The sequence below is a fragment of the Globicephala melas genome, chromosome 14 (genome assembly GCF_963455315.2).
Source record: "Globicephala melas chromosome 14, mGloMel1.2, whole genome shotgun sequence".
In the NCBI taxonomy this organism is placed as follows: domain Eukaryota; kingdom Metazoa; phylum Chordata; class Mammalia; order Artiodactyla; family Delphinidae; genus Globicephala; species Globicephala melas.
Window position 1 is genome coordinate 45,369,166 of NC_083327.1, and position 144,179 is coordinate 45,513,344.

The following is a 144,179-nucleotide window of genomic DNA, read 5'->3' on the forward strand; positions in this document are numbered from 1 at the left end:
TTCTTTTTTAAATGTTTGGTATCATTCACCGGTGAAACCAGCTGGTCCTGGGCTTTTCTTTGTTGGGAGGTTTTTGATTACTGATTCAAACTCCTTACTCATTAATTTGTTCAGATTTCTATATCTTCATGCTTCAGTTTTGGTAGGTTTTATGTTTCTAGGAATTTACCTATTTCTTCTAGGTTATCCAGTTTGGGGGCATGTAATTGTTCACAGTAGTCTCTTACGATCCTTTATATTTCTGTAGTATCAATTGTAGTGTCTCCTATTTCAGTTCTGATTTAATCCTTTAAGTCTCCCTCTCTCTCTCTCTTCAGTTAGTCTACTTTCTTAGACTGCTTTCTTAGTTAGTTTAGTTTTTAGTCTAGTTTGTCCATCTTATATTTTCAAAAATTCAATCTATTTCATTGATCTTTTCTATTGTTTTTCTATTCTTTACTTATTTCTGCTCTGACCATTGGTTATTTCCTTCCTTCTGCTAAAATTGGGCTTAGTTTGTTCTTTTTTTCCTAGTTCCTGGAGGTACAAAGTTAGCTTGTTTATTTGATATTTTTTTCTTTTTTCTTAATATAGGTTAGAACTGCCTTTTCAGCATTCCTTAGGTTTTGATATGTTGTGTTTCAATTTTAGTTTGTTTCAAGATATTTTTAAAATTCTCTTTTGATTTTTTTCTTTGACACATTGGTTGTTCAAGGGTGTTTTGATTAATTTCCACATATTTGTGAATTTCTAACTTTCCTCCTGTTATTCATATCTAATTTCATACCATGCGTGTCAGGAAAGATACTTGGTATGATTTCAGTTTTCTTAAATTTGCTAAGACTTGTTTTGTGACTTATCATGTGATCTATCCTGGAGAATGTTCTGTGTGCACTTGAGAAGTGTATTCTGGTGCTATTGGATGTAGTGTTCTGTATATATCTATTAAGTCTATTTGCCCTAAAATATGTTTCACATCCAGTGTTTCCTGGTTGATTTTCTACCTGGATGATCTATGCATTGTTGAATGTGTGGTATTAAAGTCCCCTACTATTATTGTATTGTCTATTTCTCCTGTCAGGTCTGTTAGTATTTGCTTAATATATTTAGGTGCTCCAATGTTGGGTGCATATGTATTTATAACTGTTATATCTTCTTGATGACTTGACCCCTTTATCATTATATAATGACCTTCTTTGTCTCTTGTTATCATGTTTGTCTTAAAGTCTATTTTGTGTGATATAAATATAGCTATCCTTGCTTTCTTTTGGTTTCTATTTACATGAGATATATTTTTTCATTCTTTCACTTTGAGCCTATGTGTGTTAAAAAGCTGAAGTGAGTCTTTCGTAAGCAAGATGTTGGGTCTTGTTTTTTTAATCCATTAATGTCTTTTGATTGGAGAATTCATTCCATTTATAGTTAGAGTAATTACTGATAGGTAAAGACTTACTAATGCCATCTTATTAACTGTTTTCTAGTTCCCTGTTCCTTGCTTCCTCTTTTGCTACCTTCCTTTATGAATTGACAATTTTCCATAGTGGTATGCTTTGATACTCTTCTCCTTACCTTTTGTGAATCTACTATAAGTTTTTGCTCTGTGGTTACCATAAGGCTTACATAAAACAGCTTATAGACATAACAGTCTATTTTATGCTAATAACAACTTAACATTTATTGCATAGAACAGCACTACCCTTTTATTCCACCCTTTTATGTTTTTGATATTATAGTTTACCTATAATAGAAATTACTTTTATATTGTGTATCCACTTGTTTCAGCATTTCTTTCAAGTGGTTATAAACTCTCAGCATTTCTTGCAAGTGGAGATAAACTCCCTCAGCTTTTGTTTGTTAGGAAAAGTCTTTATCTTGCCTTCATTTCTAAATGACAGCTTTGTTGGGTAAAGTATTCTTGGTTGGCAATTTCTTTCTTTCAGCACTTTGAATATATCTTCCATTTCTCCCCGGTCTGCAAGATCTCTGCTAAGAAATCTGCTAATAGCCTTATGGGGGTTCCCTTATATGAGAGAAATTTTTTTTTCCTAGCTGGGCTTTTAAAATCTCTCTTTGTCTTTGATTTTAGATGGTTAAAATGTGTCTTGGAGAAGATCATTTTAGATTGAAATTTTGGTGTGAACTATTAGCTTCATGAACTTAGATGTCCAAATCTCTCCCCAGGTTTGGGAAGTTCTCAGTCATTATTTCTTTAAATAAGCTTTCTACCCCTTTCTCCCTCGCTTCTCTTTCTGGGACTCCAATGATATGAATGTTGTTTCTTGGAATGGTGTCCTATAAATCTCATAGGCTTTCTTCATTCCTATTTATTCTTTTTTTTTTTTTTTTTTTTTTGCGGTATGCGGGCCTCTCACTGTTGTGGCCTCTCCCGTTGTGGAACACAGGCTCCGGATGCACAGGCTCAGCGGCCACGGCTCATGGACCCAGCCGCTCCGCGGCATTTGGGATCCTCCCGGATTGGGGCATGAACCCATGTCCCCTGCATCGGCAGGCGGACTCTACGCCACTGCGCCACCAGGGAAGCCCTTATTTATTCTTTTTTCTTTTTCTCCTGAGATTGAATAATTTCAGTTGATCTGTCTTCTAACTCGTTGATTCTCTCTTCTTTTCAATCAACACTGCTGTAAAGTTCTCTATTCAGTTCTTCAGTTCAATCATTGTATTCTTCAGCTGCAAAACCTCTGTTTGGTTCTTTTTTATGTTTCTATCTCTCTGTTGAACTTCTCATTTTGTTCTTGTATTGTTTTCCTGATATTGTTAAATTGTTTATTTGTGTTGCCTTATAGTGCTCTGAGCGTCTGTAGGATAATTATTTTGAATTCTTTGTTGGGCAATCCCTGGATCTCCATTTTGTTGGGGCCAGTTATTAGAGCTTTTACTGTATTCCTTTGGTGAAGTCATGTTTCCCTAATTCTTTGCATTCCCTGTAGCCTCGGGTAGGTGTCTGTGTTTGAAGAAGGGCTGACTTTATCTGTGTTTTATGGGCTGACTTCATTAAGGGAAGACTTTCACCTATGGGTGGGGGCACACTGAAGTGTACTCTGGCCCCAGGTCTAGTGGTACAGGGTGCCAAGCGTGAGGGTATGTAGCAGCACTGGGTTCTTAGGGGGAGATGATGTCTCTTTGCCTCAGGCTGCTGGGGTCCACATCACTGACAATGGTGTAGTGCTTGGTGAGTACTGCAGGAGGTCCACAGTGGCTGCAAGGGCTATTGGGGTCCTCAGTGGTACTTCTAGGTCCAGTGGCTAGGGACCAGGGCAGGCAACAGTGGCGGCTGGAACTGGTGGTGTGCACACACTCAGCTGTGGGGGCCACCTGCAGGTACCTGTGTAGTGGTAAGGGTTGGCTGCAAACACACACGTAGTGTAGTGGTGGGGGCCAGGAGCCAATGACATGTTCACTGGAATCTGCAGGGGCCCTGGCTGTTAGCATGTTCTTCTGTGTCTCCAAATCTCCCCCTAGGTATGCACCCTTCAGGAGGTTTGTGATGGGCATCAGGCCAGTGGGTGAAAGTGCATGGCTGGAGGGGCTAGAATTGAATGTGCACACGGCAGTGGGGGCAGCTGTGGGAGTCTTGTACTCACGAGTTGCAGAGGCCTAGGCTGGTTGCTGGTGTCCTTCTGGGCTCTGGTCGGGGTGGGAGAGGGGAGGTAATAGGGAGGGACTCAGGTGACTGGCGTCAATGAATGAGAACACCTTTCATCTGTTGGGTGAAAGCTAGTGAAATCTGCAGGGGGTCTGTTGTGACTGTGCTGGCCACTAGTTTCTTCAGTGGCAAAATCAGCTGGGTTTGTCTGCATATCACGTCTCTGTAACTGCAATTGCTCCTACTGCATAGCTGCCATTGGTAGCCCCTGCTTTGTTTCCTTGTTTCCTAGCTGTCTCTGTGTGTCTCAACTTTGCCTGCCTGGGTAGGGGGAACCAAAGTGGGACCTTTGTGTAGTGTTCCAAAAGGCTGGGTAAGCAAGTTGCTCACCCAGCTGTTCCTTTCCTGACAAAGGGAACTCCCTCTAGCTGGGAAGTTCACTCTTGGTGCTGAGCAATGCCAGCCAGGGGATGGGATGATAACAGGCAAAATGAAGCTGTCTTCATTCTCTTCTGGTGCTGTTATTCTTAGGTGTTTCATTCCACTGTGCTGTTAGGGTTTCTTAAGTGGACTCCAGAGCTCTCCCAGAGCGGTTTTTGTTTGTGGATAGCTGTCTAATTGCTGATTTTTGTGGTGGGATGCAGGCTGTATTCTCCTACATCACCGTTTTGGTCTCACCTATTGTTTTTTGGCTGATACTTTTAAATTATCTGCTCCAGTTAGGCCACAGATACCCTCATCTATTGATGCACTTGAGACCCCTTTGCTTTTCCTTTGGAATAACATTAGCTAGGGCTCATTCAACATAATTTCAACTCGTATGTTTTCTGAAAATTCCCTAATAGCCTCCTTTGTCCATGCTTAAATGATTTTGGAAGTCGAGAAGGGAGACTTCTAATATGTATACCCATTTTTTTTCTGTCAGTAAAATGGAAGTATTATGGGACTCTTCACTTTGATAAGTTCTCCCAACTACTCTGTTATCACTCAGTTGAACACATATGAAGGTGATAATGTCTTAGATCGAGGGCAACCAGTCTACAAACAAATGTTAAGTGGCTCAAAAATAGATCTATAACCACAGCTGCAGCTCCATCAAGTCACCAGCTGGACACGTCCTGGGAGAATAGAATCTGGCTTCCTTTGTTTTGCAACATCAGCTCACTGTTTTTTGTTTTTAATACGTTTTAACTTGAAAAAGTTAAATTGCCCTCAATAACTGAAAGCACCCCATGCTGTCAGGATTAGTGTTGAAATCTTCCAGCTCACATAGGAGACAGAAGATAGTCCTCATGCCCACTCTCTGGAGAGTGTCTGGAGGGGCCGCTAACCACATGATCACTGCTTCCCTTATTCCACCTACCTCTGAACAGCATGAAGCCTCAATTAGGTCAGTGAAGAGGTTTTAAACACTGCTCTGCAGACTGGAATGTACTGGTTGCACATCAGGTTTATCTAGGGAGATTTTTAAAGACATGACCCATGCTCAAGGAATGGGATGTGCTCAGAAATATTTTTTTAAGTTCCTCTAGTAATCTTGGTGAATAGCCAGACTTTGGAATCATGACTCAGAGCATCAAAGAGAAATGTAGCTCCTTTCCTTTCTGTCTTGTAAAATTTACACTACTGTCTATAGCTGTGCTGTCCAAAATGGTAGATGGCAGCTACTCCCAACACGGGGCTATTGAGCGCTTGAAGTTACATGGCTACTTGAGATTTCAAAGGCATGTTGAAATAACAGTATTTCGGACATAGTGGGTTAAGTAAAAATTTTTATAAAACCTTATTTCACCTGTTTGTTTTCATATATTTTAATGTAGTTACTAAACATTTAAAATTACATATGTGACTTGCATTAGATTTCTTCTGGACTGTCCTTATCTGGAAGGCATCTGTACCACAGCTCAGGAATTTTGAGTCATACAAGGAATCTTGTAGATGATACAACCTTTCATTTCATAAATGAGGATACAGGCACCAAGGTGGCTGCTGCGACTTACTCAGGTCCCTGACTTGGTGGTAGAGCCAGGATGTACATAACTGGATCTCCACTGAGCGGTAGCTTTTCCCTCCCATGCTGCCTGTGTTTGGCTGCAGTTGCCACACTGAGTGTTTCCGGGTTCCTACAACACTGGGGCATGAAAAGGCTTACTACCCTCAGCCCCTGCTGCAGTCTCTGCTCACCAGATCCTGTCTGCCTAGCTGGTACTTCCAAATTCATTACTAAAAAGCCATATATGGGCCTTAAGTCAATGTCTCCCCTTTTCATCATCTCACATTAATTACTAGCTTTGACTCCACAGGGAGCTGTGGTTTCAGTAAAGTCTTGATATCTTTCCAAAGCATGGCTGGGAAAAACAAAAGCAAAAAACCCAAACCAACAACAACAACAAAAAAACAAACCCTTCTAACTAATTGAGAAGTGTGAACCTTTGAAATTCATTAATAATTTTTTCCCCCAAAGTTTACTACATCTTGATTTTCTCTGGCATCCACAAAACAATGTTCCTTCTCCAGTAGTAGTTCACTCTTCAGAAGGATGAAGTGCTGATGGGTGGTGAGCCACTCCTTGGCTTCTGCCCTTTAGCCATAAAAACAAGGGTTTTTTTTTTTGTTTTTTTTAATGACATCAACATAGCCTTTCTTATATAAGACTTCTTTTTAAGCTAAAAAATATTTTTCCTTCTTTCTCATCTGTTAATAAATTATTTGAGAAATGTAAACAAATAATGTTAATAGGTAGCATACAAAATATTTCTAGAATCCATTGCCCTGCAACAGGAATATCTGCTGCTCTGAATGGTGCATTCCAGGGACCCACTTTCCCGGATGATTCCAAGCTGGTTGAGGTCCATGTACGTACATGTTCCAAGATGTGTGTATATGTGTGTCAAAGTGAAGACACAGAGAAACACCTGGCTGATGTCTTTGCGTTTTGATGTCTTTTCTTCTGGATTCCTTAGGTTTAAGCTGAGCTGTCAAGTGTAGACTTTATAGAGTAATTAACCCAAGTCACTGATAAATTAAAACGCCCCAGGAAAATAAAGCTAGGTAAATAAATCTGGTTTTAGAATTTCTGAGAACTAGGTCACAACATGATTTCTAACTTCAGTCCATTACTATTTAGTTGAATCCTTGCTGCTGGCAGAAAGCAGGCAAGTTCTCCTTCCCTGACTCCAAAGCCCTTGTATGCGGGACAGCAAAAATTTCTTTTTATGGCCCTATTTTCCTCGTGACTTATAGATGTCTTTCACTGCTGCTGATTCTTTCTGACCATAGAGATAGTCACTATGTGAAAAGAAATAAGAATAATAATCAATGGATGACATGTTTAGAGATGACAGTATCAACACCATCTGCAACAGCAGGCTGCAGCCTATGCTGGTATGTATGCTACCATACAATTATTTATAAATGGAGGAGGTGGAAAGTTTTTGAAAGTCTCTAGCTTTGTTGAGGGGAAGAGCTATTCTTTAGTAATAAAAAACCTGAGATGAGGTAGTGAGGGAATATGGTGGGTGTGGTCTGGGATGTGGCGTCCTTGGAAGCCTTCTTCCCAGTGGCAGGGATTGATGATTTATGATCATCCAGGTGCACTTTCTCCTTGATGAACTGATGACTTCTAAGGTGTGGGAAAACTCTGGTGCCTTACAGCTCTAACAATCGCAACTTTTCTTGATGTACCTCAAAAACACACACTCTTCCTGTTAAAATATCTATGTGGGGCTTCCCTGGTGGCGCAGTGGTTGAGAGTCCGCCTGCCGATGCAGGGGACACGGGTTCGTGCCCCGGTCCGGGAAGATCCCGCGTGCCGCGGAGCGGCTGGGCCCGTGAGCCATGGCCGCTGAGCCTGCGCTTCCGGAGCCTGTGCTCTGCAACGGGAGAGGCCACAACAGTGAGAGGCCCGCGTACTGCAAAAAAAAAAAAAAAAAAAAAATCTATGTGACCCTTGGGAAAATCTCAAAGGTAGTGTATTGCTTTAAACATTATCTATGTTGCTACTGTTTCCTTCTTCTCCTGCTACTATGAGCAGGCTTCTCAATGTCACAAGGTATCTGTTTTTAAGCAGAGTTGTCTCTACTTCTCTATTTAAAGCATCAAGACATCTTCCAGATTTACGTAGGTTAGAAAGAATGCAGAAGCCACAGTTTCAGTTTCATATTTCTTAGAGGTCTACATCCTTAAACTTTGAAACAAAACATGAACAATCTCTCTCTACACATACATAATAACCCCAGTGCAATGTTTTTAAGCTGCAAGTTGCAATCCATTAGTGAGTTTTGAAATCTATTTAGCAATCAAAATCTTTCTTTTTTAATGAAATCGACTAAAATAAAAAATGTAAACATTGGTTTCTGAAACTTTGTTTTATATATATCTATTTCTATATCTTTATCATCTATCTACCTAGCTTGTCTATTATCTATCATCTCTTTTCTGTCATCTCTCTATCTATATTAGTTTCTAGTTAAAAAAGAGTTTTGAAGAAAATCTGTTTTGTGGGAACTGTCAGAAATAGATTATTAGATTCTGTGACAATTCTTATGATTTCTTACTATGCTAAATAGGGAACACTTCCTGTGAGTTTGCGTATATGATGATGTCCTCCTTTCATAACTTCTTCCTCCCAGAGCTACATGTTGGATTTTTTGGGGGGAGTTTTGGGGACTTCTTTTTTTTGGCCTTTTAAAACTGTGTGTAGGGACATTAATAATGATTAATACTAACTCTTTTTTTTTTTTTTTTTTTGAGGTACGCAGGCCTCTCACTGTTGTGGCCTCTCCCGTTGCGGAGCACAGGCTCCGGACACGCAGGCTCAGCGGCCATGGCTCACGGGCCCAGCCGCTCCGCGGCATGTGGGATCTTCCCAGACCGGGGCACGAACCCGCATCCTCTGCATCGGCAGGCGGACTCTCAACCACTGTGCCACCAGGGAAGCCCTAATACTAACTCTTAAAGACATCTAGAAAAATTATTAGAGGCCTTTGAATCCTGGCTCCAAGCTCTCTGGGCCAGATCCAGCTTCTGTTCCTCCTCACTGATGCCATCCAGCAGAAGAGGCAGGTAAAATGTCAGCTCCTTGAAGCCTTTGTCTTGGTGGGCACTGGCTGTCAATGGGGCATTAAATGAAAGAGGTTGTGGAGGAATCAGGCACCTGTTCAAACAGTCTTTCATGTATCATTCTTCATGAATGTACTTGGAGGTCAATAGCCAATGAGACTTGTTTAAACTTCTGAGCAATAGGAACACCAAACCAGAAACAGAAATTTAAAGTGAAAACTTTACAATGGTATGAAAAGCAGAGCATAATTTCTAAAGGAGTAGATATCATGTGAAATATTGTTTCCCTATGCAATTTTGACACTTCGGTCATCCACTCTGGGTATAGAATCTGGTACTTCTTTGATTATCAATCCAGAATAATAGAGCTGTCATTTGTCATCTCAATGTCTAAGCAACAAAAGTCACCTACAAAGATAGAGGCCAAAAATAATTTATATTTTCTGGTTTATCCTTCATTAGAACTATTCTGCTTCTTGGGGAAAGGAAGACACAGACACTGCTGTCAGTTCCTGGTGAAGCTGGCAAATAAGACTTTCTTATATATTTCTGAACTAAGAAAAAACATATAGTTCTAACTGACAACGCTTCTTTCAATAAAACAAAAAAATTATGTTTAGAGTGGCATTTTATCAATTTCCTCACTGAAAATGAACAGTGTATATTACCCAGATTCTTAGTAATAAAATACAATTTAACAACCATTATTACCAGGATTTTATGGATTTCAGTAGTCATTTTGTCAACCATCATGATCAAATTTAAATACATTCTTTTTCCTGTCTATAATTTTGGCTAAGCTACTATATTCATATATTTTATTTCCCATATATAGCAAATAGTATTTTGATACTTAGCAAATACAGTTTAATCCTGAACTATGAAGTTCAGAAGCTTTTTGGCTTCCAGAGAATGACATCTGACAGATCACGGACCTACAAAAGTTAGTACTATTCTTTCACACTCAGAATAGAAACTCTGTAATACAGATCTTTCATTTCAATACAGTATAGATAACAGATGATGTGGTTAAGTGGAAACAGCTGGGAGTTTTGCACTATTATTACAAATCAGAACTCTAATACTTCCTTTTCACTGCAAGCATTTGTTAATCTCAGCTCATCTGTGGTTCTAAGTGTTGGTTTAGTTTGCTTTCTTCATAAAATGGTATCTCTTGACTTGTGAGGCAAGATCTCTTAGGTTAAATTGCTAGGTCATGGTCATTCTTACTGGTATCCAATAAAAGCAAAAGTAATACGGCAGCATTGTTTTCAAACAATTCTCCAGCAGATTATGTTCTACTTATAAACTTGCCTATAGAGAAGGAATATTGTCATGTATCTGCATGTGGAAAGGAAGTTACATCTTGACATGTTTTCTAATATTTCATTTGTAGTTTTCCTGTTAATGTTTTTACTTGTTGAAAGATGCAGAAAATATTTGAAAGCTAATTTTTGAAGGACTTGTAAACAAAGGTGACACCATTATCCCACTTTTAATAGAGCATGAATTTTTGAGTGGATGTACCAATTTAGTGTTAATTTCCCCAGGTGCTTTGTGAACATTAGTATGGATATTTAACATGTCCATATGTTTGAAAATGTTGCTCCCTTGGCCTCATCAGAACAGAATTATAATCAAGCCAAGTGCTCAAATACTATTCTTAATAACTCTTCTATTAAACCCCAATATTATTAGGAAGATTATTAATTTTTATTCGTTAGTTACTTGTTCCTCTCTGATGAATTTGAAGTTTTTAAATAATTCATGTACCTGAAGAGAAATGACAGTATTTTAGGGGGTTGTGTTTTTCTACTTTTATGTGCTAACTTTTATGCTGACAGTATTAAAATTAAATTCACTGGTCAGAGCTCTGGTGATTTGAGATATTTTAAAATGTCACTTTTCTACAGCTATTATTGTACATTTTGGGGGTAAATGACATACAACTTTTATCCTAGAGCCATTTATACCCTGGTATCAAAAGAGATTTTAAAATTATATATAAGTTTATATATATAAACTTATATTTGAATGTAAGTTTTAATACTAAGAAATACCCATATTTCCTTTATTTATATGGTTGAATAAACTTTTTGAGATTTACAAAATAATCACATTATGTTTGTTTTTTTAGAATTACCCCTGGACTCTAAATTTGTAAGATTCTTTTAAAATATCTCATAAACATCTGGCTACTATCCAAACCCTCATTTAGTTTTATACAGTGGAAAGACATTTGACCATCAAATAGATCTTTGATTCTTACGAAGAATAAAGGACCATATATCTAGTAAAATAGTACTATCAAAATAGTAATTCTCGGGCTTCCCTGGTGGTGCAGTGGTTGAGCGTCCGCCTGCCGATGCAGGGGACGCGGCTTTGTGCCCCGGTCCGGGAAGATCCCACATGCCGCGGAGCGGCTGGGCCCACGAGCCATGGCCGCTGAGCCTGTGCGTCCGGAGCCTGTGCTCCACAACGGGAGAGGCCACAACAGTGAGAGGCCCGCGTATCGCTAAAAAAAAAAAAAAAAAAAAAGCAATTCTCAAAAAAGTTCCTGTTTATTGCGTCATATAATCAAGTGATTAATGAAAAGAGGCTAACAAATGGTTTGTATCTGAAACTACAAAATAGAAAGAGCTATCTGATCACCCTCATTTTGATGTACATTATCTAGATTATGTATTTTACATATATCATATATATGTGTATATGTCATTGTATTAAAATCCACACCAGTTTAGAACTGAAAAGACCCTTAGAGACCTTCTACACCAGAGGTTCTCAGATTGGAGTCACCTGCAGAGCTTTAAAACTTGCTTAGAGTGAGCATCCTGTAACAAATCGAAATTTCTGGGATTGGGCCCCAGGCATCAAATGTTTAGAAATTCCCCAGGTGATTCAATGTGCAGCCTAGTGTAAGAACAAGTGGTCTAGGCCAGTAACCCTCAAACTCACTGTGCATAAGAACCACCTGTAGAGTTGGTTAAAACATAGATTCCTGGTCCTTACTCCCAGAGCCTGGGCTTGGAACTGACATTTTAAAAAATCCCATGGTCACTGGGGGATGGGGGGGGACGGGTAAATTGGAAGATTGGGATTGACACATACACACTACTATTGATATATTTAAAATAGGTAACTAATAAAGACCTACTTTATAGCACAGGGAAATCTACTCAATACTGTGTAATGGCCTATATGGGAAAAGAATCTAAAAGAGAGTGGCTATATGTATATGTATAACAGATTCACTTTGCTGTACAACTGAAACTAACACAACATTGTAAATCAACTATGCCCCAATAAAATAATTAAAAATTTTAAAATCCCAAGTTCTATGTATTGAATTGTTTCTCCCCCCACCAGCCCTAATTTATATGTTGAAGCCCTAACCCCCAATATGACTGTATTTGGAGACAGGGCTTTTAGGAGGTAAAGTTACATGAAGTCGTAAGGGTGGGGTGATAATCCAATAGGACTGGTGGTCTTAAAAGAAGAGGAAGAGAGAAAGAGATCTGTTTCTCTCTACATGTGCATGCACTAAGGAAAGGCTATGTGAGGTTACAGCAAGAAGACAGGAGACAGGAAGAGAGCTCTCACCAGAAACCAAATCAGCTGGCACCTTGATCTTGGACTCCCCAGGGTTCAGAACTTTGAGAAATAAATTTCTGTTGTTTAAGCCACCCAGTCTCTCGTATTTTGTTGTGGCAGCCCAAGCTGACTAATATGCCAAGTAATGCTGATGCTAGCAGTCCAGGGACCACATTTTGAGTACCACTAGTCTAGGCCACATACCCCAGAAACTTTTTTAATTTGTCTGAGGGTAGTGCAGGGCGTCATTATTTTTTAACATTTCCTGGGTGATTTTAGTGTATAGACAGGATTGAGAACCACAGATCAAGACCAGCTTCTTCAACTTATGACTAGGATGCTGAGACTCAAACAGGTGAAGTGATTTGCCCAAGTTATCATGTATGCTATTGCTGAATTTTGCAAATTTATAGGAGAAAAAAAGAATTTCTTCACACAGCTGGTATTTGACAGACACAGTCCTAGAAACCAGCACTCTCAGTTTCCAGTATTAAGCCACTCATTTTTCCCCAAACAACATTAAAATTTGCTTAATTCTGGCAGATTCATTTTAAGTGCCTTTTCCATTATAGTACAATCCAAGACTGTTGTAGTCTGTGCCCCTCGTCTGCTTCATAACAGTTGTTATTTGTTGCAACATGCTTAAAGACTGAATAGAAAGTGATATTTTATATATATACATATACATGTATATGAGTATACATGTGGCTGACCTTCACACCACAATATTAATTTGCTCACCATGAACAGAAACACTGCTATCTAGCATTATGCTTCTTGTATAATAGCAGGAAACTTAGAAAATTGATTCATGCAATAAAAAGATGAAAATTTAAGACTTTTGAATGCCTTAAAAAACCCCAGGCATAAATGAGGATAAATGACCAAGATGGGTAGAATTTTACTGAAATTTCACCTCAAGGACAGGAGCTTGGTTTGGTAAGTATGTGGTGCTGAGCTTACTTTGCCCATAACTCGGTGGAAAATTATATCACAAGTAATATACACCGTCAAGTTTAACAGTGATAAAGGAAACACGCTATCTTGTGTACATTTTGAGTAGGCATTTGATTTTCCCTAAAATAAGGCTTATTTCTCCTTATACATTGACCTTTTGTTAATGGAAAAAAATGTATCTTGACATTTTTAAATAAATGGCCACAGTTAATGTAAGATATGAGAATCTCAAAAGAAGTTAGTTGTACTTTCTTGGCCAGTGATGCAGCATGGAGAAGTGGGAGAAAGGAAGCTTGGCTAGGAACCAAGAGGACTGACTTCTTATCTCTACCAGTAATTAGCGGCAGGGACTGTAACAATCACCACCTATGTTAACCTCAGTTTCTTTGTAAAAGGAAAGGGTTGGTATTATTCCAAGGTTCTTTTTACCTTGCTTCATAGATCATAAGTGCCTCTAAGGAATGCTGGTTTTCTGTTAGACTGTACTTGGGCTTTTAAATTTTGTTTCCATTTGTCCACAAAGGGTAAAAATGGCCACTCAAAAATTGCACCATTTTAAAAAGTCTTAAAACTTAAAACACAGAAGAAGAAACAAGTCTGTATTATTTGGAATCAGGTTAGAAAAAGATATTGAAAAATGCCATTGGATCACATACTTAGGTTTAATATCAGCAAACTGTCAATTATTCCTTATCTAAAAGATACTATGAATGCAAAGCAGACAAGATTTTCATTGCCTGATACAGTTAATCTCACCAGTAGAAGAAAAAGCCTGCATAGCCTGGCTATTGGAATTCATTATTTATAATACTTGGGCAGCAGAAATGTGAAATGAAACCTTATATTCTGAAAGCACCTTCACTAGTTCAGCCATTACTGAAATCAAGTAATACTTCCCCAAACTGCGTATCCAACAAAAGTATTTAGAAATAAATATATCAGTGAACTGGTATAAATGAAAACCAATCTTCACAATATTTTATATCATCATTAAACCAGTACAAGTGTGGCAAATAAACCTATCGTCTAAATCTAATGCTTCATTTGATTCAAGTGCCCATTGAGTAATACTCCTGTAGACCCGTGGTTCCCAAGCTTTCTATACATTGGAATCACAGGGCTTTAAACACCCTGTTATTATGCTTTGATTGGTACAGGCTACAGCCTGAGCATCAGAAGTTCTAAAAGCCCACAGGCTGTTCTAAAGTACAGCAAAGTTTGGGAAGCACTGCTATGGAGTATTGGTTCTAACTTTGGCTACATACTGGAACCATCTGGCATCTTAAAAAGAATATGGGATGTCTGGACGTCATCCTAGAAAGAATTAAATAAGAATTTCTGAGAGTAAGCCTGAGCATTGGTGTGTTTTAGGTACTCCCGCAGGTGACGCTAATATGCAGCCTTAGGGTTAGAGTTCTACTACAGAATACTGCCTGAATAACTCCTTATGGTCTCCCGAATACATGAGCATAAAGCCTCATAAGGTTTGGCTTCCAAACTAGTGCAAACCTGGCATGAACTCAACTACTTCAGCAGGGCTGTGAGTGGGGTGTATGAAGAGAGAAATTGGGCTATTTCTTGAAATAACAGACCATAACAATACACGGACATTTGGCAATCAGATTCCTGGGCCGTGAACCTGTCCTCAGAAACTTCTTAACACAATTCTTCCCTAGTTGTACTTTTCTGGAAAAAGCCAGAGTTTGGTAAAAAGAGGGGAATTAAGTACTACCCAAGCACCTGAATCACCCAATTAAAAACACCTCAATAAATATTTATTTTCTAAATTCCTCAGTGATGTCCAGATTTCTTTACAATTCTCAAAAGCCATGTTTAAGAAAAATACTAAATGCTTAAAATTTTGAGCCATTCCATAACTCTGAGTAAAGAACAAACTTCTAATTTCATCCATTCATGTGGCAAAAATTAATAATCATTTTTGTAATTTCAGAGAATAGTGCTATAGTTTGGTAGGTGTAAGGGACACCTTGGGTAGTTGTATGGTTAGGCCATTCAAGATGGCTGTTCTCTGGCTCCCTGTACATCTCCTGCTGGACCAGTCCCTGATTCTCTCATACAACTATCCAACCTCATAATTATAGGGCTTAATTTGTCCCTGTAACTGATGAGCCCACCTGATGTCAATTCCACCTATAAATAGTAGCCTCCTCCCTTGAGTAGAGAAGATTGTTGCCATGTTGTCTGTTGTAGGCAGTGGGGTGCCCCTCCAGGACATTTTGCTTAAGATCCCCTGTCCAATAAACCATTGATGTCTCTGTCACTGTTTCCAAGCTCTTTCTTTGGTCTCCAGGCTGGGCAACTACAAGGCTTGCAGGCCTGCAGGGTGCAGCCCAACAGTAGTTTAAGGTAACTCAGGGGATATGTAAAAATCATCAATTTCAAAAGTCAATGGAGCATGAATGGAGGATAACTTTCATCTGAGACCAGGACACAGACTGTAAGTGGGGCTTTAGATATGAAAAGTTAGTATGGGCCAAGTGGTTTAGTGGAAAGAGCCTGGATTTGATAACAGACAACGTAATCATATGTGGTCTGAGCCATTACATCTTGGGAAATTCACTTCAACTTTCTGAGCCTCTGTTTCCTCATCAGTCAAATGAACATAGTAATACTGACATCAGTGCCTGTGAGGGTAAAATGAGACACAGATGGAAGTACCTGGCACACGTAATGATCGATCTGTTAAAAGATTGTGAGGCCAGGAAACATGTATCTGAAGAATTATACGTAAACGCCTCAAATTGTGACTGAGGGTGGAGGGTTACAACTCAATTATGATTAAGAATGTAGGTGAATGTTTCCCTTCGTATTAATGATGAAAGCTAAGTTCAGGAAGCTTGAATCATCTGGAGATGAAGCAGTAGCAGCAGAACAGTCTAGGCAGTGGCAAGGAGCAGGTCAGCACTGGAAGAGTCAGGGAGGTGACAGGCCTGAGAAAGGAAGGTTGGAGAAATTGGTGGTGGATGTCTGACCAGGGCTGAATGCCCGGAGATGGAAGGGGAAGCTGAAGGATATTATCACTGAGGAAGTTAGTACAAGTATAGGGCAATAGGGTTTGAGCAAACCAAAATGATCACACCTCTTCGGTGACTCGACGATGTATCTCTTAGATGTAGGGTAAGATGGTTTTATGAATAAACTAATTTGGTCTGAGGGGGGATAAAAAGGCTTTTCAAGGATTGAAGCAGGTATACAGTCATGGACCAGCTGGCTGGTTAGTAAAACCTAAAGGGCAAATTTGAGTTTAATGACTTAAACAAGAGAACAGAAACCATATACTGGTAACAGCCCTGTAAGACTGGGGTTCATTAGGCTAGAGCCAAAAATAAACTAAGGACAACAACAACAAAAATACATTTTGTAAGATCATAGAAGGGATATACCTACTTAAGGTAAGTGGATGATAAACCAGAACTAACTCCCTTTTTTCTTCCCTATCATGGAAAAAAATAACCCTTCAACCTGAAAGAGTAAAATGTACTTTGCAGTAGTTAATTGAAAGCTAAGATAGGTGAAGAACTTGTAAGAAAGCCTAGCTCTCTAAAGCTTAACTTCTCTTGCCTAGAAAAATTACATCTCAGCAAGGAGAGTTTACAAATAAGGACTTTCATCTAGAATCATCAGAGATGAACACTGAAAGACTGGGGATGAACAAATGGAGTTCCAGTTTTCAACAAAAAGAAGCAGCTCGATTCCTGAAACCAAGACAAGGAGCTTGTCACAGATCCTGAGCAAAATGAATAAACCTATGATTAAGGTAATATCTGGGCACTTAGAAAAGGAAGAAACTCAGAAGTTAACAAGAATTCACAAGTAGTCATTTCCTTTTTTGGACTATGTTGTAACACCATATAGCAAGGACATCTAATAGACAAAGCACATCTGCTGTTTGGGGCTGTAACTGGGGGAAGAGGTCACTTTTCCCTAATCCCTCAGTCTGGGAAATGATGGTGTACTTTAATTTCTACAAAGATGTCACGTACCCATGTGCATTAGCTGCTCTGGGACAAGGGAAGAAAATATTAAGTTACGTGAGGTTCCTCAACTGATGAGAATATTCCTCAACAGCATGCTAATTCAGTGTCAGCAGTGGAAGGCATCTGAGAATGAGAACTTGAATGTTGACATGGCATACAGACTGAATTTGCAGAACACGTGAAGCTGGGACGTAGAATTACTCAGTTACATCAGTGATACATAACATGTCAATAAGCTAAAAGAAGAGGCCTAACTTAACATGTGATTCTATTAAATTTTATTGTGGTAAGTGTTGAACAAACTATAATGGGTGTGGCTCGGGAAGAAGTGTTTTGGAGTGGGTGAGAAAAAGACATTATTGCTTCAGAATTTTAGTAGATTGTAATATAGGAGTCAATAGGGTAATATTGCTGCCATAATAGTGCCTAGGATTTACTTGGGGAAAATACAGTAATTAGAACCAAGCCGTTAAACATCTGTGTTATTTGAATAAAACCTTGAACTCAATTTTGGGGATCAGATTTTGAGAGGAACAATGGCAAAGTAAACCACCTTCCAAGGGCTTTCAGAAAAGATAAGGAAAAGCTGATGGAGTTGGTAGGTATCCAGACAAATTGAAGCGCTCTCCTGTGGAATTCATGCTAAATGCATCCTAGAAGACCCCAGAGGGCAGGATTGCAGATCTTTGAGCCCTACTATTTGGGGGACCATTTGCAAGAGGTGGATGTTATTCAGAAGCAGATTTCCAGGTCAATTTACAGCAAAACTGGGGGCAAAGGGGAATAAAAGACAGTGGGTACTGTCTCCTTTGAAGATTTCTTTTCTTTTTTTTCTTTTTTTTTTGCGGTACGCGGGCCTCTCACTGTTGTGGCCTCTCCCGTTGCGGAGCACAGGCTCTGGATGCGCAAGCTCAGTGGCCATGGCTCACGGGCCCAGCCACTCCGCGGCATGTGGGATCCTCCCGGACTGGGGCACGAACCCGTGTCCCCTGCATCGGCAGGCGGACTCTCAACCACTGTGCCACCAGGGAAGCCCTCCTTTGAAGATTTCTTAATCCTGGTTGCACATTCTGATCGCCTGGGAAGAGATTTTAAAATGCTGATGTTTACATGTTAGCCCTAGAGATTCTGATTTATTGGTCTGGTGTGGGGTCCCCATTAAAAAGTATTTTATCAAAGCTCCCCTGCTGATTTAATGTTCTAGGTTGGAGAACCACTGAGTTAGATGACTACTTATCTAGAGGTTAAATAAATCAAACCAGACGCTTTTTCTAAGGTCTCTTCCAAATTTGAGAAGGTAAGTGTAAATTAACACTTTTTTTCAATTATTAGAGAAGATTCACAATGAATCTTCTCTAATAATTGAATTAATATATGTAAATCTCTTAGCACAGTATCTGGCATGTAGTAACTCAAATATTCAATATTTTTATTGTATCTTCTCTATAGCTGTTCGATGGAGGTATTATATCTCTACATTACAGATGAGAAGACGGAGGCTCTGAGGTTAGTTTTCCAAGGACCCTCGTAGTAAATTGCAAAATGAGGATTTAAACCAGATTAAACTAGTTTTAAGTTCTAGAGCCCCTTATCTCCTCCACAGTCCTCCTCTAAAACATCTGGAAGTTTATGCAAATTAGTGGTTTACTTGAGTGAACATTTAAAATATTTTAACAAAACCACTTCCTCTTGACCATTTTGTAAGGAATTTCTCTCCAAATGCAATTTCTGAAAAAAAGCATAAAGCTCGACATCCACATTTCTTTCTAATGTGGCCTGAGGGAAACTACTCTGTAGGTCTTGAGATACTCTGAGGATGGGAAAATGGAAGGAGGTGGCCCTTCAGAACTCAAACAAAGCATGGGAGAAGCAAGGGAGAAAAGCACTGCTCTCAGGTAAAACATCTCTAGTGCTAAAGAATGGATGAACTTCTGTCACTGTACCGCCTAGCTCTGGCAGGTTAATTACAAGCCAAGGCTGAGGAAGCCCTGCGGTGACGGCCCTGGTCTTGTCTGCCACTTTCCTGAGGCCAGGTTGGATCAGGCTGTGTGCAATGGCTGCTGGAAGAGAAGGCAGGAAACTTCTCCAAAGGGGCTGTGACTACTAAGGTTGCAAATCCTCCACCTGAAAAACTCAGACGGATGAGGGGAGTCGGTCTCTCTCTCTTTCTCTCCCTCGTCCACCCAGGCCTAGGAGATAAGGTAAATTAAATTTCCTCTTGTGCGTTGTATATATCAAGTGTTCTGTTCCTGACCCTTTACCTTTGATTAACATCCGTTCAGTTTGCAGGGTTCAGTGCTTTTGGCTTTACTGTATTTTGTTAGTACGGTTAAGGCGAGGACCGCTTCTAAATAGGTGATTTCCACCCTTCTGTCTCAGAAGAGAGTAAAACCGAATTCGGGAGAAACGGAGGGGTAACAATTTTGGAAAAGGCGAGGGGAGTGGGTAACAGCCTCGGTGGTAAAGTTCTCAACGTTGGAGGAAAACGGTTTCCTCTCCCGGAGCTCTATGGAAGCATCAGCTCCTCCCCTCGGGCCTCCAAAAGTACCCTTCGCTTGGGGGCGATTCTAGAGTTGAACCCGAAGCGCGTGGGGTCATTAGAAACTAGAGCAAGTTGAAGCCAAAGAGGCCTGGCAGGGTAGGGGTGCGTGGAGTCGGGGCCCGAGTGGAGGGGAAGGCCGAGAGCCGCGAGTCCCGGGAGAGGAGGAGGAAGAGAAAGCGGGGCGGGCCGGAGGTCGGGGTCCGGCGGCGGGAAGGGGTCCCCGTTTCTCCCTCCCCGTCCTCGCCTCCCGGGGCGCTGGTGACGTTGCGGTTTCCTCCTCCCTGCAGCTGAGCCTCAGCGCCCGCCGCGTCCCGCCCTCCTCCCCTTTCGCCCACACCCCACCCGCCCGCGCCGGCCCGGCTCGCAGTAGCGCCGCCCGAGGCTGCAGCGGCGCATCCTGTGGCGCGGCGCCCACCCGCACCCATGGCGCGGCGGGCGCGCTGAGGGCTCGGCTCCGAGGGCGCCGGGGGCCCGGGCGCCCTGGAGTGAGGGGTCCGGGAAGGGCTTCCGGAGCCTGGGCCCAAGCTGGGAGGCGACGCCGGAGAGGACGAAGCCGCGGCGGGGAGCGGTAAGCGGAGGGGCGCGCGAGTGGTGGGCAGGGGCGCGCGGCGGGCGCCGCTCTGGGCCCCGCGCGGCGCAACTTTCTTCCGGAGATTCGGGCGGGTGGCCGGGCGCCGGCGGGAGGCAGGCGAAGAGCCACGTCCCCCGCCGGGCGCAGAGCGCCGCGAGCTGCGCGCCCGAGCCCGGTTCCGCTGGGCTCCTGGAGGGCGCGCGAGGCGTGAAGCTGGAGCCGTGGGTTTCCCCGGCGGCGGGGCAGCTTTTAGTCCCTTCCCAGCCCTCGAGCGCCCAGCGCAGAGCCGGGCGCACCATAAGAACTCAGATCACTTTCGGTGCGTCGGGTCCGGCCGGCCCAGCAGCGATTTCCTGGACGGCCGGGGGGCTCCGGCTTCCCTCTGCCCGGTAGCCTGGCACAGCTTCGCGCCCTCCTTTCCCTGCATCTCTCCGTTAATTGGGGGTGGTAGTGGTCGTGGGTGCCGATGCTGGCGCTGGCAGCCCGCCTCTGCGATTGTGGAAGCTGGGCAGGCACGTCCCGAGCCTCCCCCAGGCGCTGGATTCCAGAGCCGCCCGGCTCCGCAGACACTTGGAGAAATTGTTGGTAAACCTCACTCCCTGGCAGCCCCTGGTGGTAGGGTGGGGCTGGGACGTGCTTGACTCACAGGCTGGGAAGCTCTGTGAGCAATGCCACATGGGCGCAAGATCTGTCGCGGCTGGAATCTGAGCTAAGTTTGTGACCCGAGAACTTTCTCATTTTCATTGCTCATTTGAGGCATCAGCCTCTGCTTAGGCTCTCGGGCATTAGAGCTGAAACCGAATCCATTGCTTAAAAAAAAGTAGGTGAACCTCATTTACCTGGAATTCCTTAGATCAGGAAATGCCACTTTTAATTTCTGGGAATCTCCGTGTTATAAAGTTTTTTAAAACGTTTGTTCATTAGTCATGGTTTAGTTAATGTTACATTAAATTTGAGAAGGGACGTTCTCACTGAGAAATAGTTTCAAAACAGGTTTTTTTTGAGAATTTTATTTTTCACATTATAGAGTTAACCTTTCAGGAATTTCCTTTTCTTCAGTTTTTAAAAATTTCTCAATAAATGATAACCCGTAGGAAATGAAATATTATGTGCAATGTTTTTTATTATTATTTTATTTATTTTATTTTTGGTTGTGTTGGGTCTTCGTTGCTGCACACGGGCTTTCTCTAGTTGCGAGCAGGGGCTACTCTTCGTCGCGATGCGTGGGCTTCTGATTGTGGTGGCTTCTCTTGTTGCAGAGCACGGGTTCTAGGCACATGAGCTCAGTAGTTGTGGCACGTGGGCTCAGTAGTTGTGGCTTGCGGGCCCTAGAGCGCAGGCTCAGTAGTTGTGGTGGCCGGGCTTAGTTGCTCCGCGGCATGTGGGATCTTCCCGGATCAGGGCTCGAACTCGTGTTCCCTGCATTGGCAGGCGGATTCTTAACCACTGCACCACCAGGGAAGTCCCTATGTGCAATGTTTTATAGAATATTCTGACACTACTTCTAAAATGGGATCCCCAAATTGTTCGTAATGTGCATGGAAAAAATAAAATACAGCATTATCTATTTGTGTGTCATGTACTACAAGGTCCCATACAGATACGTGTCCTTTTCTGAAGTGTGCAGGTAAGATGTGTTCTAGTATAACTGGAGAAGAGAAAATATTGAGTTTGATGCCTCCATCATCTAGTGACCTGTGTGGGTTCAGCAATAAGTGCAAGACAGTGCTGTTTACTTAGGAAACATACGGAAGGAAATAAGAAACTGCCCCGGCTCTCCCCAAGCTCTTAAGGTAGAAAGGGAGAAACCATAAATAAGCAGCACCTGAGAGTCTGGGCTTGGGAAGCATCATTTTTCATTAATTGGTATATGATGTCAGTATTAGTGTCGTCTAGCTTTCGTTAAATAAAGACAGTGGCCTACATAGTACATTTTTACATTCAGGTTAAAAAGTATCGATAGTACAGTTACCAAGTAAAATGGAATTCTCAAAAAAAAGAAATGTGGATAAAGAGGGAAATTTGCCACAGAATACGATTTAGGCCTTTGTCGCTGAGGGGATTATTAGCACCTTCCTGGTCCTGCTGGGTAGAAGCTGTTTAAAGTTCCTCCATCTGAGGTTAGGGGCCTGGTTATGGAAAGACACTGGGTAAGAAGTTAGCTAGGTTTGCCACATGAGGTCAGGACCATCATAATACCTAATATTTTTGTGTGCATCTACTTTAGTGTTTATAAAATTATTCCACAAATTAGCTAATTACAGGTTTTCAATGATATTTGTTTTCCAGTCCAATATCCCACAGTACTGCCTTGATCTGGTGGCCATCCAGGAGGGAAAGTTCTTAGCTTCACAGATGTTGCCCCACCCTTCCCAATACCTCATTATAAAGATTTTTTTAATCTCTGAAAAAGTGTCTTAAGATCATAGATGAAAATGCATTCTGCAATTAAACAAAAAAATATTTGTTTATACATTTCTTAATATTATTTGTAGCAGAATATTTTGGTATTTATTTCTACTTGCCTTGGATTACACTAAGGCATGAAAGAAATTACATGTTCATGAAAGAAATTACATGAGATCCACTCTATTATGATTTCAACAAATGATGGAGAGGAATAAAGAAAGATACATTTAAATTTGGGTTGTAATATATCAGTAACCTTCGTGTTCCAAAGGGGTAAAGAAACTACTAAAGGACTAGCCTTTTGTATTTGCAGCATGTGTTAAATATTACTTAAATCATTAGCATGTTTGAGTCCTAGACATAACACATTTTCTTATCCTTTTTTCACCCTCCTCCATTTAAAAAAAAAAAAAAGAAATACTGTTATTGTCCTGGGATATGTTTGTGGCAGGCCTTTGAGGAGATCAAGAATGTCTGGTCCAGGGAACTCCATCATTATAGTGGATACTTTTATTCCATTTACTGAGAGGGGCTGGATCTTTACTATTATGAAGGAGTGGGTAAGGCAGAGATTCCATGTCCAGCAACCCTTCTGAAATAATGGGTCCAAGCGGAGGGCAGGACAGTTCTTATTACTATATTATAAAATGCCTTAGGGTTTTCTCATCTTGGAATTGCATTATCTTCACCTACAGTGATTTGGAGAATAAAACTCTTTGGTGGTCACCAAATTACCAGTAGGTATTTGGATGACGCAGTGTAATCCTCTAAACCTGAGTCAGTGCCCAGCATGGGAATTAGGCAAGCGTGTAAGCCCAGAGTACCAAAAAGAAATTATTTTCCAGTAAAATTCATATGATTAATTAAGGGCAGAATGAAAGTAGAGATTAAAGTCCTAGATTCCAGAGGCACTGATCCATGCTTCTATTTGGTGATAGCAATAATTAGAAATGGATGAAGTTCAAAAAGTCTTGCCAACTCTAATGCCCAACTCTAATAGGAAATTATATTTTAAAAATTAAACTTTGCAAAAAAAATATAGTTCTGATGAACCTAGGGGCAGGACAGGAATAAAGATGCAGAGGTAGAGAATGGAGTTGGACTCGGGGAGGGGGAAGGGTAAGCTGGGATAAAGTGAAAGAGTAGCATTGACACCTATACACTACCAAATGTAAAATAGATAGCTAGTGGGAAGCAGCTGCATAGGACTGGGAGATCAGCTTGGTGCTTTGTGACCACCTAGAGGGGTGGGATAGGGAGGGTGGGAGGGAGGTGCAAGAGGGAGGGGATATGGGGATATATGTATATGTATAGCTGATTCACTTTGTTATACAGCAGAAACTAACACACCATTGTAAAGCAATCATACTCCAAGAAAGATGTTAAAAATCAAACTTTGCATTAAGTGGATAATATTTTTAATTGAAGCAATTTTTCTTTAAAGAAAATCTTTCTATATATGTTAGTTAATAAATGTAGTCCCAAGTTCTGACCCATCTAACTTTATTGTTTCACAACTTCTAGTTGCATATGGAAGAGTGGTTTGGTTAGGGGATGGTGGAGAGATATTGCAGGGAAGAATCATACTGGAAAGAAAATTAGGAAGTATTGTGGACGCGATTAAGAGGAGAAACTAGCGTTAATAAACTCTTATGAATTCATATACATTTAGACAATTGAAGGAAGAGTTCTTGATAGGTCATACAGCTACGTGAATGCTTGCATTTTAAAACTGACTAGTAATTTAATATTTTTTCAAATAATTCTGATATTTTAGCCTAGTGGAAATGGAGAGTGATGTAGAGCAGGTGTCTTATCCTCATTTTAGGGGTGTAGAAATGGAAATACCATGGAAGTAAGAGACTTATCTCTCATTTTTTTAAAATTTATTTTATTTTTGGCTGCATTGGGTCTTCCCTGTTGTGCGCGGGCTCTCTCTCTAGTCGTGGCGAGTGGGGGCAACTGTTTATTGCAGTGCACAGGCTTCTCATTGCAGTGGCTTCTCTTTGTTGCTGAGCACGGGCTCTAGGCGTGCGGGGTTCAGTAGCTGCGGCTTGTGGGCTCTAGAGCGCAGGCTCAGTAGTTGTGGCTCATGGGCTTAGTTGCTCCGCGGCACGTGGGATCTTCCTGGACCAGGGCTCGAAACCCGTGTCCTCTGCTTTGGCAGGCAGATTCTCAACCATTGCGCCGCCAGGGAAGACCTGTTGTCTCTCATTTGCAAGTAATTAGTGGTCTACCTTAAACATGAGATTAACCTAAATGGCGTATGTAATTCTACTTTTCTCCTTTATGACTCCACATTCATGTTGTTAAAGACTCTTATATTTCATTTTCCTACAGATCTAATTTATTATCCCGCTTACTCATTACTGTCCCTGAACTGTCAGCTCCCTGGAATGCTTATGTGCTTCCCAGGCTTCCGTAAACTGGCTGTTTACAGACCCTCTTCCCACAGCTCTCTCCTCTCACTCTGCCTATCTCTTCTCATCCTCGTCAGGCTTCCATCCTGGGGCCCCTTCTAATTCCCACAAAACCCTAGGCTCATTGCTCAGCTCTCATTAGCTGGCTTCAGGTTTTTGGGTGCTTTACCAATTGTGTTGCTTCCTTCTGCTTGTCTCAGCAAGCTCCAGCCTGTTGAGGGTGTGGATTTCAGATCCTCTGTCAGATGCCCAGAAGAGTATAAACCTGCAGGAGGTAGAATATTCAGAGAATCTGTTGAATATCACAGAAAATAAAAGGGAATGATTTTACTTTGGGAAGAGAAGAAAAGATTGTTGAGGCCATCTGTTTATTTCTTGAATGGAGTTCAGTTCTTAATTCCGAATAACACTATGAATTTTGATGTGCTTTAAGATTACCGCTGAATTTCCTTCTATTTGTTTCGACTCCCTTGGGGTGTTCCATACACATGATCTTGGTAAGTGTTGTCATCAAATGTTAGTAGGTAATTTCTGAAAGAACAGAATTTGCCTCTTTAGTAATATGTAGAAGCTATAAACATTCTGATAATAAGCATGATTTGTTTTGGCATTTTATATGTGAGAATAGTTATAACCATTAGGTAAGTATAGTCCTGTTTTTAAAAATATAGCAAAAGACATGTATGCAGTTAACTCTCAATTACATATATGTGACGTATCCATTGTAGGTTGTGCCCATCTGCTTTGTCCTAGACAGAGTCAGAGAGAGTTTGCAACTGAGTGTATATATATGTCTGCATGCCAGAAACATTTTTTGGTATTATTTATGGAATTAATAGTGCCTCTCTTCTCCCCAGTAAATGTGGAAAATAGTAGGATAATCATAGTAGAATTCCTTCTGTGTGTTTAAATTAGTGTACATGATCTTTCAGAAGAAATTGAGTAGGTCCACACTCATTTAAAAAGCTGTCATTTAAATTTTTCCATTTGAAATATTCATTGCATACATAGATGCCATAGGGTTGTGAATCTGTTGATTAAATCAAGGATTTTACGTTTTTCTCATGTGTAACAAACTTAGCTACTAAGCAATAGGCATTTAATGTGTGCAGATGTTCTACCACAACAAAGTTGAGTCAGCATTTCATAACTCTTAAAAAGAACTTGTAAAGGAAATGGGCTCACCAAGCTTGTGGGTCTGTAATATTTTTATTGATGAAGTACACAGGCAATATACTGGCTTTACTGTGGGAGTCTAATTGCTATTGCAAGAAAAATGGAGATATTTGTTAGCGATTCCTGAAGTGGGAGATAACAACATTAGGTTGGTTATATAAGTCTTAGTGTAAAATGTAGTAATCTGTAGGTTATGTTGTGAATCTGGTAGAGATTACTCATGTAAAGAAATAACAGACTACAAATTGACACCTTCATTTAGAGTAGTCCTTTACATTGAAGTATTGAAAGGGTTATAGCATTTCTAAAGTTAGCTTACACCAGAAAGTTGTGTCAGTGACAAGAAACTCAAGAATTGCATGATAAAAATCATCAAGTAGTTTAAAATTGTTTCACGCCAAGGTGCACTCAACACCCTGACACCAGGTAGAGCAGTAGTAAAGGTGGCCTGGCTGCAGGATCACACCGCTTACCTTCTTTACAGTTGTGACTGTCAGCTTTTCTTCTTGACACGGTGCTCTTTTTGTTGTTTGGCTATATCTGAGGACAGACTATAAGTAGTGGATTCCTGGAATTCCACAAATTCTGGTTAAGAGCTCTTCTTGGGGCCTTGGCAGTTGAATGATATCATCCTAGGAGGTATGGATGGGGCCAGGCTCACCAGACCCGTGGATAATCGGGCAGGGGCCAGCTGGATTTAGGAATCACCTGCAGTGTTTACACTGCTCCCAGGGGGGGAATGGGCCTGGCAGGAAGGAAAAAGGAGACTGAAAGGGAATGTTGAACAGCTGTTTTCCATCTTCCCTGAAGAAAAAGAAGAGGAAATCGTCGTAGAGCAGGCATCAAGAGGGATTTATGCTAAATACAGGGAAGTTTTTCTGAATGTTTTAACCTTTAGAATGGATTTATGAAGGAGGCCTTTTGAGTTCTTCTCTGTTTAGAGAGGTTTAAGTGAGGTTGTCCAGAAGGGATGTTAGCATTTATCTTCTGGGGTTCTAATTTTATGACCTCTGCTCATCTGGATTTGAAAATCTTAGAAGTTAAAAATGACTTAATTATATGAATGTAGAAGAAATGGTCAGTTTCAGTGTTTGAAATGCGAGTTGTTTTTATAGTTTCTACTTAGCATTTTTATTTATTAGAGCAAAGTATTTGCTAACTGGTTAAATATTGATTCTATATAAGACTGCTTCAACCTTTCATACAGATACACATTACAGTGTCTGAAAACTCCTCTCCTCTATGCTTAATCTGTTTTCTCCCCAAACAGGTCACTTTTCTCCACATTTCTTTTTTATTTTAGAAAATGTTTAAAAAGGTCTTGGCATCAGACTATGGTGTTCCATTTGGACTTTCAGTAATATCTTTTACTTTTCCCTGCCCCATTTTTTCCAGTAGAACTAGACTGGCAACAGTGGTCACCTGAATGTATGGGGCATTCATTAGCCATGTGGTCAAAACATAGAGGTTGCCCATGTCAGAAAGAGTCTGGAAACTTCCCTCATATTCCAAACTTCTTATAGCAGTATTTTGGTTAAAAATAATAATAGCATTTATAGAAACAATGTGAACTTTGCTTCATTTTTGTTCAGGAAGATAGACTCTCTAGTAGAATTTTTTTTTCCCTCTCCAGTTTTATTGAGATATAATTGACATACAGCACTGTATAAAAGTTAAAGGTATACAGCATAATGATTTGACTTACATCATGAAATAAATTTAGTGAACATCCAGCATCTCATATAGATACAAAATTAAAGAAACAGAAAAAATTTTTTCTATAGTGAACCAGTTTTTCTACAGTGAAGTAGGAGTTTACAGAAGAGGAAGGGGAAGAGGCCAGAATGATCCTTGTAATGAATTAGAGCTGGAGACTAAGTGTGAACTCATGTTTAGCTTAGTATCAGTACAGATGGTTAAATTTAGAATTGTTTATAGATACATGTATTATATATACATGGTTTAGTATACACGCATGTATTTCCTCACTGTGTCAGCTGCAAAGGACAAGCAGCAATGATACCCTGGTGGTAATGAGCACACTTAGCGCTCAGTTCTTGGTTTTTAAAATCATTCTTCACAAAAGTAATCAGGGCTCCTTAGAGAAATGGCTGATTCTAGGACTGGGCAGGAAATATACAAGGTGATTCTGGAGCATCTTGCAGTGGCAGAAAATAAGGAAGTGTTAAAAAAAAAAACCCAAACCGAAACTAAATTATATTCAAATTTTCTTATCTTTTACCTAATATCCCATTTCTGTTCCAGGATCTCACCCAGGACACCACATTATATTTAGTTACAATAGCATGTCTCCTCAGGCTATTTTCTGTGAAAGTTTCTTAGACTTTCCTTGGGTTTGAAGACCTTGACAATTTTAAGGACTGGTCAGGCATTTTTATAATGTCTCTCGAGGGCTTCCCTGGTGGCGCAGTGGTTGAGAGTCCGCCTGCCGATGCAGGGGACACGGGTTCGTGCCCCAGTCCGGGAAGATCCCACATGCCGCGGAGCGGCTGGGCCCGTAAGCCATGGCCGCTGAGCCTGCGCGTCCGGAGCCTGTGCTCCACAACGGGAGAGGCCACAGCAGTGAGAGGCCCGCGTACCAAAAAAAAAAAAAAACAAACAAAAAAAAATATATATATATAAAAAATGTCTCTCGAGTGGGATTTGTCTAGTATTTTTCTCATTATAATACTGGGGTTTTAGGTTTGGGGGAGGAAGAGCATAAAAGTAAAGTGCCATTTTCATCACATCATATCAAGGGTACAGATCATAAATATGACTTATCATGGCTGATGTTGACCTTGATCACCCGGCTGAAATAGCGTTTGTCAGGTTTCTTACTGTGAGGTTATTCTTTTCCCCCTGGTCCATACTGTCCTCTTTGGGAGGAAGACACAGTCCACACTTAAGGAGGGGGAGGTCATGCTCCACTTCCGAAAGAGCAGGGTATCTACACCGAACATTTGGAATTCTTATGCACAAAAGATTTGTCTTTTCTCCCTCATGTATTTATTTATTCAGTCATTTTTATATCAGTATGGACTCATGGATATTGTTTTTATACTTTGGGTTGTAATCCAGAACTATTTTATTTATTTTGTTGCTCAGATTGTTTCAGCTTTGGACTGAATTTGGGTCCAAATTCAGTTGGACTGAATTTGGGTCCAAATTCAAACAATTTGGGTACTCTTTCAGTTGGCTCCTTTGTCCCTTTGACATACTGCAATCTAGTAGAATTAATTTGTGGTGTCAGACCAGTTGTGTTTTTTCTCAGTAAGAAAATTAGGTAGGACTTAAGATGTAATCATCTTAAAAGCAGGCTCATAGCGATGCTGCAAAAGGTATTGGAAAATGCACGCTTAGCCAATATTGGGTCAGTGGGTTTGGGGGATGTCAAGAAGTGGAGCCCAACAATGTCAGTGTCTTTGGCAACTGGAATTAAATGTTTCTACTTAGTTTCACAGCCCATAGTTTCAAAGCAATTTTGAAATGTTTTTCACAATTACCTTTCTCAGAGGAAACTGGTTCTTGGAATCACTGAAAAGCCTGCAGAGTTAACTTAGGTAAAAGTGTCTTTTAGTGTCTCCCTTAGTTGTGAGGTTAATTTCTTTTATTCCTCTGTCTTTAATGTAAGTCTTTTACAAGTTAGAGCCTGTTGGCTCTAATGAGAACCCAGGAGGAGTAGAGAGCAAGATAAGAATCGATCTGTTACTTTTATGCAATAGTTCAAATTATCCTTTCTTAAACTCTAGTGTGAAATTTTAAGATCCACCTTTTTTTCTAAGGAAACCAGTATTGTTCAGATTAGATTCATCTTGTTTACCACATGCTCTGCTAGGGTTCTAAGATTTTCACCATTACAGTTTTTAGATTTACTGTGACTTGCATAGAGTTATTCTGTATAATATTCAAATTAACAAATGGTATTTGAGTATGTGCTGTGGGAACTTTAAAAATTCTGTTTCACCTCCACTTGTGAAATTTCATCTGGCAAGTTTTAGGATAAGTTGGACCACTTTCAGTATCTCTTTCTTGGGGAAGAAATCTGTTGGCAGTATTTATACTACTAAATTGCCATAAAATGATCAATTCTGCGCCTAAAGAAGTTGAGTGGAGCTAGAAGTATTAGGGTGGTTATGTAACAGACCCTTCTTTGTGTGTTTACATCCTTTTTTCTTGTTGGTGAAGCCACTGAAGTTTGTTTCAGTGATTGCAAGTTTTAGAAAAGATAAATCTGTGTTATCAGAAATGAATGCTTTGATATATAACTTTTTTTCAATGTACTTTTGAACCTGGAAAGTCAGATGAAAGAACGTTCTACTTTAGCAATAGAAATACTGAAAGGATTTAGTCATTCAGCGAGTACTTGCCAGGTACTTCTGTGTTTGAGGGGACGTCTGGGTGGAGGCAAAGAGGGGCGGCATGCAAAAGAAATATGACATGGTTTCCAGCCTTCAGGAGCTATAAAATCTGGTTGGAGGATAACTAAATATGAAACTTTATGAGAACAATTAAGTGTTGAACAGAGACAAATGCATGCAGCAGGATTGCAGGAAGGAAGATGTCTGTGAGGCTTACGTGGGCAGAGAATACTCAGCTAGGAAGGGGAGAGTGAATTGGGCCTCAGAGGATTTTTATGCCAGAAAGGGGAGGGGAGAAAGCATTGCAAGCAGAGCCCGCCAGCTAAGCAAAGGCACAGGAAGAGGAGTGAGCAAAGGAATGGGGTGGCTGCCAGGTCAAGGAGAACTTCTTAGAAAAATCATGGGAATTCACTTGTCTCCTTTTATGACATTCTCTCTCCTTTTGTCCTTACCTTCTTTGTATACTCTTTCATTCTTTTCCACAAATATTTTTGAAGGCCTGTGTTGCATGTAATCATTGGTGCATGACACCATAGGAAAGACAAAGAAGACTCAGACCCCTGCCTTCTACCAGCTTATACTTGAGCAGGTGAGATCTGCCTCAAATCCCTTTTGGAGCCAGAGAGGACTGACAATAAATGTGAGAAAAGAAGATAACAAGTACCTTCAAGTAACTCAGTGTGCATATTGACTCCTTTTTAGGGCCCAATTCAGATACCACCTCCTCAGTGCATCCTTCCTTCTTCAACTCAGCCGGAAGTATTAACTTCTGTAAATTTAAGTAGTACTTTGTAATTCTCATGCAAACTTACCTCCTTTTTCTTTCTTTGATTTTTTGTCTTGCGGGATATGAGTTCCCGGACCAGGGATCGAACCCATGCCCCCTGCCATGGAAACACGGAGCCCTAACTACTGGACCACCAGGGAATTCCCTTACTTCCTTTTTCTTTAGTGGTTTGTGTTAATATTTTCTTTCTTTTGTCATGTTATACGATGGCATCAGCACTTTCTTGGTTGACATCATCCCTGAATTCCCAAAGAGTATTGAGCAATGCATATATGGGGCCATAGGGGAGACCACTTATGGATGGAGTTGCTAGGGAAAGCTTCATACATAGCACTGTGTTCTTTGAGAAAGGTATGCATTTGAAGTAGTGCCCGTAGAGGGAACCCCCAGAGAGAGTAACAGAGGGAATCAAGGACAAAAATATGAGTTGTGCTCAAGCAAGGATGAACAGGTAAGTGTGAAGGGAGAGCTTGTGTAGGGAGGAAATGAATGATAATGTTGAAAAGGTGGGCCAGCACTAGACTGTGGAAGCTCTTGGAGGAGAAACTTGTTCATTTTGCTTTGTGTATTAATTTGGGAGGAACTTTATGGTTTACAAAGATAGTTATATCATGGGTAATATTAGCAGACTGCCTAGGTTTATATCTTGGCTCCTTCACTTTCTATGTGACTTACTTATTATGTCGGTGCCTCAGTTTCCTCAGCTGTGAAAAGGAGATGATACTAGTGTCTATATTATGGCACTGTGGTGAAGATTAAATGAGTTAACCCATATGGAGTACTCAGCATAGTTCCTAGGACTTGGTAAGCACTATATGTGTTTATTGTTTCTAGCAGCCTTTGGTGTAGATATAATAAGAATTACGATCCCTACTTTAAAAATGAGAAAACTGTAGAGCTAGGACTATGTATAGTTCGTTAGGGCTGCTGTAACACAGTGCCTCAAACTGGGTGGCTTTCACAACAGAAATTTATTGTCTCACAGTTCTGGAGGCCAGAAGTCCAAAAGCAACTTGTCAGCAGGATTGGTTCCTTCCAAGGCCATGAAGGAGAATCCGTTCCATGCCTCTCCCAGCTTCTGGTGGTTTCTGTCGATCTTTGGTATTTCTTGGCTGGTAGATGCTTCACCCTGATCTCTAGCTTTATCTTGACGTGGCATTCTCCCTGTGTGTGTGTTTCTGTCTCCAAACTTCCCCTTTTCATAAAGATAACAGTCGGATTAGGAGCCCATCCGACTCCAGTAAGATTTCATCTTAACTTAATTATAATTATTATATCTTAATTATATCTGCAATGACCCTGTTTCCAAATAAGGTCACATTTTGGTGTATTGGGTATTATAACTCCAACATATGAATTTTTGCAGGACCCAATTCAACCCATTACAGATTTCAAGTTACATCTTTTTTTTTTTTTTTTTTTGCGTTACGTGGGCCTCTCACTGTTGCGGCCTCTCCCGTTGCGGAGCACAGGCTCCGGACGCGCAGGCTCAGCGGCCATGGCTCACGGGCCCAGCCGCTCCGCGGCATGTGGGATCTTCCCAGACCGGGGCACGAACTCGTGTCCCCTGCATCGGCAGGCAGACTCTCAACCACTGTGCCACCAGGGAAGCCCTCTTCTTTCTTTTCAACATGGACTTTCTGTGACTTCTTTCCATTTAGGATTAGAGATAAAGACATTAAGAGAAGTTTAGGGACATTATACTTGCACTGGATAATTTCAGTTTTCTCTGTAAATGTGGATGATATGTCACCGTCCCAAAGTATAGGTGATAAAGGAAGAATGGAATGCTTTTGGAAAGAGGCAAAAATCTAAAGTATCAGAGTAAAGATTTTACTGAGAAGTTAGCTGGAAATGAATAAGTGGGTAGATATGCATCTGAGTGATGTAAGATAGAAGTTGATGCCTACCAGGTTTATATTAGGGATCGAGGTAGAAAGGATAAATGCGATTGAGGTTCCCGAATCACTGAGGGAGTTAGAAATATCGCCAAACAATAAAAATGACCTGTGAAGATTAAAAAGAGTACAGAGACAGATAGGGATTGCAGGTGATGAAAGTGTCAGGAGAGTCACTCCTGGCGAGTCACTGAGAGAACTAAGATGGCCCCAGGAATGGAAGAGGCTAGCTCCCATCTTGCTTATGGCTTGGGGAGAACGGCATTCGGTCTCCATGGGAGAGCACAACAGAGGATGTATCACTGAAAGAGTCAAAGTTGCTTCACAAAATCTTTAATTTGAAAGCATCTCAAGTCATCTCTGCACCATCCCTTGCCCCATTTAACTCAGGAATCACCTGACAGGTGGTCATCTCATCACCATGTTCATTTAGGACAAGACATGAGAAGAAAGTCTAAGACATAAGATTAGTAGAAAAGGACTTTTCTCCACGATGGATGAAGAGAACTCAGGTCGGGTTTGACCAAAAGAAATAGCTAGGTAAAATCTGGCCATGAGCAGATATAGACACCAAGTTAAACGTTCATGACCTTGAATATACACACAGGCACAAATATTAAATATCTGGCATTTCAGGCCCTGAATTGGGGTGTTTCTGGCAGGAGCATGTTTTTTGGCCTGTGGATCTGTGACCATCAGTTCAGAAATTATTGTCTTGTTCTGCACAGCATGCATGGTCTCCAGCAGTCTAGTGAAGCTTTTCCTTAAAAATTGTTTCTTGACTAGTAACATTTTATAGACAGATACATAAAAGCTCATCATAAGAAGTTTTTAGCACAAGATAATAGGAATAGTGTAGGTGTGAAAGGAAGAATAATTCATTGGAAAGTATCCTTATTATTTTGACATCTCTACATAAAAGAAACGTTGGCAGTACAGAGGATTTTTTAAAAATTTCCAAATAGTAGCACTAATAAAGCGCTTAAACCAAACCGTTAAATAATGATGATAATCTTTGGGAATGTGGTTGAAAGTGGGGACTTGAAGGGAATCACTTTAAATTTGAAAACAGAAGAACCTCAGTAGAAGTCTTGGCACCGAAATAGTTATCCCACAGAAAGGGAGGCCTGGCCAGTCTGGGCTTGAGGAGAGAGGGGAGGGACGGGATGTCTAATCCTGTGCAAGAGGGGCTGAAAGTTTTGAGGTGGCATTTAGGAAAGACCCTGAGAAAACCCATGAAAACCACTCATGGAATGCTAGGAAACAGCAAGGGATGCTCAGGGAGTGGACTGTGGTCAGAGGCGGGCCAGGCACATTGACAAGGGCATGGCAGGCTTGGGGGTGCAGGAGCCAGCCACAGCCGAGGGTGAGCATGGAGCTTTGTGCCTAGCAAGTGTTGGGAGGGCACAGGGCAGGGGGCAGCTCTCAGTAAGCTCCATAAGAATCGCCCTCAGCAACCTTCAAAGGTTCAAGCATTGTAGTATAGTTTACCTCCAAAATGTTTATCTTGGTACACAAAAGATTTTTTTTTTTTTTTTTTTTTTGCGGTACGCGGGCCTCTCACTGCTGTGGCCTCTCCCGTTGCGGAGCACAGGCTCCGGACGCGCAGGCTCAGCGGCCATGGCTCACGGGCCCAGCCGCTCCGCGGCATGTGGGATCTTCCCGGACCGGAGCACGAACCCGTGTCCCCTGCATCGGCAGGCGGACTCTCAACCACTGCGCCACCAGGGAAGCCCCACAAAAGATTTTTATTGCTTCTTTTTATGTAGTTATATAGCTATCTAACTATGTGTATAGTTATCTCTGAGTATTTAAAGGTTTACATCTTAACACATTCATGAAATTCATCTATTCAGTAAATATTCTGTTTCTTAAGTGCTGGGCACTCTTAGATGTTGGGGATATAGCAGAAAGCAAAGTGCCCTCACGGAGCTTACATTCTAGAAGGGGGAGCCAGGCACACAAAAGAAATAAGTAAGTTGTGTGGTAGATTAAAGGGTTGTAAGTGCCATGAAGAAAAATAAAACCCCGGAGGGGGTTAGGGAATGGTGGTGGTCGTGCGTGGTAAGAATGTAACTTAAATAAGATGGTCACGTCCAGCCTCACTGAGAAAGTGGCAGTTGAGCAAATACGTAAAGGAGGTGAGGGAGCGAGCTATGTGGATGTCTGGGGGAAGCATGCCAGGCAGAAAGAACAAGCACACAGGTGCTGAGGAGGGAGCGCACCCCGTGTGTATAAGAATAGCAAAGAGGCCACCTGGCTAGAATGGGGAAAGAGTGGGGAGAGCTGTAGAATGTGAAGGCAGAGATAACACAGTCAGGCCATGTAATGACTTGAGAGCTATTGTCAGTACTTTGGTGCTGACTCTGAATGAGATGGGAAAACACTGGAGGGTTTTAAACAGAGTGGTGACATAATCTGAGTTATGGTTGAACATGATGGCTCTGGTTCCCATGTTGAGAATGTCTACTGGAGATGAGGGTGAAGCCAGGGAGACTAGTTTGGAAGCTATTGCAGTAATTTGGGCAAGACATGATGTGGCTTAGGCTGTTATGGTGGTGGCAAAAGTAGCTGGATTCCGGATGTATTTTGAGAATGGAGCCAACATAATTCGCTGATGGTTTGAATATGGAGACAGAGGCGGGAAGGGAAGGAGGGGTAGTTTGGGCCTGATTGGTTGCCAGTAACTGAGACTGAGATGGGGAAGTCTGAGAAGGCAGTGCCTGCCTGTATCTTTGGGTTAATTACATCTCTGTATCATTGTTTCACAAACCAAGTCTGTGGTATTCTGAGTTTGGATTATGATTCATAGGAGGACATTTGGAAAGTGCTCAGGGATTTTGATTCCAAAGAACTATGATCTGAGACAAAAATGAGAGTCAACAAAAGTACACATAAAAATGTTTGAGAATGTGAAAGGCAACAACAAAGAAAGTGAAATTTATCATTGGTGAGTATTTGAAGATTAAAAAATGGAAGAATGCTTGAATATAAGTGAGAAATGAAAAAAGAGCTTGTGTGTTGTGATAAAAGCATCACTCCGTATGTACCCATCCAATAAACGAAAGTTTAATTTTAATCAAATGAACTGGAATTGTATGTTTAATGCCAGCAAATTACTTTCCAATGAAAGGCTTTTAAGCTTTTTGCCTAACATCATGTATTTCATTTTTAGACAATATCTAAAGCTTTTAAGCAGTTTCTGAGTCCAGTGTATCCTGCTGTGTCCTTTGCTTTAACAGCAACATCCTTGGACAGAGTCATTTTTCTGGGTTGAAGTTAGAAAAATAATAGAAGTTGAGTAAAGAAAAAGATTTGGTGAAAAGTATCACGACATTTTCTTGTCTAATGGGACAAAGAGTTATGACGAGACTCTCAGAATTCAAACAGGAATTTAGATGACTGAACTAAAAGGAAGTCAGGGAGTCCCCAAGACCACTGTTGGGCTCAGTGACTCATTAGAAGGACTCAAAAAGCTGTTAAAATCAGGTTATAGTTTAAAACAGCCAACGTATAGAGATTGAAATCAGCGAAGGGGAAAGGTGCGTGGACCTAAGTCTGGGAGAAACAGGCACTGGCTTCCAGTATCCTGTACTAATGAAGTTCCACTCCCACCAACAATATGTGATAATACGTGCAAAGCTTTGCCAGCCAGGGAGGCTCACCCGAGCCTTGGTGTCCAGGGCTTTTATTGGGGTTCAGTCGTGGAAACATGCAGCGCCTATATGAATGACTTCAGATATTCAGATTCTAGCCCCCCAGAGCAAAGACAGGAGTTTGTCGTGAATCACATTGTTAGTATAAATTATCTGATCTTACTGGTACCACATGACCCAAGGCCTCAGGCATGCAAAAAAAACCTCTTATCACATAGAATATTACAAGGGCTCAGAGCTCATCTCCCATGAGCCAGACAAGGGTCAGTCCTGAAGACAGGCCTCTCTTGGAAATGTGTAGGTTTTGAGTTAACCCTTTCCGGCATAGCCTGGTAGGGCTTTGAACATGGTATTACTGCTTCTTAGAGTCATTATCATTAGAGGGTAAATTTCCAGGACCTGATGCTGGAGGGGATGATATAAGGACCTACCCCAAGTATACATAGTTTTAGCTAAATTTGTCAATGAGTGAACCAGAGTAGATTATAGATGAGAGGTTAAAACGTGTTTTGTGGTACTTTGCCTGAAAATGTATAATTGATGTCATGACACATCCCACATAAGTTTGCAGATGCTGGGCTAGGAGAATAGAGGAACTAACCTGCAATTATGTGGTATTGATTGGGATCAGGAAAGAGGTGGAAAAGAGGAAGGGAGTCTGGAAGTTGAAGTTGAGGCAGAGGAATTGACTCATGCAAGTATGGAGGCCGATCTGCTGTCTGCAAGCTGGAACCCAGCAAAGTTGGTGGTGTAAGTCCCAATCTAAGGGCAGACGTCCTTAGATGACGTCTAGATGAGGAGACGACGTCTTAGATGAGGAGACGACGTCCCAGCTCATCAGTCAGGCAAAGAGAGAGGGAGAAAGGAGGAGAGGGGTGGGAGGGAGAGAGAGAGACAGAGAGAGAGAAAGGAGGGGGGGAACTCTCCCTTCCTCTGCCTTTTTGTTCTATTCAGACCCTGAATGGATTGAATGAGGCTCACCCATATCAGAGCAATCTGCTTTACTCAGGCTACTGCTTTTAACACTAACCTCTTCAGGAAACCTTTTCACAGACACAACCGGAAATAATGTTTAACCAAATATCTGGGCACTCTTTGGCCAGTCAAGCTGACACCTAAAATTAACCATCACAACTGGTAAGAAAAGAAGTCAACATATCTCAGAATCAAAGGGGGAGATTTGGTTACAGAATTAAAGGCACTTATAGTCACAAATTCAAAGAATTACATTACCAACTGAAAACTAATGTATAATATCATTTATGGGAAGTAGAAAATATATTTCAATCAAACATAAGATATGTAAAATTTTAAGTTCAGAAGTAATTTTTTCATCCTTAAATTTTACCAAGACTGTTGTTTCTGTTTAGGATATTTTTCTGACTGTGTAAACACATATATATCAGTATGGTGTATCAGTAAGCTTTATCTCTGTATATCAAATTTGGTTGGTGAAGAAATAGTATTAAATGTGGAAACTTCTCCTCAGATGTGTTCAGTTACATGGAATGTGTAGCCTGAAAGTTACAAATGTGCAGTTGTGCAGGAAGAAGGACCGACTTCTCGGCATCCAATACTTTATATCTGTCAAAGTATTTGATATTTTTAAGCTCTTGAAGATTCTGCAAGGTTCTGAGTACCCGGTGCATTGTACCTGTTTTAAAAATAACTTTCTGTGAGTGATAGTTCGTGAGCACTTCCTCGTAGTGTCATGGCACACTTCCTCTTATGTGGACTGACTTTGGTGTTCTCGTTGACAAGGTGATGACAACCGCTAGCATTTGTTGAACTCTTTCTAAAATCCCAAGCACCCTTTTAATGCTTGAAGCTAATTTAAGATCACAGAAACCCTGTGAGGCAGGTATTATTTTATCCGTTTTACAGAGGAGGAAACAGGAACATAGCTAAGAATGTGGTGGTGCTGGGTTTCAAACTCTGGAAGTCTGGCTCCAGCTTGTGCCCTCAATTGCTAATCAGGTTCGGAGGTGAATGATGAGAACCAGCATTTGGGGGAACACTTACCAGAAAGCGTGAAGTACTTTATAGGTGTTATGTCATTTATCCCCCAAGCAGTCTGTGAGACCAATACCATTTCTATCTTCATTTTAAGTAAGGGAGTAGGTTTAGAGAGTTAGCTTGTCCAAAGTCATACAGTGGTGAAAAGAGCCACTCTGACCCCCGAGCCAGCACTCCTAACTACCTCACTGGTGTGCCCTCATGAATCTATGGCAGGAAGAAAAATTTTACTTTAGTTTTCATGGGCATTTCGTGGTTTAGTTTAACTGTTATAGAAACTGTATAAGGTTATATTTAGCTCTTGGCTTCATTATTTTATTCATCTTTTCATGCTTTATATTTTTAGTCAGTAATGCCAGAAAAGAGTGTTTTCATGGTTAAAGCGATTGCTGAGAAAGCCAGAGCTGATTTTTCAGACTCTTCTAGAAAAATCTTTGATTACTCACTATTTAAAAAAATTTTGGAAAAAAAAAATTAAAAGATTGCTAACTGTCTTTTGGGGCCAGGTACAATAAGTTAAATAAATTGCTTTGGACTAAGGAAGAATTTTCATTTTGTATCCTCATGCCTAGTATATAGTTCCTGGATTTAATGGCTTCTCAATACATAGCTGAGTTAATTAATATTTGCAAGAAACTCTTACCCCCAATATCGATAGGGAACTGATATTCCAATTCTGGAAAACAATGCAGTGGAAAACTTAATACGCATAAGTTACTGCTTTTTAAAAGATTCAGAATACCAAAAAAGAAATACACTCATTAAATTAGCCTGAAAATAATATAAGAGTAAAAAATTCAGAAAATAGGATATTATCGTCCGATGTCATCATTAAGAAAATTGATTAAAATTGTAACAAAAAGTACCATTCAGAAGATATGCAATTGTTAGACTGCTAGATAAACTAGAATTTACTCATAGCTTGTCTTATAAAGTATAACCATTTCATTTTGTCTTTGAGGCTTTTTGCAGGCAAAATTCAGTACTCCACTAGTCTCATCAGTGACGTTGTAGACCTTGCCCCCACCTCTACCCTGCTCTCTCTGCCTCCATGAAAATGATACAGATTTTACTTCCTCTCTGCTTTCTGTAGGGCAACCACTCTCTCAAAAGCTGGATCTTAATGATTTTTAGTTTTGTAGGAATGAGCACCAGGCAAAACTCTCCTCCTAAATTATGCCTTCAGTTTGATAGCCCCCAAGTTATTCATTCAAGTATTGATAGTATCTGGTGTGTGGGAGATGGAGCCTTCAGACTTGATACCAGAAAATATCTCTGACCATTTAAAACATAATTTAGATGAATTATTCTCATATAAAGAAGTTATACTGTTATCATTGTTGGTGTAGGAAAAAAGTGAGCTTCAGATTATATTATGAGAAAATGTGGTATCTTCACAACTTTCCTGGGGACAATGTAGAAATGTTCTTTGACTACACAGAGCTGCACTTAACTTACAAACTTAACCTAAAGTTCTCCAGTGTTGAGTGTAAAGGTGGTGAACATCATTATTATACACAGTGTGGTTTTGCTGTGTGGGTTCAGGGTTATAATTACTCCCTCAGTAGTGTGTATAAATTCTTTGGGCTTCCATATGTTATAATTTCATATTGTGGACTTTTGTTTGGAAATGACTTTTTTGGGGGAGATGTATTTCGTTTCACCCTTAAACAATAAGGAAACAATAAGCCTTCAGTAAAAAGAACTTTCATTTTGATTAAGAACCCTTGGTTTTTAAAATTTTCTTTTTTGGCAGAGTCCATAGGCTTTACACGTCAGGGAGTATAATTGTAGGGAATGATCGCATAGTACCAAAACCATATGTTTTCTTAACATTTGACATATTTAAGAATAATGTTAGATTTATTTCACTACAAAAATTTACCAAGGACATATAAGGCTTTATTTTGATATTGAGGAAAAATAACTAAAATTATCCTAATGATACCTTTAATAAAATTGAAATAGAAAAGTGAGGAGAACTTTAAACACATGTATATTCCGTTACTTAAAATATATAGAAACAGGGAAGTAGTATGTGTGAGACCATGACAAGATGTTTCTCAAATACTTGGAATTAGATTTCTTTGAGAGTTAAGTCCTAAAATAGATCAGAGAAGGAAATAAGTAGCTCTGCTGGGATGTACTAGTGCTCTTAGGCCATTGCTTTGCCTAAACCCTGATTGGAGGCCTATAGAGGGAGGGAACTTGGGTTTTACTGGAAGCATGACGAGGGAGGAGTTGTAGTTGCTAACTCCTGCAGGGTCTGCACATTTTCCAGGGCAGAGGGTACGGTGTCAGGGGTGTTCAGTTGTCTGGTCTGCTGGGCTGTTTCAGCCCTTCATGGATAAGGGCACATCCAGATCCAGTGTGGAAGGGTTAGCTGTCCTAGTCATATTATTAACTACTGGGCCTATCCATTGGGTTGGGCAAACCATAACAGCTGGTGTTGGGCTGGGCTTGGTGGAGGTGGTGGCAGGAGCTGTGGGGGGCATACATTTTGCTCTTCTTTCCTAAATGTTCACTACAATTCAATTTTTTTTTTTTTTTTTTTTGTGGTACATGGGCCTCTCACTGTTGTGGCCTCTCTCATTGCGGAGCACAGGCTCCGGACACACAGGCTCAGCGGCCATGGCTCACGGGCCCAGCCACTCCGCGGCATGTGGGATCTTCCCGGACCGGGGCACGAACCCGTGTCCCCTGCATTGGCAGGCGGACTCTCAACCGCTGCGCCACCAGGGAAGCCCCTAGACATTGATTTTTAATGATGTCCCAGGGGCATTTGTGACATGCTGACAACACAGACTCCTTTCAAGGGCAGCTATGGTGGTGATCTCTACTCGTTGAGTTGCTCCAGGCCCAGGGCCCTTCCCACTGCCTTTGTTCTGATTCCTTGTACACCAGGCAATTGTCTAATAATTTTACTTCCTTTGTATTTTTCTGATGAAGCCAGAAAATATTTCCTAATCTGCTTGATAGTTGTATTTCTCATAAATGAGTACACTGACATTCTGGTTTTATATATGTGGAGGGAGGAGGGTTTTAGTTTCATTAACATCAGATAGCATCTCCTAGGGTGATCAGCTGAGATGCTGATGACATAGCCTGACCCAAGACCAGAGCCAGGACTGAGTTTAAATCATCATCTCTGGCAATGGCAGCAGATGTCCTCCAAGTACTCATGTACTCCTTCCATAATATCAACTTGTTCCTAGGAAACAGCTCCCCAGCCAGAGATTGTTTTTCCCAGCACTTACTGTATCACTGGGCCTTTCTTTCCAAAGAATACAGTAAGCAGCAGTCACCTTTTGTACACCAAGAATAAAGAACTGGCCTTGGAAAGCAATCAAATTCAGATAATAGTTTATTTAATGTTTATGCTTTTCTTTGGGGGCAAAACCCCCAACAAATTCTTGAAAAATTTCAAGGGTCATATGCTTTCCTGTCCAGTGAGTGTGGAGCTTACTGTGAATGATGCCTTAAAGAGTCAGGAGCCTTGTGTTCTAGTTTCAGCTAAGTCTCTAACACGTGGCATGACCTTGCCCTAGTCAGTGGGTATCTTTAGTTCTTATTCTTTTACTATAATATTTAGTTTCTTTCAAATAAAATATTTTACGGGTAGGTTAGTATCATCTTGCATGTCTGAAACTTCTTCCCTTTTATTAAAAATGACAAATATTTATGAAGCTCTTCATGTCAGGTTCTATGCTAAGTGCATCACATAATATTTATTTTGCCTCAGGAAGTTGGGACCATTTTACGAATGAGAGAATGGGGGTTCCGAGGGCAGGACTCAGTTGATCAAAACTAGTAGACAGCAGAGCTGGGACTTATACTCATGCCTGCCCAACTCCACGCCCATAATGTTAATCATAATGCTATGCTCCTTAGACTTGGCGCATATTATAAGGGTTTTTTTAATCCATCTTAATTTGGGACATGGTTTACTTTCTATAGGGTGATTTCTTCTATCCTTATACTTTGTATATTTCTAAAGCCAGAGGAATTGAAAGAACTTTTGTACTACTGTATGTTTCATTTATAAATCGCCCAGACTGTTTGGAAACCCATTTCATTTTTGAAACTCGATGTACTCGTATAGCTTTCAGTTCTTGATCCTTCTCAGCATACTCTTTCTGTGCTTTCTTTGTGTAAGGATGACAAAAATGGAACCTTTAATGTTGTTGAATGTTAACAATTTGGCTAAAGGAAAGAACCTTGGTTTAGGGTTTGGGAGATTGAGGTTGTTTTTCTGCCTCTGAAGTTTACACTAAGATGTTGTTAGATTAACTCTTAATACTGCTTTACCACATTGAGTTGTTGTAAAGGGAAAGATCAAATACGTGAAGAGCGTTTCACACAAAATTTCTCTGTGTGTCAGCAATCATAATAGCTGCAGTGGCTTGTTGGAACCAGAATTAAAGCAAAACGACTTTAGGCTTATTGTTGCTTTGTGAGGCCCTACTTAAGATAATTGGAATTCGGTCAGTTTGTTAAGTCCTTTTTGCATTATTTGGCTTGGCCTTAGCGTTATGCCAGTTGAGCTGTTGCAGATATATGTAGGGCATGCAAGCAGAGAAATGATTAAATTGCTATCTGAATTATCTCAACTATACTGTATTCATTGATTAGGTCAAAATTTAGGAATGTTTTGCTCTCTAAGCTGTGTAGAGTGAGACCAAAAAATAAGAAGGAAAACTGGATTAGAAAAACTAGTGGAGAAGAGAAGAGGAAGACTGTTAGGGGAAATGAGGCCTTAATAGGGTCATTCAGAACCATCCTGAGAATTGAATTATGGGTAAACTGTGTACTCTTAGGCAGCTGCTGAGGGGAGCTCACGAATTTGCCATATTGAGAGTTCCATGCTCTTGAACTGGGCCAAGGGCAGCTTAAAGTTTTAAGGGAGGTGGCAGCACGCTGCCGTGTTTGCAGCACAATGAACTAGGGAGAGAATGGCTTGAGAGATCATCTGCAGACATCTGAAAGTACAGACTTAATTTGTGCAAGGGGTGTGTGTGTGTGTGTGTGTGTGTGTGTGTGTGTGTGTGTGTGTGTGTGTGTGTGTGTGTGTGTGTGTGTGTGTGTGTGTGTGTGTGTGTGTGTGTGTGTGTGTGTGTGTGTGTTGTGGTAGGGGGAGCCAGAGAGTCAGGGTTGGTCATTTTGGTAAACTCATTAGCCTTTAATGGCCATTGTTTCACTCACCATTTTCAGCATCTTCCAAACTTTAGTCATTCAGGCACCACCTTCAACGGTTTTTGCTTTATCCATTTACTTTTCTTTTTAAATTATTTTTAAACTTAAATGTATTTTAAACAGGAAATTTATCTGTTGAAACCTCAGGTTTGATGTGATAGTTATAGTTTTTTCTAATGTACATTGAAATAAGTACATAAAATTAGCATAAAACCTGTCCACCTAATTTTTTTTATTGGAGTATATTTGCTTTACCATGTTGTGCTAGTTTCTGCTGTACAACAAAATGAATCGGCTATACGTATACATATATCCCCTCCCTCTTGAGCCGCCCTCCCATCCCCCTCAATCCCCCCCGACTCTCCCCCCAATTCCCCCTGACTCCCCCCACCCACCATCCCACCCCTCTAGGTCATCACAGAGCACCAAGCTGAGCTCCTTTTGCTATACAGCAGCTTCCCACTACACATAGTTGTGTATATATGTCAATGCTACTCTCTCAATTCATCCCACCCTCCCCTTCACCCCGTGTCCGCAAGTCCGTTCTCTACGTCTGTGTCTTTTTTCCTGCCCTGCAAATAGGTTCCTCAGTACCATTTTTCTAGATTCCATATATATGCGTTAATATACAGTATTTGTTTTTCTCTTTCTGACTTTCTTCACTCTGTGTGACAGACTCTAGGTTTATCCACATCACTACAAATGACCCAATTTCATTCCTTTTTATGGCTGAGTAATATTCCATTGTATATAGTACATCTTCTTTATCCATTCATCTGTCGATGGACATTTAGGTTGCTTCCATGTCCTGGCTCTTGTAAATAGTGTTGCAGTAAACATTGTGGTACATGACTCCTTTTGAATTATGGTTTTCTCAGGGTATATGCCCAGTAGTGGGATTGCTGGGTCATATGGTAGTTGTATTTTTAGTTTTTTAAGGAACCTCCATACTGTTCTCCATAGTGGCTGTATCAATTTACATTCCCACCATCAGTGCAAGAGGGTTCCCTTTTCTCCACACCCTCTCCAGCATTTATTGTTTGTAGATTTTTTTGATGATGGCCATTCTGACTGGTGTGAGGTGATACCTCATTGTGATTTTGATTTGCATTTCTCTAATGATTAGTGATGTTGAGCATCTTTTCATGTGTTTGTTGGCCATCTGTGTGTCTTCTTTGGAGAGATGTCTATTTAGGTCTTCTGCCCATTTTTTGATTGGGTTTTTTGTTTTTTTGATATTGAGCTGCATGAGCTGCTTGTATATTTTGGAGATTTTTCCTCTGTCAGTTGCTTTGTCCACCTAATTTTAGCTCTTCTCTTTACAGAGAGGATATACAAATGCCGGAGGTAGAAGATTAAAGGGGAAACCCAAAGCCTGGATATAAGGGCTTTTCGATGAAATTTCCTAGACAGATTTAAGATGGTAGATGGGAACTAGGTCTCCCTTTGGGTTATCAGGCTAAAGCAAGTTTGCCTTAGACTTTAGTTAAGTTTAATTTGTTTACCTCTTTCATTTTTGTTTTTTGAAAACCTAGTGAATAATACACAAATCAATAAATGTGATAAACCATATTAACAAATTGAAGGAGACAAACCATATGATCATCTCAACAGATGCAGAAAAAACTCTCAGCAAAATTCAACACCCATTTATGATAAAAATCCTCCAGAAAGTAGGCATAGAGGGAACTTACCTCAACATAATAAAAGCCATATATGACAAACCCACAGCTAACATAATTCTCAACGGTGAAAAACTGAAACCATTTCCACTAAGATCAGGAACAAGACAAGGTTGTCCACTCTCACCACTATTTTTCAACATCGTTTTGGAAGTTTTAGCCACAGCAGTCAGAGTAGAAAAAGAAATAAAAGGAATCCAAATCAGAAAAGAAAAGTAAAGCTGTCACTGTTTGCAGCTGACGTGATACTATACATAGAGAATCCTAAAGATGCTACCAGAAAACTACTAGAGCTAATCAATGAATTTGGTAAAGTAGCAGGATACCAAATTAATTAATGCACAGAAATCTCTTGCGTTCCCGTACACTAATGATGAAAAATCTGAAAGAGAAATTAAGGAAACACTCCCGTTTACCATTGCAACAAAAAGAATAAAATACCTAGGAATAAACCTACCTAAGGAGGCAAAAGACCTGTATGCAGAAAACTATAAGACACGGATGAAAGAAATTAAAGATGATACAAACAGATGGAGAGATATACCATGTTCTTGGGTTGGAAGAATCCACATTGTGAAAATGACTATACTACCCAAAGCAATCTACAGTTTCAATGCAATTCCTATGAAACTACCAATGGCATTTTTCACAGAACTAGAACAAAAAATTTACAATTTGTATGGAAACACAAAAGACCCTGAATAGCCAAAGCAATCTTGAGAAAGAAAAACGGAGCTGGAGGAATCAGGCTTCTGTGCTTCAGACTATACCACAAAGCTACAGTAATCAAGACAGTATGGTACTGGCACAAAAACAGAAATATAGATCAATGGAACAGGATAGAAAGCCCAGAGATAAGCCCATGCACATATGGTCACCTTATTTTTGATAAAGGAGGCAAGAATATACACTGGAGAAAAGACAGCCTCTTCAATAAGTGGTGCTGGGAAAACTGGACAGCTACATGTAAAAGAATGAAATTAGAACACCCCCTAACACCATATACAAAAATAAACTCAAAATGGATTAAAGACCTAAATGTAAGGCCAGACACTATAAAACTCTTAGAGGAAAACATAGGCAGAACACTCTATGACATAAATCACAGCAACATCCTTTTGACCCTCCTCCATTTAGAGAAATGGAAATAAAAACAAAAATAAACAAATGGGATCTAATGAAACTTAAAAGCTTTTGCACAGCAAAGGAAACCATAAAGAAGACGAAAAGACAGCCCTCAGAATGGGAGAAAATATTTGCAAATGAAGCAACTGACAGGATTAATCTCCAAAATTTATAAGCATCTCATGCAGCTCAATATCAAAAAAAAACAAACAACCCAATCCAAAAATGGGCAAAAGACCTAAATAGACATTTCTCCAAAGAAGATATACAGATTGCCAACAAACACGTGAAAGGATGCTCAACATCACTAATCATTAGAGAAATGCAAATCAAAACTACAATGAGGTGTCACCTCACACCAGTCAGAATGACCATCATCCAAAAATCTACAAACAGTAAATGCTGGAGAGGGTGTGGAGAAAAGGGAACCCTCTTGCACTGTTGGTAGGAATGTAAATTGATACAGCCACTATGGAGAACAGTATGGAGGTTCCTTAAAAAACTAAAAATAGAACTACCCTATGACCCGGCAATCCCACTACTGGGCATATACCCTGAGAAAACCATAATTCAAAAGGAGTCATGTACCAAAATGTCCAGGACATGGAAGTAACCTAAGTGTCCATCGACAGATGAATGGATAAAGAAGATGTGGCACATATACACAATGGAATATTACTCAGCCATAGAAAGAAACAAAATTGAGTTATTTGTAGTGAGGTGGATGGGCCTAGAGTCTGTCATAGAGTGAAGTAAGTCAGAAAGGGAAAAACAAATACCGTATGCTAACACATCTATATGGAATCTAAAAAAAAAAAAAAATGTTTCTGAGGAACCTAGGGGCAGGACAGGAATAAAGACGCAGACATAGAGAATGGACTTGAGGACACAGGGAGGGGGAAGGATAAGCTGGGACGCAGTGAGAGGGTGGCATGGACTTATATATACTACCAAATATGAAATAAATAGCTAGTGGAAAGCAGCCGCATAGCACAGGGAGGTCAGCTAGGTGCTTGTGACCACCTAGAGGGGTGGGATAGGGAGGGTGGGAGGGAGGTGCAAGAGGGAGGAGATATGGAGATATATGTATATGTATATCTGATTCACTTTGTTATAAAGCTAAAACTAACACACTGTTGTAAAGCAATTATATTCCAATAAAGATGTTAAAAAAGAAAAACAAACAAAACCTAGTGAATATGTTTTAGGCTACAGAAGTTTCTAGGCCTCGTGAGTGTTTTTCTCTGTTCGTTTCCTGGCAGAAACTTTTTCTCAAAAATTCTAAACTTGCTTTGGCTTCAAATAAGGAGGAATAAGGTTTCTCCTTGCTCATTTCAATAATGAGATCCACTCTATCAGCTCCTAGGCCCACAAGTTCAGCCAGCGTCTGTGAGCTGCCTTTTATATACCAGGCACACACTGCTAATCCCTGTGATGCAAAGAGGAAGCTGTGGTCCCCTCTTCTGTGAGGTGTGGCATAAACAGCTGAAACAGTCCGATGTGGTACAGGTACCCGCCAAATGCAGGAGATGTTAACTCTTCAGGTAGCTCAGCAAAGGCATTAATAACTTACAGAGAGTGGAGGCTGGGCTTGTTGTGTGTATGCTATTAGGAAGGCTGCACAATTTGTGCCACCGCGAGTGCCACGGTCTTCTCTTCTCATTCATCGTAGATGATTGTTCAGCAGAATTTCTGTGGGTTCTGCACTGGCCCACATGTATTCCAACAAGAATGTTTTAAATGTGCGGTAACTCAGGTCTTGCTGCCCTGACACCCTCACGTGAATATGAAGCAATAACTAGGGAACCTTTGGTAACAGTTGGCATATTGAGGTGGCATGGTTCCCAAAACAACATCTTAATGAGGTCTGTGCTTCAGGAACAGCGCTTCTTGTTTAAATACCCTCGGGCATGTCCTATGTAACCGGAAGCAATGTGGCAGAAGTGGCTGTGATCATAGCTTGCGTCAGTCCTGGATTGGGAGGGTCCCTGTGGAGCAGCCGTCTCTATCTCAGTGACTCCAGACCTGGATAGGAGGGTGATATGCATAAGGCAGGAGAAAGAGAATAAAACAAATCAGCCTTAGCCCCTTTTAGGGAATGTGTGTGCAGAATCTGAGGTGGAGTTTCTGGTTTCCACATAGCTTCCAGCCCATCCATCCATAACCCACGCCACCCCTTACCCACCTAGAACTTGAGCTACACATTAAAAGCCAGTAGTTGACGCAAAACATTTTCATCACCCCAAAAGGAAACCTACGCCCATTTTAAGCAGTCATTCCCTATGTCCCTCTCTTCCAAACCCCTGGCAACCACTAATGTATAATATTTTCTGTGTCTATGGATTTGCCACTGCTGGACATTTCGTAGAAATGGAACCATATGATATGTGGCCTTTCGTGTCTTCTTTCACTTAGTTGCATCCATGATGTAGGTAGCATGTATCAGTAATCCATTCACTTTTATGGCTGAATTCCCTGATCCTGTTTTCTTCATACTGTTTGAATACAAACTTAAAAATATGTTGAGAGTGAAGCTCTGTTTTAATGGTACATCTGTTAGGCCAGTTTTAAAGAAGGTGAAAATGGAGATATTGTTGTGAAATGATAATCGTTAAGAAGCCTCAGACAATTTGATAATGAAAAGTTTGGGCAGTGTTGCAAAAAATTATTTGCTTTATGTTAAAAGCCTTTTAAACAAGGAAAACAAACAAGCAGACAAACAAACAAAAACCCAGTAGTCGAGAGAAGATCTTCAGTTCTATTCTATGCACGTAGAGGTCAGTTAAAGGAGAAACTTCCAAGCCATCCTCAGTCTGGCTGCCTACAACACCCTCCCCCCTCAACAGTGCTAATTGCACTGATGGCTGCATCCAGTTGTAGACCTTTGGGGATTTAATATATGCAGGCTTTAAAAAAAAATTAGCACACTTGTTCTCTGAAAAGAGCAAAAAATACACCCCGGGGTGGGGGCAGTGGGGACTGAGCATTACTTCAGACTCAGCCATGTCTCTGTGTCGCCAGAGACCACACCCCTCCTCAGACATAACCACAGAAGACTCTGGGCAGCTCTCTGGCCTTGAAGGAGGCAGCCAGTTGCCTTGAAGATTTGGGTGCTAGACACAATATGGGTGGAGTCCAAGAGTTATTTCTATTTTGTGTATTTTATTTAGCATGGCTATATTAGTTGTTTTTATTCATTACAGGTTCTACTCTTGAAGTACATCTAAACTGCTTCATAAAATCACTGCCACTGAGTTTTATATATATAGTCTAAAGCACGTTCAGAAATACAAAGAATACTAGAGTTCATGGCAGCGTCTACAAGTGATGCCATGTTGCCTTTCTCTTGGAGATAGAGCAAGTTGAGAATATGGATTGTTCTCCAATGTGTGTTAAATCCTTAGTTTTCTTTCTTCTGAATGTGATGAGGCAGATTTTCCTTGGAAAAATAGTTTGTGTTCAGCTGGAGAGGTTGATTTTTCTCCACCAGTTTCTCCGTTGAATAATTGAAAACTACTGTTCATTATTTACATAAAACTGTCTTTTTCTGGTCTGCTTTCTATAACCTTTCCCCTCTGAGGAATTTTAAGAATTCCCTGACTTTCCTCTGGGGGATTTTATGCCTGCTTTATCCCAGATGTGGGACATAGACCAGGCTGAGGATTTTCTTTCTTTCTTTTTTTTTTTTTTTAACGTTCCTACTTTGAAAGACGTTCTTGCTAACCTGTGAGCAAAGCTGCTACTGAAAAAAAGGATTTTCAAGAAAGTTAAGCAGTTAAGAAAATATGTGAGCTTGGTTTAAATGTCTGACTTACTGAAGACACCAAAATCCCAAATGCAAAATGAAAAAGTAGACAGTAGTTTCAAATAATAAGGGGAAAATGCACACATGTTCTTTCAGCCTTTTAATTCTGGAATTTTATTTTCTGAATGAAGGCATGTCAGTCTCTAGTCCCTGCAGCCCCCTGTCTGATCATGCCCTCCACTCCTGCCGATGTCAGCCCAGGGAACACATGGGCTTAGCAGATGTTTACCCTGCTTTTGTTGTCGCAGTCCCCACCTTCTGCTGACACAAAGAGAATCTTTAGCCTTAGTCATAATATTTTGTCTGCTCACATTCATATAGATGTATTGATCCTAATCCCTGGTTCAGAATGGAGAATGCTGAGAAGAGGGGAGAACTTAGAGTGAAGGAGGCTGTATTAAGACAGGATTTTCTTTTTTTTTTTTTTTCCCTAACGTCCATCCTGATTCCCAGACGATATTTCACCACAAGCTTTTGGTTACTGTGGTTTTCATATTAATGTCCAAAAATACCATAAAATCAAAACGTTTTTTGTGTGATAAAACGTGAGAAGAATGCCAACAAGAGTTTTTCTTCTCTACTCGAGCAGATATTAGACTGTTTTCCCAAGTCCAAGGTTTCTGTTTTCCACAATGAATATGTCTGTTGTATCATGTGTAATTAATTAATGAGTTAATTAAATGATTAGGTTTTAGTGTCTTCCTAGCTCAAATTTTTGATGTATTTTTGAAAAGTCTAAAAATTCATAAGCTTAATTTTCGTAGTAAGCAAGGTCGCTACCTACCACGTATCTCCTGCTTCACCATGGTCCCCTGGTTGACATACCCTCCTCTTCTCTTTTCTGTCCTGTAGGATCTTTCGAAGATGGTTTGGCTGCCTTGGAGATTTGGAGATCTGAGGCCACGATGAGGACTCACACACGGGGAGCTCCCAGTGTGTTTTTCATATATTTGTTTTGCTTTGTGTCAGCCTACGTCACCGACGAGAACCCAGAAGTCATGATTCCCTTTACGAATGCCAACTATGACAGCCATCCAATGCTGTACTTCTCCAGGGCGGAGGTGGCCAAGCTCCAGCTCAGAGCTGCCAGCTCCCACGAGCACATTGCCGCCCGGCTCACTGAGGCCGTGCACATCATGCTGTCCAGCCCCTTGGAGTACCTCCCTCCCTGGGATCCCAAGGAGTACAGCGCCCGCTGGAATGAAATTTACGGCAACAACTTGGGGGCCTTGGCCATGTTCTGCGTGCTGTATCCTGAGAACATTGAAGCCCGAGATATGGCCAAAGACTACATGGAGAGGATGGCAGCTCAGCCTAGTTGGTAGATTTTTGTCTTTTTCTTCTTACTGTATTAAACTCTGCAATTTAAAAACATGAATTCATAGTCAAATGAAATCTCAGAGGCCAGATTTTCACATACTTGTGTTTGTGCGTGAGTGAAGGGGATAGGATACTTGTTATTTGTGTTGTTAGTGGCTTATGAATGGTCCCTGGTTTCAAAAGACCTAGTGACTTCCATGTTTAAAGTTAGAAGAAAAATATTTAGGTAGAACCTAACCAAAGAAAAAATAATTTGCTGCATTGAGTAAATAGTATCATCTTGATTGTTGAGATTTCTTTCCCCCTTGTTTAACAGCCTTGTATTACCATCATCAGGCCTTAGGTTCTGATTGACCCGCAAGTGGTTAAAACCTTTTGCCAGCAAGAGATTTCCGCCAATTAAGATTTCTTTGCATTTTAGGACAATTAGGAGCTAAAAGTAAATGTGATAGGATTAACTGACAATTTATAAATAAGATCTTATCCAGTAACCAGCAAATTGCCCAAACCTGTAGGAAAACCAATGTTGTGGTATAATTATGTGAGGAATTCTAATTGTGTAATAATTTACTTTCAGGAGTTCAAGATTTGAGAACAAACTTCCTGTCTCTTCTTGATTAGCTTAAATTTATTTTATTTGTGTATAATTAATATGTCTACCTGCTTCCAAAAGGTATGGGATGAATTAATTAAACTAGGGATTCCGCGGGTATTCTCATTTAAACTGTGTTTTAATACACATGGTCCAATTACACTACAAAAAATTACAAACTGTATGAAATATCCTTTTAAAATTACATAGGCTGATACTTGTCATAGGGTTGGAGAGAGCTCATTTTTAAATGCTTAGAAAAATCAGCGATGCATTTAATGTTGTGAAGAGTTACATCTCAGATATCATAAGGGTGAATAATGGTAGCTTGCAAGCTTCCTGAATTCTGCCAGTATGGTAAGTAAATTTAATACTTCCTAAATTTCTGCCAGTATGGTAAAGAATATTGTTTGTTTATAGAATTTGAAGGAGTTTCTGGAATTTCTAAATGAAAAAGATTATGGAAGAGTTGACATTAAATCCATATCAGAGCTTATTTTTTTAAGGCTTGTTATGAGGTATGTATAATCATTTTGAAGCTTATAATATTTTAGGTTGAAAAGAACCTTTTTATTTGATTTGTTTCAAAGCTGAGCCGTGTATGCCTTAGTTTCTCTTCTTGACTAACCTTCTACTCCTGACACCAAGAAAGAAAATAAAGATGGATGAAAATTGGATATTTGACTTATAAGTTTCTATTATCAAGTGTTACAATTACTCACTTGACATTGTACTGTTAGTTAAAAAGTGGCAACCATATTTACTTTAGGGGAAAAAAACCTTTGTTGTCTATAAGGGTACTTTTAAAGTCCTTTTTGTTTTAGATAGGTAAGTGAAATTTGACAGATTAAGATGCGGATGAAAATGTTCCAGAGAGCCGTCTGTTTCACTTCATGAAAGAGTAGCTAACTGTGAAGTACCACTTTTTAATGGAGATTTTTTTTTAGTACAAATAAAATCTCATTAAGAGAATTCACAAGACCGCTGCAATTGTATTATGATGATATAAAACATTCAGGCATATAAATACCAACTTAAATGAATGCTGTCATTAGAGAGGACTAGACTCCTATGATAAAAGGAGGAAAATAAATAAAAATGAACATTTTCATAGTTTCTACAAGTTCAGAATTACTGGTTGTGGAGTTGTGTAGGAATTTATTAGAGGACTAGTACTTTGTTCATGGCGGTATTGATAAAAATAGGTATACCTCTATGCCGTTAGCCAGTAACCCAAAGCCAGTCTGTGATTTAATAGAGCTGAACAGTTGACTTCTTTCCCTAGACCTCTTAGATGAAGGTCAGAAATTGAGAATTTACCTTTACATCTGGTTTCTAGTTCCAGAAGTGATCCTAGCATAAAAAGTCGAGCTACTGGAACATTTTTGTCTTGGCAAGTACTGTTACTAGGTTGTACTTTTAAATGATTTTATGGAAATTTTAACTTTTTAAGAGCAACCACACCCAACCCCTAGACCCTTAAATTTTTATTAAACTGTAGTTGAATGTAATCAATCACTTTTTGACAACTTAAAACACTGCTAAATGTTTTGGTAGTTCAACTGTTCCTATTTAAATCAACTAAATCATATGTCGCCACTGTGCCCAGAGAAAGGTATTGTGGTCGTTGTCATTGTCTTAGGACATAGTTCGCCTATATTTGGTTTCAGAGGAAAATAAAAGACTGACTCTTATTTATAAAGATGCAGACCTACTAGACCTACTAGAGAATGGACTTGAGGACATGGGGAGGGGGAAGTGTAAGCTGGGACAAAGTGAGAGAGTGGCATGGACATATATACACTACCAAACGTAAAATAGGTAGCTAGTGGGAAGCAGCCACATAGCACAGAGAGATCAGCTTGGTGCTTTGTGACCACCTAGAGGGGTGGGATAGGGAGGGTGGGAGGGAGGGAGACGCAAGAGGGAAGAGATATGGGGACATATGTATATGTATAACTGATTCACTTTGTTATAAAGCAGAAACTGACACACCATTGTAAAGCAATTGTACTTTAATAAAGATGTTTTAAAAGAAACTACTATGTATAAAATAAATAATCAGCAAGGATATATTGTACAGTGCAGTGAAATATAGCCATTATTTTGTAATTAAAAAAGATCAATAATTAATATTGATTAATCAATTAATTTGATTAATTAATTAATTTTAAAAGCTTCCTACAATGGCTTCATCAAACTTAATACATTTGCCATATTCCGTGAGGATCCTTTCTACTCCTTTGAAAACCAGTGACTAAATTGTGTCCACTCACTTATTCAATTAACAAACATTTATTGAGCATCTGTTGTATGTTATGTACCACGCTAGGTGCTGGGGATTCAGTGATGAAAAAAATAGCCCAGTAAGTTTAAAATTTGCACCTAGGGTAAGGGCTGCAAACATTGGGTATTTGAAACCTAAGCTAGGACTATATTCTCTGCTCAGAATTAAGTGTAAGCATCACTTAATAGTAGGGGTTCATTAGTTTTTTGTTTTTCAATTAAGCAGAATTCAAGACTATCTGGATTTTTAAATTAATTTATCTTTAAATTAAAAAATTTTTTTAAATAATTTTTATTGGAGTATCTTATTAGTTTTTATTCATGACTTAAAGATTTGAGGATTAAATGAGGTAATGTAAAGTACTTAGCACAGTTCCTATCAAATAGTAAGCCTTCAATAAATAAGAGTAATGATAATTATTGTTACTGATATTTGCTTAGTACTTAGATCCTGTTTAGTTTATAATTTGGTGTATGTAGGCTGTAAGGAAATAGTATTTGTTTGGGATTTATTTGGAGATTTTACTTATCTTTGTCCAAATTGCTCTCAAAACTAGAACATCTGTTTAACTCATAGCATATTCCTTTTGGCTTTATTCCATTAAAACTTTCAGCAATGCTCCCCTGGGCCCTTTTTTTGGCATATAAGAATCTGATGGTAACACCAATCATGATGGCTTAGGGGAAAGTAACAGTGATGTGTCTTTTGTCTGGTATTCAAAAGAAGTACATCTGAGATATACATGCATACAGATTTATTCATGTGATTCATTTCATTTGAGTATTTTGGGGGTTTTTTTTCTTTTACTTTTTATTGGAGTGTAGTTATTTACAATGTTGTGTTAGTTTCAGGTGTACAGCAAAGTGAATCAGTTGTACATATACCATTTGAGTAGTTTGTAAATAAAGAGCTAAAAGGTCACAGCTGTAGATTCACTTATTTAAGAGTCTAGGACCATTGGAAAAATTAAATGGAAAATATTATCTAATGATATACTGATCTTTTGTGTTCATCTGATATAATATACTACAAAGTAGAAAGGGAATCTCATAGATTGATAATGATGATGGTGGTGATTGAAAAATAACAACATGCAAACCTTTCTTCTTTTGACATTATAATTCTGTGTGTCAGCGAGTACCCAGATGATTGGGCACCGCAGAAAGATGAGACACGTCTACATACTGTATCTGCTTTTGCGGAGATGCCCATATTCTCTCTCAGAAGCTCTCTCCTTTGTTCTTCTGCCTTCTGTTAATGTCATGCATTCTTCATAACATCCTTCATAACAGTAAAAGTAACAGAGTAATTTAATTGTTCTTAACTTAGTTCTAAAAATCAAATTTAAAAAGATATTATTTTAACCTATATATAAAATGGCAAATTATTTTCAGCATCACCAATAATGTCTCTGACCTTTGAATTAAGTCCCCTATAGATCTCATCTTCCAGATGAAAGCTAGGATTTGGGTTATAGTTGGCTCTGTATTATATAAAAGTGTGATTAGAACTTAATCAGACAACTTCTTTAAGAAAGCTTAATGAGCTGAGGTCATAAATCTAGAGCTGGTAACAACAGAAAATGCATTTTATTACACTTAAAGTCAATTCATTTTTTTAATACAATATCACCTAGTCACCAGAGCAAGTTCTGTGTATGTCAGCTGGCACATTGGGGGTATTCTCATTTATAAATAGTTGCTTTCTGCATTTAGTCCTTACATAATTAAAAAGAGAACATTATTGGATTCCAAATAACTAAAAATTCTCCATCAGCTTTTTTCCCCCAGAACCTTAAACTTTAAGGTGGGAAGATAAATTAAAACGGTTCTTAGTCAAGATTTAAGAGATTTCCAAAAAGTCAAATTTTTGGAGTTTTTGGAGTCAGCAGACATTGCTCTACTTTCCTAAAATTTTCATACGTGTGTATATTTTTATTTACTTATTTTTACTTTTTTCTACTATACCTTTTTCCCCAAAGATTAAGGAAACAAAAAACAATATTCAAATAAGAAATATCTGAAAAAGAAAGGAGGAAAGAAAAAGATAAGGGACATCAGCTGGACTAGCAATGAGACAGTTACTGAAATGCATCTTATGTCCCATGGGTGAGTGGGCCACATGTGGGCCCTGAATTTTTTTTAACAGCAAAGAAAGTAGGCTCAATTAGTTTTGAAGTATAGAGTGTCCATGGGATTAAAAGTAGATCAGCTTTTCTACAGAACTACTACTCTTGACCCAAGGACCAGAAAGAAATTTCTCCTGGAGTTTTCATGAGGAACCTGCACAATAGTTTCATGAACATCCTTCCAGTGCATGTGTGATGAATTGCACAGTGCTGGCTTTTTTATGTTAGACCAGACTGAGGACAGGACCGGGTCTGTTTTGCTCATGCATGTATCCCTCAGCACTTAACACAGTGTCAGGTAGATTTCTGCCCAATGAATGAATGCTCTAGCATCCCTGGAGATACTCCAAAGTGAAATTCACTAAAACCAGGGTGGAGGTAGAAGGGATGGACATACGGTTTAGCCCCAGGCCACTTTTTTTCCTAGTCTAGCTTTGTCCTTCAGCAGAATTTGAATATGCAGAAAAATGAAATGACCATGTATCTATCAGGCAGCCTCTTTATACACTGTGTATCTCAGCTGAGCTCATGATTGATGGGTTCTGTGAGCTTGGGTATTATACTGCGCTGCCTGTTCTTACAGTGATCTTTTATATAGCTAAAAACAAACATAAAAAACTCACTCAAACACAACACACCTGAATCACTTAAGAAAGATAGAGGTAAGTTGACCATATCTCACTTACTATGAAGAGATGAATGGCAAACATTCAACATTGAACAGTGATTGTAACAGAAAAGATTTGTTGTTCAACCTCTGTTGACAGCACATAGTTATCCAACATGCATTTCTGAGCAGTGGGCTTTTCAAGGCTTTTGTCTAAACATTGTAAACCCTGGGGAAGGGGCCTAGGATAGCAGTCCTTGGAGGCACAGGTGCACTTGCATCTTGACTCTGCTATTATATTAGGCTTTAGCAGGTTTTTTTTTAACCTCGGTAAACCTCATTTTCTTTATCTTTAAAATGTGGATGATTCTTTCCATGCAAATATGTTGTTCCAAGGATTAAATGAGATAATGTATGTAAAGCTCTTAGCATTATGTTCCTGACACATAGTTTTACTAAAAAGTTTATTTTTATTACACAGAAATAGATATGACCATGTAGCAATATTCTTAAGTTTCTTGACACACAGGACTCCATTTTACCTACTCTCACTCTGGAGTTGTGTTTTTGAGAAGTACTCATTTTGCATCATTCTTTCACCTTTCTTTATAGTATTTTTGCTTTCTTATCATCAGAAAATAAATCACAGAGGAAAGAAATTACTTCACTCTTGCGTTGGTGCCAGTCAGCTTCAGGAATTCAGAACTGGTGAGGGAAACAAAGTTGAACTTTTGCACAGAGAAGTAATTATAATTTTATTCGCAACAGACCTTGTGTTAATTCCCTTGCCTGTGGATTGCAAACTTCTGGAGATTGACATGTGAGGGCCCATTTGCAAAGTAAAATATTAAAAAAATAATAAAGTAAGGGGAAAAAAGGAGAAAGAAAAGCCCCTGGCAGATCGAAATGAACCAATCAGTTTCATTCCTGTACATTCCAAACTGAAGAGTCCACCCATCTTTCTCAGCGTGGCGTGCTGGGCTCTAAATACAGTTCCCTACAGCTGTTTCACAGGCTTCTTATTTCTCTAAATTGCATGTTAAGGCTGGGAATCAAAGTAGGGGAGGATGTAGCTGGGCCCCAACATGTGGAGCCGCAGCACCGGGAGCAAATAGATCAGGTTTTCCTCTCCTGACCTTACAGTGGTGAAGACCGGGTGGCATAGCCCGGAGTGCACCCGGAATCCATTGGATTCAAGGAAGCAAATCCAGTGGCCCCGTGAAACAAATGCAGGCTCTCAGAAAACCCAGCCCCCAGTTCCCCTGGCTTTTTCTCCTTCATGCTTTCTCTTCCTTCTGCCCTTCCCCCTCCTCTTTCTGCCTCTTTTTCTCTCTGTTCCTTCCATTCTGTGATCTGAAGAAAGTTACTGCTTTTATCCTGCTGCAGATCCTTGGAAACAGAAGGCTAAAACTGATGACAACGAGGCTTTTTATGATGTTCAGATTCTTTAATATTTACAGAAACACATGGGTTAGGAACCTGGCTGTTGGGAATTTCCTTCTTTTACGCCATTTAATAAGCAGGTTGTTGCCAGCATCGTTGCAGATGAAGACACTGGGCAAGGACTGGTGTCAGGAGACAGCAGGTGAGGAGTTGCTCAGGGAGAGGCCAGGTCAGGTGTGTGGGTTAGCTGAGCATCTCAGTGCAGGTTTTCATACACACCGAGCAAACTCCTCTCCATCTATTTCAAATTGAGTGAGGATAAAATGGTTTTAATAACGCTTCTTTCTAACAACAAATGTGAGACTGTTTATAACACCTCTACACATACACAGCTGGAAAGAAATGCAACGTTAGTTTTCTTGTGGGATCTGTTTGTTGTTTGAGTCTAACATGCAGTACTGGTGCAACCCTCAGCTGTCTCCACGATAAGCAACATTCTCTCCTATCCTGCTCCTCTAGTGTCACTTGTTGCCTTTTTAATAAAACATGCAACGTGGGCTTGCAGAATTGTCTGAGGGAGCTCTGCTTAAGGCCAGAGGCATCCTCATCCCCCTTCTGATGGGATTCTGAGCCTGTGCCCCTCACCCCATGTATACCACAAAGATATGAATGTAGTAAGTTCCACACCGACTTTACAGTCTGGCTCTTACATACTACTCAGCCATAAAAAGGAACGAAATTGAGTCATTTGTTGAGACGTGGTTGGATCTAGACACTGTCATACAGAGGGAAGTAAGTCAGAAAGAGAAAAATAAATATCTTATATTAACGCATATATGTGGAACCTAGAAAAATGGTACAGATGAACCAGTTTGCAGGGCAGAAGTTGAGACGCAGATGTAGAGAACAAACGTATGGACACCAATGGGGGAAAGCCGCCAGGGGTGGAGGTGGGGGCGTGATGAATTGGGCGATTGGGATTGACATGTGTGCACTGATGTGTATAAAATGGATGACTAATAAGAACCTGCTGTATAAAATAATAAATAAAATAAAATTCAAAAAGAAAAACAACTTGCTAAGCATGTTGTTTAAATTTTGTGCCTTCCTTGCCCTGTGTCTTGAGGGAAGATGTTAGTTAGCAAGTGCTGCATATATATCTGTATTCTATTCCAATAATGCTTTATAATTGTTTTTTAAAAGTGGCCTTTGTCTGTTAACTGAGATATGTGTTTAGTTCTAATACCACTAAAGATGTAGGGCCTTGCTGACATTAAGTTCTTACTAATGCTATATATAGAGATTGTGTTTCCCACATAAGCCTGTGTTTAGAAGCTTTGTGTGTGAATGGCTTGGAGGAGAGGAATCAGGAGGAGGGGAACTAGGTGGAAGCTTATATAAGTCTAGGGGGGAAATGAAGACCACAGTTAAGTCAGTGAGAGTGGGGAAAAGAATGAATGCATCTGAGACATTAAGGGCAGGACTTCCCTGGCGGTCCAGTGGTTAAGATTCCATGCTTCCACTGCAGGGGCCACGGGTTCAATCCCTGGTCAGGGAACTAAGATCCCGCATGGCACACGGTGCGGCCAAAAGATTTAAAAAAAAAAAAAGAGAAGAGAGAGAGAGAGATGTAGGACAGAGAATCTACAAAGAGATTGATTGGATATGGGACACTTTCTCAAAGTATGGTTCTTTCATCAGAATCATAGAGGTATTTTTAAAAACACAGATTCCTGGGCCTGGCCCAAACTCAGTGAATCACGATTATTTGGAGTAGGCCAAAGAACAAGTCCCCCATGTGATCTGAGGCACGCTAAAAATTAACTAGCAAAGAGCAGGGTGTTAGGAAGCAGGGGACTTGGTTTTCGTCTAGGCATTGTGCTAGGTATTGGGATATAAAAATTTGAGGGCAACTTAATACATCTTGCCTAGAGTGGTTGACCTATGGAAAATATGAACTAATAGACTATATTAATGCAGATGATAAAGGCTGTGATTGAGAAAGTATAGTGTGTAATGGGAAGACAGAGGGGTACTTCGGGATGCCCAACATTGGAGCCCTGGGAAGGCTTTCCTTCTGGGGCCTGAGGGACAAATAGGAATCCGCCAAGTGAAGGGGAAAGAGAGCACGTTTGATTGTTCCAAGCAGAAATAACTGATGTTCAGAGGCCGTGACAGAAGGAAGCAGAACGCTTTTGAGGAACTGAAAATTTAATGTAGGGAGGAGACAGGCAAGCATTGAGGCTTTGAGTAGAGAGCCAGATGCTGCAAGACCTTGTCCACCATGTGAAGGAGTTTGGACTTTTTCTTACAAGAACTATGAGGCCATTGAAGGGTTTTAACAGGGCAGCAACATGGTCAGATTTGTGTGTGTGTGTGTGTGTAACTTTTTCAATTCTAAAATAAAAGTAGAGCACCATACGAACAAACGTGTGGCTTAGTAAAGTATTTTAAAGCAAACGCCCTGCTAACCACAGCACAGCTCCAAAAACAGAACGTTGCCAGCGACCCTGGGAAGCCCCTCGTAAGGCTCATCCCAATCACAGCTCCCTCTGTCCCTACAAAGACTACCCTGACTTCTAGGGTCATCAGTCACGTCCTTGTGTTTCTTTATAGTTCATTCAAGTGTGCATCCCTAGGCACAAGTTTAGTCTTGCTCATTTGTTAAATGTTTTTTAAGTCTTTTTTATCTGCAGTTTCCCCTCCATCCCTTTATTTTTGTTACAATTTATCTGTGGAAGAATCTGGGCCCTTTGACCTGCTCAGCTTGCCACAGTCTGGATGTGGTTGATTGCAGGCTCAAGATGCAGCTCCGTGAGTTCCTCCACCCTTGGCATTTCCTACGAACTGACAGCTGGGTGCTGAGGCTCGCTCCAGCTCGGTTTTGATCACTTTGACGCAGCATAGGTGGTGGCTGTTCTCTCATCAGGAGACGCAAAGTGGCTGCTGGTTTCTCCATGTGACAGATTTGTGTTTTAGGAAGAATCTCTGGTCATATGTGGAGAGTAGATTGCAGAGGTCAAACCAGGAAGACCATTTAGGCCTTTTGTGTTTATCCAGATGACAGCCTGGAATAGGGGCTCTGAGAATGCAAAGAAATGTTGGGTTCCAGAAAGTTTTAAGGATTAGCATGTATTGGGTTGGCCAAAAAGTTTGTTCGGGTTTTTCCATAAGATCTTACAGAAAACACCCAAATGAACTTTTTGGCTGACCCAATATAAGACTTGACAATGATATTTGAGGACAAGAAGGACTAAGAACTTTCTTTTATGGGGTGCTGAGAGGCATGGGACCTTTCAATGAGATCACAACACTTGGAACTCTTGGAGAGTACTAATAAGGGGTTTGGTTTGGGATCGACTGAGTTTGAAGGGCCTGTGGACCCAAGAGGAGATGTTGAGTTCATGTCCCTCCAGCATTATTTTTAGCTACCTCCTGTTTGCTAGAAGTGTACTGTGAATTTAAAAAATGTCATCACCAGGAAAAAAAAAAATTTATCCAATATAAAATATGCTTTCAAGTACAACAGACATAGTTTCTGTGGATGATAGGAAAATGTAGAAGGAAAGTTCAAAGAAGGTCAGATTTAATTAAAGTAAGCTTATCACAACAAATAAATGAATAACAACAAGAAGAATGAGAAGAAAAGGTAAAGTGCTAGAAGAGCCACTTGGGTGTCCTCAAATCACTTTCTGGATATGAAGCCAAATGAAACATCATGCCGGCATCACTCCAGGAAGAAAGTATCAGCTTGAGAGAATCCTGCTATTTCTTCTTAAGTTGGAAAAAAAAAAAAAAGATTCTTGATGAGGTGTGGATGGATGGCAGTTTGGGTTTGTAACAATTTAATGTGCAATTTTTAGTTCATTTCCGTGATTCAATTACAGGGAATACACTATTCCAAGAAAAGAAAGTCTAAGGAAAGGGGGAGTTAAGAATAAATCCACACATATTGCTAAAATTTTGTATTAACTTTAATATCTTTCTGCCCTAAACTTTGGGCCATAATTTTGAAAAACCATATGGAGCTTACTATTTTACCTTCTTTGGAGAACCTGTTGACATGGGAAAGATTTTACACTATTACTAAAGCCAGTTTGAATCTTTTACTCTTTGCTTTTCTATCATAGCCTGTCACTTGGTTAAAGAAGATGTGACTACATTCAACCTTTGGGGTGGGGTCAACTTTTATTTTCCATATGACAGATAACTCTAGATCTAAAACTCGGGGAAGTATTTAATGCCCATGGCATGTTGAAGATGGCTCACAAGTTTGGCTCATAATTTAATCTAAATTTACTTTATCCATTAATTCTATTTTATGGCAAATAGCACATCCTCCAGATTTTTTATGATTCACAAACTCCTAAACTGACTTTTTTCCACTTTGTTGCCAAATTAAGAAATACTCTTTAAAACTGTGTCCCCGGGACATGAAATAAAATAATAAACATTATTGGTACAAGGTGCTGTTCATAGGTATTATTTCATTACCTCTCTTGAAAATAAATGGCTTCAAAGCCAAACAAACGTTTTGGGGGATGAGAAATGTTTTCTTGTTCTTTTTTTACACAGTGACAAATTACTTTTCGTTCTTGAATTGACTGTGTGGGCCCATTTGGTGTTTCACATCTGCCTCTGTCATACACTGTCTACTGGCCTCTTTGAACATTCCGAACTTCTCTGGTGGTCTGAGATCCTTCCTAATGAACTCATGATAGATTTTCCCTCATGGTTGGCTCCAGATCCTCTGCTGGAAGGTGTTTGGGGCAACCCAGTCTCAACCTAGCTCCACGCACTGAAGCAGGCCCTGGGCCTGGGTCCTCTCTGCCTGCAGGATGCATCTGATGGGCTGCTTGTTTGGTGGCACATTTACCCTCTAAGACAGTGGCTTTCAAACCTTTTATGACTGTGACCCACAGTAAGAAATAAAGTTTACATCCCAATATACACAGAACTTTAACTCTACATATGTAAATATATAAGTAGAAGTTGTGCGAATCAGCCCTTGCATTTAAGTCATGCTTTGCACTCTGCTATTTCCTATTCCATGCCATTAAATTCCACTAAAAATATGCTGATCACGACCCCTTATATTCATTCCACAATCTATTAATAGCTTGTTATTTATAATTTGAAAACTCTGCCTAACATTGTGATAAACCCATGATTCCTTTTCAGAGAATCCCTTCTCAATATCCCTCTTCTTGAATATCTCCAGTGAGGTGGCTTCCTTAGTCCATAATTGTAGTGTTCAGAGTACTTGTTCCTAAAATATATTAGGAAGCGTCGTTTTTTCATTAGGAAACAGTGTGTGTCTGTGATTAACGGCTACATTTCAGGTTTCCAGGGCTGAGTGGAATAAATTCTGCAGCACATTATTTCCAGTTGGCACCCAGAATAAAATCAAGAACAGTTCATTCACTGTTTTAAAAAGGCAACTTCAGCAAAACCTTGAAATAGCATATTGTAAAAGAGAGAAATTCTGATAAAGCATTAAAAAGTGGGAATCTTAGGTAAACATTAACCTTACTGAGGAAACCATAATAGAAAGTAAAATACTGTTTCATGTATCCTAGCACCTTAAGGTCGGCCTTATTTTAGTTTTGGTATCTTCCTAACATCAGGGTGGCAAGATTTAGCAATTTGATTACCGTTTTTGCCATTGTTAAAGTATCCCTCACTTTTTAAACTTACTGTCACAGATTCTTTGCCCTTTTGCATGTGGTGGTGTCAAAATCTTAGAGGATTTCTTTAAAATAAATGGGAGTCACCACGTGTTCAGGCAGCAGCAGGAAGATGGTGCATACAAGATGGCAGTGATGACAAGTCAGGTTCTTGAAGGTCAGTGTATTATTCCTAGGGCAGCCGTAACAAAGTAACACAGACTAAGTGGCTTAAAACAAACAGAAGTTGATTCTCTCACAGTTCTGGAGGCTAGAAATCTGCAACCAAGGTGTCAGCAGGGTCTTGGTTCCTTCTGGAGGCTCCAAGGAAAAACTGTCTCACGCTTCAGGTGGTTGTAGGCAACCCTTGGCATTCCTTGACTTGAAGATGCATCCCTCATCTACCTCTCACATGTACCATCCACCACCAACACATACAAACTGCGTGTCCCTCCAGCCTTCCAATATAGATATGTTGTGATTTTAATTGAATGAATATTGTGTTTGCATATTTTAACGAGGCAAAAGCTGTTGACAGCTGAACCGTGTCATATACTATGATTACTTTCAGTTTGTGTGCAACTTTTTGTTTTCTCTAGGATTAATAACAGCCTTTTTGCTTTATTTGCTTAGTTTCCTATACACTTATCACTAATTACCAACCAGACTCTCACTCAGTTATGTAAGTCTCTTAATCCATTCAAACAAGATGTTCTTAATAAGACATTCTTAACAATTCATCTTCTTGAAGAGGAACCTGCCAAAGCCTTTGACTGGTTATAATCTAGATCTATGGTATGCCTGTTGACTAACTCTTCTTTTCTCTCATGGGGTGGGTCCCCTCTGGAACATGAATCTCATGTTGTCTTCTTTTTGGTATATATCTTAATTTGGGTGGAGAAATTCTTCACTAGTTTCCAGAGGAAGTATTGATGAGCAGGAAATTTTGAAAACTTGGATGTCTTCTTACATTGTGTATCTATTAAAAATTATTGAATGGTTATTTTTTAATACTGTCTTCTTTTAACCTTTATACTAGAGTTATAAGTGATTTACCCACCACCATTACAATATTAGAGTATTCTGCGTTTAAGTGTATATTTACCTTTACTGGTGAGTTTTATACTTTCATATGTTCTCACGTTACTAATTGGCATCCTTTCATTTCAGTTTGAAGAACTCCCTTTAACATTTCTTCTAAGGCCTGTTAGTGGTGATAAACTTCTTCAGCATATGTTTATCTGGAAAACTCTTTAACTCTCCTTCAATTCTGAGGGACAGTTTTACTTGGTAGATTATTCTTGATTGGCAGTTTTCTTCTTTCAACACTTTGAGTATATCGTCCCACTTCCTTCTGGTCCCCAAGGTTTCTTTTGAAAAATCTGCTGATAGTATTATGGGAGTTCCCTTGTACGTAATAAGTTGCTTTTATCTTTTTTTAAAATTTTTATTTATTTATAAATTTATTTATTTATGGCTGTGTTGGGTCTTCATTGCTGCGAGCGGGCTTCCTCTAGTTGCGGTGAGTGGGGGCTACTCTTTGTTGCGGTGCGCGGGCTTCTCATTGCGGTGGCTTCTCTTGTTGCGGAGCACGGGGTCTAGGCATGCAGGCTTCAGTAGTTGGGGAGCACAGGCTCTAGGTGTGCGGGCTTCAGTAGTTGTGACACGCAGGCTCAGTAGTTTCAGCTCGTGGGCTCTAGAGTGCAGGGTCAGTAGTTGTGGCGCATGACCTTCGTTGCTCCGCGGCATGTGGGATCTTCCCAGAGCAGGGCTCGAACCTGTGTCCCCTGCATTGGCAGGCAGATTCTTAACCACTGTGCCACCAGGGAAGTCCCTATCTTTCTATTTTTAAGATTCTCTTTAATTTTTGAAAATTTAATAATGTGTCTTACTGTGAGTCTTTGTAGAGGCATCTTTTTTGATACTCTGGGCTACCTGTATCTGGGGGCCTGTTTCTTTCTCCTCAGGTTAGGAAAGTTTTAAGTCATTATATCTTTGCATAAGCTTCTCTCCCTTCCTCTCTCTTCTTCTTCTGGTACCCCTATAATGTGTATATTAGTCTTCTTATGGTGTCCCATAAGTCCCTTAAGCTATCTTCACTCTTTTTTATTCTTTTTCCTTTTTGCTCTTCTGATTGCTCTCTCTTTAAGTTCACTGATCCTTTCTTCCACTTGATCTAGTCTGCTGTTGAATCCTTCTATTGAATTTAGTTCAGTTATTGAATTTTTCAGTGCTCAGTACAATGCAGTGCTCAGTACTTTTTAATATTTTCTATCTCTTTGTTGAAGTGCTCCCCCTGTTCATGCATTGCTCTCCTGACTTTGGTGAGCATTTATGACTGTTATTTTGAACTCTCTGTCCGATAAATCACTCATCTCCATTTTGTTAAGGTTGATTACTAGAGATTTACCTTTTTTTTTTGTTTGGAACATATTCTCCTATTTGTTCATTTTATATTGAAGCAAATCTGAAACATAATTTCATCTCAATATTTATTTCTGACTTAATTTTAAATATCTGAAATATTTACATGGTTCACAATGTACCATGTCAGAATCATATTACAAATAATGCCATGATAAATAACCTTATGCATATATGTTTTTTATTTGTGGTAGATTACTATAAGTGGTATTACTGGATCAAAATATAAAATGTTTATAAAATTTGTTAAATGTTACCAAGCTCTACCCCATAGGATATGTACTGCTCTGCACCCCTAACAGCATTTTAAGAGTGTGCCTATTTCTCCACAGCTTTGACTAGAGTATTTGTCCTATTTGAGATTTTTACTGATTCGAATGTTAGATCAGTTGTAATTTGATTTAAATTTCTTTTATAATAAGTGAAGATGAGAATTTTGAATGAGGGATGTTTGCCCTTTTTTTTTTGTTAACTGTCTTGTTTGTCACTTGCTCATTTTTCCAATAAGATTTTGATCTTTTTCTTAAATTTTATGAGCCTTTGGTATGTTAGGATAAGTCCAACTGTATTCAGAGTATATGATACAAATATTTTTCCCCGGTTTATTCATGTTTACTTGTGGTCTTTTTTTTCCCCCTGTGCAAAAGGTTTTGTCTTATTTTTTCTTTTAAGCTTTATATGGCCAAAATGATGTCTTTTCTTCTATTGCTTCTTGTTTTTGAATCATAGTTGGAAAGGCTTTTCCTTCTCCAGGTCACAAAGGAATTCATCCATGCTTTCTTTTAAGATTTTTTTATCTCATACTTTATATTTAGATGCCTAATTAATTTAGAGTTTATTTTCTTGTATTCTATGAGGTTTGGATCCAATTTTCTCCTTTTTTCAAATGACTATCTAGTTGTTCCAGTATAAGTTGTTGGAGGGTACTTCTTTTCCCTATTGATTTTTGATGCCACCTTTATCACATACCAAGTTTCCATATGTTTTGCACCTGTTTCTGAATTTTGTTTCATTCCATTGGTATGTCTATCTATTCATATGTCAGTACCACTGTATTCTGATTAGCGAAGGTTTATAGTGTGTCTTCTTCTCTGGCAGAGCTAGTCACCCTCCATCATTGTTCTTCTTTTCATTGACTTCCCTGGCTCTTCTTGCATGTTTAATTTTTTCTTAAAATCAGATCAGCTGCTTCTAGGCATTGTTTCTCACATGATCACTGGATACTTGCATAGTCACTGACTGAAGTGATGACATCTATGAATTGTTCAACTGAACTTTTATTTATTTATTTATTTGGCTGTACCACGTGGTATGTGGAACTTTCCCAACCAGGAATTGAACCCGTGCCCTCTTCCTTGCATTGGAAGCGTGGAGTCTTAACCACTGGACCACCAGGGAAGTCTTCAACTGAACTTTTAGAAACATTTTACACGTATAAATATAAAGCATGTTAAACCTATAAAATACCAAGCTACTTTTTTAAAAGGCCAAAAATCATTTGATTAAGCTTTTCTGAACAATGCAGGAAATCTGGGTTATTCTCTCCTACCACCTTTTCAAGTTTCAGAATTTCTCCATTATAACAGATGCTTTCGTAATTTATTATTAGAATGTGATAGATGAGCCTGTTTTAAACTCTAGTCCTTTGAGCTCTGCCTTTCTTACAAAACAGAGGTCTTCTTATGAAATCTGAATCATCTTAATTATCGTGCTTCTCCCTCTTACCTTTTCAGGCTGGACACTAGCCCAAAACACACTTGGCCAGCAAAAAGGGATTACAATTTTGAATGCTGTTTGATTCCATTTAAATAGAATGAAACAGCGTACTTGGATAGCATACTTGGATATTTGGATAAAAGGACTTTGTGTCAGCGAATTAAACACTGGAATAATGACACGGCAGTGCCATTTCCCACTTAACAACACTACTACATTAGCTTGGTGTATATTTTCACACTCAGACTAATTCATTTTCTCTATAAGCCATCTAGAATCCTTTTTTAAGTAAAAAAGAATATTCTTTTTAGTTTCTGCTTTTGCATAATTGACTCCTCAGTATTCTTGAGTAGGGCCAAACTGACCTAAATTTTTGTATTTTAGAATTTAATATTTGGAATATTGAATTTATAGCTTTAAAATGAAATTAAGTGGTAGTACTCTATATATTGAATCCAGTGATTTCATGAATATGGAAATGAAGATTGTGGAAGAAAATGATCTTTTATAGTTCATGGTCGATAAGTGATTTTCCCTGAAGATGTCTTAATATATAGTCAATTCCCATTCTATCATTCTGTTATCCTTTTAGCATTTGTTCTCTAGTAAGGAGCAAAGTAGATGTTCAGAAAGGAAAGCTCATTGTCTATTTCTGTGTCTGTAGCCCTGGCTAGCTTTAGGAGCTGAACGTTCTCAGCATGCAGGTTCAGTCAGGCCCACTAGCCCCTGGACCAGCTGGACCTGGAGCAGTATATGAGGAGCTTCACGCTCACCAGAGGTCTGTGGGGAGAAGGAAGAATTGTTTCAGGAATGCTACATGGTTGGAATCACATGTTCCTAGGGTGGGCCCTGAGCAACCTTGTGAGCACAGTATCATGATATCTCTCCTCATGTCTGCCCCTTTTCCCACACCTCTTGCCATGTTTCTCTCTTGGTATCATGAACATGGCAGGGCTTTGGAACCCTCTGTTGTATTTCAGCATAAGTGCCCTTCTGCCTAGCTCTTGGTAGGTTTGCTGACTAGCCCTTTCTTCTGGCTGGGTTCTTATGGCAAAGTTGGTGACTTTCCTTATAAGCACAGTGCTTTCCCTCACCAGGAAGAAGTAAAAATTCTAGATTCAGGTAGTCCTGGATTCCATTCTTTAACTTAGCTACGTAATCTTCAACGAGTAATTTTCCTATCCAAATACCGCTTTTACAATCTATGAAATGGGGCTATAACATCTAATGTGAATTTTGAAGATTAAATGAAATAAAGTATGTAAAGGGCTTGGCATACACTATGTGCTTAATTAATATGAAATATAATTTCTCTCTTTCCTCCCAACTATAAATAGTTAATTTTGCTTCATGATGCAAATGCCACCCCTTAGCCACCTGATCAAACATTTGGAATATGGACTACAAACCGGGCCAGAGTTGAGTTTAACATGCACCTTGGATAGCTTGCTACCCACTCAGAGGCCCCTAGATCTAGTTTGTCTATATTCCGGGCTTACTCTGCTCTTCTTGGCAAGTCACTGTCAGGGTCCCACTGTGCTTCACAGGCAAGGCCACACGGGTTAGAAATCCACTTCCTTTGGCTAAATGTTACAGGAATTACTTACAAAATTTCACATATTACTGACATTTAACATTTATGGCTAGTTTTTATGTTTAACTTACAGAGGGGAAAAAAGACGAATCACAATTGCCATGAGTCATATTTTTAAAAGCAGTGGGAACACATGACTCTCCTAACTTACTGGAGGTTGTTTCCAAGCACAGAAAAACTGAATGACTGTCAGGTTACTGTCTTCAGGACTCTTTTAGAATGAATAGATTGATTTACATTTTAAGAATGGAACTGACCTGGACTTCCCTGGTGGCGCAGTGGTTGAGTCCACCTGCCGATGCAGGGGACATGGGTTCGTGCCCCGGTCCCGGAAGATCCCACATGCCGCGGAGCAGCTGGGCCCGTGAGCCATGGCCGCTGAGCCTGCGCGTCCGGAGCCTGTGCTCTGCAACGGGAGAGGCCACAACAGTGAGAGGCCCGTGTACCGCAAAAAAAAAAAAAAAAAAAAAGAATAGAACTGACCTTATATTGGCATATTTTGGTGGTGTGAGCCAGTACATGCTATAGGCAGAGGTGTAGCTTCTGTGCAGTAGACGCAGCTGCAGCGAAGCTGGCAAATGTGAAGCTGGTGCTGCTCTGCCCTGTAAAGTTACATCTGGGAATTTCTAAAGAGCTCATCGCTGCACTGTACGTTTAAATTCTTAATTCCTTTAAGGCTTATTTCATTTTCTCTTACATTTATATTTATACATGAACATCTAGTGTCTAAAATAAACCAGATTTTGAAATATGAATCTTCTACTTTATGAATTTACTGTGTAAATATTTTATAGGGTTATAAAACTGTATGTTATCTCAAAATGAGAAAAAGAAGGATTGTTTTGAGTTCTACTTTTTGGAAACGTTTAACAAACAGTGGAGCCTCATTTAAACATACTTTTGAAAACACATAGACTTGCTTATACCATGGATCAAATCATGACCTTCAAAATACAGTTACATATGAAAATCCTGGTATAAAATTGTCAAGCTGTAAAAAGTGCTCAAAAACAGGACTAATAACCATAATAACATTGTAAAGGGAGTTACGAGTTGTCCCCTTGTTTCCAGTATTTTTTTTTTTGTATATCGTTGATTCATTTAAATATTTAAATATCAGTGACCTCTTGACACCTCTTAGATTTTAAATACAGAACTTCTGTTATTCCAAGTATTTATTTTAACAGTATGTGTATAAATGAAATAGTATAAAAATTTAAACAATATTATACATAGACTATTCTGTGAACCTCATAATACCTAAGATTAATCTTAGATACCTAAGTATTAATCTTTTCCCAGATAATAATTTTCTACAAAATATCTACTAAGACTATATGGAAAAAATTTGAATATAACTGATCATTTAAAACAAATCTATGCAAATAAAAATGAATGCCAACATTGTTATTAGACTTTTTATATTAGTCATTGCATCAAGTAAGCTGTCAATTTTTAAGTAATAGACTCCTTAGATTGCCTACTTTTGTACTCTGTACATAGTAGTTCAAAAGCATTTATGATAATGGAAGCAGTCTATCCACAGGAAATTGTTATAAAAATTCTGATTAGTGAAGCTACTAAATTTTGGAAAGGTTTTTATGTCTCTTCCTTTTACAGTCACAACTTGATTTATGGAAATAGCACATCATGATAAACCCTATGCCTTTCCCCACCAATACCGTGCACCCCAACCCAGGCAATTAATAGTTCCTTTCTATGTTCACATCATTCTGTTTCACATAAATTCACTTAAATTCACCTTTGGAAATATTCTAGGCAGCAGATTTTAAATGTTTTGGACTCAGAACTCTTTTGCACTCTTAAAAATTAATGAGGACATCAGACATCAAAGAGCTTTGTTTATGTGGGCTATACCTATTGAAATTTACTATCCTAGAAATTAAAGCTAAAAATTTTTTTAAAATATTTATTCATTCTCTTGAAAGATAAATCCATTTCATATTAACATAGATAACATATTTTTAGGCAAAAAATAACGAGATTTTTGGAGACAAAATATTTAGTGTGAAGGAGATCATTGTTTTATACTTTTGCAAATCTTGCATATCTTCTTCTGTATTCAGTTTGTTGCAATGTAGCGTTTAAGTTGAAAATATGAAGAAATATGAAGAAAATCCAGCTTCACACAGACATCTGACTGAAAAGGGAGGAGTATTTGAAGAGTCTTTTCAGATAATTTTGACAGTTTTCTTTGCTACTGTACTAGAACTTGACAAGTGGTAGTTTTGTAAAAGTTAGTTCTATGTGGAATCTGGATTATAAAAGTTAGTTTCAATGTGGAATCTGAAACCATGTTAGTTAATAAAATTTCTCATATATTTTAATTGGTAAAAAATCCATTAGTGTGCTTTGCACTTACAATGAATCTTTTATCTTTGTATGGTTTTGTAATATGCCTTTTTTATTTGAATGTTTATTCACTGAGTTATTCCCATCTTCCAAATGTTGATGCATTTAGTTATATAATATAACACTTGTTATCAATACGATTTTTCCAAAATTCTTTTTTTTTTTTTTTTTGCTTGAAAGCTCAAATTTTGTCATTGTCAACAAAACCTTTCAGTTGTTCTTGAACTGGCAGGCTTCCTTGTTTCAAAAAGACTTCCACTTAAATACCCAAGTCTAAAAAACTATAATTTGTCAGTTGGTCATTCTCTGACGTAAAAACGATGTTTCGTGGAAAAGCAAGGAGCTAGTTCAGCTCTCAACTAAATGCACAATTTCTTCCTCATGATAGTTATTTACTTTGCTACGGATAGTGCTTTTTACATACTTCCCATTTCATCCCATGGGCTATTAGAAAGATATGAACTAAAAAGGTTGAGATTTTATAAAATTAATAATTTTTACCACTTTTTTACCACTTTAAGTGAAACTGGCTTTTTTTTTAAAAACTTAGAGTGCACGGCAGTATGCAGAATCATACAAGGATTACTAGAACAGTTCAGTGCCCCTGCCTGGCTTGCTAAGATGCCAACATTTTTAACCCACTAGTACTTTTGCACCATTAGGGCAAATATCAACATATAACATCTTTATATTATTATGAGAATAATTTGTAGTCGTGGATCCCCTGAAAGAGTCTCAGAGACCCCAGGGGTCCATGGACCTTAATTTAAGAATCGTTCTCTAAACAGGGGAAAGTATAGCTTATGAAAAGGAATACAGTAAAAATTTTCCTAACTAACCTCCTCTTAACTTACTTAATTTTCTTAACTAACCACCTCTTAACTGACTTGCCAATGAAATTAACCTCCATTCCTTGTATAACTGGCAGCAGCTCTCAGAGACTGCTGAATGTCAAGGCTGTGTCCATTAATTTCTGTTGCCACCCATAGAATTATGTGCTTAGCAAATGTCAGTTGTATTTGTTCTCAGACCAGTTTATGCCACTTTCACTAATACCTGTAATTACACAATTTTAATAATATTATACAAATAGAATAAGTGTGAGTTTATAAAAAAGAATTAATAGTTCCAAAACCAACTTAAATGCTTTGGAATGACTTACTATAAAAAATTGCTGTCATAAGTTAATGTGGATGAGGTTAGTAAAAGTTTAGGGAAAAACTCATAAAAGTCTGGAAGGATTCTATATTCCTTCACAAGTATCTTTAATTTCTTCCTATATTAAACCAAGGCTGGACATTGTGATGATGTGTTATATGTGTTCTTTGCAGGGAAAAACAATGACACTGATCCGTAGACCCACATTCAAAGACAAGGCTTTTAGCTCCCCTTCAAAAGATTGGTAAATATGTACATATAAATATTTTAAGCTGAAATAAAATTCATATATTAATACCTGTATCTTTTTTTGTGATTCTTAACATGCTTCTTTAGTAGTTTTAGTAGCTGCTAGTTAGGATCACATTGAATACGATAGTTCCTTTGCTGCTATTCATGAGCTAGAAGCAAATTTCCTTTGGTTTCCATGACAGTAAAATATAGTCTCATCCATAATTACTCTCTGTGTCTGAAGATGAAGCTGGGTAAGAATGTATTGGTAAAGAAACGTCTTAGAAATGTAGCTATTACAGATCAGATTTCGTAATGATATAGTGATGCACCTGATGGTACCAGGAACTCTTTTTTTTTTTTTTAATCAGTGTGCTAGGATTTTGTTGAATTGGAAACTGCTTGGAGTAAGCAACTATACGTGGGAACTTGGAAATTTTCTCACAAATTGCATAGTACTATTTCCTGAAGAACAATTATATTAAATGTTCTTTTATCTATAAAAAATAAGTTCACTGGTGTATCAGACGTGTCAGGGCTCAGTAGATGGTAGCAGCTCATTGATGCCAGCTTTATCATGGCTACGTGTATGTGCTGTCATTTATAGGTGACATGGTGCAAAGACACAGGGCTGGGGAAAAAAATGCCTTGGAGCCTCTGCCTGCTTCCCCAATCACTGTAAGTCAGTGAAGATTGTGTTTCTAACTCCCTGGCAGTGAGCTTGCAGTCTGAGTTGGTTTTTTTCCTAGAAGTAGGGAATTAATTTACACTCTTCATAGTCTGTTTACAACCAGTACACACACTGGCCAGCTGACTGGCAAGGCAGCTTTGTCCGTGGCCAACTGGTTAAGAAGCTCATCAACTGTAGTCATTTTAGCACCAGGCTGTATCACTAGCACAGCTAACCAAACACTGAAGTTATTGTTAAATACCAAGGGATTCTTCCAAATTCCTGATTTCTTAATCATCACATATTCATTGTCAACAGTGTAGCCTAGTTTTATAGGCTTGTTCCTTCATTTTTTTTTCTTTCTTCCCCAAAATATTTATTGAAAGTCTCCTGTGTGCCAGACACTGTTGTAGGATTGGGGATCCAATAGTGAATACAACAGAGAAGAAAAGATAACCCTGCTCTCGTAGAACTTCAATTCTAGTAGGGGATACTATGCATATGCATATACATATACATACTTAAACGCTAAGAGGACAAAAAAGTGAGGAAGGCAAATGAAATACTGTGAGTTGGGGAGTAATGCTGAAGTTCTGACAGAGTGAGCAGAGAAGCCCTTACTAAGATCAGGTCTTTAATATAAACTCCTGAAAGAGGAGCACAGTCTAGAACAGGTAGTCTCTCAGAACATTTTAAGTATTCTTAACCTAGGGTCTGTGAGGTTTGTATGGGAGAAATACTGCATCTTAATTTTCACTAACTCTAACTGAAATTTTAGCATCTCTTCTAAATCATAAATCTGGATAACCAACTATAGTAATATCAGGAGAACCTGTAACTTTGTCACAGATATTTTCATGTCACATTCAGTTACTGTGTACATCTCAAAATATTATTTATGCTCATCACTACTTATACATTATCATAGTTACTATCCCTGCCATTAAATCTTGTATTCTAATGCCTTAATAAAGAAGCACATATATCACAATTTTTAAAAATATCTGTACTGATAGTTATATTTCAAAGTAATACCTTTCCTGGTATCCCTATGTTTTATATGTTATGAATTAACATATAAGATATTATATGTTATTATATGTTAACATATTGAGAAAGAGGCTGAGGCTTCACTAGTTGGCCAAAAAGAGGCTCTGGCATAGAAATGTTAAGCTTTAGTTTAATCCCTAATTGAGAGCTTTCTTCCACCTCCCGCAAGTACAGCACACCCTTCATTTGTTTCCCTGTTTTAGAGATTACTCAAATACATCCTGAACAGATAGGGAGGGTTTTCTGGATAATTCCCTAGAACTGTGATTGCGAAAGATCCTTTTTCGCTTCCTGTGTCATGCAGGCCACACGACTATTAATGTACTTGCAGAATTATGTAGCAAGTCAAGCAGAAATTTGGTTTCCGAGAAAATGACAGTTTAATACTTCACAGATCAGCTTTTATAGACTTCCCTGAAAAGTACTTGAAGAATCTTAAAGGCAGTGCCCTTCATTCTGTGAGAAAAAATGAGACGCAGAAATCTGAGTTAGAATCAGCTCATTTTACTCCCTTACACCAGCGTTTTAGCCACTCTCCTCATCATGGCATTGACCAAGCGGGTCTGTCTAGATTGAGAGGTCCCAAACTGTACACCGTGGTACCTTCACCTTGACCAGCCCGTGGGAAATAAGATAGGATATACATACATGTTGGACAGTTTCAGCACAGCAGCCATGGAACAGAACTGAGAACCCTACTTCAGGTAGAAAGGGGAGGGCAAGCACTAGTTAATGGGTACTCCAGAGAATTTTGATCTGCCATGACGTTATGTGCTTTCGATCTCTTTGAATATATTCTTCTACCTCCCATGAAGAGTAAAGCAAAAAGTCAAAAGTGGGCTTCTCTGTTGGCGCAGTGGTTGAGAGTCCGCCTGCCAATGCAGGGGACACGGGTTCATGCCCCGGTCCGGGAAGATCCCACATGCCGCGGAGCGGCTGGACCCGTGAGCCATGGCCGCTAAGCCTGCATGTCTGGAGCCTGTGCTCCGCAACAGGAGAGGCCACAACAGTGAGAGGCCCACATACCGCAAAAAAAAAACCAAACCAAACCAAAAAAAAAAGTCAAAAGTAGAAAAATCTCAACATCTTGATGTTGCCAGAAGCTGGAGAGAGAAAAGTGTGTACTCTGTAATTTTCACATTAGACAAACTTTATGCTTGTGTCTTATGTGGAGGGAAATCTGTCTTTTGTGTCATTAAACCTTTTGGATTGTATCTCCACTTGTGTCCTTTAGTTCTGAGAAATAGACACTTTAAAAGTGTGATGAGGGCTGTGAGCCTGCTGGCACTCATTTGCGTGGCTTCTTTTCCTTTACAGGTTGGTGAAAGATGCTCCTTGGGATGAAGTCCCGCTTGCTCACTCCCTGGTTGGTTTTGCCACTGCCTATGACTTCTTGTACAACTACCTGAGCAAGACACAACAGGAGAGGTTTCTTGAAGTGATTGCCAATGCCTCGGGATATATGTATGAAACTTCATACAGGAGAGGGTGGGGATTTCAATACCTGCACAATCATCAGCCCACCAACTGCATGGCCTTGCTCACAGGAAGCCTGGTCCTGATGAATCAAGGTGCGTACCGACACACCGAGGGGATGCCTGAGCTGACATCACTTGTAGTTACCATGTTGTGAGCAAAGCATTTATATAACTAGTCTAAGTATATGTTCATGCTTGGATCCTAACTAAGCCCATAAGATGAAGTGATATCTGGGACACCTCTTGAAGAGTTGAGAGACATCTCTTTCCTCATTTCTGCTTGTTATATTAGCCTGAAGGTTACTTGAGTACGGCGTTTGATTGTCCCAAGCCATATCCTTACAGCACAGGATCAGTGGTGAATGTTCCTTTTTCCAAAGATTTTTGACAGTGAAGGCAGCCAGCCTGGATAGGGTTTTTAAAAGCTGAACAGATGGTTTATTATATGAACTGAATAGTCCTCATACACAGGTGTGTATCATTACAGCACTACTTTTTTTGTCCCTCTAAAGACTTTAAAACAATCAGTCTACATCATTCAGGTCGAATTTGGAATTGCCTTTTGTGGATCGTATAGCTGCTTTACCTTATTGTATTATGTAATCGCTAATATCGCATTTTCTTTGTTCTTGTAATTCTGACTTAATGACAACTCCTGTGGAAGTCTATAAATGACTAAATAAGATTATGTTTAAGAAAAACAACCCTAAGGTCACAGTAAGTTATTAGAATTAAATATATACTCATAACTGGCAAATCGAAAAGAGTTTAACTCTTGATTATATTCCCCATGAGAATTAGTAAGCATTTTGCACATTACCCAGCATCAGATTCTACCCAAGCCTAGCTTTCTCCCTTGTCATATGAACCATCACTTTTAGTTAGGTCTTAGAAGAAAAGAAACTAAAATTAATTGAGCCTATGGCATGTGCTAATCCTTGTCCATATTTTATTTAATTCTCACCTCAACCATATAAGGTAGCTGGGATTGGGACCCAGTTCTAGACAAACTCAAACTTCATTGTCTTTCCACTATATTTTGTTACCTCTCTCAGAATAGAAGTTCAATTTTAGTAACTTAAGGAAAGCTTGATTAAGAGGGTAAATTTTCATGCTAGCTCCCTTTGCCCCCCACTCTCACAAAAACAAATGAAATTTTAAAAGTCAAGAGGTTAAGCCATGTGAACACCTACCATCAGACCATTTATAAATCCACAGGCCTGTGGAAAGACAGCATCATGAACTGGTGGAAAGAACCTTGGAGTGAGCTGGATCGCAGCTTGGGGCCTTGAGTTTTAGTCTAGCACAGTTTTATTTCCTTAGATAAATTTTAGTTCTTTACCAACAGGAATAGAGCTTATTTCTTCATTCTTCACAGTAGATAAAATTGTTCCAGATATTAAGCAGGCACCTAAAATACTGGCTCGAATTGGGTCAAAATTTGAATTTTCTTCTGGCAGGAGTTTTCACATGCCTTTGTTTTCTGAGTAAAGTAATGGCTTGCTCTGGGATGCAGTCTCCCAGAGCCATTCCGTAAGCAGCACACACGTTTCTAAGAAGATGGGACAAAAGAAGGAGTGAAATCTCTGGTCCTGCACATCTCAGTTAATAATCAGACTTACAGCCCCGGCTTTCTTGGCAGCCTCGCTCTAACTTTAGGAGCTACCTCAGCCGCACTGTGCCAATCATTCCATGTTCTCAGAGCAGCCTTGTAGATACTGACTGAGGTAGCTTAGTCAGGTGTAGCTCCTACTGGACTCAGATGAAATTTCAGCAGTGAGAGAGTTAGGGTTTTTCCTCTGTTCTGCTAACCCTGTCTTAAGGCTTAGGATACAGGGCCCACAGGGTCACACGTATGCAGTTTACAAATCACTTGGAAAGAAGACAGGTGTGAGATGTTTAAATGACTACACCATACTTTTAATATTACCACGGAATGAAATAAGGGAGATCATGAAGTTATGATTAAATATCCAATGAGTGTGTTAAGTTTGAATTCAGGAGAACAAGGTTCTTTAGGTGAGTTTGAGATGGTTCATGAAACTTTGAAGGATGGGTAGGATATGGATAACTGAAAATAATGAACATTCCAGGCAAGGTGTATGGATGATGGAAAAAAAATACAGGGCAGAACATCAGTAACAACAATATTGGTACCTTGTATTGACAGATTTGAAGTTTACAAAGGTAGACGTTGCCTCGTCTCATGCATAGGGTTTTTATAAGGAAAATCAGGTAATATCTGGGGAGCAGTGAGTAGCAGTTCTAATTTTAAACATCAGTCACATTGGTATCTGATTGGAGTTGGAGGATATAGAGAGAAAAAAGATGAGGATGATTGAGATTTTAAACTCTAGTGACTAATGGAAATTGAAAACTATGCAGAAGGCTGGCAGGTCAGGGGTGGAGCTGGATGGGAGAAGGAACCAGTGTACAATTAACAGTAACCTCTGCACAGCAGAGCCTGAGAATGGTGCTGCACCCCCGTGAGATGAGAGCTTGGTCTGTCTTAGCCTGGAACCTTGGATTTAGGCTGGGAGGTACCTGGTGGTGCCTGGGCCTCTGGAAGCCCCCATACCCAGCACACCTAGTAGACTGTGGTAGAGGGTTCAGCATGGGTGATCACACGCACGTCTATGGGAGTGATCCAACAAAAGTCCACTCATTAGGAGGCAGTGAGCTTAATTTTATCCTTAGGGGTTGTGTATTTTAAATACAAGCAAACAAAACAAACCTTAAAGCTAAAGACCTAGGTTCAGATCAAAGTTCTGTTCATTTTTAGTCATATGCCAGAGGACAAGTCAACCTTTCTGTAATTTTGGGGTAATAATGCATAATTGAGTTGTTAAAAGGATTAAGTAAGATTATATTCGGTGCTGTGTGAATTATAAATGTTACGAGATGTGAGGACTTGTTATTGTTGCCTGAACGCTGGTCTCACAAGAATTATAGGAAGATAGCATTTCTGAGTCAAAAGGATTTTAGAAAAAATTTTAGACCTTTAATTTTCAGCTGGGGAAATTGAAAAATGTGGCAGGTGGAAGAAGTGCTTGAACAAAATCATGTGGCTCGTTTTTGGTAGATTAGGGACTCCCAGTTGATTTTTGTCACCTTTAGATTGCCACTCCAATGGTCTCTCCACCCCACTGTGCTGCCTTTTCCAATGCTGTGGAATCTAAAACCACGTAAAGGATGAGGTATTGTCTTCTCAGAACAGGGCACGTTGGAGAATATTCATGTAGCATTTATAGTATTTGCAGCTCGTTAAAAATTCTGTAAAATAATGGTGACAGTTTTTGTGAAGCGGAAAACTTCAAAAATATTTTCAGTGTTTTCTAGAAAAATTGAGTAAAAGTTTCAATGTACAGATCCTTTCTTGCAGACATAAAGTATGTACAGTTTGTAATCTTAGATGTGGTGTGGTTTCAGTTTATTAAAGATTATGAAATGACTGATACTTATTTAAAGGTTTGTCTTTAATTAATAAATGACCTGTATTCAAGAACTTCTTAACGTAGATCATGGACTCATCATAAACCTGGACTAGCAGGATGTTATTTATAATGTTGATAAGTGAGAGTTTTCCAAAATGCAATTTGCAGTATAAACTGGTCAGATAACTCAGAGGGTTTTATTTGGCCACATTTTTGTTTTTAGTTTGTTACAGCCTTAGTCATTGTTTCCATGTGTTTTCATCTTTCAGGGTATCTTCAGGAAGCTTACTTATGGACCAAACAAGTTCTGACCATCATGGAGAAGTCTCTTGTCTTGCTCCGAGAGGTGACAGACGGCTCCCTCTATGAAGGAGTTGCATATGGCAGCTACACCACTAGATCACTCTTCCAGTATATGTTTCTTGTTCAGAGGCACTTTGACATCAACCACTTTGGCCACCCATGGCTTAAACAACACTTTGCATTTATGTATAGAACCATCCTGCCAGGTACAGTGAGGACTTAGAAGTGGGAAAACATTAAACTACTGTAATTTTTTCTGATTACGAAGATGGACTAGACTAAGAAAAGAAACATGGGATTTGAGCCATATTGAGGTTAAAGGGATTTTTTTTTTTAAATCAAAGAATAATTCAAGAGTTGTGTATAGCCAGGAATATTTGGAGAGTTAATGTGATTTAGGTATTATAAAGCTTAGAACTTAACAGATCAAATATAATTTGTAGCCTCCACAGTACTTTTATTTTTGTATGTGTACAAACTTGGGTACATATACAAACACATTTTCATGAATCTAAACGAAACAAAAAAAATTATGATTACATGTTAATTTTCCTTTATGTGTGATCCCTAATTGATCCTACTTTACTTTTTTAGTTTTAAATTTTTTCTTCCAAACTATACAAACATGATTCAAAAGAAAGATTACATCTACATATTTAAATTGGGGGTTTAGTATTCTCTTAACACATTTTTGACCAGAGACGTATTACAGGCATAGGCGTTAGTTTCTGCAGAAATCCCCTGGCCAATAATGTGTTAATACTCAAAATATTTTATGGAAATAAGTGGTATAAGATATAGAAAGCAAACCAAAAAATGAATTTCTGGGACTTCCCTGGTGGTCTGGTGGTTAAGACTCCGCTCTTTCACTACAGGGGGCGTGGGTTCGATCCCTGGTTGGGGAACTAAGATCCACGTGCCGTGCAACACGGCTGAAAATTAAAAAAAAAAAAAAGATAAAAATGAATTTCTATGAAACTTCTAATTTCTTGTTGCTATGTAGCTTAGCCTTTTAAGAGAACTGGCGCGCACACACACACACACACACACACACATATATAAAGAGTTTATTCATTTCTAGGACAGCCTATAACTCTCCTTATTTCTAAACAGGACTACCGTGTTAGAAAAAGTTTAGGAGGTAAATTTTCATCAGGGTGGGTTTTCCCTCAGTGAAATGCAATTTTTTAGTTGAATGATTCGAGACCTACAGCAAACAATGCAGTTTTTAAATCTTTTTGCTCTGGTTATATACACATGGATTGGATAGAATCTCCATTATTGGATTAGTTATCAAAAAAATACTGCCGAGCAAAAGAACCATGTTTAGTTTAGAAAAATTTAGTTTAGACTCACATGCGGAGCCCTATTGTTTTGGTTATCCTTAAGCATGCAGGAGAGGCCTCTTTTATCTTTAGTTTATCTTGGTAAACAAAGGCCATCTAAAGCAAGGGCCTTTAAGAGGTCTCAGTGCTTTGTAATTTGATCTGAGTTCTAACAGCCAGCCACATCAGGGCTTGGGTTTGCTGTGAACTATGTATGTGGCTACTGCCTAAGGTGGAAAAGACAGTATGAGCACCTCTAAGAGGAGAAATCATGTATTTGTGTCAATTAGTAAAACAACCTTTATTGAACATTTATGTGCCAGGCACTATAATAGGCAGGGGATTCAGAGTAATAAAACATCCCATCTGCTTTTAAGATACAGGTTAGTAGAAGATTCAGAAAATCACATTTTATAGTAAGATTTACTTGGACGAGAGTTTACTAAACTGCTAGAAGCAAAAACATTAGCTGTAAATCATGGTCATGCAGGCATTTTTAGAAGGGATTCTGTGTTAAGTCAGTCTGTTCTCAACAACATTTCTTTTTTATTTTCTCTACAATGGCTATTCTAGTAACGATTATTCCTGTCTGACCCAGAATTTTATTCCATTCTTCTTTTTCAAGAATGCCTGGAGCATTATCTGGTCTTACCTACATTTGTTTTTCTGACCTATTCCAGTATGATCTTTACATTTTCTCTCTTTTCTTCAACTTCTAATAGTACATACAGGCAGGACCTTCTCTGGAATTGTTTCATTTTCTTCCTATAGAAACTCAGTTTCTCCCCGAAACCTTATAATTTCTGCTGTATTGGATGCCAAGTTGAAGCACCTTACGTTATTATCTTGGTCTGGGATGTGGGATGAGTTGGTGGGAAAGCTAGTGCTGATTCCAGGTTCAGGGACTCACCATGCACAAGAGGATAGATCTCCCATGTATCCATGCAATTATATTTGCAAGCAGCATGGACATTAGAAAATGAGGAAGGTAGGCAACAAACGTAAGCATTAATAGTTGTTTCCATTACCAAAGACAAGTTGCCACATGACAAACTTGCACACAGGTTTGTGGAAGACTTAGAAGGATTCTGATTAACTGGCCTGGGGTAGAGTGAGGACATGGTGGTTTTTTGTTTCTTATTTTTATCCAAGGTACACAATTGAGTCTAATTTGGAACCAGGATTGAGAATCATTGTTTGGGCCTTTATGGAAGTAGGCAGTTTTAAACTTATCTTAATTCTGTCAAACTTCTTTCCCCAGGGTTTCAAAGAACTGTGGCTATTGCAGACTCAAATTACAACTGGTTTTATGGTCCAGAAAGCCAATTAGTGTTCCTGGATAAATTTGTCATGCGTAACGGCAGTGGTAACTGGTTGGCTGACCAGATCAGAAGGAACCGTGTGATGGAAGGTCCAGGGACGCCTTCCAAAGGGCAGCGCTGGTGTACGCTTCACACAGAATTTCTCTGGTATGCTACCTTGTACTGGCTTTAAAGAGAAATTGTACCCAGGGGTATAGTGTGCTAATTTTTTTACATTAAAAAAGAAAAACTAATCTACTTTTTAACACTTTCTCCATGCCACCTATGTACTCGCAGCTTCAATTCAGTTCATATCACAGTTTTGAAATTCTGTTAGAAACATTTCCTTCCATTTAAGATCTAATTACTGTTTGCAGTTTTTGCTTTACATGTATTAGAATCCTAGGCTCACACTATTTCCTAGATATGCATGTTTTCATTTACATCATTTTTGAAATCATATAAAGAGAAAAACCACGAAATTTAGACTGAGTTATTCTGATAATCACACCAAAAAAAAAAAAGTAGTAAAATGTTTTGTTTTGATAAATGGAGCATTATAATCTTCTAATAGCAAAGCTGTGGCTAAATTTTCAAAACTATTTAAAAGTGGTGACAGTATTTGACAGTTTTACTTTGATAATAAAAGAACCATGTAATTTTTTTGCCTTAATCTTTTAAGCCTAGAAGGAGAAGCCAGGCTCTCCTTTTTAAAGTACTGCCAAATACATTTTTGGCATCTAATAAATTAAAATAAAAATTACAGGGAACTGGTTAATCATTAATCCCTGATGTCTTTTCAAGCTACTGAAATTTGCATTCAACTCCAAAGTAAGCTTCTGTGGTTTGATTGCTTCTTTTCATGCACACAAAAAAAAAATTAAACAAGAGGGGAAAAAAAGTTAGTAAAGTGGTAACTGTCATAATTTAACCAGCATTTTTAAAAACTATCTTCACAGATGAACTGCATATATTAACATGCAACCATTCTTGGCTCCTTTTAGGTATTTAAAGTAATTACTTAATAGTGTTTTTCACTTACCCATAAATAAACAAGAGAGCTCTATAAAGCTGATTATAGGAGTCAGATTAATGCTAAGTCTAATTTGATTCAGAAAGTGCCTTTATGGGAATATGAAAACTGACCAAAACCTGAGAGGAGGATGGCCAGTTCCACTTGTTTCTGGATTTGTTAAATCATCATAATTAAGCCAGCACTGTACACTAGACCGAAGCAGAGAGACAATTGCTCATGTCCGTAACTGAGACTCCAGAACAAAAGACAAAACAGCCCAAATCAAATAAATATCAGTAAGATTAACTCTACCATAGGTGACTGATTCACTTTAGAGAAAAAGTATCTTAGAGCCTTTCTTCCCTTGAGCAGCAAATCATATGAACCTGTCAAGGCTGTTGTCTCAGATCACCAAAAGTGAACAGTCATCTTCATTATTATTTTTGGAGCCTTCCTGAATCAAAACCTGTGTTCTTAATCACGGTGAAAGTTTAATGTGAATTATCTTACTTTGATAATAAACATCATAAATTAAAATAAGAAACTTATATCAAAAAAGCATGACATCATCTGCAGATTAAAACAAAACAAAACCTTGGAATCGGGCTAGGCAGTGGGTGGCATGATCATAAATCCTCCACTGTTAGATCATTTCCTGAATTTCATCCATTCATATTCTTAGATGTGGTATTGGCAGTAAATCTTATCTAATACGTGAAATTCGACTCTATTTAAATTTATTTTTTTAGAGGGGGAAGAAAGTACGCTACCGAACTTTCAATAGTATCAGTTGTTTGCAGAACAGTGCTTCCTCAGCACTCAAGGATTGCTAAAGTCCAAATCTTAACATGTGGTTTCCTAGAATAGGAGCCCCTCAACTAGAGGTTTGGATGAGCTGCTTAATTCTATGAGCCCCCGTCGTTTGGGTGGCAGTTCTGAAATCATTAAGTGAAGAGGGTCCACGTAGCGATTATCAGTAGCTGTCATTTCCCGCTCAAACCCTTCACAGTTGTAAAGACACACTCCTCTCCCATTCACCAAGGGCATGCCCCTACACATGCTGATTATACGTGGGTGTTTTCAGAAATGCCCCTAATACAGTCTGTGCTGCCAGTGCTCTGGGTGGCATTTTTATGTTGTTTCCTCCAGCCACGTTGCCGTGTGGCCTCGCGGCTCTGCTGTGTTCCTTTCACTTCTATCGGAAAACCATTTAATTTTTAAAAATTGATTCTTTCAGGTATGATGCCAGCTTGAAATCTGTCCCCCCTCCAGATTTTGGCACCCCAGCATTGCATTATTTTGAAGACTGGGGTGTTGTGACTTATGGAAGTGCGCAGCCTGCAGAAATCAATAGATCTTTCCTTTCCTTCAAGTCAGGAAAACTTGGGGGACGTGCAATATATGACATTGTCCACAGAAACAAATACAAAGACTGGATCAAAGGCTGGAGAAATTTTAATGCAGGGCATGAACATCCTGATCAAAACTCCTTTACTTTTGCTCCTAACGGTGTGCCTTTCATTACTGAGGCTCTCTATGGGCCAAAGTATACCTTCTTCAACAATGTTTTGATGTTTTCCCCAGCTGTGTCCAAGAGCTGCTTTTCTCCCTGGGAAGGTCAGGTCACAGAAGACTGTTCATCAAAATGGTCTAAATACAAGCATGACCTGGCAGCTAGCTGTCAGGGGAGAGTTGTTGCTGCAATGGAGAAAAATGGGGTGGTTTTCATCCGAGGAGAGGGTGTGGGCGCTTACAACCCCCAGCTCCATCTGAAGAACGTGCAGAGGAATCTGATCCTCCTGCATCCACAGCTTCTCCTACTCGTGGATCAGATACACCTGGGAGAGGACAGCCCCTTGGAGACAGCAGCAGGCTTCTTCCACAATGTGGATTTTTCTTTTGAGGAGACAGTGGTCGATGGGGTCCATGGGGCTTTCATCAGGCAGCGAGATGGGCTCTATAAAATGTACTGGATGGATGATACTGGCTACAGTGAGAAAGGAACCTTTGCTTCAGTGACATACCCTCGGGGCTATCCCTACAATGGGACCAACTATGTGAATGTCACCACACACCTCCGAAGTCCCATCACCAGGGCAGCTTACCTCTTCATAGGGCCCTCCATAGACGTTCAGAGCTTCAGCATCCACGGAGACTCTCAGCAACTGGATGTGTTCGTAGCCACCGGTGAGCATGCCTACGCCACTTACCTGTGGACAGGTGAGACTACAGAACAGTTGGCCTTGGCACAGGTCATTGCCGACCGTCAGAAAATTCTGTTTGACTGGAGTTCAGCCATCAAGAGCACCGTTGTCCCTGAGGTGAAGGACTACGCCGCTATTGTGGAACAGAACCTGCAGCATTTTAAGCCAGTGTTCCAGCTGCTGGAGAAGCAGATCCTGTCCCGAGTCCGGAACACAGCCAGCTTTAGGAAGACTGCTGAGCGCCTACTGAGATTTTCGGATAAGAGACAGACTGAGGAGGCCATCGACAGGATTTTTGCCATATCACAGCAACAGCAGCAGCAGCAGCAAAGCAAGTCCAAGAAAAACCGAAGGGGAGGCAAGCGCTATAAATTTGTGGATGCCGTCCCTGATATTTTTGCACAGATTGAAGTCAATGAAAAAAAGATTCGACAGAAAGCTCAGATTTTGGCACAGAAAGAACTGCCCATAGATGAAGATGAAGAAATGAAAGACCTTTTAGATTTTGCAGATGTAACATATGAGAAACACAAAAATGGTGATTTGATGAAAGGCCGGTTTGGACAGGCTCGGATGGTGACAACGACTCGCAGCAGAGCCCCAGCACTGTCTGCTTCGTATACCAGGCTGTTCCTGATTCTGAACATCACTATTTTCTTTGTCATGTTGGCAATGCAACTGACTTATTTCCAGAGGGCCCAGAGCCTCCATGGCCAAAGATGTCTTTATGCAGTCCTTCTAATAGATAGCTGTATTTTATTATGGTTGTACTCTTCTTGTTCCCAATCACAGTGTTAGCACTGAAGCTATAAATTGCTTGATCATTTTGTGGTCACAAGTCTGTGCAAAAAATAAAATCATTGCCCTTGTTTGTTACTGGATTTTTTTTCTCAGATTCTTTTAACAAATTAAGGGGAAGGTACTTTCACACAAGAAAGCAGGGGCATGGAGAAATCAGTATGGGTAAAGGCAAAGAATTTATCAAAGGAATAAGAGTAGCTTGGTTGTCACATGGTGTTTCTGGAAGTGGCTTGGCTGAATTAGCAGTCCATATAATACTGCTCTTAAAAGAACAAAATGTCTGGTTTTAAGTAATATTTCTTCTTAAGAGAAAAAGACTTAGATAGAATTGGATTTTATTAATATTAATTTAATGCTATTAGCGATCTCCAGATACTATTTTATGAAAAGACTGAAGTACACAATTCTAAGAAATACAGAAAAAAAATTTTAATGGTGTAGTCATGTTGAAAATAAATGTTAATAAGTCCTGGTGTGGTGGTGTCACCTTCCTTAGAGTAATTCATGAGTTAAGTGAATAACAGCATCTGTACATTGGGTTACTATTCAGATAACATAGTAAAATGATGGCAGAATATTATTGAAAAATTTGGGATATATTTCCAGTGGAAAACATATATCTATGAATGAATTTCCTTGATGATGTTGGTTTCAGCATACACATAATTGACTGCTTTTACACACCCATTGGTTATTCAATAAATGAGACAATTACAGGTAACTTAATTTTCTATTTTCCTTCTGTGGAAAACTGTTATAGACCCAATGACTAACTTCAAAATAAATATATCCTGAACATTGATTCAGTACCAAAGAAGATGGGGAAGCTAAAATTTGGATATGATTCTTACTTTTTTTAATAGAAAACTTTCTTCAATTTATTTTGCTAAATAAACATCATAATTGTGAGTTTTCTATAGTGTCTTTCTTCTTCTTTCCTATGTATTCAACAATTTTGAAATCTTTTAAGAAAAACTGTTTATTTGAACATGCGTTAATTAAACAAAGTAGAGTTGGAATTGAAAGAAGTAATTTCTCTGCTTATTTACCTTTTTGTTTTTTAAACATATTTTAAACATTTAAAACAAAAGCCAAATTCTGATATTTAAGTAATACCAAACTTTTAAAACATAAAATTTTCATATTTATTTTCAGTTAAGTCCTCAGGAGGTAATAGCAGCACAGAGTACTGGAAACACATTCCACAGATTGATATTTCAGCACAAGAAAATGATAAAAGGAACTTAAAGTGCATTATCGCACATTTAGCATATTTGAGTTTTATGTATTTCTCCCTTGAAAACAAAATACGTTTGGCTCCCGTTTGTAACGAGAACACGTTCCCTGATACAGGTCTAAGGTAATAATGGCAATCTTTTCCTTTCACTTGTCCTTTCGGTTCATGGAAATACCGGTAAGTAACAGAAAACAAAAACATTCAGAAACTTATGAGCCCCTTTTTGCAGTTCTAATTTTGAACCTTCTTACATAAAAAAACACAAGTCTGACTTTTCACTGTACTTCACTCATTATACTGGGAATCTAGAAGATGACTTCTGAGGAAGTATTTTTTTTTCTTTTATGGAAGAGGTCTCTGGGGAGGATGTCATTACACACTGTTTAAAAGAATAATGTTTTCAAAAGAATAATGCTTCCGTTTGTCCTGCATGGATGCTGTTACGGGGCTTTAAACTTGCTTTATGTGACAGATTCTCCGTTTACTTAACCTCATTCGACATTCCTCTCTTCTAGTCTTTCTCATTCAGAAAGGATGAATTGTCTGAAATGATCAAAAGCAAATTTTGAAAAAAAAGGTAAATTGCTCTTTGAGGCTACCAAGCAAACCTGATCTCAGACCCAAAAACTCAGGCAAACTTTCTCATAAAGATGAAAAGTGCAAGCGAATGCCGAATCCAGCTTTCCTTTTGTTTTTACTAGGTTAGGGCAGACAATAAATTAGTCCCCATAGCATGATCCTAGTATAACACATTAGCTCATTTTCAAAGCAACTTTTAAAAATATGGTAATCACATATCTTTAAAACAAAATTATTTGATGGGTTTATTTTCCTTCTAAGTGGACCTTGTATTTATTTCAATTTAAAAAATTTCCGCAGTCAGTGACTTAAGTGGTTAAGTAAGGAAAAAGAATGCTGAGACAAATCACAGCTCTTCATAATGAGACATGTTTTATATCAGGGATAGTTCATATTTGAATAAAACTAAGGAACTCTTTGTATCTTCCAGAAAAGCAAGCAATGTTAAATCTCTCTTGAAACTGAGTAATTAATTATGGAATGTTCACTGCTGCTCACTGTGAAAGGAGTGTTTCAAGTTCATTGGATAATATGGGAGCTTTTGTCTGGGGGATTGGCAGGACGTTAGTCCTCATCTTAAAGAAAATTTGGGAATCATTAGCAAATAGAGCTTGTCTGTGCAGTGGGAGGGTCATATTCCCTGGTGGATAACTGATTAGCCTCTTAACAGCCATGATGATGGATGAGACCTGTCATTTGCTGAGAGAACAGTATTGAGATCATTGTTATAATTGTTAATAAAGTCAAGTGGAAGACATTCTCAATTCTCAGACTGTTTTAATAAATAGAATCTATTATATCACCTAATTCTTCCACAAAGATTTTAGTCATAGTTTTTAGGAAGTACCAAATGTCCCAGGGTTACTAGAGAATAGTTTTAAAAGGATATTATGCACACTGAATAATGTTTTAGAAGAAAAATTTATATGACACCTTAATCTGCTTTTAAAAAATTCTTGGTAGTTCACAAACCACCACAAAGGAATTGGAAATTTCTCCAAATTTTTAAGAGAAAGCAAGTCATGAAATGTTATTATTATTTTTAGAAATGTTATATTTTTAAGTTAAAAAGTAAATGCATGTTTTTCCTTAGAAATCTAAAACAAGATTAACTGGGCCACTTTTGAGAGTTAAAGGAGAAGCGAGCAACAGATTCCAAGACTGTTCTAGAAAAACTAGGACATGGTCGTCTGTGTCTTAGATTAATTCAGGAAATAAAAGGGGCTAGGGATGTGTGTGAAGGTCTAACTTGAAGTTTAGCGCTAAAAACAGGAACTTGAGATGATCTGATGGAGCTTCCAAAATCTGCAGGTGAGGAAACGGGCTCAAGCAAAAGGGGCTTTTATCTGCTTATTCTTGTGCTTACTTCACTTCTGTTGGCAAAGCCCACTGGCTTGGTTTTTCCTCTTTATTCTCGCGCTGAGAAGAGGTCAGTTTCTGCAGCTTACTCAGCCTACTGGCAAAGATGAACCATCTTGCCAGCAACGTTTCAGCTAGATATGTGCTTTACGCTATGTAACATCGGTGAAGTACTGACAAGGAAATCATGCATTCCAGTACATGGTCTAAATATTTCAATTGTAGTCATCAATTTTGATAGGTTCAAACTCTGTTAAGCAAGATGTAGTTGCCATGTGAAGAATAAAAGTTGATAAGGTTACATTATGACTTTCCTGTTCTTTTTCTTGGCTGTGCAGTTTCTCTTTGGGGGGTTTCTTTTTTGTTTCTGTTTTGTGTAAGTTATAAACATACATGATTGGAAAAGTAAAATAGTACTAGAAGGCTCATATTTTTAAAAACCTCCTGCCCTCTCCCTTTTCACTCTTGATTTGTGCTTCCCAGAAGTAACCAATTTCTGACTATCTTAGCCGTTGGGTCCGTTACATCCTTGTTTATGTTAAGGTCTAAACCTTCCTACCGGTGAAAAGAGGATTTATCTCTTTTTTCCATCTCTCCTTTCTTCATACCTGTTTCATTACTGCCTTCCTTCTAACAGGGCTATCATAATTTTTGGCTAAGTCACTATTCAGTATTTATATGTTAAAACTATGTAAATATGACTCAAAGGCTAGCCATAAAATGTACTTTCTTACTTTCATAAACAACTTTGGTTTCCCCAGAGTTAATGATTATTTTCTTCATTTCCTTAGTTGTCAAGCAACCTCATTTTATCCCCAAACTTAGCACTGTAAGTATCAATCTCCTCCCTCTGTCCAATCACATCTATGTAATTTGGGGTTCTTTTTGTTCTTGGGGCCATCCTTGCATGATGGTTGTCTTCAAATCTCCTTTCTCCATCATTCTAAGGATTCTCTCTACCACTTTTCTGTGTGAATCTTTTGTGTCCTGGACCCCATGCTTTTCTTTTCTTCATCAGTGTCTCTTTTTGATGGAGCATACCCTCCTCGAAAATCCCGAGAAAGGATGCATAGGGAGTAAAATCTTGCCTCCTTCCATTTCTGGAAAAAAAAAGTTTATTCCCTCCTTCACTTGATTCATCATTTTGCCAACAATTTTAGTCTGGAAATAACTTTTCCTCAGAGATGTGAAGCCATGGCTCTATGACTCTCCAGTTTCTAGTGTAGCCATTGAGAAGTCTGCTACCGAGTTTTCTCTTGGACAGAGATTTTAACCGGAGAAAGTCTGTCATCTCTCTGCTTAGTTCAGTGGAGGGATGCTGGAGGAGGGAGTTGTTTAATAGGTCTAACTGCTTGTGCTCTCAAAGTCAAGCGGAGAAAGGGGCTAAAAGTCTCACTGTTTCGTAAGTAGACACCTATCCTCTAATTACAGTGCCTCCACTCGGTTGTGCTGTGTCTTTAAACCAGAACCCTCTTCTCAGTCTCTCCAGGGAGTCGAAGCCTCATCTTCTGCTGGAGTCCAAGGGCATTCGGCCTACTGTGGTTCCATTTTCCACTCCCATGCATTCCCACTCTCACAGGCACCTACTACCAATTCCTGAGCATCTTTGTGGTTCTGCTGAGTGAACTGGCTTGTTTCTGTCAACTCCAATCCCATTTTCTTGCTGGCTTATATTTCAGCCTCCTGTTTAGTTACCATTCAACCACCTACTCTCAGCTTCCATGGTCTTGTTTTATTCTCCATTCATTCATTCTGAAAGTACCCACTAAGTGCGAGGCACTGTTCTGGTGCTTGGAATACTACATTAGTGAATAAAAAAATTAAGATCCTGCCTTCTTGGTGCTTACGTTCTAGGGATGGGTCTGACAAATTAGCATAATTCATAAGTAAATTATATAATCTATTAAAAGCTAATAGGTGCTATGAAAGCAAGGGAAAGATGGGATAAGGAGATTGAGAAGGGGAGGGTGTAATTTTAAATAGGGTGGTCAGAATAGGCTCTACTGATGTCCCCACTCCCATTCTCTTTTTCATTTTTAAAATCCCTTTAGTGGATTTAGTAGAGTTTCAGGAAGGACCAGAAATAATTCATATATTGAATCCAATATGTTTAACTAGAAGCCCCACTTCACTGTTCAGGTAAGTTGACAAATAACAAGAATGACAGTAACGTGTGTTTATTGAGCACCTACTATGTGCCAGGTACTGTTTTAGGAACTGGAGATTTGGTAGAGAACAACAACAAAATAAAACCTGGTCCTCATGTAGTTTATGATATGAGTGAGTGGGTGGATGGGAGGGGCAAAGAGCAACAAACTCAACAAAAATACACTAGGTCAAGTAGTGATAAGTACTGTGGGGAATAGTCTAGATAGGAGATAATCAGTTCTCTTGACTAAGTCCAGAGGGGGAATATTTAAGGCCCAGCTCATAGGCAAAACATGTGACCAAAGGCGTGTCTATTTTGTGGGAGCATGTTGGTCAAAAGATGATTAATCAAGGGGCCCTCAGGATACTGTGTCTCTGAGTCTCATTTACTGTAGAAGAGCAGATTGCGTGACTTGGCTCTGACCCAATCACCTGACTGTCCCTTAATAAACAGAAAATTGTGCAAACCTTCCTGCCATTTCTATTTTCAGCCTGCCTGTTTCAGGCCTTCACCTAGACGTGTGGCTGGAGTGTAGGGTGTGTAATGGCAAGGTGGTGGGAAACAAAACTGGGAAGGTAAACGGGGGTGCAGAGGAGGTGCTCCTTTCTTAACCCTCCACTTAATTTTTTAAAATAACACCAATTGTAGGAGCATTTTGAGTAATCCAGGCAGTTGGAATATCTTCCACATGGGAAAAATAAAAGTGCTTCTTCTTTTCCATGTCTTATTGGGAAGTCTGTGTTGTAGAAGAATCATATGATTTTCATGGTGAATCTCAAAGGAAACACCAATGATTTGGGAGGGGTCTTTGAGGCTTTGGTTTAAGGTAGATTTTCTTAAAGCAAGAGCTTCTAAAAACATTTCAGTCAGCCCATCACTTTCCAAATTAAACAATGAAAACTGATTTTAGTATATATTTAGGAATTATTTTCTGAACAAAAAAGTTTTCGGTGGTTAGGTACCTTCTTTTTCTTTCAAAGAAATAGTAATAACGGTACTGGAAATACCTTTCTGTCTGAAGGGAACATTTGTCAATTTTCCCTACTTTTCCTTGTTTTCCATTTTTCAGCATTTATTATTTACCACTTCTAAAATTTTGTCCAGGATAAGAGACAACCAGTAAAATAAAAGAAATTGCCTTCCTGTGCAGATACTCTTGATTTCTTAGCTCCTTCACCCCACTCTCTAAGGAATTTGTTTTACTGACGGAAGGATGGACCCATGCCATTTATTAGAGTTCTGAGAAGAATTCTTGGAGCTCTTAATATATTCCATATTTAAAGCTCTGTTCTTAATACAAAAAGAATTGAAGAGAGGAAAATGTGATTATTTTGAAAGATGAATTCACAGAACTTTTAATCAAAGTTGAATATAAATTGCAATAACAATTTAAAACATTGCTATTACTGAATATTGCCCTTCGGTAGCTCACACTTAGCAGATATAAAGAGATTATAAAAGTTGCTACTCCACCTGTCTTCCCCACTGGACTACACTCCTGGGGGGCTACATTCCTTGAACTACACTCTCTTGCTTATTGTATGTACATGATTCTTACACAGTACCTGGCACATACATGGTATTCAAAAAATACTTGATGAATTGACTAACTGAATACATGAATGGAGCACAGAAGACTGTGGCCCCAAAAAACCTTAACATACAAAGCTCCAGCTCTTACGATGAGCTGACATCACTAACCTCCCACACACTAGATCCTAGAGCTGTTTCAACATTGTCACCTCTGGGCTATGTGGTGGCCCTAAAAAATCAATGTTCAGGACAAGTTACCTGAAAAAGACAGATGTTAACAAGATACACATACAGTTGCTATATGGCTGTTACACATGTGGCGGTCCCCTGTGGGATAGAAAGCCCAGATGCCAAAGCACAACTTAAAATAACACACCGTTTGTGTGGGATGTTGTAAACCACCAGTAATCAACAGACTGTTACTAAGCTTCAGCAGTTACCCATGAGGATGCCTTTTGAGTGCAGTCCAGCAAGCGAGGCTACGCCAGCACAGCTGACTTCTTAAAGAACACAGGACAGTGCAGTGTGGGTGCAGGGGATGTGAGCAGGCAGTGCGGCTGGGAGGGTGGCTTGTTCAGCTGGCTTTACAGCCACACCTACACACGTGGAGAGTCCCACCTTGGCACCTCGGAATACGCCAGACTTCCTCAAAAAGACTCTGACAAGGACTTCTCATTGCGGTGGCTTCTCTTGTTGCGGAGCACGGGCTCTAGGCGCACGGGCTTCGGTAGTTGCAGCACGTGGACTCAGTAGTTGTGACTTGTAGGATCTAGAGCGCAGGTTCAGTAGTTGTGGCGCACGGGCTTAGTTGCTCCGCGGCATGTGAGATCTTCCCGGACCAGGGATCGAACCCGTGTACCCTGCATTGGCAGGTGGATTCTTAACCGCTGTGCCACCAGGGATGTCCAATATTTGCCTTTAATTATTTGGAATGTTCAAAATGCCTCATTATAATCATTTAAACTATTAGTTATCAGCATAGTTATATCAAACCTATTTTGATATAGCAATTTTTTACCTTTAATCTTGTGAAACTGAAGAGAGTAAGCAAATTTTTCTTGTCAAAATAGAGTTTTAAAAATAAGACAGACTAAAGGACATCTCTGTAATTTAGAAATTACTACAACTCCGTCAGAGTTTAGGATCCTGCAGGACAGCTTACAGAGAGTATAAGATACACCATTAGAGCAAAATCAGACTTCGGTTTTTCGTTTCTAGTCTCATTCTGCACTCAAACTGTGAGTTATTTCGATGCTTTCAAAATAGAAGAGAGTCATAAAGGTAAAAACAAATTATTTACTAATTTATTCATATCCATCTTTAGTATTGTTTTCTGGATTTTGCCCTTAGTCATAGATGTTTGTGGTTTTTCAGGTGGTTGAAATTAATGAAGTCATTGTAAAACTTGAGTTTTTTGTTGGCCAGCTCATACTTTCTACAAAATAAGCCCACTTATCACCCTCTCCTAAAGAAGACAGAGATTTGGCTGAAATAGCTATTAACAGGTGTGAAGATACAGAAGAGGCTACAGAATATTTCTTTCACAAACAATACATCTTTCAGACATCCAATCTTTTGTCACTCACATTGACTTTTTAAACTCCAGCATTACGTGGAAGAAAAATATGGAACTTTTGTCTTCTGTTTTGGCACATTTTAAAAATTCTTTGTTTTTCACATTTGATTGAATTTTGTCACTTCTTGGTTGAGTGTTTGTATTTTTGGAGACCATGACTGTTTCTTTAATAAGCTAGAATTGTATATTATAGAATGTTAGAGTTAAGAAGGACCCTGAAGATGATCTAGTCTAACCCTCCCATTTTACAGTTGAGGAAACACCTTGCTTGGCATTTCTTCACTGTAGTGCGGGTGAGGGCATCACCTAAATCATCACTGCCTGTTTTGACTTTTCTACTGTTAGTTGGTCAACCCTAGGTTGGGAAATAAGGTTTACGATGCCATCAATCTGGCTGTTGGACTGTTCTTCCCCAAAATAACTTCAAGTGAGTTATAGGCTTAAATTTTTGAATTATATTACTTTATTTCATTAAATACAGATGGCTGATAGTTTGCTTACTAAACTTCCAGTTCTTTCTTTTGTTCTTGGTTAGATGAGCCAGTTAAGCGTTACTGCCCCATAGAGCACAGTAGCCTATTATATGGTGCCTTAGCGCCCTCTGGCACATCTCTGAGTCACCACTGTTAAAAAATCTTTTACAAAGTGTAATTGTGAAACTAAAATGTTCTAAGTACTGTGCTGGGTTCTTTACACTATCTCACTTTATTTTTTAATACAGAAATTGTATGACAAAGGTTGAGACAGCTCCCAGTCAAGACCCCAAGACAATAACCATTTTCCTTGTGATTCTTAATCACTTCTTTTTTTCTACAGTTTTGTCGCTTATGTATATATCCTCAAAAAGTAAAGTTTAGTTTTGTCTGTTTCTGAACTTTTTATGAATGGACTCATACTGAATATATTCTTTGTGTTTGATTTCTATTGCTCAACATTATGTTTTTAAGAGTCATCCTTGTTGTTGATTGTTGCTATAGTAGTATTTATTTATATTGCTGTATAGTATTCTATTGTTTGAATATTTCGCAGTTTATCTTGTCTGCTGTTGTTGGATATTTGTTCTTTGATTTTTAACCAGTTTTCACAGAATGCAAACAATACTACTATGAGATGTTTCTACCCTGTTCACATGTGCATAACACTTTCTAGGGTATATTCAGATTCCTTTTTCATGACTGTGTGGCAGAAAGAGTGGGATGAAGTAATAAGGGTCTGTCCACTTTCAGTGAGGATGGAGAGGTCCAATCTGAGAAATGGTCCTCAGGATGAATTGAGCTACACAGGAAATGGAGTGGCATCCACAACTGACCCTGAGTTTTCTAGCTTGAAAGACTGATACCCTTAACTGACATCAAAACTCTGGAGGAGAAATAAGTTTTAGGGGAAAGAGAGTTCTGTTCTGGGTTTGAGGTGACTGCTGGACATATAAGTGAAAATATCTGCTAGGCAATCAGAAATGCCTATCTGGAACTTAGGAAAAGGAGGAGCGGGAGATGAAGATTTGGAAATGGTAACATACAGTTGGCTGTCAAAGCCAAGGGAAAGGAGAATAAGGCTAACTGACAATGCTTTCTGAGCATTTACTATGTGCCAGGCATTGTGCTAAGAATGTTACTTGTAACAACTCACTATCTAAACAACAACCCAATCAGGCAAGGTAATATTATTATTTTCATTTTACAGAGAGAATTGAGGCACAGAGAGGCCAATTGGCTTGCCCAAGGTCACACAGGTAGTCAGTGTTGGCACCAAGAGGAGATTATTCGGAAGTTTATGTGGAAAGGATTGAACTTTAGTGAGCACCAATATTAATGGTTGGAAGGCAGAGGAGCCTGGGAAGGAGACTCAGATGAAGTCATCAAGTTAGGACGAGAGCCAGAAGAGTGTAATTAATAGTCAAACTGAAATTAACTTAATAAGGGAAGTACTGCAGGTGCCTAGCCCTCCTGGGGGAGGTCAGGTAGCATACCAAAGTAGAGTCACAAATAGTCTGAGTCTAGGTGTCGACAAAACCTACTCAGGCTCAGTTCATTGCTTCCAGGAAAGGAAGTGAAACCTCTTTATGGAATCTAATAATAAAATATAGAAAAATAGTTACTTCCCTTTGGTTGCTGTCTACAGCTAAAGTACAAAGAAGAATCTCTCCCCTAAGGAGTTCAGTTATGTATGGGTATGGGAAGATGGTGGAGAAATGGGGCAGGTAGCGGGGAAGTTGAGCACTACATTCCAGACAACTCTGCTGAGAAAACAAGCTCTGCCAGGCGGGAAGGAGGCCAGGAGGCAGTCACGGGACCGGCCCTGCTCTGCCAAGGCCTGTGGCCCTAACAAACACCCCCCACTGTGGTTTGGTGACACTGATGAAAGTGGGTGGGAATGGGTGTCCAGGTGGCCCTACAGCTGTACCGGGACCTGCCCGATGGCCTTGTCCTCCCTCTGGTATTGCCCTGTTCCTGTCTGCATAGACTTACCTACTGTCTGTCACAAGGTTGGCAATTCAAGATGCTTTATGTTATTCTGAGCTGGGTGGCGTGCCCAGAAGGGCTCAAGTTCTGAGCTGAAGAAAGCAGGCACGGTGCTGACTCTGCAGTAAGAGCAGAGAACATCCAAGTCTGCTTCTTGTTCTTTCATTCATTCACTGATTCACTCATTAGTTCCACAAATATTTATTGAACACCTATAATGTCCTGGGTACTGTGCTAAGACCTGTGTGACCAAAAAGGGATTAAATCAAACATGGTCCTTGCCCTCATGAAATGGATAATCTAGTTGGGGATTTGAAAGACATAGTAAGCAGCAAATAAAAGACTATAAAACTATCATATGAAATAAGGAAACAAATATGAGGCTAAAAATGGTCAAGGGATGGATGGGGGAATTGAAAAAGAATGGTCATAGAAGACATGGTAGACACATCCCATGTCCAGTTCTCTTTTCCTCAAAGTCCTGGGAGAGGACCATACTTCTTTCCCTTGCAATTAGGTAGAGCCTTGTGACTAGTTCTGACCAGATATTGATACTGGAACAGGGTATTTCCATAATAAAAGTCTCCTTTTGTCTTCCTCACTACTTGTCCCATTTCTCCACCATCTTCCCATACTCACACATAAGTGAATTACTTGATGGAGGGATTTTCTCTGTACTTTAGCTGTGGGCAGGAACCAAAGGGAAATAACTATTTTTCTATATTTTATTATTAGATTCTTTAAAGACATTTCACTTCCTTTCCTAAAATGTGTGGCAATAGCTTAGCAGTCCAGTGGTAGATGGAAAGCATGGAAACTGATCATGGAGGCTGGAGAGATGGCATTTCTTCTTATGTCGTTGTTGATAAAACTGACTCATGCCTTAACTTGGAAGGAAGATTATGTAGCTTCAAAAAATGTGACTCTAGGGAGAAAGATTGGAAAACAATGTTTCTAGTGTGTGTTGGTTGCTCCTGGCTGTGTCTTGGCAAGGCTTTATAAGCTGAAAAAGGAACTGGTTGACTTGTAAGCAGAAATGAACAGGAATAGAGATATTTCACAAAACTAGGGCTTGCAAACCTGGAAAACCTGATGAGTTTTAGACTCCAAACACTAAGAGGGAAATTGAGGAAACCTCAAAAGACAAAGTCCATTAAAATAAACCCGTGGAAAGGCCAAATTAAAAGTACGGTCTCCACACCTATTGGTAATACCTCTCAGTAAATTAAGGAACTTCAAGGCAAAGGTAGAATTAAGATATTCAATTGGATAAAGAGCCAGGACAAAGATCAAAGTACAAGTTTTCTACAGAAAACTGTAGTCTCATATTTACTCAGGGTACCTGTAATGGCAAGAGAGAGACAGATTATATCTATACCTATACCTATACCTGTATCTTTACCTAGAGAGAGAATGGAGCAAGAAAGCAAAAGGATACACCAGATCTGAGAACCATGTTTTGAAAACAACTGAGTATAGGTATTGGCAAATATAGTTTACTGAATAAAAAAGCCAAGAAGCTTATGAAAATCTGAGAGACATTTATAGTGAAAGGAATCGTAATCCCAACTGGACCTGTGGTCTTTCAACATTGTACAAGTAGCACATGGATGAAGAAAACGACCCAGCCACCAAGAAGGGCAAGTGCGCATTAGGTAGTATTGAGCCAAGGAAGATAACAGAAGACCTTCCAGAGGGTCGAGTCATGAGAATCCAAGAACGCTTTGCAGTCACCAGGGTAGGGACCTCTGTGGTGTTGGCCCAGGAGTAATTCAGAATTGTAGCAGGTCAGTTAGTGCCTGCTGCCTACTTCCATTTTTCCCTTTCAGGATGGAGCGTTTCCTGTGGTTGTCCTGGCCCTGTTTCTCCACTAGGCATTGTCTGTGGCAAACGGATTAATCTATTACTGTGAATTCATAGTCTGCAGACCAAGAAGGGCCACATGAAGACCTGATGTGGAGACTATCACACACCACCCAGATATTCTGGACTCTGAGCTCCATGTCATGACCGGTTTGGACTTCCGCTTTGTTTCATTTGGGAAGATTAGTGAGTTTCAGCCTGTCACCCACCTCCTTCCCTCTCCACACACCTTTCCTCTTGACCTTGTTTCTATCCCAACAGTGGGCACACGGAAGACTCTACAGAGCACAGCTGGAGCGTTGTCTGAATGAGGCAGGTGGCTCTTTCCATCCTGTATCCCCCAGGGCTTGGGCAGACGCCACCAGATCCCGATTCCATCTTTTCCACTTATCTTCCTATTGATTTTTGACACCTTTCAGTTCTCAAATGGTTCTTTATCTTCCATATTCTTTAAACACAGTTTCTCACTAGGATTTATTACTTTTGGCAACAAGAGGTGAGTTATTAGGATTCTAGGTTCAGGGAGCAGCCCTTGATATGAGCCCTGTGTGCAAAGAAAGAGAAAGAAGAGACTGAAAAAGCCTCTTCCCAGAGTTGTTCCTTAGATCTTCTCATTACATCAGGGCATTTTATATTAGTTTTTTAAATTGTAGAAATAACAGATGCATGTTAAAAAATCAAATACTGTATATATATCTTAAAATTTTTTGCTTTATTTTTACACAAATGGATTGTGTGACATGCAGTGTTTTTGCTTGCCTTTTTCAATTACCATGTCTACTCTGTCTTTTCAACCACACCAGCACATACAGATCGACCTCAGTCATACGGATCTGCTTTGTATTCTATTGCACAGATGCCCATAACTTATATATATGGTTCTCTACAACTGAACCTTATCTGATTGTGAATGTTTTAAATATGCAGCATATTTCATGTGATTTATTCTTTTAGGGAAGATCTTTCACAACAGTTTAACTTCTCCAACGAGTTGATTTAAATTTTTGAGATTTTGCAATAGTCACGTTTATAATTTGAAGAAACACGAATTTTCTCCTATTAAGTTATTTTCATTTCCTTTATCCTAATCCTTTAATCTTATTTGTTATTCAACGTTATTATCTTTGGAAGTCCAAATCTTTGGTCATAGTTCCTAAACTAGCAAACCAAATTTGAGTTCAGGGGAACTAGGCTTGTGATGAAGCAAAGGATGAATGGCCATTGGCAGTGAAGCGCTATCCCATGTTAAAATCACTCTAAAATGACTCTCTGAATTGATGGGAAAACACAGTTTAATGTGTGTTTATCAAGATTCCTAATAGATACAGGTCTTAAGAACCGTGGAAGGAAAACTAGGACCTTTAATAGCCTTTTATGGTACCAGATGATGATGATGGTGGTGACAACAAAGACTGGCCACATCTAGGTTCTCAGAGTTAAAATAATCATCTACCATAAGAAAAAAAATGTGGGGGGTGGGAATCACGGAATACTTAAAATTTTGTGATAGGTTTAGGAACTTCAAGCTCAGAAAAGGGGAAACTAATCTATTAAAAGGTTACTTGAAATGTTATGGGATTGCCACTTAGCAACTGACACTGCTGTGCTAAGGAAAAGTCTGAACTTTCCTTCTTTCTGCTTTATACTTCCAGAGGAAGAACTTTTATAAACATTCAAAAATCTTATTATATTAGCAAGTCCCAGGTCCCATGCTCTCAAATACATTACTTAACATAAACAGTATATTCCACAAATTACAGCATGCAGAAAGGTACACTCTAAGATTCAGAATATCAGACGTTCTAAATTTACTTGTTATTTTGGCATCCAAAGTTGTGTCTTGCATATTCCAGATACTTAAAAGATATATGAACCTTAATTTGATTTTACTCTCGCAGGTCTTGGGGCCAGGATTGACACTTTGCTGGAATATAGCAGTTGTATTCCAAGCAGGACCATACAAAATTAGTCTCAGTTCTCATGAGAACTACAGAGACTAATGTTTGACATCCAGCTCACTTAAGGATGACTGCAAGGGACTTTCAGATTCACAGTGTGAATGTATACTTCCTTTCAAGAGTTTCTCTTGCTTTCTTTTCCAAGAAATGTTTTGTGGTTTCTGAAATCCATTTCTGACACCGATAATAACAGTGTTGAGAAACAAAGTACTACAGTTTAACAAAACAAAACAAAACCCATAACCATTGGTTTTTCGCTGTGTTTAACATGCGAGTCTCTCACTCATTTCTTAGAAGCTAAAGTAAATTGGTGTTAAATTATAGGTTTTCAAAAGTGTAAAGTTCTTTCAAATATTATTTAGTGTACTCTCAGAGAAAATTCTTGAATCTTCTTGAATTACTATGTTACTCTATTTGCACTAAAGGCTGAACTTCTGAGCAATGGCCTCTCAGAACAGAGCTGGCTATAAAGGGCTGGACAATCTTCAATAGACCCAGAACTAGAACCACCCATTGCTCCAGAGGTGGTAAGGGTGGGTGTCCGGGCACTAGACTCAAATCAGGGGCTGGGAGGAAATTCAGGCTGGTGGGCCGCAGCTGAACTCTAATAGTTATGGAAACCTGGAATAAGTACAGAAGGATCGTCTTATCTGGGAGATCTGTGATCGGGGGGACACAGTGGTGGCATCCCCAGGAGGTGGTGTTTAGAGACACAAGCTGACAGGATAATAGGTGAGGATGCAGCTCAGTCTGTAGTGAGTTTCTGGGGCAGGATCATAAACCTCATACCCTGGTCTATAAAGCCCCTAAACCTGACCTTCCACCTGAAGCTCTGCCCTCGTGATGCACCACCTTCCTTCTCACTCTCAATGCTCTCGTCACTCTGGCTGTCTTTCTAACCGCAGAATACTAAGCTCCTTTACACCCAGAGCCTTTGTCATTCGCATTTCTGCTTAAATGTCCTCTCCTCATAGAGGCTTTCTCAGGACACTCTGTACCACATGATTGCATTTTAATTATCTGCGTAACCTGCAGACGTTCCCCCTCATCATCTATATCCTCTCCACTAGAACATCAGCTCAATGAAAGCAGGGCATCTCTTAGTCTTGTTCCTTGTTGTACCCAATAACAGCAGGCACTTTTATAGGTACCTGGCATATTCTGAGTGCTTATTAAACCTTTAAATGAATGACTGAATGAACAAATGAACTAATTAATAAATTGGTTAACAAATGAATTACTCTAGTCAGGATAGTAACTAAAAATAAATGAAACCAAATCCTTGACAGCGGCGAGGAAGAAGAGGAAGGCTGTCGCCAGATACAAACGTCTTAATAAACGAAGGGAATGAAAACAGATTGCAGGACTGAGGTGACGGAGGAGGTCATGCTAAACAGCTTGAGCCCTGGTGGAGAATAAACTATTAGAAGTGATGGGAAAAGCCCAGGTGTGGATGTAGTAGTGGGGGAATGCCAGCCCTCCCTCTTGTTCTGAGAAATGTGGGAGAATAAATAAATCTCACTCAAGAGAATGGAAGGGTATGTTTGAGTTAGGTTACAATTAAGGGAGATTTGGATAAAGCACAAAGGTTGTGATATAGTGGAATTTGTTCAGGACAGTATGTGGAAAGCGTGGGAAAGGAGGCAACATCTCAGAGGAGTAGGGTGGCAGTGAAGAGAGGAGAAGGGTCACCCACAGGAAAAGGGAAGGAAGAGTTTTTGCATATGTGGGCTTACAGAGATGATAGTCATAGCAGAAGTGATTTGCCTCAAACATGCAACTTTGATGCAAGTTTACAGGAAGCCTGGCAGTACCTGGTCCAACTCCAGAGAAGAGGGCCCCAACTGTCCAGCATGACAGAAAGGACCTTGATCTGGGGACAGCTTCTGAACACTCACACAGAGAGAGTAGCTATTCATCCCAGTGCCAGGTGGTTCTGTGCCAGGAACTGGTGCTGGGCGGGAGCTCAGGAGGCAAGTTGAACTAAGAAAAGAGTAACATGTTCCTGCCCCGTCTCTAACAGTTCAGTAGGCTCTGTGGGCTACCTGTTCTTCCCAGATAAATAAGGCAAACCTAGGGGATGGGCTTGAGCAGCAACCAGTTCACTGCGACCTGCCCCCCCAGACTCTGTATCCAGACACCCTCCTTGAAGTGAAATGGACAGCTCAGGGCACACTGATCCTCTGAAGGTCGTGGAGGATCATTGAGTCACTGAATACAATCCTTGATCTAAAATAGAGCATTCATTTGGATTCTTAAATAATGTACAACACAGTTGTCTGTTGTCTCTTCCTGACGTTGCAAGGTGAGAGGTAATCCCTCACACTGAGCATTCACTAATAGGCACACCCTGTGTGTAAAAGTGCTTTACAGATGCTACACAATTTACTCGTCTCAACGATCTTGAAAAGTGAGCACTATCTTCTGCTTTTACAAATGAGCATGATGAGTCTAGGGGGAGCTAACTTCTTAAACACACACATACACACACACAATGCACCTGACTTCACAGCCCATGTCCTTTCAAGTACACCTCACCTCACTCTAGAGCTGCTCAGAGTAAGGCTCAGTTTCACAGAAGTGGTTTTATCTTGTGTCAGAGAAATGCTGCTTTGAGAAAACTGAAAGTGGAGGAAATAATGTTAGTTAGATGTGGCTGCAGATTGAAATTTTTTGGTTCAACTAGTGTTTTTTGAGCAACCATGTACCGCTCTCCTCTGCTGATCAACTTGGTGGTCACTGAGTAAGGATTTGACACTTGTCCACATACTACCAGTGTTAGGACCCACCTGAGGGGGAAAAAAAGAGGCAGAAGTCAATACTGTCTATTCAGGCTAATGTCCTGCAGGAGACCAGGCAGAGGAGAGGACAGTGGTAGTTCTGTCCAGAAGGGGGACAGAAAGGAGACAGACATCATGGACATACTGGAATTTGAGCAGGGCTTTGCTGCGATTTAGTTTATGAAAGAGAAACTGGAAATTTGCCCTTGAATAATGTTTCCTTTAAATGATCAGTTTTGTTTGGTTTCTTTGTTTTGTTTCTTGCAATTGTTTGGTCTGACTGAGAGTGGGTTTAGGAGCCAGGGTGGCTGCCATCGAGGAAAAGCTGGTGTTTTTCCCAGTTTATCCAAGTAAAAAGTATTCATTTGGTGACTGCATAGGGTCATTAAGGGTAAGGAAAGTCCCCTTGTCAGGAGGAAACAAAACTCACAGTGGAACAGGGCCTATCTTCCCTCAGAGTTCCGGAATTGAGGGATAAAGGTCACCAGTACCTCCGCTTCTGGAAAGGCATGAGTACTAGGGAGGTCAATGGTGTGTGTGTTTGAGTCTGCCGCACCTGGTCTGGTTGAAATAAGAAAGCGAAAGCTCAGGAAACCCAGAGAAGACGCTTTCTTTTTTGGAAGGCTTGGCTTAGCAGAGCAGGGAAAACCCCAGACCCCAGACCCTCCCCCAAATCATTCGAGGAGCTGGGCAGCGAAGAGGCAGAAGCACACGGGCACATCCACGGCGCCCTGGGGTAGGAGACCAATGGAGAAGTTTAGGGCGGTGCTGGACCTGCACCTCAAGCACCGCAATACGCTGGGTTACGTCCTGGTGAGCTTGCTGACGGTGGGTGGGGAGCGCATCTTCTCCACCGCGGTGTTCCAGTGCCCGTGCAGCGACGCCTGGAACCTGCCCTACGGCCTGGTCTTCCTGCTGGTACCGGCGCTGGCGCTCTTCCTCCTGGGCTACGTGCTGAGCGCGCGCACCTGGCGCCTGCTGACCGGCTGCTGCGCGCCGGGCGCGCGCACTGGCTGCGGCGCAGCGCTGCGCGGGGCCCTGGTGTGCGCGCAGCTCAGCGCTGTCGCTGCGGTCGCGCCGCTCACCTGGGTGGCCGTGGCGCTGCTCGGGGGCTCCTTCTACGAGTGCGCCGCCAGCGGGAGCGCCTTCGTGGCGCGGCGCCTGTGCTTCGGCCGCAGCCCCGGCTGCGCGGACCAGCTGCCGCTGGTGCCGTGCCATCAGGTCCAGGCTCCCGACGTGCAGGACCTGCAGAAGGAGCTCAAGGCCCAGTCGCAGGTCGGGCGCCCGCGCTGGACGCGCTGGGGGGATCGGAGAGGGACGGGCTTCTACGGGGATGGACGGGGGAGGTAGAAATGCGTGCCCTTTCTGCAGACATACGACATCCGAAGACTAACTAGAATGGTTGTTGACTTCTCGTGAGCCGATAGGCATTCCTTCCTTCCTTCCTCCCTCCCTCTCTCTTTCTTTCTTTCTTCCCTCCCTCCTTCCTTTCTTTCTTTCTTCTTCCTTTCCCCTAACTCCCTTCTTTCCTTCCTTTCTATCTCGGTGCTTTTTCTTTTCTTTTTTAAATTGAAGTACAGTTGATTTACAATATCGTGTTAGTTTCAGGTGTACAGCACAGAGATTCAGTTATACGTGTGTGTGTATCCTTCTTCAGAGTCTCTTCCCTTACAGGTTATTACAAAATATTGAGGATAACTAATTAACAGGAGAAAGGCACTTGGGCACTCGTATAGTGTCAGGCATCCACTCTGTACCAGTCACCGTGCTGGGCCCTTTACTTCCTTTATTATTCTCTTCTGTCTTTACAGTGAATACACTGAGTCCAGGTCAAGTTGCTTGTCCAGTCAGAATTGTTACAGTAAAATGAGTCTGCCTGGCTCTAAAGCCATCACCCCACACTACTTCTGGGCTTGTAAAGCTAAGAGGTTCTTGGAAATGAATGTTTGTTTCATTGGATTTTCTGAAATTCCACGTTTTGAGTTCCAGGGATTCGACATATAAACTCCTCCTTGGGCCCTTGACATGCCTTGGAAAATGACTGTCTTGTCAAGTGAGCACTTGTACTGAGGGGTTCGAGAGGTTACTGCCACTTCTTTCTCGTAAGGGATTAAGACCTAAAGCTGTTGCTTGTTCATCATCATAACTCTAAGTAGTTCACACTTTATCTGAGGATTTAAAAATTTCTAAAAAAAAATGTGACTAAATTGCTATTTTGTTGTGTTTTCTGAAGGTGTTGGGCTGGGTCCTGATAGCAGTTGTTATCATCGTCCTCCTGATTTTTACATCCATCACCCGATGCCTATCTCCAGTTAGCTTCCTGCAGCTGAAATTTTGGAAAATCTATTTGGAACAGGAGCAGCAGATCCTTAAAAGTCAAGCCACAGAACATGCAACCAAACTGGCAAAAGAAAATATCAAGTGTTTCTTTGAGTGTTCACATCCAAAGGAATACAACACTCCAAGCATAAAAGACTGGCAGCAAATTTCATCACTATATACTTTCAATCCAAAGGAACAGTACTACAGCATTTTGCACAAATATGTGAACAGAAAAGAGAAGAATCAAAGTATCAGATCTTCCAAAGAAGATGTGGTGGTTCCTGTTCTTGGCTTTGTAGATTCATCTGATATGAACAGCACTCCAGACTTATGACCTTATGAATAGGAAAAAAGTTCTTTTGAGTTATTGATTCATTAAAAAAATAAACATTGGTATTGTTTATGACTTTTTCTTTTGGTCTTCCAAATTATGGAAACATAGCATATTAAATCAAATAAAAATTTAGAACTTTATCTCTTTATTATATTATAAGAAAAAAAGGAAGCAAAGGTAAATGGTTCACTCAAAGTGACAACCTGGAACTAAATCAGAATTTTTATATCCCTAGCCTAGGGTATTTTTCACTGAAAAATAATGCTGCTTTCAAATAAAAGAATTTAGTAGCAAAAACAGCAAAATAACAATTGAACTTCAGACCTTTCTTTTAGGGTATTTGATTTCAAATTCACTTTCATGCAGACAGCACATCGTTTGGTACTTTAAAATACTGGCATTTTATGGCTACTAAAACAAAATACAAAATAAAATCATCATGAAAAGGGAAGTAAATTTTTTTAAAAACAAAATTTGAAAAACTATGATAATTGCAGGCATAACCTGTATTTAGTTTGTAGGATCAGAAGGAAATTTTTAAAGCTGTTTATTGTGGTAAATTTCAAATATACACAAAGGTAGAAAGGATAGTATTATGAACCCTCATATGGTCATTACACAGCTTCAATGGAGTGGGGAAGTCAGCTAAAGCCTACACCATACAAATAAATATAGAAATACAAATTGTGAGCTGATTTAGATTGAGAAGGAGGGGATTGGGGAGGTCTGTGAGAAACTGAAATCTGTAGAGTCAGAGAAGAGCATTTTAGTTTGCAGAACAGTATGTACAAAGATGGAGGTGAGGAAGATCTTAGTACAGTCAGAAGCCTTAAAGGCGACTAGAGAAAATGTGCAAGGGACAGCTCGTGCAGCCCCTCGAAATCATGCAAAGGATTTTGGTTTTCATCCTATGAACATCTCAGGAAGATTGATCTGCTTTTCTTTTTATTTATTTATTTTTTTTTTTTTTTGTGGTACGCGGGCCTCTCACTGTTGTGTTGAGGCGGACTCTCAACCACTGCGCCACCAGGGAAGCCCTGATCTGCTTTTCTTGTGGGAAAAGGAATGGCAGGGGGAAGAGGGAGAGCCAGGGTGGAAATGGAGAGATTAATCAGGCGGCTACTACAGGGGAAATAGGTGGGAGTGAACTTGAACCTGGTTGATGGTGATGAAGACAGAAAAAGAAGACAGATTCAAGGTAGACTTTGACAGCATTTGTTGATGGAAAGGATGCAAGGATGTTTTTGAGAGCAAAAGTATCTATAGATAAAATTCTGTTGCTTGATAATGCCAGGACTTTCCAGGGGATCTTAGACTGTCATTCCTGTCCATCTCCCAAATTTATGGCTGTTCTGTGCATTTAAAAAAATGACTTATGAAAACTTTGCAAAACAACTAAGCACAGATCATATTTAGCCCTTCTTCCTCTTTTGGCAGATCCTTGCTCCTGCTTCTATTTGCCCTTTGTTGCATAGGGGCCATTAAAAAGTACTGGTCAGTGGAGCTGAATATCCTGTTATTGAGAGTCATATATTGCAAGAAAGTTGGCAGAGAAACTGCATGATCAGTTCTTTTCTATTCCCTAATGAATAGTTTTGAAAATCATAACATGACTACTTTCATTTTTGCTTCCCTTATTTTAAAATTTCTTTAGTATATTCTTCTCTTCAACATTTTTTTTCTGGCCTACCATTTATACTTATGTATAATACTGTCTTCAATAGTCTCACGTTCCATTTTATTGACTTATGCTACACTTTCTCTTGCACGGTCTTTAATATTGTTGTGAAAGTATATATGCTTAAGATAAAAAATGATGATGGAGAAATGTGTGAAAGAAAAAGTGAAATCACCTCATTCCTTTGCAATATGTTCTTCCCAGGGAAGCTGTATACTCCATGTTTAGATAAATATTATCTCATACTATAAATGTGGCTCTGCACATTTTTCATATAAAATATCATAGTTCCATGTATATATACATAACAATTTACCTCCTGAAAAATTACTGCATAGTATTCTACTGATTAGTAGGATATGATTCCTTTTTTGTTAAAAAAAAATACACACACATGCACACATTCATAAAGTATATAAAGATAGGCACAAAATTGTCAGATTTGGTCAATTCTGAGGAATAATAATGGGTCAGGGGATTCTTTTGAACCTCATACACTTTTTTTTTTTTTTTGTGGTACACGGGCCTCTCACTGTTGTGGCCTCTCCCGTTGCGGAGCACAGGCTCCAGATGCACAGGCCCAGTGGCCATGGCTCACGGGTCCAGCCGCTCCGTGGCATGTGGGATCTTCCCGGACTGGGGCACGAACCCATGTCCCCTGCATCGGCAGGCGGACTCTCAACCACTGCGCCACCAGGGAAGCCCGAACCTCATGCGCTTTTGATCTTTGGATTTTAAAATAATAAATAATAAATATTAAGAGTATAATTAGAAACGATGAAAAAGAACCCTTACTACTGGTGTAGGGTTTTACAGTCAATAAAGAGGTTTTGCATCTTTCACTTCATTTTATTTTCAGGAGTTTGTGGAATACCCATGAAACATATCACTCACACTTACAAGTAAGGAATCGAAGGTTAGAGAAGTCACGTTGCTAGGCCAAGGTCACATGGTAGAACCGAAGCTAAGGGACTGCTCTTCTCTGGATCATGTAGTTCAAAGTGGCCACTTGGCTGTTTTTATTACTGGGTTAGATTTTTTCCTCTTTTAAATCCATGTGCCCTTGTGAGTGGAAAAGATACAGATGTCCTTAGTGACCCCCAGGAATTTTCATGTCCTTCAGAAACTTGGCGACTACTGATAGCTAAGACCACTTTGAACAAACACAGTGAGATCAGGACACAGCACAGTTATTTCATGGTGGGAACATGGTCACCACTATTTCGCAGGATACATCACTCTTCTGACCCTGGCCCCAAACAGGCCATGTTGTGGGCTCAAGAAGCATTTTTATACTCAATATATAGTCTTTATAATATCGCAATTAAGAGCTCAGTCACTGGAGACATATGGGTGGTATATGAACAACTGAAACTTATTTTTCACAGTTCTGGAGGCTGGGAACTCCAAGGTCAAGGCACCAGCACATTAAGTGTCTGGTGACAGCCCACTTCCTGGTTCACAGATGGTTATCTTCTCACTGTGTCCTACATGGTGGAAGGGGCAAGAGAGCTGGGGTCTCTTTCATAAGGGCACTAATCCCATTCATGAGAGCTCTGCTCTCATGACCTAATCACCTCCCAAAGGCCCAACCTCCAAACACCATCACACTGGGGATTAGGTTTCAACATACGGATTTTGGAGGGACACATTCAGTCTACAGTACTGGGTTGTTGTTCTGGCTCAGCCTCTACTAAGGATATGAGCTTAATCATCTCTCCAAATCTTGGTTTCAGCAGTTGTAAAATATAAAGTAATCATATTATTTACCCAGATGATTTTTGCTCACAACTGAGATAATGCCAGGAAAATGCTCAATAAACATAATATATTTTTATTATTGTAAGGTAGTAGGCTAACTGGATTGGAGAAAAAGAGAGAAATAAGATAACACTCTTAAGGAACTCTCAAGGAATTGATAGGCAAATAAGTAAACAGTTAACCATCATAGGAAGGGGAATAGAATATACGATAATTAGAAACATAAGCAAGGTGTTTTGAGAAAAGAGAAAATAAATTCTGCCTAGGAATATTTGGAGGAATTTTCACAAAAGAGGAAATAGTTTAAGGCTTCCTAGTGAGTTGGATCCCACTCATCAGGGAGGGACTGAAAAGTCAACCTACCAAAACTGCAATAAACTCCCAAGCTACCCAGAGCCTCCCAACGAAGGTCCCTTGAGTTTCATTCCTATTGAACATTGCTGCTCTAGAACATGGTAATCAGCGTTAAGTCTTAAAGAATTCTCCCCGCCCCACCCCGATGTGCCATTTCAGAGTTTCTCCACAATAGCTTCTTTCTCAGGAGCGTTCTTTCTTGAATTCAACTTCTTTTGTGGGCGTAGTGATTGTAGATTTCAATGTAATGTTTCATTCGGTGTGTGTAGAATTTTTTTAATTTATTTTTTAACAGTGGCAGCTTAAGAATCTATCTAATTCAAACCAATACTGCTATGGAGACTAACTTCTTCAGAACTCTTCCCAGTATGTTCACAGTGTCTGGTCACCTTTTCTCATATATTAAACAGTGATTATCACAAAGAGCTCAATAACCACAAATTTTGACATTCATTGCGAATCAAAACAAACCAATTCAACATATGAATTTTGAAAAGTCACAGATATTCAGTCCATAGCATCGTCATTTAAAGCTTTTAAAACCTACCTGTCCTCCACTCCATCCCACCTGTCTACCCTTACTTTTTAATATTATCCAATATAAATATAATCTCTGAGTTAATCAGGCTTTGGACGTCCTACCACACCCATTAAACAGCGTGAAAGGCTCAGTCTTACCTCTTCACTCAACTGGTTCTCTTTTCAGTCATTCTTCCAATGTCTTGACTGGGATTTGATTTTATCCTACTTACAAGCTAATAGTTAGCCTGTTACTGTAACATGGAGGCTGGCAGGAGAGATGAAATTTCTGGGCCAACGACCAAAATCTATATTAATCACAGCAGTGCAGACAGCATGAGCATTGTGTTTGCATTGGTTCCCCTTGCCCCCAAGTCCTAGGGGGAACAACACAGAAAGCTAAGATGGATACCTGCACACAGTGTGCGTTGTGTTGCTGGAAAGAACACTGAGCTTAGGGCACCACCATTTTATAGCAAGTAGTAATGAAGCCTGCTTTCTGTCTAAGAGAGAAATTGTTTCTATCAAGGCAGGTTGCTGCAAGCACAACCCTGAGAAATGACCTGGGAAAAAACAGTCAGAGCCTTGCATTCCTAGCATACTAGTAAGACGTGCAAAAGCATGAGAGACCAAGGGAGGACTATCTCCCATCACACAATATCTTCCAACTTTCAAGCCCCATTTCCAATCATACTTCCCCCCAGTGCATCCCCCAACTGCATCAGGCCACAGCAACTTCTTCCTTCTCTGAACTCATGACTTCACCTCTCAAACTCACTGTAGCACTTGATCAGATACCTGCTTGTATCATATTAAAATTTTGTGTTTTCTCTTCCCAGAATGATTTTATGACTTCTGAAGACTTAAAAAAAATTATCTTGTAAATGCCACAAAACAACAACAAAACTGATAAAAACAAGTGAGAAAGATTAAATATATTTATCATTTCATTAAGAAGAAAAAAGAGTTTAAGTATCACAAATACTTCTTGAAATTTTAAGACACAGGGTACATGACCATGATAATATATCAGTAACCAGAGACTGTGTTTTGGTAAATACACTATCATTTCTAGACTTGGAAACCACTTGTTTGTCAATCACGTGATTATTTATGTTATTTGTTCGTCTTTTGTGTATGGCACTCCGTTTCTTAAAGGCAGTTTATAGCATAAGAAAAACAGTTATATAAATATATTTAATATCATAGAGAAACAAAATTTAATAGCCAAAAGTTTTTTTTCACGGTGTATCCACTAGCAACTTGAGTTACTGATGTTCCACAGAGTGCAGTTTGGGAACCAGTACCTCAGATAATCAGAGGCAGATGGAAAATCCACTGTTGTTTGGCTTGCTTCACGGTATTCTCAAATCACATAGTCTATTCAAAAATAGCAACTTGAATGAACTCAAGACTGAGACATGGTCAAGCTGTGGGGCAACATTTCAATGGCCAAGCAAGTAAATGGATACATAGGGGATTCATTAAACTATAGTTTATTTCATGGAGACCAGATCATCATGTGTCTAGGCATCTTTAAAGATACTTAAAAGCACTTGGAAAGAGGGCAGTGCATAAAATAAAAACCAGATGTTTCTCCTCTTAAAAAATCAAAACAATCCTAACCCCTTTCTCAGCTCCCAGCTCTGCTCAAGAACTCTTGATGAGACAACTGCTTTTTATTCAATTCCTATGCAATCTAAGAAGACTAACTTTGAGTCCACATGCTTTAACTTTAAATCTGCTTGCCACTGTACATACCAACAAAATTCCACAACCCTTCCAGTCTCATAGGCACATTTACCCCAGCTAGAAGCTGCCTAACTCTCCCTGCAGATGTGTGCTGAATCTCTGTCTATAAAATAGGCATTTTATTTTCTAAAAATGTAAACCTTTACTGCACATCCTCTATATCCCCACTCCAATTTGAGATTCAATAATTTATACTTGCTTAAGGAGTGCTTCATAAATGTGACCATTGGCAGTGAAAGGCTACCCAAGGAGGTACTTCTGGTTTAAATTGTTGGTTTGAAAGTACATATTCAGCCACAAGCAAACAAAATAAAAGGATTTTTTTCATGTCATAAAGCAACCAGAGAACAGGAGAGGAAAAGGCAACACTTTTTTTGGAAGTTGGAAAGCAGGTGGTAAGTGGTGACTGTACTACCAGGCCTGAGAAATCTGAATCCCAAGCCAGAACTGGAGAAAGATAAGAAGCAATATGATTTGTACCGTACAATCTGTACAAAAGGATCAGGATTCAGCAGCAGCAGCCACCTCTGGAAATGGGTCTGGCAGCAGAGTTATACGCAGGATTGGTTGAAAGCTTGTTTAAGAAGAACTGGTCCCTCAGATCTCTGCTGCCATTCCAAGCAGCTGGGCAGCTGCTTCTCCCTACCTTAGCAAAAACGGGGGTTTTAATCTCTAGATAGAGTTTTTCAAAAAATTTCTGAACTGAGACAACAGGATAGTTGAAGACAGGGATACTGTATTGAACAAAGTGAAATAAAAGTTAAAATATACATACTGAATTTTATTTTCTCCAACTTGGCTCCCAAAATGCTGGCATTCAGGCTCACATTCTTCAAGCAGTAGGTCAGGAGTCATATCTAGCAAATTTGACTGCCCAAGAGAAGAGACCGCAATAAAATGACACATTTTGAGGGTCACATTTAAATTCCCCAACTTGCCATACTGCTCGGGGGTGGCAGGCAGCTGGGGCAACTAACATCACATCTGCCCTCTCCATGGTCTGAGTGGCAATCCTGACCTCCTGGGGTGTTTACAGTGCACCAGTTTAAGATGCAAAATTAACAACTGTTTTCTCTCTCCTTCTGCCTTGCCTTCCTTCTAAAGAAGAGCTGTTTGTCTCAGTTATCATTCCTGCCCCTCTCTGAGCCTTGAGTTTTAGTGCCAGGGCTCTCACACAAATCTAGCTTCACATCCTGAGTGAAATATTTCACAAGAATGTAATTCTGGAATTATCTCACTGAAAAAGCACAGCCAGAAAAGGCCATAAGCATTCACACCCATTGCCCGTTCACACCCAAGGCCAAGGAGATCACAGACCCCTTTCCCTTAAACAGAGAATGTGCTTGGGGCCCAAAGCAAAGCCCACCAGCTGCCCATGGATATTATCCTGCCCACTGCCAGACCCCCTGCTTGCAGACTGAAGCCTGGGTGCAGAACAGCCACCACCACAAAACATTCTGCACTGTACAAGGACAGACTCAGGAGAGAATCCAAGCAAACAGGCCTCACTTTGCAGATGCTCCCTATGTTTCACAGGAGATATCTGGCTCCAGGAAAGACCGGAAGAAACTATTGACACTCCCCTGTCACAGCCCCATAAGACAGAAGAATGTCAGAAGCTAAGCTATTAAGGATCCTTCCCATAGCTGCCTGCTTTTCCCAACTCTCTAACTCAGTTGCTATCCAACTCTTGAGAGAGTCAGAAAGTAGGGTATTTAACTCTGAAACTAGATGTCAAAGCCAGGTCTAGATCAGTCCAGCAGGGCTGAGACCAAGTGAAACTGGAGAAGAAATAATGTACTTTGATGGACTTTCAAAAATCCTAGCTGAAAAATCACCAAGCTGGAATCTTTGGAAAAAAATTCCTTACTCCAGTCTGTACCCCACTCCCAATGAATCCTCATAAAATGATCCAGAAGAGGAGAAAACAAATTAGTGGTTTGCCAGGTCTATAAATCTAAAGCTATTCTAAAGTAAAATGTTTATTAAGATAAAAAATAATATAATAAGTCCCTCAATTTATTATTCTATGTTGAAGCCCATAATCTACAAGCTCCACTAAAGTTCATATTTTATCCAATATGGGTGGATAACCAAGGAGCTCCAGAGATTTGAAAAAAGTATGAGAGGCAGAAGCCAAAACAAATGGAAAAAGTTACTTGGAGGAAACAGACACTATGTACTCCTAAGAAAACTTTAAAAAGACGACCAATAATGATTTTAGAGATGTAACAGGAGACATGACATGTATGAAATGAGAATAGAATTGTATTTAAAAACATTTGAAGGACAAAAGAGTTCTTGAAAATTAACATGATAGCAGAAATTAAAAATGCAATAGGGCTTCCCTGGTGGCACAGTGGTTGAGAGTCCGCCTGCCGATGCAGGGGACACGGGTTCATGCCCTGGTCCAGGAGGATCCCACATGCCACAGAGTGGCTGGGTCCGTGAGCCATGGCCGCTGAGCCTGCGTGTCCGGACCCTGTGCTCCGCAACGGGAGAGGCCACAACAGTGAGAGGCCCGTGTACCACAAAAAAAAAAAAAAAAAAAAAAAAAAAATGCAATAGAAGGTTTGGAAGATAAACTTGAGGAAATCTCCCAGGATGTAAAATATTAATATAAAGAGATGGAAAAGAGAGAAAAGTTAAAAAAAAAAAAAAAAAAAAAGAGAGAGAGAACTAGTCTAGGAGATCTAACATCCTACTAATAAAAGCCTAGCAGAAAGCAGGGAAAATGGATAGAATAGGATAAGAAATCATCAAAGAAATAATTCAATGTTTTCACCAAATGGAAGATGGATTTCTAGATTGAAGAGTTCATCAGGTGATCAGCACAGTAGAAGGACACAGAGTCACAGTGAGATGCATCATGGTGCAATTTTGGAACAATGGGGATAAGAAGATCCTAAAGTTTTCCAGATAGAAATAATAGACCAAGAATCCAAAATCAAATGGCACTGAACTTCTGAAAAATATCTGGAAGCTAGATGATCATGTTTTCACAAACTTTATCCCCTATTCACTCTTTATCATGAAGCTACTAAGGTATGCACTCTTTCAGAAGAGGGAGGACACCGAGAAAGGAAAGTCATAGGATCAAGGAAACAAAGGATCCCATAGAAGATAGAGGAGAAGAGAATCTCTAAGAGGATAGTGAGAGGAGAAGACAAGAATGACGGTAAAATTAACCACTGATAATAAGATTAACCCTATCTGGGTTAGTCAAGGTTTAGAAAGGAAGAAAGTTAAACACAACAAAATTATGCATTCTTAATATTTTACTGGAAAATCACTGTGACATCTTTCAAATAGCATGTGGTGTTTATAAAACGTTGTCCACAGATTCTTTGAAACTCCTTCCTTCAAGAGATAGAGATGAATTCCCTTACTTGATTGTGAGCTGGACTTAGTGACTCATTTCTAATGAATGGGAAAAAAGTGGAAGTGATGATATCAAGTGTCTTCAGAACCTAGGTCATAAAAGATGTTGCAGCCTCCTTTCTCTCTCTCTCCTGGATTTCTCTCTCTGGTGGAATTCAGTTGCTGGGTTGTGAGGGTGATAGAGCAGCCTCAGGAGAAGCCCATGTGGTGAGAAATTGAAACTTCCTACCAATAGCCATGTGAATGGCCTGTCTCGAAATCAAATCCTCCAGCTCTAGTCAAGCCTTCAGATGGCTACAGACTCTGCTGACATCCTGATGGCAGCCTTGAGAGAAACCCTGAACCAGAATGACCCAGCTAAGCTGCTCCTGAATTCTTGACCCGCAGAGACTGTGAGATAATTATTGTTGTTAGATCATTAATTATTTTAATATTATGGGGTGGTTTGTTACACAGCAAAGGGTAACTAATTCACTGCCTTTTGAAGTAACTTATGTCTCTAAGGTCCATTCTCCCACCTGTTGTTTTATGACATTATATCTCATTTGCTCTTAGTTGAGTGTCACAGGTTGACACTCTTGCTGACCATGAGGCAATTTTTGGAGAGAGTTTTACACTGTACTCGTGTGTAAAATAACTGTGGTTTTGATGGGTTAAGGAACGTGGATTTGTAAATGCCCAACTACTGGCTAGTAATCACCACTTCTTCATTCCTGAATTGCAGCTCTCAGCATCATCAAAATCTTATTTTAAATTTTGAGTACGTTTTTTTCCCACTGCAGTAGGTAAGCAACAAGACAACATCAAAAGGCTTGAGAGAGACTATCTCTAAGAAGATAAATTGATAGAGAACTTAATGTGTTTGAAAATATTAAGAGGAGATTTATGCACGTGGGGGAAGAATTTAAGGATTACTGATAAGAATAGGGAAAGCTAAGAAAATGTAAAGACTGTTCTATTATTAACTCTAGGGAAAAGTTGTAGAGGAAAGGAAACCTACCCTTAGTGTGCTGCATGGTCCAGTGGTCAATAGTGTTTACACAGTCTTAGCAATGTAACCACCGAATATTGATCTAACCCCGATTATGCCCTAGTAGGAGGGATGGCAGTCAGGAAGTTTGCCTATGTGTGTGGTTAGGATGGAGACTGTGTGTGAGAAAGCCTTACATTTCTTGTGCGGAAATAAAAAAATAATATCTCAGACTGAAAAAATAAAGAGCTATATAAGCATTTTATGCATAAAGGTGAAGTAAATGACAGAAGAATCGGTCACAAGAGTAGAGAGGAGATGCTGAGGTGAAGCAGGAAACGGTAAAAGGTAAAAGTGATGGAGGTCAGGGAGGAGAGGCAGGCAGATGATTCACACTCTCATCTGATGCTTTAGATTGTTTGCACGAATACATTTTTTTAAGTAAATTTTAAAAGAAAAGAGAAATAAGATAATTACTAAAATAATCACTAAAATGTATGGAAAGAGTCTGTAAATGTCACCAATGTTACTAATAGGTGCTTTATGTCTTTTGCAATGTCAAATCCTTTTCCAGGGGCCCCTCAGATATGGTCCTTACAGGTACAGAGAGGAATACTTGCATGATATTAACTTTCACTTAAGATCTTCCAGTGTTTTCTGAACTGATGAAAAATAATCCTATGACTGGAGCCATAATAATCTGCTCTTTGAGAATATTTTTGTGTTTTGAGATGAAACAAAATTTCTAGTGACAACTTTAATCAGTTCTGGTGACTATTTTGTTGACTACTGATTTAAAGCATGAAAAACAATATTCCAGTTATTGAATAGATTTTCTTCATTTTAGCCTTTCTTTCTCTTTGCAATGTCACTCCAAAAACTTTTGAAACGGGAGACAGATTGATTTAATTAATATTTATTAAGCATTCATTACATGATCATAGTCTAGCAGGGGATGGGCAGCCCTGGAACCAAATAATTAAAATGCAATGGGATTTGTGCAAAGATTAATGTGTGTACATGTCAGAGAAATAGTAGAGAGATAATTTCTCTGAGAGTTGCCTCAGGTATTTATGGAAGGGGGCAAGATATAAATTGACTAAGGAGTTGGAGAGAGGTGATAAGGGAAGGTTTTAGAGAACACGAGACCTGTAGAGGTTTTCTGTGAAAGGGTTCTACTGTCCAGGAGAAATATCTACCTTGAGAAAAGTGCCAACCATGGAGCCTGCATATATCAGAATTTGGGGAAGAAAGAGGAACTGGAGGAGAATGAAGGAGACTTAGGATTAATAGCCAGCTAAAATAGAGGAGAAGAATCAGGATAGAGAAATTTTAAGACAAATATTTTAACATAGAATTGTCCAGTTTCAAAGCTGGCACTCTGTCTTTGTTTGGGCTGCTATAACAAAATTCCATAGACTTGGTGGCTTAAACAACAAAACACATTTATCCCTCACAGTTCTGGAGGCTGGGAAGTTCAGTATCAAGGTGCCAGCAGATTCAGTTCCTGGTTTGCAGATGGCTGCCCTGTTGTATCCTCAGAAGGCCAGGAGAGAGGGATCTTATGTCTCTCTTCTTGTAAGAGAATTAATCCCATCATGAGGGCCTCACTCTCAAGACCTAATCTAATCTTCTTTCTTAAGCTGCCTCCTCTTCCTGCATCCCTCACCCAGCCTCCCAAGCTAGACACTCGGGAGACATTGCCAACTCCTTGGACTTCCGGTCCCACGAATAATACACTTAAGGCAGGCAAATTTAAGCCCTTTGTAGTTTCATATCCAACTCCTTTTCTCTCCCCGTTACCAACTTAATGCCTCACAGATTATTATGAAAATTAAGTGACATACCACATAATTAACGTGCCTAGCACCTGATAAAAATCTTAATTGAATCCCAAACCAAGAAAGCAGCATTTCCAGATGCTTCTATTGTTTGGCAAATACGGACCACTGGGAATTAGCACTTCCTCTTTTAAGTCATTAAAATCTATGTGGTTCACATGCTACAAGGAAATAGCAAGTCACTAAGTACAGTCTGCTGGCTTGAAAGATTCAGGCCACTTGGGAGGCTCCAGAAATCAGAAGGATTCCGAGTTGGAAATCCTCAAGTGACTCCGGATGTGACTTAAGTTTCCAGTAGAAATAGTTGAAGGAAGAACCTGAAATGTATGAGTTTTTTGTTTTTTTTAGGAGCTACCACTGATTGAAAATGTCTTTTTTCTATGAAATCTACTTTTTCTGGAACCTGTGCTCTGTGGATGCACACCATAATGCTCGTTCTATTCTCTCTGTCCTGTAACCTTTTCCTCTCTGTGAGGAAAAGAGCTATTGTCAATGCAAATTTTATTTCATTGAGCATTCAACCATGTGAAAAATGTAATAATAAGCAGTTTATTCTCTTTGGTACTCCAATATGTTGCAAATTATCTGACCTATCACATAGTTATCATGCAATGAACCTTGTTGCATTACTGTAACAGAAACCCAACTCTACTACTTAAGGAATATAGTAAATTTATTGCCTCATGTAACAGGCAGGTTTTTCTTCTCTTCAGTCCATTCAGCCTTGTCCCCCTCCCTATGTCAGCAGCAATGACTGTGGTCTGGGGAATGCCGTGTCACGATTGGCTTAGATCTGACTGGCAAGATTTTAAACTGGGAAAGAGCCACTGTACCTAGGTAATAGCAATGAAGCTGGGTGTATGGATGACTTCCTCTGAAGTAGATGGGTTGCGTTGCCTAATAAAATGCTGGGCACCTGAACAGAAACATGTCATTCTATTGGGACAGGGAAACATACAGGCAGCCAACAATTGTCCATACATGAAGAATAATTAAAATAAAGGAACTGAAACGGAGAATAAAAAAGGAAGTAAAGGAGCTGCAGGGAGACTTCTTTGGAAGAAAGAGAAGTGTATGTAGTGGAAACAGAGCTCCTAGAAGAAAAAATGGAAGACAAAAGAAACTGAAGGAAGAAAAGCAAAGAAAGATTTAATTGGGAAAAATAGAGTCTGAGTTTAAGGGAGAACAAGGAATTATCCTAGGACATTTATTTCTTAACTGTTTTTAGTGAAGGATTTCCAATGGTTGATGCGTTTTGTTTGTCTTCTGTCAGTGAAACACTTGAAAAATAAAATTTTGCCAATGATTATTGTGGCTATGGCTTGTTTTCAATTTTAGGGTAACTATTACTGATTGAATAAGAACGGTTTCCTTTTCAGATCATTCGAGGTGTGCATTATACTGGCTGCATCCCTTTTCTGTCAGCTGATTATTTGCCATAGCCACTGTAGGTTGACCATTGGTCATGTCCAGTTAAAGTTCTGGAAGGTTTACCAGAATGAGGAAGTGCAGCAACTGGACAGATTTTTTTTAAGGAATAGGCAACCAAGCCATGTAAAGAAAACTTGGTTCATTTTTTAAAAAGGGAGTCTTTTGTTGTCCCAGGTTTCTAGGACTGGGAGGGTGCCCTCGTCAGGGACTCCTTCAGTGTTACTGAGAAGAAATGAATTAGCCTCCATAGCTGGTGGACGAAGCTGTGAACTCTCATCACCACCCAGAGTCTACAGTCCCAACTCCAGAGACTCTTAACAATGAATAACATTATATCTTTCAGCATTTGCTGTGCTACTCGACATTTAGCAGGTCTTGGTTAAAGGGACCTCTTTGGTTACAAAAGTTTTAATGTTATATTTGCACTTCAAGTGTCTGGTTTTCCAAATTTCTGCTTTGGTCCTTCATAAACAAGGAGAAGAGGGAATTTTCCACTTATTCATAATAGTCCATTCCAACTGCTAAATAGATCCAGGCTTCCAATAACTAATGGATGAAACTGAGAGATTTGAGAAGACAATAATTAAATGTGCAGGCTGCTGAGGGAAGTATGTCTGATTCCTGGCATCTTTAAACAGTGAACAGGCAACCAAGGCAGGTCTCCTCAGAAAACAGCTCGAGGAACCATCTGGTGATGTCATTTGAATGGCACGAAACTATCCCTCTGTCCCAAACCTTTCTTCCCTTTGGCTGTGCCAAGATGACAGAAATCTCTGCATTGATTAAGGTTTGGGGTTCAGAGTGAAGGCTTTTATGAAATAAAAATAGTATATAACTCTGTAGTTACACTGTGCAATTTCCACAAGTTCTTTGTGTAAAGACTCAACTTTACACAAAGGCAATGAAAATACACTTGGAGCCCAGGGGGTGGTATGCAACCTTTCTTTACTATGAAGCATTTTTGTTTTTTTGAATCTTCATTCAGTTTGTGAAGAGATAGAATTTCATGCATCTCTGATGTTCTCTTTCTCTTTACCTTTTATCTTTTCTATTCATCTCCATGAACCTGGATCCTCCCCACTTATTCTTTGTGTCCAAGGTCAAGGAGATCCAATAGATCTTTGACTGGGAATTCTAGACCTGTGTACATATTACAGTAGCTGCAGCCACATATGGCTATTGCACACTTACAATGTGACTAGTGTGACTGAGGAAATGAATTTTTATTTTAGTTTAATTTTAATTAATTTAGATTTAAAAACTGAAGCTACTAAACAACACTAAACACAGTTTGATTGTTTTGGTAGGACTGCATTTTACTGTAAACTTTGAAAACTTAGCATTGAATTGAGATGTGCTAAAAGTGTAAAATACACACTAGAGTTCAAAGATTTAGTATAAAAAAGAATGTAAAATGTCTATAATCATTTTTATATTAGCTAAAAGTTGAAATAATATTTTGGATAATTAGTCTAAATAAAATATGTTGTTAAAATTTATGTTACCTGTTTCTTTTTACTTTTTTAATGTGGTTATTAGAAAATTTATATATGTGTCTCTCATAATTCTAATGAACAGCACTTTCTAGATTCTTGCATTCTTCAAGATGGAGCAATTCAAGATTGAATACAAACGAGCCATTCTCTTGGTTATATAGATCATCTTTCATAGCATAAATTCAATGCCAAGAGACTTGCCTCCCTCTCCAGGGTGAGGAAAACAAAAAAGTATGGAGAACAAACCCCATCTTGAAGCAATCACCAGTTCCAACACTCAGCACCACGGAGAGTATCAGATTAGCTGCCTTCGGCGGGTGGGTAATAAAAGGACCGGGAGAAGCAAATTTTGATGGCTGGGTTGGGAAAGAAAGGAGATGACGGTGTAGAAAAGTAGGAGAATATTCCAAGTCATGGAACATTTTCAAGACAGCTTGTTGAGTGCTAACTTCAGAGGGAGACCCTTAGACATGAATATCTTGGGTTTCTGGAGGGATGAGTATACTATAGAGGAGAAAGAGGAAACTGAGCAGAAGATGGAAACATCCCAAAATAAGTTTTGGGGTGGATTGTCGACAAACATCCTTGAAGGTATCCGTTTAAAATCCATGGCTTACGATATCACTTCTGATATCAGATAACATTCTTCTTCCAGATTCTACTCCTGGTCTTCTGTGGCATTGGTTTGAAAGTCCTTCCATTGATGCTGCAGCTGCCCCAGTGACCTTATTTTGTCCTTAGTACCTACCTCAATGTCCTTTTGAAGAGATAGTTGAGTAGGTGGGAAACAAACAATTTCCCCATAGCCTTCTAAAGTCCAAAAATGTAGAATTTCAGTGGTGGTTGTTTATGTCATTTAAACTCACTGATATAATTTTAGATTTTTTTTTTTTGGCGTACGCGGGCCTCTCACTGTTGCAGCCTCTCCCGTTGCAGAGCACAGGCTCCAGACGCGCAGGCTCAGCGGCCATGGCTTACGGGCCCAGCCGCTCTGCAGCATGTGGGATCTTCCCGGACCGGGGCACGAACTTGTGTCCCCTGCATCGGCATATGGACTCTCAACCACTGCGCCAACAGGGAAGCCCAATTTTAGATATTTACTACATCCAATCCTCTCATTTTACAGATAAGTGAGAGAGAGACAGACAGAGACAGAGACAGAGACTGACAGAGAGACAGAGATGGAGAGAGGCTGAGAGATGATGTGCCTTGCCCAGGATTAGCCACTAGTCAGGATCAGCTGAAGCCACTAGAAACAGAACTGGGACTGTATCTTCAGGATCCTTGAGACCTAGTTGAGGTCTACCACTACCTTATTACTTACACCAGTTTTAACTGATGGTGCCACCCTAATTGGTACTTTTACTTATAATTTGAGTTCTCTGCAGAGCCTAGTAGATTCTGGACTGCTATATGCTTATGGTCTGGTAAAGATTATCATTTATTTAATCCAGTACATTTTGAATTTTAAAAATGTTCTGGTCACAAACAAAATACACTTTGTACGATTTTTAGGGGATAGAAATGATACTAAAGTTCCTAACTGAATAAGCTTTGGGATAAGAAAGTATTCTCAAAGAACATTCTTTACCTTTCATTTTATTTCCTGGCCTGACCATCGGTAATATTTCCTGAGAAAAGGAAGGAATTTGGTTATTACCAGCTATCTAAAAATTAAATGAATTAAAATTAAATGCTATTTTAAAATATTTCAGAATTAGCATTCAAATAAATAGCTTGCCTTGATGATTACAAGTCAAGAGTAGCTTCAGGAGGCCGAAGCTATAAGCCAAGCCTATATATGAGAAAAGTCATATCTACAGCTTCTCAAAAATATGGAAAATTGTCACAAATGGTACTGTTCCTATAGAGAATGCAATATACAGTATCTAGAAACTGTCTTTATATAGTGACATTGATATTGTATAATTTCATCCATTTTTCCAGTAAGAACTGTGATATTGTATAATTTCATCCATTTTTCCAGTAAGAACTGTGTAGGTCGTATACTTTTTTTTCATTACCATAAGAAAATGAAAAAAAACAGACTCTCTTAGGATGGATTATGTAATATGTAGAATTCATGCTTACTATTTTACAAGGAGTTATTTGTCTATGAAATCTTGCGGACTCGAGATTGAAAATGTGTGATTTACAAGCAAAGAAAAAAACAGCTTTAAATCTTAGTGCCCTGCATTTCAAATTTCTGGCTGATTTACAAGTCTTTTAAACCCCATGCTATTAAACAATTCAAAACTTCTATGGCTCTATATGTGCAGCTAATATTAACTGCTCAGCCAGCCAGCCTGTGGCATTTTGCATGCTATTCTTCATTTTTTCCGTCTGTATTTTTCCTCATCCAGCATTTTCAGAAATGTCATTCCTATTTCTGTCACACTGTCACCTTTTAGTCTGTTTTGCAAGAATGTAACATCAGCAGCTAAATGAACGTAGGAAAGACAAAAAGAAAAAACAAAGCAAAACAGGCCTGAGTCATTCAGGTTTAAAAAAAACAACCTCTATTTTTTTCGGTCTTTATTTTCTGTTTGATTTACCCCATAAAGAGCTGACTTTCTTTACAAAATGATAAAAGAAGAGCTTTTTCTGTGGATGAAGGGCCCTTTACTGTGCGTCCTCCATTGATGATCTGGCTGTGGTCAGCTCTGTGTGTGAGTCTGCAAAGAGAGGGGTGGTCCAGGACAGGCTCAACCTGCTTGATTCTGGGGCAAGCCCAGGATGTGGGCCCCTTTTTGTTCACAGTGTGGGTCTAAACTAAGGCTCCATCTCAGGAAGAACACAAATTCCCAACTCAAAGATAGCCTTGACTCAATGTGCCTTGCCAAGCAGAACTTCCAAGGATAAATGGCTTCTTAAAATGATTTTTCTCCAATTGACTTGCTATAAATCACTCTGTCATTAGCTCAATAACATAATCACTTGTCCTAACAACATTTAGCAATTACTTATGGCTTTGAGAGTTGTGAAAAAACACCAACTAAATAAATTATAAGTATAAAATTAAAAATTGAAATTATAGACATGGATATTTGATACCCAGGTCTTCATTTCCACAATAAAGCATTTCTCATTTCCCAGACACTGAAGTAAACCCTAGGGCTTGCTTCTCTATTCATTAAAATATACTCACATTGGGCTTCTCTGGTGGCGCTGTGGTTGAGAGTCCGCCTGCCGGTACAGGGAACACGGGTTCATGCCCCGGTCTGGGAGGATCCCACGTGCTGCGGCGCGGCTAGGCCCGTGAGCCGTGACCACTAAGCCTGCGCATCCAGAGCCTGTGCCCCGCAATGGGAGAGGCCACAACAATGAGAGGCCCGTGTACTGCAAAAAAAAAAAAAAAAAAAAGAAAGAAAAAGAAATATATATGTGTATATATATATATACTCACATAAGAGCAGCATATTGCTGACCTACCCTCAATAGAGTACCTGTTCAGCTATTTTAAGTCATTGGGATAGATAAGATATAAGCAAAATTACCTAGTAAAAAATACCTAGTAGTTAAATTATGACAAAGACAAAAACGATCTTATGGGGAAAAAATGAGAGTGAATTTAGCTTCCATATTTCAAAGTGCACTGTACATATGAACTACCATATGACCCAGCAATCCCACTATTGGGCATATACACTGAGAAAACCATAATTCAAAAAGAGTCATGTACCACAATGTTCATTGCAGCTCTATTTACAATAGCCAGGACATGGAGGCAACCTAAGTGTCCATCGAAAGACGAATGGATAAAAAAGATGTGACACATATATAAAATGGAATATTACTCAGCCATAAAAAGAAATGAAATTTGAGTTATTTGTAGTGAGGTGATGGACCTGGAGTCTGTCATACAGAGTGAAGTAAGTCAGAAAGAGAAAAACAAATACAGTATGCTAACATATATATATGGAATCTAAAAAAAAAAAAAAAAAGGTTCCAAAGAACCTAGGGGCAGGACAGGAATAGAGACGCAGACGTAGAGAATGGACTTGAGGACGTGGGGAGGGGGAAGGGTAAGCTGGGACAAAGTGAGAGAGTGGCATGGACATATATACACTGCCAAAGGTAAAATAGATAGCTAGTGGGAAGCAGCCGCATAGCACAGGGAGATCAGCTCAGTGCTTTGGGACCACCTAGAGGGGTGGGATAGGGAGGGTGGGAAGGAGATGCAAGAGGGAGGGGATATGGGGATATATGTATATGTATAGCTGATTATACAGCAGCAACTAACACAACAATGTAAAGCAATTATACTCCAATAAAAATGTTTTTAAAAATACCTAGTAAAAGCAAATAATAAGTGAAAAAACCTGGGTCTAGTAGGCAGTTAATTAATATTTATTGAGTCTTATCTGACTCACTCCCCTCTCTCACTAAGAATTCCCTGGCCAACCAGCCTGCATTTGTTAAACCATAGACTTTGGTGTACCAACTTATCTGCTCCTGTAGCGTGCAAAAACCATGCTTTTGTGATTCTCACCATCCAATAGAAGGATGTACAATGCACTTTGAAATATGGAAGCTAAATTCACTCTCATTTCTTCCCCATAAGATCTTTTTTGTCTTTGTCATACTTTAACTGAAAATCAGTTAAAATATCAAAAAGACTACATTGAAATTGTTTGGATATTTGGGACCATATGATGTCTGATACATATTTGTCATTCAGCACATATAATCAACTGCTACCCATGAAAGCTGGAGTCTTCTTTATCCTATTTCAGACCTGATTTTTTTCCCCAATCTATGTGTGAATCACACTGAACTAGTTCAACTTCCTTGTCCCTTGAACAAAATATTATTTTTGTGCCTTTGGGCAAGGTCCTCCTTTTACCTGGAATATTATTTTCCTCTTACCCCAAGACCTTCGCCTAACTGCTTTTTGTCTTTCAGATGTCAGCTCAGAGATTCCGTAGGAAAGCTTCCCTGCCCACCTCCCACCCCACTCCACCCCACCCCATCCCAGGTCCTCCCGTGGCCCTAAGTCATTTGACTTCTCTCCTGGACAGAAGATTCTTGAAGGGCAATAACTGTGTTTTGTTCATCTGTGTATGCTCCGTGCCTCTTAACAGATGCTGATCACTGTCTTGGTTAAATCAATGAATAATTCAGGTGTGGAAGCCAGCCTCCAAGATGGCCCACAATGACCCCGCCTCCTATCATTCAGGGAGTTCCCTCCAACGTTGTCCCAGAGTTGACAGCACCTGTTGTGATTAGAGCTACAAAGAGACCTATGTGACAAAGAACTTCATGAAGCCTCTAACCGACTGCGAGAAAGGCACTGAAGCCACGTGACTGAGCTTGGAAGTAGATTCCCAGCCTTAGTCAAGCCTTCAGAGACTGCAGCCCTGACCAACTGCTTGACTGCATGTGCATTAAGCTGTGAAAGGCTTTGAATCACAGCCACCTAGCAAAGCTGCTACCAGATTCCTGATCCTCAGAAACTGTGTGAGATAATAAATATTTGTTGTTTTAAGAGGCTGCATTTGGGGGTAGTTACACTGCACTAGATAATGAATATACCTGGCAAAGTAGAGTCTGTGCCTTACCATTTCCAGGGCCCCTCTGATAATCCCACAGAGTAAACTGCAGTAGCACAGAGAAGATCACCCAGCAGGGAGCTCTTCCACCAGAGGATTCTTTTCTGGAATCAGCGAAAATTCATTTCTGCTTGAATTGTTACAGGTCACACTTGGTGTAGTTCCCAAGTACATCTTGAAAGCAACCTAGTAAACAGGAAAAAATTTACAAAACTTGGTCTAGAACAAAGAACTGTTAGTAAGGCACCCAAATACCCTTTTCCAGGCACAATGGTTAAGCTCGTGGCGTGTGTAGTCAGAAAGCTTGGGTTCACACTCAGCTTTGAAATTTACTGACCCTCTGACTTGGACAACCCTTCAACCCTTTTATTTTCATGGAGTATCCTAAAGGACAAGTTTTCTATGGAAATAATATGGTTTATGAAACTTAGAGTTAAGGCATCATTTTTGAAAAAATCTTTTTCAAAAGTGAATATCCTTTAGGAGGGTAAGAAATTAAAATATTACCAATCATCAGCATACTAGCATAATGTTTGTCACATGTGCCTAGTAAAGGATAAGATCCTGAATTAGAAGGGACCCAAGACACACCTGCCACAACAGGAAGGCGACAGAGCAGAGGGCAGAGGGTGCCATGGGAAGATTAAACCCAAGGGTGTGTTTTGGGAAGTGGAGGGAGCCGTAACACCAACGATGACAAGCCTCTGAGAAGGAACAAGGGTTAGTGGTGGGAGGCACATAAGTGAGTCATAACGCAGCTTCTCAAAAAAGTCTGCTGTTTTAAAGCTGAAAGAATTCTACAATGTAGAGATAGAGGAAGCCTTGGAGACTATTTCTTGCATACCTCCAGTTTCTCAAATGAGTAAACTGGGACTCAGAGAAGTAAAATGACGTGGCTAAGTTTACATTGTAACTTAGTTCCCTGGCTTCCAGTCCAAGGGACTTCCTTGTCACAAAATATACAGGCCTGGAATCTGAAGTTCATTAATGGAAATTTTCAGCTTGACTGTTGTCTTTCAAGTGCCTTAATTAATTTAATTTTAAAATTAAAAGCAGTGTAGGACAGATATGGGGACAATTTCCTTAAATTATTTATAATTAGAAGTACTAGAAGTTTCACCATTCATCCATTCATTCAATAGTACTCATTGAGTACTGTGCCTGTCTAGCACAGTGCCTGGCACACTGTGTAGTGCAGTGTGGAGTTCGATAACTATTTGAAAAATGAATTATTGAGTAAGCATCCATTCTGTGTTTGACATTGTATTTATGCCCAGAATACAAAATGTAATAAGATGTAGTTCCTGTTTTATAAGAGCTCACAGTTAAAGAGGAGCTATAGATATTAAAAAAATAACTGCAATACTATAAGCTCTGCAAGTACAATGTTATATATTTGGTAGCAACCCTTGAAATATTCACAGAATAAGAAGCTTCTACCCTGTTTATGAATATTGAGTGAAAGTTTGCCAGGTGGACAAGGTCAGGTGTGTGTGTGTTGTGGGGTGGGGGGATATTCCAGATAGAAGGAACATGTCAAGGGCATGAAATACCATGATGAGGTTCAGGGGAAGTTGGCATCTATCAATTTGTGGGCAACAGGGAGCCCCAAAGGTGTGAGTAGGCTAGGGAGGAACTGGTTTTCTGTTTTAGAGGGATCTCCTTTATGTCAGCATAGAGGATGGATTTAGGGTTGAGAATGGGGGTGGTCATGAGGTCAAAGGCAGAGATACCAATCAAGAGGTTACTATGAAAGTCTAGGAAAGAAATGAGTAGGACTCTTCTCACTTTGTCTTTCATTCAAAACTCAAACTCTCCCTGAACTTTTCCATATAAATTTCAAATAGCCCAACTCCTAAAATTTGGTTTCAGTCACTAGTCAGTTAAAGAGGATGTAAAATGAATCTTCCAGATCTTAAGTCAAAGTGCAAAAGTCTTAAGCAACAAGAGAAAAATACCATCATGAAAGTCTAGGCTAGGAGGCTTGATTCAATGGCTCTCAATCAATTGGCTGAAACCCTATTTCTGCTAATGTTGATTCCTCTGGTTGGAAAATTCCTAGACTATTACTATCTGCAGAGTCGCAATTTCTTTCTGATTCTCAATCCAAGCCACATGGAAATAACACAAAAATGGAGGCTGTTCACTTTGAATTTACTCTAATTCTCAGTGTTTTGGCTCTAGTTTCATGGCCTAATATCCACCAGTAGGAGGCATTATCTGAACACTGTTGGGAAATATTCATTCCTAGGGAATGACATTGTTTCCTTATCTGGCTGAATTCAGTCTGAGAAGGACTGTTGCTTCTAACGAAGAAAGAGCTCCACCCTCGGCCACTGCCACAGCTGCTCTGCCAATAAGTAAGAGCAAAGCGTTTTCCCTTTGTGTATCTCCATCATGGATGCTTTTCAGGGGATTTTAAGATTCATCCTCAACCGGAAAACTGTTATTGGCTACAGCTTTTTGGCTCTGCTGACTGTGGGAGGTGAGCGTCTCTTTTCACTCGTGGCTTTTAAGTGTCCCTGCAGCACTGAGAACGTGGTGTACGGATTGGTTTTCCTTTTTGCTCCTGCCTGGGTGTTACTGATCCTGGGATTCTTTCTGAACAACAGGTCATGGAGACTCTTCACAGGCTGCTGTGTGATTCCCAGGAAAATCTTCCCCAGGGGCCACAGCTGCCGCTTCTTCTATGTCCTCGGTCAGATCACTCTGAGTTCATTGGTGGCTCCAGTAATGTGGCTTTCTGTGGCTTTGCTCAATGGGACGTTTTATGAATGTGCCATGAGTGGGACCAAAAATTCCAGACTCCTGGGGCTGATTTGCAAGGGCAAGCCCGAAGAGTGCTGGGACGAACTTCACAAGGTACCTTGCGGCAAAATCAGCATGACCCATACAGACAACGAAGAACTGAAACTGTCCCTGCAAGCCCAGTCTCAGGTAAGAAAGGACAAACATGACTTTTTTTCTTTTTTTCCCCAGAGTGAGCTTGAAGTGTTCTCTCTGTACTCTGTTGAGCCAGGGCTGAGTTTGAATCCTCCTAAAACATTTTGAAACTAAATGGAAATTGGAACACGGGGCAACATTAAGACAATCTGAGGAAAAGCTTTTCAGTGGTTGCTTGGCTAGTAATATTGCTGATTGGATTGTTTTTTCCATTTCTGAAAAGAAATCTCCTCTGAGTTATACATATGTAAATACTTATGTATTTTAAGACAATCTCTCTGGGTTGATTTTGTAAATAATGCATGTCACTAACTCATAATAGAGTGCTAATGGCAGAGTAATTAGAAGTTACTGCCTTTTATTAATTATTTTCAAACTGGTTTCTCAGAAAAACACACGTATCTATTAAAATATAGCTGAACGAAATAAGATAATACTTTCCAAAGCCGCACATAATACAATGAGTGTAGAGATTCCCTTGCATGATTTCTGGCAACTGCTATCTCTATGTATAAATATTGTCGGGATGGAGGAGAACTTCCTGTATAAAGTGGGGGTTGGCAGTCTCTCAATAGCCTTCAGTGAAACAGGACCATATTCTCCAGGGAGGTTTCGTCCTGTGCTCTGTGCTCTACAGCTAAAAAAGTTCTTACATTATTTTAGAAGCTCAAGATTTGGGGCACTGTTTTATTTAACAGCAGGAAATTGTAGCTTTACCTAATTGACACAAGGACGTAGCTTGTCATCCTTCCAGGTACGTGAGCACAAATCCAGATGTGAGCCTGGCCCTGGCCTGGAAAAGACTGAATTCCTAGTTGTGAGGAGTAGGAATGACATTCCCCAAATCAAAACAAGCAATAAGAGTAGGTAAATAGATCCACAGTTTTGTCAGGAATGCTATTTGTTTAAGAATAAATGTGCTGAAAATAGTGTAATTTTACTTTTTTTCAGCATAGACTTGCCTTTTCAACAACACATCAAGGCAAAATCTTTTTCTAAAATCATACTTTCCAAAACTGGTTGGTGATATAGTCATACTCTCTTCATAAACTGCTAAGCCTAAAAATGCTCCCCAAACAAAATCTTTTGTTTCATGCATAAAGCGCATCTTAGATAAAAACATGCCAGGGGGGGGGGGGGGGGGGGGGGGGGGGGGGGGGGGGGGGGGGGGGGTATATAGGTATTAATTACAAATGTTATGATACAATGAGTGATGTATGATTTGTGTCCTCGGGCACCAGGCTCCATTCAGGTAGATCCAAACACTTGTCACTGTTGTGAACTTTTCTTCTCTAAACAGAGACATAAGGAAATCATGCACATCCTCCATAGCTTAGCCTGGGCACGCTGACCTGTTTACTTTTCAGAGGAATGAGAGGGGCCTGGGGCTGATTCCTAGAAGAGGCATAAGAGATGTGGACAAAGGGAGCTGTGTCACAGCAGGTGCTGACTACAGTGCTTCCCACAGGCAGGAGCGACAAAGAGTCCAGACCAACAGCTGGATGTGCGGCTGGGGGTAAAAGGTGCCGCGTCCATGGGTGGAGCAGAGAAGTGAATCCAGCTGGGTGGTTTGCTATTCCTCAGGAAGGTAGGGTAGAGCAGTGGCAAGAACTCCGTCTTGGAGTTCGCTCTCCTTGGGTTTGAATACTGATTCTACCACTTACCAGCTATGTGGCCCAGAGCTACTGGTATGACCCCTCAGGGTCCCAGTTTCCTCATAGTTTCCTCCTACCTGGGAGGGGTGCCAGAAGGAATAGTAGATGATGGACATAAATGGATATAAAGCTGCTGGCATGGAGTAAGTGTTCTAAACTGACGAGAAAAACGCCAGGGTTTCAGGGAGAAGACTCGTGCAGAACGGGACACTCTTGAGGGCTGGGGTGGGAGCATCCACCATGTCTAGGTAGACCCTGGGTACCATGAATTTGGGAAGAACAGAGGGCTCAGTGCTCAGTGCTCAGCGCTCAGGTGAGAGCGAGTCGAAGGTAAGGTCATGCAATGGGGGAGGGGGAGTCTGAAGCTGATCAAACAGTTGACGACACAGCAGCATTGGTTCAGATACTGAGGTGGGATGGCCTACGGGCCTACAGGAGAACCTGTGTGGAAAAAGAAAGGTAGGGGTTAAAGAAAAGAGGAAGATCCAAGGGAGCTAAGCACAAGTGACTAAAGTAAATGTGAGGACTTTTCACACGATGGAAGCTGTGCTTCATTTGTTAAATCACATCAGAAAGATATCCTGTGTTCAGTAATGCTTTTACATAGACATGGATACATTGGAAAAGTAGCAGCACATGACAATGGCTGATACTGAGTCACGTGTATGTCTACATCGTCTCATTTTAATGCCCCAAATTACCCTCTGAGGTAGGTAAGCCCCACTTTACAACTGAGAATCCTGAGGCATGGAGAATAGCCACAGAAAGGAGAAAGTTGAGATTTAAACCCAACTAGTGGCAACCCAGAATTAACATTCATGTGGGGTCTGGGACCCTGTACAATGACCTCCATAGTCTGGAGTTGGAGTTTGGGAAACACTTGTTTAAAACATTGGAGCATATTTGTGGTTCTGTTACGGTCTGAATGGGTTCATTTGCAGATTGTTTCTGTGTTCAGATAGGCCCATCTGCTGAGAAATACTAAGGGCCATCTAACTAAAATGTCAAGAGAAACTTTGAAAGAGCTTTGTTAGCTGTTCACATATGAAATTAATTCCAATTGTGAAAAATATAATTAGAACACCAAAAAGTTTAGAAGATAAGTTGAGCTGCTTAGACTTCTGTTTTTAAAGTTCAGAAAAAACCCCCAGCAGAACCATTTCGTATTCAAAGAGGAATTTGTTTTTTCCAATTACCCAAATTCAGAACCAGCAAATCCTGAAGGTTTGCAATGACTCTATTTTTTTTTTCTTGGCTTTTATGCAGGCTTCCAATTCTTATAGCTTCAGTTTCCTTATTGTGTTACGTTTGTCTCACTTTATCCTGGATAATGAGTGATGATACTTCTGTCAGGGAGGGTCTGCTGTTCTCTGCAAACAATGTAACATGGGAAAAATCAGTCACGGGTCATGAATATGCACGTATCAACGCCTGAAAGCACTCCGCTAAGGAACTGGTCATTTGCTCAAATGAGCGCATTTACTCATGCACAGAATTCTTCCCTCTAATAGCTAGTACTGTTTGAGGGCTTGGTTTTCCCAGTTCTTGGATAATCTATATTTTTGCTCATTTCCATTTGCCTACCTTCTGGGTCTTTCTTTGCATACCAGCAATGGTGGGTAGGATGGAGAATAGAGGTTAGGTAAACCCCAACTTTATTTGACTGTAAAAAAAAACCTGTCGTTAGTAATTAAGAGGAAGGATTTCAACCGAGGTCTGATATTAAATTAGCCATACACTTCCCCATAACACTACCCCGGCTCCCGGAGAAGTGGCTTTGCTTTGGAGGTCCTCAATATTTCTTTCTTTCTAAGATTCTAGGCTGGTTCCTGATTTGTTCAGCAGCTTTCTTCTCTCTGCTCACTGCTTGTTATGCTCGCTGCCGATCAAAAGTTAGCTACCTTCAGCTGAGGTTTTGGAAGACGTATGCACAAACGGAGAAGGAGTACTTGGAAAATACGCTCCTGGACTATGCCAAAAAGCTGAGTGAGAGGAACCTGAAATGCTTCTTCGAAAACAAGAGGCCAGAGGTCTTCTCCATGCCTACCTTTGCGGCCTGGGAGTCTGCTTCAGAGCTGCATTCTTTCCACCCAAACCAGCAGCATTACAGCGCCCTCCACAGGGTGGTGGAAGATGGTCTGGAACTTCGCCCTGAGGATGATGAGACTACAATGGTGCTTGTGGATGCTTCTCAAAATGTGCAGCTCACTGACCATCACTGACTCGTGGTGTCTAGACATCTTCCTACTGCGTCAACAGCTACCCGAGCATCTCTGCGTTTTCTCACATTTAGCGTTTCTTTATAAGACAATAACGCAAAGGCAAGCAGCTTTGCAGCTCCCAGCTGCAGACAGTGTCATGTGCTCAAACTGATGCTGAGTGACCGGCCAAGGATGGTGACAGAGGTGCTGCCGCATTTGTCGGGGGTTGGGCTCAGGGGCTTCAAGTTCTAAGATTTTATGATTGACAGTGAGACTCATGCAAGAAGGTCTGCCACTCTGTGTAAATATGGTCATGGCATCCGGGGGTAGCAGTGGTGACTTGGGAGTGAGTGTGGTACTCTTAACAGACTTCTGTACAGTGGGATCTGCAGTGTAGTTGGTAGAAATCCTCACTCAGTAAATCTATCCTACTGCCTTTCAAGGATGTGTGAAATTCTATCATTTGAAATTCATTTCCTTGGAATCTGAAGACACCGGTTCTCAAAATAACACATTAAAAGAATATGATGCATAAAATTCAGAGCTTTTCACATGTCTCCACTATGCACTGAAAGTAGACCCCTACGGTCAGGGCTATATTATGATTTTTGTGGGCTCTAGGTACTTTTGCCTTCATGAAACCATTTCTACATTAAAAAATACACATACACACAAGCACAAATATACATATATATTTATGACTATTGATATAGACACATATTACTATTACATGTTAAAACTTTTTTTCAACCTTGAAGTTCATTTATTTCCTGTGACTTTATAAGAAACTAAAAACAATTTTGTGGGCACTTACAGAATGCAAATTTTGCATTCTATTATGTAATATATCCACATTAGTTTAACTATACAGATATATTAATTCCCTCTAAATCTCTGAGTGGGATTGATATTTAAGGGAGAGGCACCATGTTCTATGCTGTGGCTCACATCTTATACCACAGAGAGTCCTTGCCTCCTAGTTGGAGAATCCTGCGGATGAACTCCTTATTACTACGGAACATTATCCCAAATTGGGGAAAGGATCCTATAGGTATAAGACCTGAAACAACATATCCTTGGGAACTTGGAGGTGCAGAGTCAGGTTGTGTGTGTGTGTGTGTGTGTGTGTGTGTGTGTGTGTGTGTGTGTAGGTGGGAGAGTGGGAGGTGGGGGCTGTGATGTTGCACTATTTGAAATATTGTTTGGGTTTTAAACATGGTACGTGATAAATGTTTAACAACTGGCTCTCAAAAAAAAAAAAACAACAACAACCCTGATTTGAAGTGTTTGCCAATTTCTATGATGTAATTTCAAGTTACCAAGGTGATGTCACTGAAAGCAGAGTTAGGAAGAGATGCTAACTATGGGCTCTATGAGCCAGAACTTTCTAAGAAGTTTTTTATAGCTAGTATTTTTTTTTTTTTTGCATTTACTTTGACTCTAGCCAGACCATCTCCCGTGCAACTTTGGTGCATCTGAGTTTCACTGTAATAAAACCTAACCATGGGAAATTAAACTTGGCTCAGTGGCTCCAACTGAGAGATGGAGTCTCTTTCTCTTCTTGATTCTGACCTTAATGAACCAATAGAATGTAGCAGAAATGAATCTAGATTGCAGAATTGTTGCAGCTTATGCCTTGGTCTCTGGCAATGCTCAGCCTGGTAAAAGCCAGCCACCATGTAAGAAGTCCAATTACCCTGAGAGCGCCAAGCTCAGAAGAAAGCCAAGCTAGCCAAATGGAGAGAGAGAGAGAGAGAGAGAGATTAAAAAGAGTTAGTTGGCTAACTCCAACACTTTGAGTCATTCTATTGATAGGTTAGGTAAAGTACCAGGAATCTGAGTGAAGAAGTCATTTTGGACATTCCAGCCTCAGCAGACAAGACATGGAGAAGAACCAGGGGACCCAACCGACAGCCAGAAAAAAGGTCCCAGGTCTATGGTCTGAGTGAAGTCATTCCAGCCATCAGACTTTCGAGCCACACCATCTGAGGCTGCAGACATTACAAAGGGGTCCCCACTATGTCCTGTCCAAATCCCTGATCCAGAAAATCATGAGCTTAAAAAAATATTTGTTGTTTTAAGCCATCAGATTTGGGGGCGCTATAAAGTAAGATAGCCTGAACACTAATATGTGAAAATCAGAATTTATTAAAAGAGAGAAATTAGAGGCAAATTGAATTTATACATAGATTTATACCAAAATTCTCCCTATGCATAGGTGTTTCCTTAATAATTTTTTCCTCTTGATTTCAGGAAGCAGTATATCCTCTATGGAATGATTTGATAGATGCTGAATAGGTACCTCTCCAAACTAGCTGCACCAAAGCCTGAAATTCATTTTTAATGATTTTGGTTTGAAAGGAACACACTGATGTGAGTTAATTCAGTTTAAAATAAATAACTGAGAGGAGAAACATACTATTATCATTAATACCTAGAAGAAAATGGCAGTAGAAGGCACAGGATAGGTTGGCCTTGAGCAAAAGCTAGAAACAGATTGGTCTTCTAGGCTTGCTCCTCAAAGTGTTGCCTTCAAACCACAGCATCAGTAAACGAGGGAGCTGTTAGAAATGCAGAACCAGACCCCATCCTAGACCTGTTGAATCAAGCCTGCTGTTAAACGAGATCTTAGGTGATTCCTACGCAACTTATATTTTAGAAGTGCTGGAGTGGTGGTTCTCAAACTTTAACGCATGCCAAAATCATCCAGAGGGCTTGTTAACATGTAGATTGCTGAGCCCAAGTGTCTGATTTGGTAGGTTTGGGGGGAGAATTTGCATTTCTAACAAGTTATCAGGTGCTGCTGCGCTGTTCTAGGGATCACATCTTGAGAACAACTGCTCTAAAGCAGGGGTCCCCAACTGCCGGTCCGTGCCTTGTTAGGAACCAGGCCGCATAGCAGGAGGTGAGCAGCGGGCAAGCGAGCGAAGCTTCACCTGCCGCTCCCCATCGCCCCCCATCACTCACATCACCGCCTGAACCATCCCTTCCAAACCCCGGTCTGTGGAAAAATTGTCTTCCACAAAACCGGTCCCTGGTGCCGAAAAGGTTGGAGACCACTGCTCTAAAGCACAAAGCAGGCCACACCAAGGAAGGAAGCCTAGAAGAACTTCAGAATCTTGGGCCCCACCCCAGACCTACTGAATTAGACTTTATGCTGTTATCAACCTGAGAACATGGGGTAACTTTCCATGTATTTTCTGTTTATTCAAGGTGACCTTTTATCCCTTAATGATATTTTAAAGTTTTCCTCACGTAAGTTTTGCAAGCACTGTGCATTTGTAGGTAACTTCTTTGCTGCTAGTCTAATGGTTTCTTTTTCCTGTGATATTTTCTAAGTGATGGTTATTTGAGTACATGAAAAAGCTATTACTTTATGCATATTAGTTTTATACCACTATACCTTACTGATTTTTAAATTATCTTATTCTTCGTAGAGCTTTTCAGAATTAGAAAATAAATATTTTGCAACCCCTAATGACATAATGGATCTGGACAACAAATAATGAATTCTGAACTACCAGGTGAAGGCGGGATGGGTGAGGAACATGCAACTTGAAGCCACTCCTCTGTCTTAGCATCCCTAAAAATGGGACAATCACACATTATGTGACTCCTTATGTTATGCAGTGTAAGAGTAAGTACACAGTACAACTTGTGAAATAGTGTTTCCTAAAATAACTAAATCTGACTCTAATCAAGATCTTACTCTTAGTTTATAGGAAATGTAGGCAAGAGAAAACAAGTTAATTAACACCATGAGGAAGCAACCAAGTAAATATAGAATATAGGACATGCTATCGGATGTATGACCCAGCTTTCCGTAGACCAATGGCATTAAAAAAAGGAGAATAAAAGACTTAAGAGATGTAATGACCAGAAACAACAGGTGGGCCTCATTTGTATCCTGTTTCAAACAACCATTGACACAGGATATCTTTGAGATATTTAGGGAAATATGAATGGGTATTAAATGGGCATTAGATAATTTCAAGGAATTGTTCATTTTGATGTGTATGATAATAGCACATTGGTTTATGCTTTACCAGTTTGAGATGCACATTGAAATATTTATATGTGAATTACCAGAATGTCTAGAGTTTTCTTTAAAATATTTCAGCACAAAAAAAAGGGTGGGCTGATAGTTGAAACAAGAAGGGCAAAATACTGACACTTATTGAAGCTGGATAGCAGGTACTTGGGACTTATTACATATTCTCTTTATATTTGTGTAGGTTTGAAATTTTTCATAATAGTTGTATAATGAAATAAACAATGTGCTCACCTCAGTTCTTTTTGCTGAAGTTCTGTCAATCAACTCCTGCTTGCCTGGAGTTTACCCTCCAGTATTATTCTCAGAAAAAGTTCTCAGGAATCCTATTCCCTGAATTTTTACATATTCAAGTTATTGACCTATTCTATACTTGAAGGACAGTTTAGCTGGTTCACACTTTCTCTACTTGAGTATATTTTAAGTGTTACTCCACTGTCTTTTGTCATTGAATTCTGTTAAGGAAACATCTGATGCCATCTTAATTTATTACTCACATGATGTTTTTAACCTATATTCTCACAAAATTCTTTCTTTATCTTTAAAGTCCAAAAACAGTACCAAATATGCTTTCAGATAGGTCTTTTGGATCAATTTTCCCTGCTACAAGTTACACTCTTTCATTATGGAGAAATATTTTCTCTTGTTTCAAGAAAATGGAGTTGGCGAGTTTCCCATTATTCTCCTTGTTGCTCTATATGATTTTTAAGAAACCTTATGGTTTTAGATTCAGAACTAAGCCACTGCTATGTTCCTATTGGAATCTCATTAATTTAATAATAATTTTAAAAAGCTAAGTTATCTTGTGGTCTTGATTCTTGTTTAACCCATTCCTACCCTCTCCTTCTCCTTTGCCCGTTCATGCAACCAGCATAAAGTCAATACTTGCAGCCCCTCACCTATGAGATGAATAGCAAGGAGCAGTGGATCCGCACATGTACCTTTTATATGGCAGCTGCAAGGATGAAGACTTTTCTCGTTTGTGTGGTTGCTGCCTTGATTGTTGTCCTGTATTCAACCAATCCCATCATTGCCCAAAGTTCCCAGGGGAACCTAGATTGCCCTGAGGAGATGACACAAGGAAGGATCTGGCTCCAGTTCTAATCATTTAGAGCAGTGGTTTCTGACTAAACCTAAATGAAGCCCCAAATGTGTACTGGGACATAATGAGACTTAAGGAGAGGTAGAAGGGCAAGCTGAGCTACTGAGGCTGGACTTGAGCATGGAGCGTAACCCCAGAAGGAGGCCTGGGGTTACTTGTAGGCAAGGCAAGTGTCAGTGGCTTTGTACTTATACCTATTGGAGTAGGGTTTTGTTCAAGAGCATTAGGTTAGTTTAATCCCTTTTGGAGATTGGAAGATTCTTTTATTTTTAAACTTAAAAAAAATTATATTTATTTATTTATTTTTGGCTGCATTGGGTCTTCGTTGCTGCGTGCGGGTTGTATCTAGTTGCAGTGAGCAGGGGGCTACCCTTCATTGTGGTGCGTGGGCTTCTCATTGTGGTGGCTTCTCTTGTTGTGAGTCTAGGCACGCGGGCTTCAGTAGTTGTGGCTCACGGGCTCAGTAGTTGTGGCTCGCGGGGTCTAGAGCACAGGCTCAGTAGTTGTGGCTCATGGGCTTAGTTGCTCCATGACATGTGGGATCTTCCTGGACCAGGGCTCAAACCCGTGTGCCCTGCAATGGCAGGTGGATTCTTAACCACTGCGCCACCAGGGAGCTCAGAAGATTCTTATTACAAACATAAAATGTCATATTTGAGTCTGGAAGAAAACTGCTTTTAGGTTGCTTCAAATAATATTTTCAAAGTTCAGTAGTTTGTTAAAATTGAGTTATGCAGAAAGAATACTTGCCCAGCTGTAAGAGAGATCATATTCTAAATTTTGCTATTCCACCGAAGAGGAAAGGCAGAATTAAAATTTATTAACAAACTATTATGTGCTGGATACTTTACATAAGATTTATATTTAAGATTTCACAAGCATACTGAGAAGGATTATTGTTTCCATTTTTTACGAATAACGCTAAATTTCAAAAAGGTTAAGTTTAAGCCGCAGGTAAGAGATAGAGCTTAAATTTGCACCTGAATTAGTCTGATTCCTAACTTCCATCACACAAATGCTGCCTCATGTTCGTTTATTCTCAAGTGTTTATTTAATCTTTTGAAGCAAGTTTTTTCACTTGTAATATTAGAGTGTTGGATTAATACATCAGAATTTCTTTCAATTCTGTCATCCTAAATCTTAAGGCCAGTAGCACATGAATTCCCAGTCAGTTGGCTTCTTGATATACTCCTGGGAATTGATGCCTATCTCCAAGTTTCTTGGCCTCTGTCTGGGTCCCTGGCCCCTTTCCCTTTCAGCACAGCTTTTCCACCTTGGGTTTCTAGATATTTGAGACAGTTATGCTCTAACTATGCTTCTAGTTCTCTATATTGATAAGGTCAACTTCCCATTTTATTTCCTTAGGTAAAAATGACAATTGAGGGCTTCCCTGGTGGTGCAGTGGTTGAGAGTCCGCCTGCCTGCCAATGCAGGGGACACGGGTTCTTGCCCCAGTCCGGGAAGATCCCACATGCCACGGAGCGGCTAGGCCCGTGAGCCATGGCCGCTGAGCCTGCGCGTCCGGAGCCTGTGCTCCGCAACCGGAGAGGCCACAACAGTGAGAGGCCCACATACCGGAAAAAAAAAAAAAAAAAAAGACAATTGATAAAGAAGGAATTTTCAGCAAGGGAAAGTTCATAAAAGATTTAGAATAGTCCCCAAACTTTAACTTTTATACCTTTTAGAGCACAACTTTCTGTCTGTCTGTGTGCAGAAACTGTGAACTCTCTTCACAGTTTCAAATTTCCTGACCCTACAGCTACACCAATGCCAGAGAAAAATCTTTAAACGTTTTAAATTGTAATGACAACTGAGATTAAATTGGGAAAAATGAATTAATCAATTCACCTAATCACTTTCTCTAGATCATTTCAAGGAATAGGATAAAGTAAGAAAAGTTATCAACTCAGGTGAACATTGAATAATTTTGCTTTAGAAAATATCTCAGAATATATGCATCCTTTGGCAGAATACATAACCTATAAAATGATTACTAGTTGCATTGTAACAACGTTTTATTCCTACATTTTAACATAAAAGGATGTGCTTCTGCAATAATAATAATTGCTGATGATATCAACAGATCAAGATGATTCTCCCAGGAGTTTTGTTGGTATTTGTGCCATGAGCGGAAACACGAGGGATAGTGCTTTTAAAACGCTTGCTCCCTTAAACAATTGGCTATGAGTGAGTTTCACTGACCCTATATAGGAAGTAAAGTGGTTAAAGAAATATGCAGACAAATATAGAGTTACAGACTAGTGTTTGATCAATATCCATCTTCTTTGGAGTGAAGGACCTGGGAGACAAAACTTCTCTCCCTACCTCCTCTGCGAGAGATAAGCTAGTTATCTCTAGGTGGGCTTTGTTTTAATCGAGACTATCCTTGATTACATCTCTCTAATGTTTTCCACTTTTTTTCCAATGACATTTTATTTTATTTGAAACACTTAAAGGAGACAAAATGAGTGGTAACTCTGGAAGAATTTGGACTGAGGGACGGGAGGGTAGCAGTCATCACATGCCACCTTGCCTCTGCAGTGATCACCCTAGAGCGCCAAGGAACGCAGTTTGAAAACCTCTGCTCTAGGGCACTGGATGCCCAGTAAGATCACCTGGGGAGCATTAAAAAAGTTCTGATGCCTGAGTCTTTTTCCCAGAGAGTGTGATTTAATTGGTCAAAATTAGGGCCTGGGCATCAGGATTTGGGGGGGAAAGTTCCAGGAGATTCTATGGGGGAGTCAGGATTCATAACCGTTACCCTGGAGCCTCACTGAGAGGTCAGGGCAAGTCTGGACAAAATCTTACTTCTGACACAAACAAAGAGTCACACCATGCAGGGCTGACCAAGGGTGTGGCTGGCCTTCCATGTGTCTCTGAGTGTGGCTGGCCTTCCCCATGTGTTCCTGAACCTTTAGGCTCAGATAAAGGTTGCTTGAGCCTTGGGGGTTTTGTTTCCCAGAGTATTTCCTCAACTGTTTTCGTCTCTCGGTAAGGAGTTTCATTGTAAATAGTTACATTAATGAAACGTTCCCCATGCGATTGCTATTTTCAATCCACACACTTAGATTTGTTTCATAAGTCAGTCTCTCATGAGTTTCTTCCAAATAAGTTAAGCAATAGGAATAAAAACAAGAATCTCCAATGGAAACTTAGGACAGCCTAGATTTTCATGGACTGAGATATCTGGAAGATTGAAAACTTCCTTCTGGAACATCTTTGGTAATAGTGTTAAGGAGACAAGATGCCTAGAGAAAGCCAGTTTGCTTGTAAGGCTGGATCATAAACAGGAGTGGAAGATGGACGTTCATGAGTAAGGGGGATAACTTGCAGAATTTACTGAGAATTGAGCCTTAAGAGATACTTTTCTGTGACTAAAAGAAAAATAATGTTACACAAACGTAGTAACAATAAAAGTTTAAGCGTAATTTTCCTGCAGATGCCTT

The 144,179-nt window shown here is 39.8% G+C and overlaps 4 protein-coding genes across 6 annotated transcripts; 3 read left to right on the plus strand and 1 right to left on the minus strand.

Annotated features, from left to right (window-relative positions):
- Window positions 1-20,157: 20,157 nt before the first annotated feature.
- Window positions 20,158-88,779, plus strand: DSE (dermatan sulfate epimerase). Of its 3 annotated transcripts, XM_030853634.2 has the most exons (6): window positions 20,158-20,303; window positions 51,687-52,155; window positions 77,351-77,604; window positions 81,215-81,454; window positions 83,835-84,042; window positions 86,127-88,779. In XM_030853634.2, the coding sequence occupies exons 2-6, from the start codon at window positions 51,740-51,742 to the stop codon at window positions 87,889-87,891; spliced, it is 2,883 nt and encodes a 960-aa protein (XP_030709494.1). In that variant the 5' UTR covers window positions 20,158-20,303; window positions 51,687-51,739; the 3' UTR covers window positions 87,892-88,779. The 3 variants fall into 3 exon arrangements, with proteins under 3 accessions (XP_030709494.1, XP_030709498.1, XP_060139491.1); XM_030853638.2 differs by lacking the exon at window positions 20,158-20,303 and having other exon boundaries at window positions 52,035-52,151; XM_060283508.1 differs by lacking the exons at window positions 20,158-20,303; window positions 51,687-52,155 and adding an exon at window positions 74,987-74,991.
- Window positions 88,780-106,052: 17,273 nt separating this feature from the next.
- LOC115851202 (calcium homeostasis modulator protein 6) lies at window positions 106,053-108,098 on the plus strand. The gene is made up of 2 exons (XM_030852871.3): window positions 106,053-106,665; window positions 107,624-108,098. The coding sequence occupies exons 1-2, from the start codon at window positions 106,138-106,140 to the stop codon at window positions 108,044-108,046; spliced, it is 951 nt and encodes a 316-aa protein (XP_030708731.1). The 5' UTR covers window positions 106,053-106,137; the 3' UTR covers window positions 108,047-108,098.
- A 17,461-nt stretch (window positions 108,099-125,559) lies between these two features.
- Window positions 125,560-135,870, minus strand: TRAPPC3L (trafficking protein particle complex subunit 3L). The gene is given in 3 exon segments (XM_030853630.1): window positions 125,560-125,679; window positions 128,791-128,967; window positions 135,856-135,870. Coding segments are annotated over 2 exon segments (285 nt in total). The 5' UTR covers window positions 128,956-128,967; window positions 135,856-135,870.
- On the plus strand, window positions 131,132-136,080 carry CALHM5 (calcium homeostasis modulator family member 5). Its single transcript, XM_030853629.3, has 2 exons — window positions 131,132-131,718; window positions 135,194-136,080. The coding sequence occupies exons 1-2, from the start codon at window positions 131,179-131,181 to the stop codon at window positions 135,599-135,601; spliced, it is 948 nt and encodes a 315-aa protein (XP_030709489.1). The 5' UTR covers window positions 131,132-131,178; the 3' UTR covers window positions 135,602-136,080.
- Window positions 136,081-144,179: the final 8,099 nt, after the last annotated feature.

Excerpts from the sequence above, each read along its gene's own strand:
- DSE (XM_030853634.2), top strand. The coding sequence starts at position 51,740 with ATGAGGACTCACACACGGGGAGCTCCCAGTGTGTTTTTCATATATTTG. Across the intron at positions 81,455-83,834 it reads GTATAGAACCATCCTGCCAG|GGTTTCAAAGAACTGTGGCT; the intron begins GTACAGTGAGGA and ends TTCTTTCCCCAG. Across the intron at positions 84,043-86,126 it reads CTTCACACAGAATTTCTCTG|GTATGATGCCAGCTTGAAAT; the intron begins GTATGCTACCTT and ends TGATTCTTTCAG.
- LOC115851202 (XM_030852871.3), top strand. The coding sequence starts at position 106,138 with ATGGAGAAGTTTAGGGCGGTGCTGGACCTGCACCTCAAGCACCGCAAT. Across the intron at positions 106,666-107,623 it reads AGCTCAAGGCCCAGTCGCAG|GTGTTGGGCTGGGTCCTGAT; the intron begins GTCGGGCGCCCG and ends TGTTTTCTGAAG.
- CALHM5 (XM_030853629.3), top strand. The coding sequence starts at position 131,179 with ATGGATGCTTTTCAGGGGATTTTAAGATTCATCCTCAACCGGAAAACT. Across the intron at positions 131,719-135,193 it reads CCCTGCAAGCCCAGTCTCAG|ATTCTAGGCTGGTTCCTGAT; the intron begins GTAAGAAAGGAC and ends TTTCTTTCTAAG.